Source organism: Thalassophryne amazonica, chromosome 21 (genome assembly GCF_902500255.1).
Source record: "Thalassophryne amazonica chromosome 21, fThaAma1.1, whole genome shotgun sequence".
Classification (NCBI taxonomy): domain Eukaryota; kingdom Metazoa; phylum Chordata; class Actinopteri; order Batrachoidiformes; family Batrachoididae; genus Thalassophryne; species Thalassophryne amazonica.
Window position 1 is genome coordinate 3,954,893 of NC_047123.1, and position 144,179 is coordinate 4,099,071.

A 144,179-nucleotide genomic window follows, 5' to 3' on the forward strand; every position below is an offset into this window, starting at 1 on the left:
TCACAAAGTCACAAATTGTTGAGAAAAGGCGGATGAATAATCCTGCACCTTCCCTATCACAGAAAAGCCTGCAAATCAAGAGCGCAAAAAGGAATGAAACAAAACCGAGACTAACAAAAGAAAAACGAAGCGAACGTCGACCATGACACTTTAAACAAAATCAAAATGAAACATTCACGATGACTGACAGCGGGTACGAGACTGAGCCAGCCCTGTCCACATGTCCACAGCACCTGCAGGGGTGGGGTCTGGTTGTCTTAACAACAGGTGAGAGATGATTTTTTGTCTTCACAACGTGTTTGCACACGCAGGCCAGCCACAAACGGCTGGAATGTGTGTAAATAGTTAAAGTAGTTGATAAAACGTTCTTACCGCTATTGTTTCTGTGTGACAACACTGGCTTTCGTCCCAAAGCTGGACGACGGTTAAAAGATGCCTCCCAAAGTCAATGTAAGTCCAGATTTCTTGTTTCGTTTGGGCTCTGTTGTCCTTCGTTAGTGCCGTGTGACCGAGGCTTAAAGCTGTCTGGGACCTATCAAAAGTCATTTAAACTGGTTATTGTTTGAATGACATGACTACCTGCGGGATGCTTGACGTCCATAGTTTACTTAAGTGAGCAGTTCATAGAATCATTACATTTCATCTACAGTCAAAAAGTGGCCCAGTGCCCCAGTTGGAGGGTTTTGACTGCAGTAGTTGTGCAGATCAGGGTTGTGTGTGTAACTGTACGACATCACCACATGTGGTAATCCCCTCATTAAAATGCCGTGTGAGGAACACGACACAGCCAGCGACTCTGCTGGTCAGTGAACCTCGCACATCCATTGGTCGCCCGCTTACCGCTGCATTGTTGGGGGGCACTGTGGGGCTGTTGCCATGGAGATGTGGGTCAGAGTGCTGATTTGGTCTTGGCTGTGGAGTGCAAACAGTCCAGGATGGAGCTGGTGGTAAAGTCCAGGCTAAATCTAGGTCGGGGGGGGCTTCTGGGAAATATCGACTCCCACATCCTGGCAGCTCATTTAACTAAACCAGCGCAAAAACAGTAGACAAACGGGGTCAGAATAAAAGTTTCCTGCTTGGATTTAAGAGCAGTTTCCTGGTTTGCAGAATGGAGATGACTGGATTAAAACTGTGCAAACAAATAAGATTTGGCTGTTGAGGCTTAATTAGATTTATGAAGACAGAAAGATGACATTTAATTAACAAATGCACACACAGGAACTGCTGTGCAAACATCTCAGGCATGATAGGCCTTTATTTAAAAATACATTTTTTTTTCCAATTAATGCGTGAATAAAAACTGTCTCATTTCACCAAAAAGTAAAATACGGATTTTTATATATTTATTTTGATCTGTCTCTCTATGCAGAAACTAATAAATTATGCTCTATGATTCAAATATGCAGATGAACAACTGCATTCAACTCAGACCTAAGATCTTTATAGATTTTGCATATTATCGTTTGCACAGGATGCATGCATGCAGAGCATACACATGTACGAGTATATCCAAAATAATGATTCAGCATTCCTTTGCATTTCACAGACAACACACCATACCTTGAATTCATGCTGTTTTTTTTAACAAAAATTTAAACTGGACTATCTTCATTCTGGGCGAAAACTTAATGAATCAAGAATTTTGAAGTTTTTCTATCTTTAAAAGGTCTGTGGATGTGTTAATTAACAATTGTTAGGACTTAATCCTGCAGTGCAACAAGTCGGCAAGTTCATCTTAAGAAATTCCATCGTGCAACAACTGGTGTGTAAGTTGAGTGTTCATCCAAAAAATTGGAAAGCATGGAAGATAGAATGGTGATGCACAGAATTTGTGATGCACAGCATTTATCTTTAACATACATAAACGCCTGCGCACCAGTTATGTGCATGTGTTAAATGGTTTTATAGTGATTTATGCCAATAAGAAAAACATTTTAACAGCTCTTTTGGCTCACCAGAAAATGGACCTCAAGCTCCCCAGCACCCCGAAAAAACCCCACAACCAAACCCTCACATGCACACATTTACCAAATGTTTGCATGCTGGTAAAACCCAGTCGTAATGTAAAGCCTCTGTGCACAGATGCCATTACAGAAAAATAAATCATAACTGCCGCATGCGAATGTCTCTTTCATGTTATTCACACGCCTACAGATGCCTTTGTCCATCCAGACAAGATCGCAAATGACCACGACCACATCCTGGCTCCTGCCTTCCATGAAAACCCCATTAATGGACCGTGTGTCACACTACTGTACAGGGAGGGCTTGGGAACGTGACATTCTTAGACCTCTGAAGACCTCTTAAGAGAAGACAATGCCTTTGTGACATTCCACAGAGAATATTTGCCCTTGAGCTAAAGGAAGGCGCGTTGGGCGCACAATTAGCCTCTGATGGAATAAAATCCAACAAGCCCCAAGAGGACTTGTTGAGGACAAAAAACAGGCCAATTAAGATGAAGTTATTTTCCAGTCAGTTCACTAAGTGCAGGGCGCATGTTTAACAGTGTTCCCATAAACCCTCTGCAGAAAGAGGGGACGGGCTGTGGGCGCCACAAACATTCTCCGCCTTCCATCAAAAAAATTAAGCCCTCCCAGAAGTTCTACGCATCATTTCTACTCTGCAACCAAACGTTTACAAAGATACGCTTAATCTGCTTCAAACTTAGTTACATGCAAAGAAAATAAACTGGGACAGCGTGCTGATGCACATCATTTGCTCATAATTAACTGTTCCTCGGTCCATAAATGTAGAGTAAATCATAGAATCACACAGTTCTGTTTTCAGTCCAAACATAAATGTATGTATTGTGACCAGGTGACATATCTTCCACATGGTCAGCCAAAGGGGAATTCCTTACTAGCCAGGCCCGTAGGAACATCTTTTCAATTTGGATTTCACCTTGATTCAGTATTGATTTCACATTGTTGGCTCCAGCGATCCCGTACGATCATGATTTCTAAGCCTGAAGTCATCCATCAAGTTACTGAGTTGCAGTGCCTGGTGTGGCTATACAGGCCGATGTGGGACTGGCACAGTCTGCTACAGTTGCAGGTGTAATCTGTCAGTTGGGTGTCTATGGTTGTGGGTGCTGGCTGGAGTCTCTGCTGTCGGTGGAACCTCCACTCCCCCCACTGAGCCTCGCTCCTCTCTTCCGCTTCCCTGATGATGGTTCTGGTGGTGGACCGCCAGCCGGTGTGGTCTGCAGCTGCCGACTCCTGGTCCGCAGGGTTGAAGCCACCTGCTCTCGGGTCACATTTGCAAACATCTCTGAAATGAAATGCAGATCGTCCTTTGGCTCTGGAGCCTGTGGCCAGCTCACTGCACATTGTTTGGGATGCGGCCGTCCATTTGCCTGACATGTCTGAGCCAACACAGGTATCTCTGGGTTAGCATGGCAAACATGCTGGGCATCTCTGCCTTGGCTAGAACAACAGTGTTGGTGACTCGGTCCTGCCAGGTAATGCCAAGGAGTTTTCTGAGGCTGCGCGTGTGGAAGGTGTTTGGCCTGCGTTCTTGGAGGGAGTAGAGTGTCCATGCTTCACTCCTGGGATTTCACATATACATGCAGAAAAATAAAGTTCTGTATCTTGGAAGTAATTTCGTCAGACGGGTCTACGTCCGGTGTTAACACTGTTTTCATTATGTGCCACGTAGACTCGTTAGTACAGCTGGTGTTTCAGGTATGGGTTGGCCTTGAGATAGAATAAATTAATTTGTTGTCCAAATGAGCCATTAATGCTGTTATGTTAATTTTTGAAAGGTATTGTTCGTACAGTACATCACTGCCCATCCTAAATCGTCCCTGAGGCCCGGTGATGCCGGGGCTCATCTCTGAATTCGGTAGCGTCAAGTGGATGAGAGTCTACAACTCCTCCTGGATAGGACGTCAGGCCGACTCAGGTTACTTCCCCAGCTGAACCCATTTTCAGCTGGTTGGACAGACAATGTAGATAAGTGTCTTGTCCAAGGCTTCAGACAGGTAGCATGAGCAGGATTCAAACCCAGGTCTACATACTGGCATCCTTATCTGCCGAGTATCTGCTCTACATTCATTTTTAGACTGTCGCTTTTGAAATAAAGAGTGATAGCAGTTATTTGAACTCTTAAGTAAATTTTGGACACATTTCTTTTTAATGAGAATATAGATGGAGCTAGAAATGCTGATGCTAATCATTGTGGCAATCTCTCAGTGGCAAGGAAGATTTTCTCTTGACCAGTTCCTGGACGTGATATTTCCATCCAGGCTCGATCGAGAGAGGCCTGTGTGTGGGCTTGTTTAAGGTGGGATGCCACTGCACACCCACAAACACGTGTTCTCGACAGATCCTTTTACCTGGTCTGATTGCTGGGAAATCCTTGACGACTGGGGTCAGAGGACCTGGGATCCATTAGCCGGGTGTCACGACGTGGACAATTGGTTGGATTTAGTAATACTAGTAATTAGTGGCCACATACACTAATGCTAACCACGATTAGCAGCCATGTCAACTTATGAGCAGAAACTAGGAAAAGTGCAAACCCTGGCCTTAGATGGATTTAACTGCAGACTTATGAACCGGACTCCTTTGGAGGAGCAGGAAGTGTCACGTTCCGCTGCAGCAGTTAAAATCTCGTGTGCAAGTGCAGGATCGAGTCCAGAAAAACACAAGACCATCTGGTACAAACTGCAAATGTTTAAATTCCATCAGTGATCCATTAGATTTGTCATTTAAGGTGTTTCCTCCCATTTTAATCCAAAAACTTGAGTTAGTGGACACAAGCGCGTCCCTCCGCTAACAAGGTTATTAACCCAACATTCCACGGAGTAGAAAATCACAATTCCACTGCTTCGGGAAAACTGAATAATTTGTATCAAGAGAAAATAATCTGCCAGGTTCCAGGACAGAGCTGATCTGCTGTCTTGGGCCCCATTTGTTCAGCTGGAAACAAACCCTCAGAACGTGAACCCAGATGTTTTTTTTGTGTGTGTGTGTGGAACAGAATCGTCTCCTCCGTTGTCTGCTGTCATCATCTTGAGATGGATTTGATCTTCATGATCTGCTTTCTGTCACACATGTTGAAATAAGACGAGAAATGACTGGATCCCGAACAGAGCCTGACCACGAGTTCTTTGTTCTGATGTGAAAGTTGACAAACTGAAAACACAAATCCATCATTTGTTTCAAACAAACAATATCCTGATTTAAATTAACAACTGCTGAACAAAATGTTCAGTCCTCAACTTCAACTGTTTTTTCCAACATGATGCCAAATTCAACAACTTTTTTTTTGTGCCACGGTTTGGGTTCGACTGAAAATCTGCCCTGACGGACCTTAAAAGTGTGAAGAATGTAATTAAAGGAGCAGGTTTAATAAATCTGCAGGACTGTTGTCGACTTGAAGTCAAAGCTCGAAGTTCTTTACAGCGAGTCCAGATGTTTATCAGCAGACAGTTTGTCCTCTGATGACGTCACGGAGCATCCAGACAGAAAGAGACGCTAAATGAGATACACTCGTCTCCAGCTGTCTGACGTTCTGATGAATCACCTGGCTCCTCGACTCAATCCGAATCCTTGCACACTCATCTTTTACATTCTCTACAGCTGCCTGGAGGTCTTTGGGATGTTGTGCATCTCTCCAGAGGATCCTCAGGTACGGATGGACTGACTTTGTGTCCAATGAAAGGTTACACCTTTGAGCTAGGGTTCTACACGCAACCCCAGAGGTCATGAAAATGATGATAACCTTAGACGGAAACAACACTTGCGCTGCTTCGCACCTGGGGGGGAAGGGTTAAGACTAGTACCTATAACTTGATGTAGCTCTTCATGGAGATGCTCAGTCCACATTCATGTTTTTGTACTGTGATGTCATCATTCACCAAGAGGTTCATTAGTCCATCAAAATGAAGATGAAGGTTCGATTCTCTGTCACAGAACCTCCAGTTTGTTGTGCCTTCATGGGGGGTGGAGCGTGTCAGACATCCACACATACACACACACACTCAAACACAGACATTCAACTTTTATATATAAGATGAAGAGTTTAATAACTCACAGCTTTAATGAGAAACGTGGAACCAAAAGTCGCAGATTTATGCTTCAGCGTGTTCAAATGCAACAAAAGCCATCTGATAGCTACATTACAGCAAACTGCCAAAAGTCTCAACAAACTCCAACACTGGAACTCAAAACCACAAATGACCACCGGATGTTCCAGAGTGTAAACTGCACCTGTTAAAAAAAAAAAGCCTCTGGAAGAGGAAAAACTGATATATACTGTAGAAATCGTACTGGAGTACAAGTCACATTTTTTTCTATATTATCAGCTCTTTAATTCGGGATTTTTGTGCATTATTGTCATGTACTTTTTATTATTTGCTAGGGGTGTAAAAAAAAAAAAAAATCGATTCACGTCCGAATTGCGATTCTTATTTATTACAATTCTGAATTGATCCAAAATGTCCAAGAATCAAATTTTAAAAAGCATTTTTTAAAAACATTTTCTTGCTTACTCGCTGCGTGTACCGTTTGTCAGGCAACGGCTTCCGTACTACAGCGTCCCCACGAGGGGAGGGTCCGGCGTGCTTCAAACATTCGTGAGCTGCAGCTTAGCATGGTGGACGAATAGCTAATTCAGCCAGCACCGTCTTTGCTGAAGGCAAATGTTTGGGTGCGTTTTGGATTTTATTATTTGCTGCGTAAGAAGGAGCTTGACATGACTTATGCAGTGTGCAAAATCTGCAAAATGAAAGTCAAATACTTCGGAAACACTTCAAATCTGCAAGTCCACATGCTACGCTATCACCCGGAGCTAAAAGGAGCAGAGCAGCGGTCTCTGCCGACGACTGACCAGCGCTTCGCTAAATTGCCAGCCAACTCTGAACGAGCAAAGCAGATAAGTAAATTTACATCTAGAATCACTTGATTAACCTTGTAAAGCTGCATTTTCTTAAACATAAACATTTTTTAAGTAATAGAACTATTTCTCAGAGCTCTTTAAATTGAAAATCGATTCTGGATCGAATCGTCACCCCAAGAATTGGAATTGGAATCGAATCGTGAGTTGTTGAACGATTCACATCCCTATTATTTGCATGTATTATTTTATTGTTAGAGTTAATTTTATTCAGTGATTTGATTCCCGAGAAACTCCTGATATAAATAGTCATTAGAATTATTACTGTTAATAATGAATGTGTGACTTTTTTTTTGGGGGGGTTATATAAATTCCAGGACCTCCTCAAACTGGTAACAAAACCACAACTTGTACTCTGGGAAATACTACTTATTCTTATTGGTAATTTCCAGAACTATGGAGCCAGTCACGTCTTTAGGATGATGGACAGCTGTCACTAAAGTCATCATGCAGCAGATCCTGCAGGCTGTTGTTCCACTTTTTTTTTCCCCCAGAATATCTGATGTGGATCCAAGCAGATGCCACCAACTGCATCACATGTAATGTGCCATGTGGATAAAAATCAAACATAGGCTGGATTGAATTAGTCGTCTAATGCAGCCCTCAGTGACGGGCGTGTGTTGCCCCCGAGCCTCGAGTTTGTAAAAACAGGACTTCACAGCGTACGTGTGGGTGCTGATGATTCTGCTGATCTGCTGCCATGATGACTGTTAGTGTAAAAACACCAGGTGCAGCAGGGGTCTGCTGTGGCCTGGAGCAGAGATCCGACACCCTAAACAAACCCTCCAAGGTTAGCACACTGCCAGCTGGCAAGCAGCCACAGGGTGCTCCTTTTCCACAATCCCTCAGCTGGGCCGTCTGATTATCAGCAACCAACAAAAAAAACAGCACAAGGAGCTCAAACACACGGTGCAGACCGACCTGGATCAGACGCATCCACAGCGGCCGGCTTATATCAATGTTCATCTGTTTGCTCCCTGAATCCTCTCAGGTCCTTGAATCATTTTCAACGCAATATGTGGATGACGGCCAACCACAGAACTGCCCTTAAAGGAGCTCTTTTTTTAAACAAATGTCAAGGTCATTAGGGTCAATGGTCAAATTTTGATTTTCACTCCCATATCCACTAAACCTGGCACATGTATGTAGGTGGGCTCTGGAAAAGCCCCTGCAGGTTGACCTCCAGCCCGCAGGTAATCATTTTTTGGTGTTGCTGGCAGGATTAGGACTTCAGCCTCCATAAACATACCTTCCAAAGCTAAAACTGAAAAAGCCCGATTCTTGTTTCCGCTCTCTCTGGACGTTACTCTGCATGTGTTTGAACTGACGGATATGTGACGCCGTCCACCTTAAAAACAGTCAAAGGTCCCTGGTTAACACCAAAATTATGTCAACTAGTCATTCAGAAGCTTTTACAAGTAATTTAATCAATTTCTGTAATTTTCTGCGTTGTATAAAAAGACATTCATCTTGGCATGTAAACATTTGACACAATGAAAACTAAAATAAATCTATCTTGTAACTTTTCTTTAAACTGGCTTTACGTGGAAATAAAGTAGATACTGTGACCGAGTTAAGTTATTATTTGATAAAATACAGTATGTCCAGCTGGGGAAAGTTAATACGTATTAAATATTTTGAGCCAAAGTACATGTAAAGTTCTATTCATACGGTGTGCTTTGGTTTTCAGAGAGCGTTTGTCTGAGCCAAAGTTCCAGAGTTTGTTCTGCTCCATTTCTGGAAAAGTTCCAGAGTGACTCCACCTCAACGGTCACAAAGCCAGATTCAGGTCCGAGTGAAGTGACACCCAGAAAGTACTGAGCCTTAATGTAGCTGCAGATAAGCAGTAAAAGGAGTCTGAGTGAAGAAGTTGATCGTAAAAAGTCAGATTTGGGATATTTTATTAAATATATTTGTTTTTCCATCCTGTGTTTGCAAGATGACATTTCTGTGAAGTCTGAGTCCCAAAGTGATACTCGGTGGGGAAGACACCCAACGTGTCAACATCTGACGTTGGTCTCTTCTGTGTCAGAAGTTGTGGTGCCGTTAGTTTAGTCAACACATCACACAATTAGCTGAGATCCGTCAACACAATAGCTCATTTAGATAACAGTCAGAGGACATGCGGCTTCTGCCCAACGTCCAGGCTTCTTTGTTTCCAGAACAAAACCAGTTCACAGGAGCCACAAGACCTTTTCAGACTTACATTTATACTTGATACACACGTAAAGCAACATCTTCTGACTAAAAAACAAAAAAGATTTCAGTGACCAACAATTCTGACATGTACTTGGTATTTCATAACTTGTGCAGGCATCTTTTCATCCATCTCTTCAGGTTTTATCACCTCTACATTGCTCAGCTCTGAAACCATTTATCAGCATTACAGATCATTAAAAAAAAAGTATTTCTGTGGTTGAACTGTCTTCTGAAGCTGGTGTACTTATTCTGAAGTCCGATGATACAGAAATCTGTTTCAACAAGAAGATCAGAGGTGCACAAATCTGCTCTCAGAGAGCACCTGATGTCTACCCGCTTGTTGTGCTTCTTCAGTTTACCTGAGTCACAGTGGCAGCATACAAAGCAGCTCAACCCACACATCTCTATCCTTAGCCAGTCTCTTCCTGGGGGATCTTGAGGCATTCGTAAACCATTGTGGAAATATAATCCCTCCAGCGTGCCCTTCTTCTCCAGGACCTACTTCCAATTGGTTATGCCTGCAAGACCTCCCTAGGGAGACAAGCAGTCCCTCCCAGACATCTGAGCTTCTCACCCTGTCCTGGAGTGTACCCCACGGAGGAATCTCCTTTTCTGCTGTGACCTTTTTCTTTTGGTTGTTACCCAAAATTCATGACCATAGTTGAAGATAGAAGCATAAATCGACTGGTAACTTAAAAGTCTCTCCTACTGCCTCAGCTGGTACTTCACCATGACGGTCCGGTAGAGTGTCCTCTGGACCTCAGATGCAGTCCTGCTGTCTTCCCACCTGATCATTTAATTGGTGTTTCCCAGTTCCTCATAGGCTGAGCACACCTGATAAAGTTACTGAAATGTGGGTGGAGCAGGGAGAGTGAAGAACCTGCAGCACAGGTGCCCTTCTGAATAAATACAAGCATCCCTGGAATAGAGTGTAAATAAACAGCTCAGGCAATTCATTCATTCATTTTCTAAACCTCCTTATTGCACTTAAGGGTCAGTAGGGGTGGGATCAGGGGAAGGGGGCCCGAAGTCTATCCCAGCAGCCACTGGATGGTAGACCGGGTACACCCTGGATAGTTCACCTCCGGAAATATTTTGGTCAACAGACAGTGGAAGCAAGAATCTGACTTTTTCGGTTTTAGCTTTGGAAGGTATTTTTTTTTATGGAGGCTGAAGTTTCAGAGTGGCCTTTTATTGTGGCCAGCCTAAGGCACACGTGCAGTAATCATTCTGTCTAATCGGCATCTCGATATGCCACACCTGTGAGGTGGATTATCTCAGAAAAGGAGAAGTGCTCACTGACACAGATTTAGACAGATTTGTACACAATATTTGAGAGAAATAGGTATTTTGTTTATATAGAAAATGTTTTAGGTCTTTGAGTTCACCTCATGACAAATGGGAGCAAAAACAAAAGTGTTGCGTTGATATTTTTCTTCAGTGTGTTAAGTTTACACCAGTTGGAGATTACCGCAGTACTCTTGGTCATGATGCTGGCACTGTTGACTTTAAATTATTTTATTACAGAATTGTCCATATTATGTTAGTGTTCCATCTATTATTTATTTATTATTATCTATGTATTTGTTCTATTTATTATTGTTGCAATAAAGAATCCCTGATACCTGATCTGTGAAAATAAAAATAATGGTCTAAAATACTGAATTTGTATTTTAGATTTAAAATTTTGAATTTTGTTTCCAAAAACAAAAGTTATAATTTTGGGTGTGTGTGTGTCGCTCCAGTTAATCTTTAATTTACAAAGCAATGAGAAACATTTAAAAAATATATAGCATGGAGTAAAATACAATAGTCTTTACTGTCATTGTACGGGGGGACAACAACAAAATTGCAGAGCTATTGTACACCACAAAAAAGAAAACCAAGACAAAAAAAGGAGGTTATTTTGGCTTGACTCGGCTTTTTAAAAATACCTCCATTTTTTAAAACTGCATTTCTGCTTCTGTAAAGCTGAATTTGTGTATATGTTCTTTGCTGTGTTCTGCTGGACTTTATTTGTCCAGAATCACTATGGTCCACTTCAGAGGGAGGCGGCTGGAGGCGCTGACAGAGTGAACTCTTTATTACATCACGCAAAGTAAGAAGGCGGAGCCTGAAGAGTGGCACCAGGAGGACAGAAGAGACATGTTTGTCCACAGCTTCTATTTTACCGTCTGATTACTGATCAGACTCACGTGCTCTGTGACAAGCTGGACTCCCTGCTGTGGACCTGGTACCGGTTCCTGTTCCTGGCATTGACGCTTCGTCCACTTGGTTCCACCATCACCTTGGATGTTTTTAGTTGGGGAGGGCCCTCATTTTGTTTGGGGTGTAGCTCTGTGCTGATTCATGTGGAGATTCAGGCGCCCCTCATGTGACACAGGGATGTGAACTCATCTCGACCAGTGACTTCATGTTTGTTTGAACCTCACTTACAGAATTTGAGAAGTCTCTAAGGCACGTGCCGTCCTGAGTCCACTCTCGCTACATCTGTGTGTGGGAGCAACGGTCCCCTTCCCGGAGTAAAAGCTCTTAAATCTGTGAAAACATGTGCGTCAGCTCGAACGCTGGCCATTGTCACCTGGAAGTAATCACAGTCCTGCATCCCAACACTGATATGTGTTTCTCATTAGGAAAGGGGAAAACCCTGGTTGTTCCAAGACCAGGAGTGGCAGCATTCCTGCAGCCCATCCTGAAGAAAAGCTGCCTTTCATCAGTGCAAAAAACATCATCCACAAAACAACAACCAAAGAGTGTTTGGACCTTTGACCAAGACATGAAAAGTCTAACAATTTTATCATGAAGTAGAAGTTATTTTCCACCTCCTTAAAGTAACCGTCTGTCTGCTGCAGCCAGATGAACCGTGGGCATGTCCTTGACCTTCTCCAGGCTTTGAGGTCCTCAACACTGAGGAACCTGCAAACTTTATCATGACCAGAGAAATGCACCACATGGAGCTGATGTTCCCACATTTTGTACATGTGGTGATGAACTGTGTCTGCCTGGGTGGTTGCCATCCAGGACCCTAGGCGGTTCCATGGTGTCACGGATGTGGCAAAGCGCAGCACCAGCTCATGCTCCCGGACGTGATGTTCCCTCACAATGCAAGTGAGCCTCCTCATCTTAGTCTCCCTAAGTGACTGCTTGTTTGACACAAAGTAATTCCAGCTGTACCCAAGGATCCTCCACAGAGACCCTGGTACCAGAGACATCCAGTCGGTGGTTAGAGGCCAAGTCTGGCAACCATACAATAAGACGGGAAGTATCAGGACCTAACTGTACCCACTGCCAGAGCAATCACACTGGCAGATGTCAGGAAAAAGGCCATCAGGCATTTTTTTATTACAGGAAGAAACCTCAAGTAGACCAGACTCAGTGGGGTGACCATCTGCTTTGGCCAAGCTACCAATCACACAACAGCAACTAAAACAATGTTAAAAAAAGAAGAAGAAAAAAAAGTCAAACACGCAAGGACAGAAATACAGGAGACCGTCACTCTCCTCCAAAGACATCAGCATCACCAAACTTCTGACCTTTGACCTCATGACTCCACCAGCTCTTCCCAGGCGTCTCCTGATCTCAAAGACAGAGGACCCAGTGACATAAATGTCATTGCTGAGATCAGTGAATGTCTCTGCAAGTTCAACACTTTCACCACATACAGTACAGAGACACTTCTGATGGTCCTTCAGACAAGTCAGGGGATGAAGACATGAACATTTTCAAGTCAGTGAATGTGTCTTGGACTTCATTCCCATCAAGAAATACAAACAGGATGGTACTGTACCAAGTGAATGTGCAAGAAGGTGATAAGTGAGGGAAGCCACCAAGACAACCCTGAAGAAAGTTATAGGCTTCTGAGGCTGTGACTGGCGAAACTGAGCAAAGTGCAAGTTTTGCATTTGCATCACTAGCTTGATGACGAAGTGCTATATAGCAGGATTTTCCTCAAAAAAATTCAGTTGCAGTTAGAATCAAACAATTGGTTTTGTGATTCAAAAACGGGCTTTTTAAGCTGCTGATGGGTTGTATTTATTCAAACTAACCATGGTTAATGTTAGCATATGTGCTCATGCATCAGCATTCCTTCTACTGCTAACTGTTAGCGACAGTTTCGGGTGGTGTGCATGTGTATGCTTTTAACACTAACTGTGGTTAATGTTTGATTTAATGTTGCATATAAATAGTGACATGCTGCTCTTCCTGAAATTCAGAACTCCCCGAAGTCTTTAAGAACTTTGCTTTTCCAACGGGAATGCTACCATAAAATAGTCAAATCCATTCCAGAATGTCTGTTTTTTTCTTTTATTCAATACAAATTAAGTAAATTCTCAGTAAAATAACTTCTTTTTAACCTGTATAAAATATTGGAAATTTTGTTTTCGGAGTTACATTAAGTTTAAAATTTGAAGTGAATCAAACTGAGGAAGAATCTGATTAAAACCAGGCCACAGCTGATCAGAAAGTGATGTGAAATTGTTGTGCGTTTTCTAAGAAGTGAGTGTGTTGTCCCATGATTCATTGTTCCTGTTTTAAGGATTTGATTTGTGCACGTTAGGTCGGCCTGCTGTTTCTGCAGATTGCTGCCTGAGCACAACCACGGGGATGCCGCCGACTGACACATACAGCACAAAAATTGTGTGTGTGTGTGTGAGAGAGAGAGAGAGAGACTGCAAATAGTTAATCTGTCACAGACATCTTTTCCTAAAAACATTTGTTTGTTTCTCATCGAGTGCCATGTGTATCAAACACACTCTTACTCACACCAGGCATGTCTGCTGGTTTGTCTCTCACTTGTTTCAGTATTTTTCATTCCTGCAATCTGTCTTCATTCTGTAACAATAAATACAGATTATTCAGATAGGATGGCACTCTGTGCACACCCCCTCCGAGGTCCAGTGTCCTCTTTCTCACTGACATTCTGCTTTTATGTCTTTTCCCCCCATTGTGAGGTTATTACTTTTGTTGCTTCTCTAAGTACTCGTGTCTATACGCTAAGTTTTTTTCTTAGATGTGCCAGTGCCTTTAATTATTTTTCTAATTTGTGAAGTTGCACCAAAGGGAAAAATGGTGAATGTAGCCTCTGAGAGGAAAAAACGTTGCACGAAGCCTCCCGGAGCACATCACCACTGTCGTGCAGGTGCTCAGAGTACTTAAAGTAGAAAAATCACTGGACTTTTCAGAAAGGACCTAACATAGTCACTGAGTCGCCTTTTCAGACAACCAATCAGATGGGGCAAGACACATCACTCTGACCGCAAAGAAAACAGATTAAAGACTTATTTTGGACGTCTGCTACAACATGACATGACACGTCACACAAAAATCACAACAGACACAGAAAGGCTTGTAATTACTCCCAGTTCTTTTCGTAGTATACTGCCCCTTACAAAGAACGAAATCGATATATTCCTCAGTTTGAATTTATTGAAGTCACATTGAAAACAAGGCCAGGGTCCCCAGGGGCGGAGCCCACACGGACTCCATTTCCCGAAAAGATGTCAAACATGGCAGACACAATACCTTTATACGAGACAATGTGGGCGGTACAGGGGAGCCCTCCCTTTATCTGAAACTTGTGCATGAGTAATGGAAGTGAAACTTAACTCTCTGTTAAGACTTGAACCAGGTTTCAGGCACTTCTAAACAGACAAGAAAAACAAATACTTGATAACATAAAATAAGGAATTAGCACAGATATTATCTTACAAGCTGATCTATGGGAGCAGATTGGACAGGCTCAGAAACAGTATGCACTGTTAGCTGTGTAATATGCATATGTCGCAGACATGAATGAGCGAAGCTTGTCAGCATCTCACCATGTCATTTAGGTCCTTCAGACTTTATTTTGAGTAAATGCTTCAGCAGAGCATTAGCATGGCAAAAACCTTTCAGCTTCTGGGGGGGCTCACTTTGAGCAGATGGAATCAGTTAATCAGTGAAATCACCTGGTGGAGTCAGTGGCTGCATAGAAAACCTGCACCCTCTTGGCCCTTTCTGGAACAAGTTGCCCAGCCCTGGTTTAAATTAAAAGATGCTCCAATCATATAGAAAACTACACCACATTATTTGCCTGATCATAAAGATTCCAAAAAAGGTAAAGTTTGGACAATCTGTGACTGAATGTTATGGAGTTATGAGGTAAAAGCAGGAAGAATGGTGACAAAGGTCAGTTTCAGTTTGTACAGGGGTCAAAAGTTAAAGTTGCTCCATTAATTTGGCTCCAGCTGTATTTGTGCTGAATTTGATGCTTGTATCACCATTTGAAGGATTGTTTCAGTTATCTGCTGCACTAATAAGCCAACAAAGAACCCAGCTGCTGTTAATTTAAACATGTGTATATAAGGCAACCGGAATTAAAGGAGAAATGCTGTTTTTAACAACCTGGACCTCATTTCTGGCATAAAATACGGTCGTTTACTCACCAGTATAAGTTTGATGTGATTAGAAGTGCATAGTTGAAACGACGTGTTCAGTTCAAATCTGGAGCAAACGTTTTTCTTCTTCTACTAAGGTGGATTAGAACTTTTTGTGGTACACAGCACAAGCTACTGGACAGGAGGAACCTAGCAGTCAATGTGACTCACTGATTTGAAAATGCAGCTCTTTCAACCAGATGTGTGGTGCCGTGACATGTTAATCATCTGTGTCCAATCAGATTTCAGGGGAGTCCAGTGAAACCCGGCCTCCGTTCTAGCTTCACCCATGCCAGGAAGTGTTTGACATTTGAACATTTCCTGTGTCACTGTGACTGATAAATTGGCACTTCCTGTTTAGGATGCCCTATACCATGAGTGAGCTTCGCGTCGCTGCGTGATGCTTCGCTCATAAAGTAACAGAAATAAACAATTTTGCCCATTGAAGTGCTTTTCTGCCTGGAGAAAAAAGATTACAAATGAAATTTGTACATATACACACACACACACACATATATATATATATATATATATATATATATATATATATATATATATATATATATATATATATATATATATATATATATATATATATATATATATATATATATATATATAAAGGATTAAATAAATGTTAAATGAATTTGAGCTTTCTTAGTGCATATGAGAAACAGGCAGCAATAACAAATGGATCACGATGATGAGAACCTCTACATACATGTGTGCCACATGCAGAAACTGGAATTAATTTCAGAGTTTCTGCATTAAAACTTTAAAAAATGGTTTTGGATTTTCAAAGCCAAAAGGTGTTGAAGGCGAGAAGCCCAGGTGAAGGCGAGCTCGTCTGGCAGATACAAATACGAGTGAAAAGTTCAGAACGTGAAACGATACCACAAAGTACAAAACTGCAGCTGTAAAGTTTTAATTCCAGAAACCCCACAGATAGTCTCACACAGACGTGTTAGCAGCTGCTGAGTGAGTGTGTGTATATGTTTGTGTTTCATATCCTCCTACAGGAACATCAAGTAAAAATACTGTGGTTCATCGTCTACAACCCCTGGCAAAAATTATGGAATCACCAGCCTCAGAGGATGTTCATTCAGTTGTTTAATTTTGTAGAAAAAAAGTAGATCACAGAGATGACACAAAACTAAAGTCATTTCAAATGGCAACTTTCTGGCTTTAAGAAACACTATAAGAAATCAAGAAAAAAAGATTGTGGCAGTCAGTAACGGTTACTTTTTTAGACCAAGCAGAGGGAAAAAATATGGAATCACCCTGTAAATTTTCATCCCCCAAATTAACACCTGCATCAAATCAGATCTGCTCATTGACATTGACCCTATGCCATGACATTGACCCTATGTGTCTTTTTGCAAGGAATGTTTTTGCAGCTTTTGCTCTATGGCAAGATGCATTATCATCTTGAAAAATGATTTCATCATCCCCAAACATCCTTTCAATTGTCCAAAATATCAACATAAACTTGTGCATTTATTGATGATGTAATGACAGCCGTCTCCCCAGTGCCTTTACCTGACATGCAGCCCCATATCGTCAATGACTGTGGAAATTTACATGTTCTCTTCAGACAGTCATCTTTATAAATCTCATTGGAAAGGCACCAAACAAAAGTTCCAGCATCATCACCTTGCCAAATGCAGATTCGAGATTCATCACTGAATATGACTTTCATCCAGTCATCCACAGTCCACAATTGCTTTTCCTTAGCCCATTGTAACCTTGTTTTTTTCTGTTTAGGTGTTAATGATGGCTTTCGTTTAGCTTTTCTGTATGTAAATCCCATTTTCTTTAGGCGGTTTCTTACAGTTCGGTCACAGACGTTGACTCCAGTTTCCTCCCATTCGTTCATTTGTTTTGTTGTACATTTTTCAATTTTTGAGACATATTGCTTTAAGTTTTCTGTCTTGACGCTTTGATGTCTTCCTTGGTCTACCAGCATGTTTGCCTTTAACAACCTTCCCATGTTGTTTGTATTTGGTCCAGAGTTTAGACACAGCTGACTGTGAACAACCAACATCTTTTGCAACATTGCGTGATGATTTACTCTTAAGAGTTTGATAGTCCTCTTCTTTGTTTCAATTGACATCTCTCGTGTTGGAGCCATGATTCATGTCAGTCCACTTGGTGCAATAGCTCTCCAAGGTGTGTTCACTCCTTTTTAGATGCAGACTAACGAGCAGATCTGATATGATGCAGGTGTTTGTTTTGGGGATGAAAATTTACAGGGTGATTCCATCATTTTTTCCTCAGAACTGAGTGATTCCATATTTTTTTCCTCTGCTTGGTCTAAAAAAGTAACCGTTACTGACTGCCACAATCTTTTTTTCTTGATTTCTTATAGTGTTTCTTAAAGCCAGAAAGTTGCCATTTGAAATGACTTTAGTTTTGTGTCATGTCTGTGATCTGCTTTTTTTCTACAAAATTAAACAACTGAATGAACATCCTCCGAGGCCGGTGATTCCATAATTTTTGCCAAGGGTTGTAAACTGATTTGGAGACGAGGAAGTAGCTAAAATACAATCAGATCCTTTTCCTGATTTGCACTCATGTAAGTGCGACGTTGGCCTGAAGGCCTCGTTTCCCCCAGCGCAGATACGTGTGTCGTCTCATACGTGTATGTGAGTGGAAAATATTTTCATGCAGCCATGTCATAATAATAAGAACGTAACAACGCAGCTTCAAACAGCATTTTAATAATCACCGTGGAAACGAGTGCCCAAGTTTTTATTGGGGAGATGACATTCGGGGAAAAAAAACAAACCAGGAACAATTTGTGTGCAAGTCGTGATTTTATTGGTTTGGAAAAGTTGTTTTAAAGATGTGGAAGTTTGAGTTAAAAGGGCTGGAGGAGGAACTTGACTGAGAACTTCAGGGGATGCATCCTTGCTACAAATAAAATTTATCGAGAGGACCCAATTTTGAGAGGAGCCCTATGACCTTCTTGAAAAGACCTGAAGTTCAGCTACAATTTGCCAGAACCTACATCCAAGATATAAGCCTAGATTTGATGTGAAAGAAAATCCTTCTCTGCTCCTCTTCATCATGAAGCTGTATAACTGGGGATACAAAATGCAAAACATGCACGATGCACAATGTCTCCAATCACAGCCACAGAAGCCTATAACTTCTTTTGGTTTGTCTGAGTGTCTTGGTGGCTTTCCTCACTCTTCTCCTTCTTGCACAGTTACTCAGTTTTTGAGAACTGTCAGATTTACCATAGAGTGCCATACTGTTTGTATTTCTTCATGACTCAAAATGGTTTTGCTTTGGTGTGGACATTAAAAATTATGACCCGTTTTTTACTCAGTCTTCATGGATGAACAACCTGACATCATGAAGCTACAGATAGCTACTATAATTGCTAACACTGTTAGCATCTAATATTACATCATATTATAATTTTACTTGAGGCAAATACTGAGACACACACACACACACACACACACCTTATATGATCTGTTCAGAGAATGAACTACAAAACAGGTCATATTAATACAGATATTTGAAATAAAATGATCAAATGCAGCCTGAGCCTCTGACACTGAGCTCACCTGGTCAGCTGTATTTTCTTCTCGTTGTTGGACAGACATGACTGACAGTATGTTGGTGTCTCTGTTTCTCCTCCCTGCAACATCAACTCCATGACGTTCACGCTCCGAGATCTTGGCAGCCTCAGGTAGGTGTTGGTTTGTGCTGAAGACATCATCTCCACCTTGATCTGGTTGAAGTTACCTGGTATACATCCTGAAACCAGAATACAGTTGATGCACTATTAACACACCAAAAATGACGCTAATTTTGATGAGCCATGATACCACGGTGCAAAGAAACATCATGACCCCCCTTCATTGCATGAAAACACACATTTCCAGCAAATATGGTGAGTGTGTTGGCTGAGAGAGGCACCAGTGCATCTGATGTGTTTCTGACCAAGAGGTGGAAAACCTTGGCTTTATCTGTCTTCACAAGATCATCTCCTGTACTAGTCATTGAGGGTTTGATTAGTATTCTAGGGGTATTTGTGATTAGTTTGATGCATCATATGTGTGGATGGAGTGAAAACAAACTATGAAATTAAAGCAATCAGTGAATAGTTTGTACATAAACCAGTAGAAACAACAGTACTCTCACAGTAGAGTTTAAAAAAATAACCGAAAAGTTGCAGCACCACTTTTGCCCATTTATTTTGAATAATGATAGTCAATGTTAATAATGAATTAATACAAGACAGCTAAAGGAGATTGACTGATATACCTTGGGTTCACAAGAGTACACTACTTTGGGGGTGGGGGGGTGTATTTCTGGTGGAAAATAGTAATAGTGGGTTAGATTAGTATTCTGGGGTTTTTAATAATTTCATATACCATATGTACCATGGTACATATGGTGATATTTGGGGTATATGCATATACCCCCAAATAAAAACACAGCAGTGGCCGTATTTTTAGTTAGTTGTCGTAGCAATAGTTCCTGAATATTACAACTCAAACTTGTCCAACTGTCCTTGCTTAACAAGTTTGCCTACTGATAAAATGCAAACGTGTCTGGAACTACAAAATCACAGCATTCCTGTGGTCTTGTGACGATTAATGAGACTGAAACTAACCAGAGGAAGTGAAAAAAGATAAGAGTCTAACTTAACTGGTAAATCTTAAACTCTGAGGTGCATTTCTCATCTTTTTCTCTATTCCAAACTCAGTCTACTTAAGTTGAAAGGAATAGTCTATTAAACAGTTTAACTTAAACATCCTTGTAATTTTTTTCAAATAATAATAAAAATTGATACTGATTGTTTTATTTCAGTTCATAAAAGCTGATGTTTTGCACATCATCTTTGCATATAGCTCCAGAATACATATTTCATTTTGACAGCTTAACATTCACCTGTGGAAAACGGGCATTTTAAAAACCAAAACATTAATAAAACATTTATTAATTATGAAAATAAATGTAGAATTTAGTTTTTGGCCGATTAGCATGATGCTAAACATGGCACTGGGGAACATAAAAAGTGACTCAAGCTAAGATGGCACAACTACAAAATAAAACTGAAAAACAAGGTAACTATGGGGGGAACCGAACTAATTTAATACACCAGGCAGGAATAATAACGCTCCGGTCAGTTTCCCCATCACAGCAATGCTTCCTCGCTCAGTACCATTTAAAGTGAAGTACTCTGTACGTTATCTTGCTAATGTTAGCTTGAACGATAATGTCGCCATTTCAAGACTCTTTGCTGTGTTCCGAGTATAGCTACTGCTGGTCCAATGTTAAAATGCTTTTATTGTGAAGGATATTCACAAGACCCTGAGTTAACAGTGCTAGCCAGCTAACCCGTCAGCCATCAGCCATCCCGCCAGGTCTATGGAAGGGAAAACATGCTACGTAACTCATTCACAGGCTTCTTTTAACTCATATAACACAATTAGATGAGACAGCTGATAAATTTCAAACCTATTTTTGCCCTCTACCATCCATAGATGAACAAATGAATAAACAAAGTATTAAAAGTGGGCACAGCTAATGGTAACCTGTGAAGTTACCAGTAATAACACTGAACTGATAAAACTGCTGAATCATTTAGCAGAAGCTACCGCTAACCACTAACGTTTAGTATATGACTTTAGCTTGGCTTTTTGGCTCCAAAACGCAGAAAAACAGACCTAATGAGCTGAAAATTGAATATGCATGGTGCAAACATAGAGGTTCCTAAAACCAGTTTTGTGAGCCAAGATCTGATGACCAAGATGTACACAAATAATGAAATAAAATTAAACACTTTCTATTAAACTCAGCTTATTCACAGTGCAGAAAGCATTACATGAATAATCACTAAATACAACATAAGTTTAGTAATCTAGTGCATTTACTCTGTCTTGACGTCCTTCTCCTCCTGATCCTTGAGGTGATGTTTGTAGTCTTCATGGGAAGATAATTTCGCTAATTAGCGTAGCATATCAGCTCCAAAAGAAAAAAATGTATGATTTTTGAGGTTTGACAGCTAACATTATTCAAAGGTTTGCTGACTAAAAATTAGTGGAACTAAATTTAGTGGACGCTAACTGGTCCTTTAATTGTTTACAAAGTTAGCTAAAAAGCTTATCCACTAATGAAAAAGTTAGCTTTGCTAATTAGCTATTAGCCAATTAGCTGAACTCTGCCCACCACTGAAAAGCAGCAATTCCAAAATCACTCTTTTCCACTGCATCATTTAGAAAAATAATTTACACTTAAAAAGAAAGATGAAATAAATGCTTACATGGGACATGAAGACAGTGGCATGTGACAGGACGGCAAAAACCACGACATCTAACGCAACAGAGGGGCAAATACTGAAGGGCCGCGGTGGGTTTTGACCGCCGCCTTTGATTGGTGTGTTCAGGTGTGTGCAAATGAACCAGTCAGAGTTCAGAAAACCAGCTGGAGGACAAAAGCCCAAATATGGAATAGAAGCCAAAGTCCCAAAAAACAAGAAGTGATAAATCAGAAAACACTGAAAAATTCAAAGGAAAATAAATCCTTCACTTTCACTTCACAGCAAAGTGAAAAACTGAAACCAGACCATTTTGGAGTTTCCTGAAAAAACTAAATTTGGAACGGCTCAGTAAATGTTGCCATGACCCCATTTGACCCCAGTGACCTTTTCTTTCACCCAAATGTTTAACCTCTGTTTGATCTTGCCAGGATAAATGTGGAATCCAAATTGTGTGCCACATTTGGTGCAAATGGGGGTTGAAAATCAAATTCCTCTCTCTTTGCCAAAATTAATTCTTCAAGGACAATTCTGGGGTCAAGCTTCACCAACATACCAAGTTTGGTAGAAACCAAAGGACCTGGGAGATCAGAGACAGGCAGACTTTGCTTCTATCCAAATGATGGAGCTTTGATATTGTTGTTTGGCCAATTCCAGAATCCACAGACAAATGCGTGCCAAGTTTGATGGACATCAATTCAGCTGGGTGTGAAACCCACTCATTTTGACCTTTCACACCACTGACCTCGACCATTGCCAAAACAAACCCTTTAAGGGCAATTCTGGGGTCATCCTGATTTTGCGGAAAATGGCCCAAACACTTTGAAGGAATAGTGGAACAAACAAACATTTCTCAAATTACAGATTGAAGTGAATGGAGCGTAGTGCAGGTTTTACCAGGAAGGCTCAGGTTTTAGCCACCTCCTATTGGGCCCCATCTGTCACTGGCCTCACCTCTGCCTCCTCCTCTTGTTGCTTCACTTGGTTCCTGCATCCACCCTGGTCACAGCCCTGCACTGTGCCTTCCTTCACCCCACTGCCACCAGTTGGTCTCTGTCCAGCGCCAGGGGGTAGGCTCCGCCCCTGCCTTCTTCCGACGGCAGGATTCAAGTTCAATATACCCAGACACCATCAAGAATGGGGACCATTCTCATTCACATGTTCTCATGTGGTGTTGCATGGAATCTGCATTGCTCATGGGTGCTCGGCAGGTCTGGTGGTAAAGTGACTTTTTGCACAAACTCACTGACAAACAGGAGCTGAAACAGCTCCACCGGTACGTTTGTCCTTTGGGGTGCTGATGCCCCGTTAACACTCCTCAGAGCAGCAGACGAGGTCAAATGAGCAGCTTGCAGCCATGGAGATACTCATGAATGACATCACAGCCATGCGACCTGACCACCATGATGAGCTGATAAGCAACATAAACCTACATACGTACAGCATGAAGCTTTGGAGATTCAGTTTTGTTTTAAAGGTAACATCCTCCACAATCTCACTCTTAGTTTTGAAATGTACATTATTACATTATGTAAATGTACATTTACATCTATGACCTTGTATGGGTGTCTTGGTGACTTCCCTCACTGCTACCAGAGTACCTCCTACAGACAGATTTGCCATACAGTTTGTATTTCGTCATGCAGGTTGAATAAAGAAATCTGCTACCTCACCAAAAGATGACATGAAATCCAACACACTGTTGCTTTAAAGATGTCTGGCTGTAAAGGTGATGATTTGTGTTATAGTGACGGGTGCCCATTAAGAGTGTAACGATACACTCACTCCACAATACCACATATAAGGCCGTCACTGTTCCCACTAATTATGTGGAAAATAATCTCTGGTGAATGTTTTAAAGTTATTCTGAGTTATAAATTGTAATGCCTGATGTTATATTAAAAAAATATTCAGTTCTTGTTACGATTATCGCAGTTCATATTAACTTTGATATTTTAATTTGCACTATGTTGTGATTTGGCTTTGTTCTTTGCTCCAGCTTATTTTATCATCATATATTACAAACTGGGAGTTGGTGTTTATTGTTTAAACCTGAAACCAGTGAGAAGAGTTTTTTTTCTGCTGGGGTGGGAGCTGCACGGAGAGGGGCCTGAAGCCTGCATCCTGGACTGGAAGACCTGGTTCTTCCACATGGACAAAGGCTGGATATGAGATTGTTTGCCGTCTGCAGCTGCAGACTTGGAGCTGCTGCAGTTTGCATCACAAATGAACTCGCCCAGGTGCGCCACTTTGCATTCCATTTGATAACACACGGGGACCGAAGGCTGCAGGAAGTCCTCCCCAGCCTGTGCTGAAGTGGATGGGTTTGTTTTTTCAGCCTCAGTTCAGCAGAGGACAGTTGACTCTGCCTGCAGAGTGGATTTGCATTGGAAATGAAGGGCAAGAAACCCATTTCAATGCTGAAAAACTTCCCCCACAGAACTTCTCACAAGGTCATCAAAACCTGCAGAAGAAACTCAAGATACCACCCCTACCTACAAATCAACCCCCAAATCAACCCCCTCCACCAGCTCCAGACACACAGCTGTTTATGACCTTATGTTAAAACTGGAGGTGCTTTGACACGGCGTCTTCGAGGTGGGAATTCTGTCTCGATATTCCTCCTCACCTCGTGTATAAACTGTACAACCACAGAGCGAGGGGGTTGGTCCACCGTTAATCCAACAGCAGTTATTCACAGAACGTCTGAGTAACAGAGACTCGACACAGCGAGACAGGTGTGTCCTTTTTGTAGTAACAGGTTGTGTGTGCCGTCTGCCGCCGATGGATTTATGGTACTTTTCCACTACATGGTACCACTTTAACCTGTGTTGTTACCTGGTTCCTCTTTTCTCCAAACTCAGCTGCCATGACGGTGCACAACAGCAGAACACGACGCACACTGACCAGTTAGTCGTCTAACGTTTGTGTTATATTACAGTGATACTGTTATGTGTCGGATGCAGCCCGGAGAACCGACCAGCATTTGAAGGACCCAGTATGAAATAAGCAGAGCACGGTACAAAGGATAACAGAGTTTAATAAACATAACAGTGATGTGATAAATATAAAAGTGCGCGGTCTGGCGTGGTGGATTGCGGTGCGCTCCCAGCAGCGCTAACAGTCCGGAGCCAGAACCAGTTCGGACCCAAGGACCCCACCGACACCCCCCAGGTGGCCGCGACAAACTGAGTCTGTGAATGAAGAAATCATCATATGAGTCCACACTCAACACACAGAGAGACCGCTCAAAGGTGTACAAACAGCAAACACTTCCTGGCTTAATTACTAATCAGCTTCCCACCCTGCAGGCATGGAACACCCTGTTCACAAACTCACTGCAGTGGAAGCTGATTAAAACGACTAACATAACAGCTCAATATAATAAGGTGTGAGGGACACCACATTTACTGACTGTACAAATGTTAGTCACAAAACCTAACGTACCTCAGGAAGTGTGCTGACGAGCGTGAGACCTCACCCTCTCCTCTTTCACAGACCATGCATCAAACCTGGACGTTCTCTGCATCCACTGATGATGAGATGGCTCTCGAGACGACAATCTCACCCGTCTGGTCACAAGGTCGAGTCTCTGGCAAATACACACTGTGCACTCCAGACTTAAATGCCACCATGTTCCAATCCGTGTAGATGCACCACAGCTGTGAGTCCTGACGAGCTGCACCTGATCAGCCTCAGGTGATCAGGGTGAGGTCCTGGTAACTCAGCCACACAGCCACTCAGTCCCAAATGTGCACCACCTGGAATGAAAACCAAAAGACAGAAACAGAAGACAAACAAAAGCCAGCCAGGCACGCCAGCCACAACAGATACGTGTGGAATAAAAACAACGGGTTTGTTCAGGACATCTTTTGTCTCCTGTCTCACACAGTCATGACGCAGTGATCGTGACGATTCTCTGTGGTCACTGAGTCATCTGACGTGTCACCTTTACATATCGCTTCAGCTTGCTTAGAACCATACTGGTGGACCAGGTACCAGGTGTTAGGTACCAGGTTTGACCAATGGGAAAAGGTGGGTACAGTCAAGTAGACTCATGCAGGTTTCATGCACTGGAAAAGCTCCATTAGAGACCTCAGTCTGGCAACTCTGCACCCGTACCTGCTGTGAGACGATGAAGAAGAACCAATAAGGGGCGTGCTATTTAAAAAATGGAACTCACACAGTGGAGCAGTGTCATGTCACACGTTGCTGCTCCCCACTAGTTTGCCTGCTTCCAAAACAGAACTTTCCTGATTCAAGTCCACCTGTGCCTGTTCTCTGTGTATATCTGGAGTTGCATCCAGAAGGGTATCAAGTGTAAAAACTGAAAAAAATCAACATGCGTGTTCATAATGGATCCACTGTGGCGACCTCAAGCAAGATGGGCGACGCCAAAAGAAATGATGACAACAGTTGAGCTGCATTATGCTGCCTTTGGTTCAGTGTAAACTAGCACACGGTCCGCACCAACCCATGGCGCCCTAAGCAAGGGTTGATTTAATGGACATTGATTTTTTTTAACCTTTGACCTTTTGACCCCCAAACCATGAAGCTTCTTGGGTCACCATGCCTAATACATACCAAGTTTGGTGAAAGTCAGGCAGTTAGGAAAGAGGCTATTGCGTTCACAAATTTTTAGAAAACATGCTGCAGTGACCTCGACCTCTGACCTTTTGACTCCCAATTCAGTGGACTTCTTGGGATCAATATACCTAACACATGTATGAAATTTTGTGACAATCAGACAGTTAAAAAAGAAGTTACTATGCTTACAAGATTTTTACAAAGTATCCTCCAGTAACCTTGACCTTTGATATTTTGATCCCAAGCCTACAGTGACGCCCAGTCCACAGTGACGCTCAGTCCACAGTGACGCTCAGTCCACAGTGACGTCCAGTCCACAGTGATCCACAGTGATACCCAGCCCAACGTGACGTCCATCCCACAGTGACATCCAGCCCAAAGTACATCCAACCCACAGTGACATCCAACCCATAGTGACATCCAGCTCAAAGTGACGTCCAGTCCACAGTGACACTCAGTCCACAGTGACGCCCAGCCCAACGTGACGTCCAACCCACAGTGACACTCAGTCCACAGTGACGCCCAGCCCAACGTGACGTCCAACCCACAGTGACGTCCAACCCACAGTGACGTCCAGCCCAAAGTGACATCCAGCTTAAAGTGACATCCAGCTCAAAGTGACATCCAGCCCACAGTGACGTCCAGCCCAAAGTGACATCCAGCTTAAAGTGACATCCAGCTCAAAGTGACATCCAGCCCACAGTGACATCCAGCCCAAAGTGACATCCAGCCCACAGTGACGTCCAACCCACAGTGACGTCCAGCCCAAAGTGACATCCAGCCCAAAGTGACATCCAGCTCAAAGTGACGTCCAGCCCAACGTGACGTCCAACCCACAGTGACGTCCAGCCCACAGTGACATCCAGCCCACAGTGACATCCAACCCACAGTGACATCCAGCTCACAGTGACGTCCAGCCCACAGTGACATCCAGCCCAAAGTGACATCCAGCTCAAAGTGACATCCAGCTCAAAGTGACGTCCAGCCCACAGTGACATCCAGCCCAAAGTGACATCCAGCCCCCAGTGACATCCAACCCACAGTGACATCCAGCCCAAAGTGACATCCAGCCCACAGTGACGTCCAACCCACAGTGACGTCCAGCCCAAAGTGACATCCAGCCCAAAGTGACATCCAGCTCAAAGTGACGTCCAGCCCAACGTGACGTCCAACCCACAGTGACGTCCAGCCCACAGTGACATCCAGCCCACAGTGACATCCAACCCACAGTGACATCCAGCTCACAGTGATGTCCAGCCCACAGTGACATCCAGCCCAAAGTGACATCCAGCTCAAAGTGACATCCAGCTCAAAGTGACGTCCAGCCCACAGTGACATCCAGCCCAAAGTGACATCCAGCCCCCAGTGACATCCAACCCACAGTGACATCCAACCCATAGTGACATCCAGCTCAAAGTGACGTCCAGCCCACAGTGACGTGCAACCCACAGTGACATCCAGCCCAAAGTGACATCCAACCCACAGTGATGTCCAGCCCACAGTGGCATCCAGTCCACAGTGGCATCCAACCCACAGTGACATCTAGCCAAAGGGACATCCAGTCCACAGTGACATCCAGCTCACAGTGACGCCCAGTCCACAGTGACATCCAGCCCACAGTGACATCCAGTCCACAGTGACGTCCAGTCCACAGTGACGCCCAGTCCACAGTGACATCCAGCCCACAGTGACATCCAACCCACAGTGACGTCCAGCCCAAAGTGACATCCAACCCACAGTGACATCCACCTCACAGTGACGTCCAGCCCAAAGTGACATCCAATCCACAGTGACATCCAACCCACAGTGACGTCCAGCCCAAAGTGACATCCAACCCACAGTGACATCCACCTCACAGTGACGTCCAGTCCACAGTGACGTGCAGCCCACAGTGACGTCCAACCCACAGTGACATCCAGCTCACAGTGACATCCAGCCCACAGTGACGTGCAACCCACAGTGACATCCAACCCACAGTGACATCCAGTCCACAGTGACGTCCAGCCCACAGTGACATCCAACCCACAGTGACATCCAGTCCACAGTGACGTCCAGCCCACAGTGACATCCAGTCCACAGTGACACCCAGTCCACAGTGACATCCAGCCCACAGTGACATCCAGTCCACAGTGACGTCCAGCCCACAGTGACATCCAGGTCACAGTGACGTTCCAGCCCAAAGTGACATCCAATCCACAGTGACATCCAACCCACAGTGACGTCCAGCCCACAGTGACATCCAACCAACAGTGACATCCAGCTCACAGTGACGTCCAGCCCAAAGTGACATCCAATCCACAGTGACATCCAACCAACAGTGACATCCAGCTCACAGTGACGTCCAGCCCAAAGTGACATCCAGTCCACAGTGACATCCAACCCACAGTGACATCCAGCCCAAAGTGACATCCAACCCACAGTGACATCCAGCTCACAGTGACATCCAGCTCACAGTGACGTCCAACCCACAGTGACATCCAACCCACAGTGACATCCAGCTCACAGTGATGCCCAGCCCACAGTAACGTCCAGTCCAAAGTGACGTCCAGCCCACAGTGACGCTGAGTCCACAGTGACGTCCAGTCCACAGTGATGTCCAACAAACTGTAACGTCCAGTCCACAGTGACACCCAGTCCACAGTGACGCTCAGTCCACAGTGACGCCCAGGTCACAGTGACGTCCAGTCCACAGTGACGTCCAACCCACAGTGACGTCCAGTCCACAGTGATGTCCAGTCCACAGTGATGTCCAACCCACAGTGACGCTCAGTCCACAGTGATGTCCAGTCCACAGTGACATCCAACCCACAGTGACATCAAGCCCAAAGTGACATCCAACCCACAGTGATGTCCAGCCCACAGTGGCATCCAGTCCACAGTGGCATCCAACCCACAGTGACATCTAGCCCAAAGTGACATCCAGTCCACAGTGACATCCAGCTCACAGTGACGCCCAGTCCACAGTGACATCCAGCCCACAGTGACATCCAGTCCAGAGTGACGTCCAGTCCACAGTGACGCCCAGTCCACAGTGACATCCAGCCCACAGTGACGTCCAGTCCACAGTGACATCCAGCCCACAGTGACATCCAGTCCACAGTGACATCCAGCCCACAGTGACATCCAACCCACAGTGACATCCAGCTCACAGTGACGTCCAGCCCAAAGTGACATCCAATCCACAGTGACATCCAACCCACAGTGACGTCCAGCCCAAAGTGACATCCAACCCACAGTGACATCCACCTCACAGTGACGTCCAGTCCACAGTGACGTGCAGCCCACAGTGACATCCAACCCACAGTGACATCCAGCTCACAGTGACATCCAGCCCACAGTGACGTGCAACCCACAGTGACATCCAACCCACAGTGACATCCAGTCCACAGTGACGTCCAGCCCACAGTGACATCCAACCCACAGTGACATCCAGTCCACAGTGACGTCCAGCCCACAGTGACATCCAGTCCACAGTGACACCCAGTCCACAGTGACATCCAGCCCACAGTGACATCCAGTCCACAGTGACGTCCAGCCCACAGTGACATCCAGCCCACAGTGACATCCAGCCCACAGTGACATCCAGCTCACAGTGACGTCCAGCCCAAAGTGACATCCAATCCACAGTGACATCCAACCCACAGTGACGTCCAGCCCACAGTGACATCCAACCAACAGTGACATCCAGCTCACAGTGACGTCCAGCCCAAAGTGACATCCAATCCACAGTGACATCCAACCAACAGTGACATCCAGCTCACAGTGACGTCCAGCCCAAAGTGACATCCAATCCACAGTGACATCCAACCCACAGTGACATCCAGCCCAAAGTGACATCCAACCCACAGTGACATCCAGCTCACAGTGACATCCAGCTCACAGTGACGTCCAACCCACAGTGACATCCAACCCACAGTGACATCCAGCTCACAGTGATGCCCAGCCCACAGTAACGTCCAGCTCACAGTGACGTCCAGTCCAAAGTGACGTCCAGCCCACAGTGACGCTGAGTCCACAGTGACGTCCAGTCCACAGTGATGTCCAACAAACTGTAACGTCCAGTCCACAGTGACACCCAGTCCACAGTGACGCTCAGTCCACAGTGACGCCCAGGCCACAGTGACGTCCAGTCCACAGTGACGTCCAACCCACAGTGACGTCCAGTCCACAGTGATGTCCAGTCCACAGTGATGTCCAACCCACAGTGACGCTCAGTCCACAGTGATGTCCAGTCCACAGTGACGTCCAACCCACAGTGATGTCCAGTCCACAGTGACGCTCAGTCCACAGTGACGTCCAGTCCACAGTGATCCACAGTGACACCCAGCCCAACGTGACGTCCAACCCACAGTGACATCCAGCTCACAGTGACGTCCAGCCCAAAGTGACGCTCAGTCCACAGTGACGTCCAGTCCACAGTGATGTCCAACAAACAGTAACGTCCAGTCCACAGTGACGCCCAGTCCACAGTGACGCCCAGCCCACAGTGACGTCCAGTCCACAGTGACGTCCAGTCCACAGTGATCCACAGTGAAACCCAGCCCAACGTGACGTCCAACCCACAGTGACATCCAGTCCACAGTGACGTCCAGCCCACAGTGACATCCAACCCACAGTGACATCCAGTCCACAGTGACGTCCAGCCCACAGTGACATCCAGTCCACAGTGACACCCAGTCCACAGTGACATCCAGCCCACAGTGACATCCAGTCCACAGTGACGTCCAGCCCACAATGACATCCAGCCCACAGTGACATCCAGCCCACAGTGACATCCAGCTCACAGTGACGTCCAGCCCAAAGTGACATCCAATCCACAGTGACATCCAACCCACAGTGACGTCTAGCCCAAAGTGACATCCAACCCACAGTGACATCCACCTCACAGTGACGTCCAGTCCAGTGACATCCAACCCACAGTGACATCCAGCTCACAGTGACATCCAGCCCACAGTGACGTGCAACCCACAGTGACATCCAACCCACAGTGACATCCAGTCCACAGTGACGTCCAGCCCACAGTGACATCCAACCCACAGTGACATCCAGTCCACAGTGACGTCCAGCCCACAGTGACATCCAGTCCACAGTGACACCCAGTCCACAGTGACATCCAGCCCACAGTGACATCCAGTCCACAGTGACGTCCAGCCCACAATGACATCCAGCCCACAGTGACATCCAGCCCACAGTGACATCCAGCTCACAGTGACGTCCAGCCCAAAGTGACATCCAATCCACAGTGACATCCAACCCACAGTGACGTCCAGCCCACAGTGACATCCAACCTACAGTGACATCCAGCTCACAGTGACGTCCAGCCCAAAGTGACATCCAATCCACAGTGACATCCAACCCACAGTGACGTCCAGCCCAAAGTGACATCCAACCCACAGTGACATCCAGCTCACAGTGACATCCAGCTCACAGTGACGTCCAACCCACAGTGACATCCAACCCACAGTGACATCCAGCTCACAGTGATGCCCAGCCCACAGTAACGTCCAGCTCACAGTGACGTCCAGTCCAAAGTGACGTCCAGCCCACAGTGACGCTGAGTCCACAGTGACGTCCAGTCCACAGTGATGTCCAACAAACAGTAACGTCCAGTCCACAGTGACGCTCAGTCCACAGTGACGCCCAGGCCACAGTGACGTCCAACCCACAGTGACGTCCAACCCACAGTGACGTCCAGTCCACAGTGATGTCCAGTCCACAGTGATGTCCAACCCACAGTGACGCTCAGTCCACAGTGATGTCCAGTCCACAGTGACGTCCAACCCACAGTGATGTCCAGTCCACAGTGACGCTCAGTCCACAGTGACGTCCAGTCCACAGTGATCCACAGTGACACCCAGCCCAACGTGACGTCCAACCCACAGTGACATCCAGCTCACAGTGACGTCCAGCCCAAAGTGACGCTCAGTCCACAGTGACGTCCAGTCCACAGTGATGTCCAACAAACAGTAACGTCCAGTCCACAGTGACGCCCAGTCCACAGTGACGCCCAGCCCACAGTGACGTCCAGTCCACAGTGACGTCCAGTCCACAGTGATCCACAGTGAAACCCAGCCCAACGTGACGTCCAACCCACAGTGACATCCAGCTCACAGTGACGTCCAGCCCACAGTGACATCCAGCCCAAAGTGACATCCAACCCACAGTGACATCCAACCCATAGTGACATCCAGCTCAAAGTGACGTCCAGCCCACAGTAACATCCAACCCACAGTGACATCCAGCCCACAGTAATGTCCGGTTCACAGTGACGTCCAGTCCAAAGTGATGTCCAGCCCACAGTAACGTCCAGTCCACAGTGACATCCAGCCCAAAGTGACATCCAATCCACAGTGACATCCAACCCAAAGTGACATCCAACCCACAGTGACATCCAGCTCACAGTGACGTCCAGTCCACAGTGACGTCCAGCCCACAGTGACATCCAACCCACAGTGACATCCAGCTCACAGTGACATCCAGCCCACAGTGACGTGCAACCCACAGTGACATCCAACCCACAGTGACATCCAGTCCACAGTGACGTCCAGCCCACAGTGACATCCAGTCCACAGTGACGCCCAGTCCACAGTGACATCCAGCCCACAGTGACATCCAGTCCACAGTGACATCCAGCCCACAGTGACATCCAACCCACAGTGACATCCAGCTCACAGTGACATCCAGCCCACAGTGACATCCAACCCACAGTGACATCCTGCCCAAAGTGACATCCAACCCACAATGACATCCAGTCCACAGTGACATCCAGCCCACAGTGACATCCAACCCACAGTGACATCCAGCTCACAGTGACGTCCAGCCCAAAGTGACATCCCATCCACAGTGACATCCAACCCACAGTGACGTCCAGCCCAAAGTGACATCCAACCCACAGTGACATCCAGCTCACAGTGACGTCCAGTCCACAGTGACGTCCAGCCCACAGTGACATCCAGCTCACAGTGACGTCCAGCTCACAGTGACGTCCAGCCCACAGTGACATCCAGTTCACAGTGACATCCAGTCCACAGTGACACCCAGTCCACAGTGACATCCAGCCCACAGTGACATCCAGTCCACAGTGACGTCCAGCCCACAATGACATCCAGCCCACAGTGACATCCAGCCCACAGTGACATCCAGCTCACAGTGACGTCCAGCCCAAAGTGACATCCAATCCACAGTGACATCCAACCCACAGTGACGTCCAGCCCACAGTGACATCCAACCTACAGTGACATCCAGCTCACAGTGACGTCCAGCCCAAAGTGACATCCAATCCACAGTGACATCCAACCCACAGTGACGTCCAGCCCAAAGTGACATCCAACCCACAGTGACATCCAGCTCACAGTGACATCCAGCTCACAGTGACGTCCAACCCACAGTGACATCCAACCCACAGTGACATCCAGCTCACAGTGATGCCCAGCCCACAGTAACGTCCAGCTCACAGTGACGTCCAGTCCAAAGTGACGTCCAGCCCACAGTGACGCTGAGTCCACAGTGACGTCCAGTCCACAGTGATGTCCAACAAACAGTAACGTCCAGTCCACAGTGACGCTCAGTCCACAGTGACGCCCAGGCCACAGTGACGTCCAACCCACAGTGACGTCCAACCCACAGTGACGTCCAGTCCACAGTGATGTCCAGTCCACAGTGATGTCCAACCCACAGTGACGCTCAGTCCACAGTGATGTCCAGTCCACAGTGACGTCCAACCCACAGTGATGTCCAGTCCACAGTGACGCTCAGTCCACAGTGACGTCCAGTCCACAGTGATCCACAGTGACACCCAGCCCAACGTGACGTCCAACCCACAGTGACATCCAGCTCACAGTGACGTCCAGCCCAAAGTGACGCTCAGTCCACAGTGACGTCCAGTCCACAGTGATGTCCAACAAACAGTAACGTCCAGTCCACAGTGACGCCCAGTCCACAGTGACGCCCAGCCCACAGTGACGTCCAGTCCACAGTGACGTCCAGTCCACAGTGATCCACAGTGAAACCCAGCCCAACGTGACGTCCAACCCACAGTGACATCCAGCTCACAGTGACGTCCAGCCCACAGTGACATCCAGCCCAAAGTGACATCCAACCCACAGTGACATCCAACCCATAGTGACATCCAGCTCAAAGTGACGTCCAGCCCACAGTAACATCCAACCCACAGTGACATCCAGCCCACAGTAATGTCCGGTTCACAGTGACGTCCAGTCCAAAGTGATGTCCAGCCCACAGTAACGTCCAGTCCACAGTGACATCCAGCCCAAAGTGACATCCAATCCACAGTGACATCCAACCCAAAGTGACATCCAACCCACAGTGACATCCAGCTCACAGTGACGTCCAGTCCACAGTGACGTCCAGCCCACAGTGACATCCAACCCACAGTGACATCCAGCTCACAGTGACATCCAGCCCACAGTGACGTGCAACCCACAGTGACATCCAACCCACAGTGACATCCAGTCCACAGTGACGTCCAGCCCACAGTGACATCCAGTCCACAGTGACGCCCAGTCCACAGTGACATCCAGCCCACAGTGACATCCAGTCCACAGTGACATCCAGCCCACAGTGACATCCAACCCACAGTGACATCCAGCTCACAGTGACATCCAGCCCACAGTGACATCCAACCCACAGTGACATCCTGCCCAAAGTGACATCCAACCCACAATGACATCCAGTCCACAGTGACATCCAGCCCACAGTGACATCCAACCCACAGTGACATCCAGCTCACAGTGACGTCCAGCCCAAAGTGACATCCCATCCACAGTGACATCCAACCCACAGTGACGTCCAGCCCAAAGTGACATCCAACCCACAGTGACATCCAGCTCACAGTGACGTCCAGTCCACAGTGACGTCCAGCCCACAGTGACATCCAGCTCACAGTGACGTCCAGCTCACAGTGACGTCCAGCCCACAGTGACATCCAGTTCACAGTGATGCCCAGCCCACAGTAACGTCCAGCTCACAGTGACGTCCAGTCCAAAGTGATGTCCAGCCCACAGTAACGTCCAGTCCTCAGTGACACCCAGCCCACAGTAATGTCCAGCCCACAGTGACGCTCAGTCCACAGTGACGTCCAGTCCACAGTGATGTCCAACAAACAGTAACATCCAGTCCACAGTGACGCCCAGTCCACAGTGACGCCCAGCCCACAGTGATCCACAGTGAAACCCAGCCCAACGTGACGTCCAACCCACAGTGACATCCAGCCCAAAGTGACATCCAACCCACAGTGACATCCAACCCATAGTGACATCCAGCTCAAAGTGACGTCCAGCCCACAGTAACATCCAGCCCACAGTAATGTCCGGCTCACAGTGACGTCCAGTCCAAAGTGATGTCCAGTCCACAGTGACATCCAGTCCACAGTGACATCCAGTCCACAGTGACATCCAACCCACAGTGACATCCAGCCCAAAGTGACATCCAACCCACAATGACATCCAGTCCACAGTGACATCCAGCCCACAGTGACATCCAGCCCAAAGTGACATCCAACCCACAATGACATCCAACCCACAGTGACATCCAGCCCAAAGTGACATCCAACCCACAATGACATCCAGCCCACAGTGACATCCAGCCCACAGTGACATCCAGCCCAAAGTGACATCCAACCCACAATGACATCCAGTCCACAGTGACATCCAGTCTACAGTGACACCCAGCCCACAGTGACATCCAGCCCACAGTGACATCCAGTCCACAGTGACATCCAGTCCACAGTGACGTCCAGCCCACAGTGACATCCAGTCCACAGTGACGTCCAGTCCACAGTGACATCCAGCCCACAGTGACATCCAGCCCACAGTGACATCCAGTCCACAGTGACATCCAGTCCACAGTGACGTCCAGCCCACAGTGACATCCAGCCCACAGTGACGTCCAGTCCACAGTGACGCCCAGTCCACAGTGACATCCAGTCCACAGTGACATCCAGCCCACATTGACATCCAGCCCACAGTGACATCCAGCCCAAAGTGACATCCAATCCACAGTGACATCCAACCCAAACTGACATCCAACCCACAGTGACATCCAGCTCACAGTGACGTCCAGTCCACAGTGACGTCCAGCCCACAGTGACATCCAACCCACAGTGACATCCAGCTCACAGTGACATCCAGCCCACAGTGACGTGCAACCCACAGTGACATCCAACCCACAGTGACATCCAGTCCACAGTGACGTCCAGCCCACAGTGACATCCAGTCCACAGTGACGCCCAGTCCACAGTGACATCCAGTCCACAGTGACGCCCAGTCCACAGTGACGTCCAGCCCACAGTGACATCCAGTCCACAGTGACATCCAGCCCACAGTGACATCCAGACCACAGTGACGTCCAGTCCACAGTGACGCCCAGTCCACAGTGACATCCAGCCCACAGTGACATCCAGACCACAGTGACATCCAGACCACAGTGACATCCAGACCACAGTGACATCCAGACCACAGTGACGCCCAGTCCACAGTGACATCCAGCCCACAGTGACGTCCAGCCCACAGTGACATCCAGTCCACAGTGACATCCAGCCCACAGTGACATCCAGTCCACAGTGACGTCCAGTCCACAGTGACGCCCAGTCCACAGTGACATCCAGCCCACAGTGACATCCAGACCACAGTGACATCCAGACCACAGTGACGTCCAGCCCAAAGTGACGTCCAGTCCACAGTGACGTCCAGTCCACAGTAATGTCCAGTCCACAGTAATGTCCAGTCCAGAGTGACGTCCAACCCACAGTGATGTCCAGTCCACAGAATTGAGCTGCTGTAAGCAATCAAGCCTGAGTGTTTTATTCGCCTTCATCAACTGCTTCATTTACAAGGAATTCTTTTTAAAAAACTGGATAACAACACAAATTATGTATGTCTTACGTCTTTCCTTCAACTTATGAAAACTGAGTGTAAAAACAAGCATTGTGTTTAGTTTTTTGTTGTTTCAGAAAGCCGGTTAAACCCAAACTCTGGTTTGACTAAATCTGAAGTGGAAACAGATTTTTCATTTGATCTGAGTTCATAAAGTGTGTGTATGAGGTGTTAAAAAGCCCACATCAATGGAACACAGATAAGATTCACCATGGCAACAGGTGCAAAAATGTCTGAGTAACGTTAGAAATAATAATGATTTTGTCTGCAGAATATGAGTGTATATTTATACATTAGCAGAAAACTGCTGAGTGAGGCAATGTGCAAGTATTAATAAAAATAAAAATAGAAACCATGAAAGTGTTCCCGTTAGTCAACGTTTGCATTTTGTTTTTAATTTAAAATGCATTATATATAGACAGACAGACGGATTTCAGAAAATAATTTGAATACATAACAGCCGATCAAGTGATGTAACAGTCGAAGTTCTACACATAGACAAATCAAGTAAATTAGAAACTGTGCTGTAGACTCAGACAACACACAATATGTCTAAAATAGGAAAACATCTGTCTAAAAGTATAACAATCACATAAAATTACATAAATAAAATATGTGACAAGCATGTTAATAACAACAACATAGTTTGACCCGTGTGGGGTAAATAGGAACTCAGTTTGTGGCAAAAACAGAATGTGGCAAAATATAAATGTGGAAGGTTTATTAAATGATCTAAAAGTCTTATCAATCAGTTTGCATGCTATTAATATTGTGCCAACCCCCCCCCACCCCCACCCATAACCCAAGTTCTCCAGATTTTCCCACTGACCAAATGTTTTTTGCCACATTATCTCAGATTTGCCACAATATAAACAGCTGTCTACAATGAGCATACAACAGGTATAGATGGCAGTACATCTTGTAAGGGCTACACAGTGGATATATGACACTGACATAGAAATTTATAGCAGGACTTTGTAGGTTTTCACCAGTTTTTGACACTTTTAGACACTTTTAGACACAGTAAATGGGATAAAACTGGTTTTAGACAGTCTAAAACGCAACTCTGGCTGATTCAGGTTAAAAAGATCTTCACAAAATAAGATTGCTGGGAGAAATCATCACGGAACTCAAACACCCTTGACCGCCTCTTTACGCCAGCATCAGTTATTGTGCCTCTATAGTGGTGTGTAGACCACTTCATTCAGCACAGTGAGATCTGACCCCACATTCACCATGTGGCACAGGCTAGAATATTCTTCTGATCAATGACAGCTTGTTTTGAAAAACTGAAACGCTCAAACTGATAATCATTAGGAAGTGAGGTCTGATGACACTCAGCTGAAGGAGACTTCTAATTAGAGATCATCTGTGCTTCGATATCAGCGGGTTCATGGTGGAATGGGCACCTCATCTCTGAGAGCCGACCTCCTTCTGTCTGAGAGTGGACTTAAACAGGAGAAACTCGGCTACTGGAACCCAACCTGTCAGCAAGCAGGTTAGCTCCAAAGACTGTTACCACAGCAACTGGCTGTTTGAAACCAAAACCCCAAAGTTTCCAACAACTCTTGAGTTTTCACTAAACCTGTTTTCTGAAACAGCCTGCTGGATTTGCATCAGGAAGGACAAAACAAGCGCAGAAATACAGAAACACACGCTGACTGTTTCTTCAAAGGTGACACATCAAAGCATGATGTCACAAATACACAAAATGTGAACACTTTTTGCCTTTAAAATGGTCAATCATAATTCGTTTACTGTAATTTATAAGAAAATCACGTTTTTAAAATCATCTGTCACATAGAATAAACAATTTTAACATCTGAAAAGTCGATTTTGTAAGTTTATACTTGGTTTTCCTTCTCCAGAATTAAATAAATAAATAAATCTAATTAGGTTTTTAGTGGGGCAGCACGGTGGCTTAGTGGTTAGCACTGTTGCCTCACAGCAAGAAGGTCATGGGATTGATTCCCACCTTTCTGTGTGGAGTTTGCGTGTTCTCCCCATGTTTGTGATGCTCCGGCTTCCTCCCACATCCACAGACATGCAGGTTAGGTGGACTGGAAACTTTAAACTGTCTGTAGGTGTGGATGTGTTTGTTTGTCTGTATGTGGCCCTGTGACAGACTGGTGTCCTGTCCAGGGTGAACCCGCCTCACGCCCTATGACTGCTGGGATAGTCTCATTAATTGGACTAAACAGTGGAAGATGAGTGAGTGAGTGAGTGAGTGAGTGAGTGAGTGAGTGAGTGAGTGAGTGAGTGAGTGAGTGAGTGTTTTACTGGACTATAAATGGTTCAACACTTGAAATATATGGCCCACAATGGAAATAAGTGTTTTAACTTTACTGTGTTATATCCGTCATTTAAAAAAAAATGTATGTACTTTGGTGTGTGCATTGACTTGTACTATGATCTTTATTTTTGAATAAAGAAGATCCAAGTAAACTTATAAGAGCCCTTTAATAAAATAAATAAAGCGCCTGAAACTTTTGCACAATTCTGTGTGTGTGTGTGTGTGTGTGTGTGTGTGTGTGTGTGTGTATTCCGACGTTCCCTGAACGCAGCGCTACAATCTATTGTTCGCTCTCTTTGAGCCGAGCCCCGCCCGCTGGCGTGGCCGCGGGCTGTGATTGGCTGAGGCGGAGCGCGGTGTCGTCATCACTCGCGGCGCTCATTCATCTGTGGATTTGGGCGTTGGACTCCGCATCTTATTAGCAACAAGGGAAATTTCTCCATTTTGCATCTTGTCTACGGCGACAGGGACACATCTAGGATTTTATGACTTCTCCTCATCTGGCAGCTCCTCCTGTGTTCGTGTAAAAAAAAAAAAAAGAAACCAGTCGGCGGACTCGTTTTGCCCGCAGAGACCGAGGGGCGCTTCGACAAAGGCTGCCGGGTCTTTGTTCGCCTTTTTGGGGGTTCGCTTTGGTTTCTTTGTTGGAGCGAAAAGCAGCATGGGAGCCAGTTTGGCCAAGACGCCTGCAAAAGGCGATACGGTGGCCGAGAAGCCCGGAGAGGCTGCAGCCGCCTCACCGAACAAGACGAACGGCCAGGTGAGACCATTAATTACAATTATTACGCATATTATTATTATTATTATTGCAGCCGCAACAACAGTTATTTTATTCATTTAACACGAGGGGCTGGCAGTAATTTGAATAGAATTATTTTGGATTACTGCGCTGGGTTATTTTTAATTTATTATTCTGTGTGTAGATGGTTGGTTCGGTTGTAATTTGCTGAAGATGCGCGTCTCTAACAAAGAGCAGCGCCACGCCTTTTGTTCGCGATGCTGCGCTGCAAAGTGCTGCCACACACAAACCCCGACTCCCACAAACTCCCCACACGAAAAACACTCTTTAAAAAAAAAACGTAAATACGGCGAATTCAGGCGCCGTCCACATTTTATATCTTTGTTCTCTGCGCTCTGAAGAGCATCTGCTGTTTAAAAGAGCAGCTGTTCTGCTGTGCGGCCGCACCGCCCCCTGGCGGCCTGTTTAACACACTGCAAGCCTGTCACGACATTCACTCCAAAGTGACTCAGTTTCTTCACGTGTGTGTGTTTTAAAGTTTATTTCGTCTCGCATCACGACTGTGTGATAATCGACTCAGCCAAGAGGCAAAAATAAAACCCCTCGTTTTGCCACGGTTCATTTTGTGTTTCATTTTGTTGGTGTCTGCTGCCCCCTTGTGTCCGTCAGCAGCTTGTTGTAATTAAACATTTAGTAAGCAATGTCGTGCTTCACATTATAAAGAGCAGTGAAAATCAAAATGCCAACACTTAAACTCTTATTGTAATGATAGAAATACAAAGTTGAGGTCTTAATATAAAAATTCTCCACCAATCATGGCTGTAAACAGCAGAGAAAACTCTTTTTAGTGTTAATGAAGGCAGTCAAATCTGACTGTGCAGTTATAGCTGGTAGATTGTTTCATAATGTCAGTGCACAAAATGAAGAAGGTAGAGCAGCTGCTGTTTTCTTCCTGACCTCTAGGGATACACAACAGAGCTTTCAAAGTTTGGCAGCATCAGGTCAAATTACACTTTTTTTTTTTTTTTGAATGGCTATATTAAACCAACAACTGGCTGCCTCTGTGGTTGCCATCCAGAACCCAAGGTAGTTCTGTGGTTTTCGGGATGCAGCAAAGCATGGTATTGGTGTGTGCTCCCGGACCATTAAAGAAATAAAAAAATCTGAACAAAACGTCTTAAATATTTGCTGTTTAATCTGTGATTATAAGTCTGTACAGCATGATAAAATAAAACATTTAAAACCAGGGCAGTAACTAATTATTTTCTTAATCAGTGGATTAGCTGTTTAGTCCACAAAATGTCGAAAAGATTAAAAATATTGACCAATTTTATCCAGGGTCAATGATGACTCCTTCAAATGTCTTGTTTGTTCTGTAGCCCAAAGATACCATATTTTCCCTGAGCATAAGTGTTGTGAGCACTTTTTTTTTTTTTTTTTTGGTAACTCATTTGGGAGGCGCTGTGATTTGTATACCAAAAAAAAAAAAATCACACATTTGTTGTTCATAATATTTACAGTAACTACATTGGATTTTGACAGAAATCAAAGCTCTCAACAAAATAAACTCCAATAATAAGAAGTACACTACAATGTACAAAAATCCCAAATTATTGAGCTGTTGATACAGAAAAAAAGGTGCATCTTATACTTTGGTTTGACATGTATATCGGGTTTTTACTCTTCAAGATGCTTTTCTTAATCGGGTGTGATCTATACTCCGGAAAATATGGTACCCAGTTTAGTGCCCGATTGGAGCAAATGGAACATATCCATATTTAAGAAGCTGCAGTCAAATAATTTATTTATTTTCTATTATGAATAATCACTGAAACTCTGTTTAAAACAAAATACTGGCTTGCTTAAGCACCAGTACAACTTAAAAATCAAGCGATCACTTTTTAAACCACTTGATTTTAGGGAAAGAAGTGGCTATTCGTAGGTAGTCAAGTTAATTATTCAAAATTCTATTCGTATGTAGCGCAGTCTTGTTGGGGCTATGAGGATTAGTGATTGTGGTTATATTTGTTAATCTACGTATCAGTAGGAAATACATGTGAAAATACGTAGCTTTATGATCACGTGACCTATATTGACCAATGAGAGAGATGCTACGTACCAGTAGAAATTCACTGTGCGGCTATATGTACAGCTCGCCACCCCTTTAGGTAACTTGATGGACAAAAGTCACTCTGTTGTTTTTAAATTGATGCTGTAGTAAAAACAACCTCTTTAGATTGTTGTATAGATTCTGCTGTGTTGTGGATTAAATGTGCAAAAACAAACCCATTTAGAAATTTACAGGCAACTTAAAACAAGAATATTCATTTAAAGAATAAACACTTAAAAATGCAGTTTTAATTTGTTGTAATAAAAATTCTGACTTGCTAAACTGTTTTGCATCCAGCTGCACACAACATGATCTCACTATTTCTCTCTTTAGGAAAATGGTCATGTCAAAGTAAATGGAGACGCTTCTGCAGCAGGTGAAGTTGAGAAAGAGGAGGTGCAAGCCAACGGCAGTGCCGCCGCAGAGGAGACTCTCAAGGAAGGCACAGAGGCAGTGCCAGCGGATGGAGACAAAGTAGAGGCAGCGCCCCCTGCTGAGGGAGACGCATCAGGGAAGCCAGAAGACGGAGCCACTCCTTCAACCACCAATGAGACCCCTAAGAAGAAGAAAAAGCGTTTCTCCTTCAAGAAGTCCTTCAAACTCAGTGGCTTTTCTTTCAAGAAGACCAAAAAGGAGACCGGCGAGGGGGCGGAGCAAGAAGAGGCAGCTGTGGCATCCACAGAGGAGGCCAAGGCCGAGGCTGCGGAGGCGACCGCCGCAGAGGAGGCCGAGTCTGCTGAGGGGGAAGCCGCTCCGGCCACAGAGGAGGCTAAGGAGGAGGCGGCAGCAAGTCCCCCAGAGGCCAAGCCAGAGGCGGAAGCAGAGGAGCCCGCCCAGGAGCCCAAGGAGGCCACACCCACAGAGGAGGTCAAAGAAGCCACACCCACAGAAGAGCCAAAGGCAGAGGAGAAGCCCGTTGAGCCCGTGGCTGAGGAGACCCCCAAAACTGAGGAGGCCGCAGCGCCCGCGCCACAGGAAGCAGCGTCACCTGAGGCTCCGGCTGAAGCCGCTGCCGAGTAAGGATGGAGAGGTGGAGCGAGGAGTAGAAGGCGGAGCGAGAGATAGCGATAATCAAAAAACATTTCCCTGTTTGTATGTCAGAGCGACACCATCGGTGGCTTTGAAGAACTTTTCTACAAACAGGGATATTTTAAAGCTTTTCTTTTTATTTCCATTCCCCCCTCACACAAAACCCAGCGCGGCCCGATGGGCCACGGAGGCGGGTGGCTTCTTAAATACATAAAATGGATCAAACACCTTCACACTCTGCCAGATTTTTTTGTTTTTTTAAATCAGTATTATTCTCTCTCTTCTGAATTTTATACAAAATGTAAACTTGTCACCTGTGGTATGAAGGTGAGGGGGCGGAGCTGGAATGTAAATGAAGGGTGGGGGCAGGAGGCGTCTGCTACAGACTGTGAGAGGAAGTCTTTCAACAAAAATCCACAATCCAACACTGCAGTTTGCAACACTAAGTCCAAAAAAAATTCCCAGAGTTAGCGTTTAGGAAGTCATCTCGACCCGTAGGAGCTCTCACGTCTCATTAGCCGTCAGTGATTCCGTAGACTTACCAGCTGTATAGGCTTTATGGTTTATTGTAAGTATGTATAGGCGGGGTGTTTTTAACTGTGATTATTGTACAAATGAAATATTGATCTCAAGAAGCACATCCAGTTTGCAGCTCTCTCTCTCTCTCTCTCTCTCTCTCTTTTCCACCGGGTCATTTTTCTAAGACGACGACACAAACTTCATCCTGAGACCTTTGAAGCAATGCTGAACTCAACCAAGCTGTGATAAGTGGAATGGTTCCTGTTTCTATGCTGTGGCATGTTCTGATGATGCTTTGTTTTTATCTTTTATTTTTTTAACCGTCTCCCACAAATTAAGGAATCTATCAGATGCGATGTTTGTGTAGCATCTTGTCTTTTATCTTTCTTTTGTAAATACTGGAGAGGCTTTGATCAATTTGACTTAGAGATGGAATGTAACTTTGCTTACAAAAAATTGCTATTAAACTCCTCTGCTTAAGGTGTTCGACTTTTCTGTGCGCACAATAAAAGCAAAAATAAATGTGAAGAAAATTTGGTATGCATTTGTTGGCTTTTCCACATTTGAAGAAAACCCTCTGGCAGTAGAGGGCGCTGTTGTGTGTAACAATCAATGGTTTCCATAACTGGTATGAGAATAACCCACAGACATCAGTTTACACCGAGCTCATCGCTGGACTCCCGGAAGGATTCTGGTGTCGTCGACTGAACGGCCCCCCACTAAAAATCAATCTGTCCTGCCTTCAGTGTGCATGCGTCGGCCGCGGTTCACCAATTATCACCTCATTTCTGCTTCAAAATGCCTCCAGTCATCATCTATCTCAGTGACAGATATCTGAAGCTTTTGTACAACAATCATTTACACATAAATTTTGCATTATTTCCTCATAAAAGACGGAGGAAGCGATCAGAGCGCAGCAGCACGTAGATGTGCTGCTGCGCCTACGTCACTTCAGTCTGTCAATAGTGAAATGAGGCGATTATCTCATTTCTCCTTAAAACGGACTTTAGAATTGTCATACTTTGTCATCTTGACAGTTAATAATCACATTGTTCGCTTTGGGTGTAGAGAATCAGACTCAAAGAGTCAGACTCAGATCTGCTGTGGTCCCAAAGGACGCATGCACAGAGAAGGCAGGGCGGATCAATTTTTTGGAGGGGGGCTATTCCGACTGCAACACCGGTAGAGGTGGGCGATACAGGGAATTTTGGTATTGATCCAATACCAAGTAAATACAGGCCCAGTATCGTCTAGTGATACTGATACCAATACTTTTTCATATTTAAGCTTCATAGATCCAAAAGACCAAGGATAGAATTTCACCAAACATTATACTTTATGGCTTCCTTTTCCTGTAGTAGATAAGTTGATACATGACAGGAAGCCACTAAGCACCGCTCCAGGCATCATGTATTTCTGATGACTGAAATAGCTGTCCTTCTGTGTGACTCAGATGTCATGCTTCACATTATGTCAAGTTTGTCAGAAGGCGAGGCTCTTGATTTACCCTTCGATTTTTGCTCCTAACCTCACCTACGGATGCAAGCTTTGGATAATGACTGAAAGAATAAGATTGCAGATACAAGTGGTGGAAATGAGATTCCGCCATCGGGTATGTGGACTTATGCTCTGGGACAGGATGAGAAGCTTGACTATGGGACTCTGAGTAGAGCTGCTGCTTCTTCACATAGTCAGCTGAAGTGGTTTTGGCATCTGGTGAGGATGTCCTCATGTTGTCTCCCTAGGGAGGTCTTCCAGGCATGTCCAACTGATGTCCCGTAGAAGACTCAGGACACACTGGATGACAGAGATTATATTTTCTAGCTGTCTAGGGATCCCCCAAGAAGAATTAGAGGACTTATCTGAAAATGGTGTGGGGTGAGCTGCTTGGTGTGCTACCACAAAGACCTTGACTTGGGTATGTGGCAGAAAATAAATGAAACTAATAATATCTGTAGAAAGACACCTGAATTGTTGCTGGAACAGAACTATAACTTGGACTAGTTTGTTTACTTTCAGGCTTGTGAACGAGTGAAGAGCTTGAATGGAGCTGGTAGCCCATTGATCCATTTAAAGATTTAAAAATCTTGGGTACAATCTTCAAAAATGCATTTACATATTTTTTAGTGGATCATAAGATTTTGGAGGGGGGGGGGGTGTAGTTGTTGCCATTTTTCTGAAGGGATTTTGCCGGGGGGGGGGAATTCATCTTTAAAAAAAAAAGAGGTCAAATTTTTGCATGTTAATTTGTTGGTATAGCCAAATTCTACATTCTACTGCACACTGGCAGATGGACTGTGTTCAGTCAGTCATATGAATCAAACTTTAACTTAAATACTTTTCACACAGTAAAAAATTCCACTGCATGTTAACTGATAATGATTTAAAAAGCAAAAAGAGGGGAATTAAAGTGAGCTCAAAGTGCTGCGTGTGGTCGAGGCCTCACTGTTGGCCAAATTTAACAAATATGGCAGACATCTTGATGTTTTATTAATATATGAATATAACATATACAAATATTCTATATAAAATATTCCATTATTAATATATATACAAATTAATTTAACGAACGGTAAAGAGAGCAAGATATGTTTCTGCCTTATATCTTTTACTTTTCTTGGGTAACACCGCCACCGCACAACACAATATCTATGAAAACAGATAAATGCACAGATATGACAACATGCTTGTAAAAAAACAACCCAAATAAATATAAAATTTCAGATAAAATAAAAACCTATTTGAAACCACGTTCAGACAAAAAGTAAAAAAGTGTTTCCATCTGATTCAGCTAATTTATCAGACACCTGCCAAACAATGAAGCCGAGCACTGTCCAAAAGCAGCAGTTGTTTCTAGTATTCTGTAGTGTTAAGGTCCTAAAAACTAATTTGGATACAAATACCTGCAGATTAAAGCCCTGTATGATTACACATGTATGTAAAAATTAATGTGTGATTTTGCCAGCTGGGCCTAAATGTGCCTGAAGTGTTTCTAATATTAATCTGTGTAATCAAAGCAAGTCTGTAGACACAACTGTCTCGGCCTAAAACAATGAAATTAAATTAGATGATCTGTTGAACATCAGCTGGAACAATAGAGCTCTACTTCTGGTGGGTAGGAGACCAATTACAGACCTGAAATGACTAAAGGACTAAATGCAGATGTTCAGACAGGTGACAAATTAAAACAACCCAACAAGGTGTTTGGTGACCATGTGTTACCAGAACAGCTTCACTGCTCCATGGGATTGATCCTACAAGCCTTTAGAACATGACTGGAGAGATGGATCACCACTCTTACCAAACATATTGTTGATGCAGGTGGACAGGTGTTCGGTTAGCTTGAGATTTGGTGATCATGAAGTCCACAGCACAAGTCACATCATTTTTATCCTCCTGAAACTATCCAGTTACCCCACATGCCCTGTAGATGGAGGCATTGTCATGCTAGAAGAGACAAGTCCCATCAGATTATAAATATTTCATCATAGGATGAAGGTGATACACATCTTTTTATGGATTTGCAGTGACGTTCCCTTGAAGTGGAGAAATGGACCCAAACCGTGGCAGCAAAATACCCCACAGGATAACAGAGCCACTGGTTCCCTCACTGTGGGGTTCAAACATTTGTGTCATTCCTTTAATTTGTCAAATGTCTATATGTATCAGAAATGGACAATAACAAGTTGTTCTCACAACATTATAGATGATTTTGCATGAGGATAAACATATGTTTGCCAATGAAAGCTGGCATTCCTCAGGGATGTGTTCTGGCTCCTACACTGTTCTGTGCTTGCATGGATTGGGTGTTGGGTAGGGTTGTGGAAATGTGATGAGGAAATGTTTCCTGATCTTGACTTCGTTGATGATGCTGTGATTTTTGCAGAATTAAGTTATACTTGACTGCAGCACTTGAGAAGCTGAGTGAGGAATCAGAATGTCAGGGTTTGAGTTTGTCCTGGATTCAGAGGAAGATCCAGGCCAGCAATAACTTAATGGACTTGGCTATCAAAAGTATATCTGTATGCAGTGAAATTGATGATAAGACAAACAGACATAAATAAAACATAAAAGTCTAAGTATGTATAATAATGTTACAGTTGAATTCATGTAAATCATGGTCACGCTTATTATTCTGTGTTTGAGGTGTTTGATTTCATCACTGCCTGATCAACAGACTAAAACCTCTGGAGAGAGGACAGCGTCATCAGAGTCACATGAGGAGAATTAGGGTCAGATCAAAGGTGCCTTAAATGACATCTCAAACATTGATCGAGCAGAAAACAATTATTTTATATGTATTAGTGGCATTATGTGCAGACAATAAGCTACAAAATAAACAGATAGCAGCTCTCCCTACTCATCACATAGCTGTTGAGTTATTTCCAAGATGGTGGATGGCAACGTCTTTCCAGAAATGCAACCAGAAATGACATTTCGAGGCTAAAAACACCTCTGACCAAGAATGTGGTTGGATGAGAATCCACATCCCCACATAGAGACCTGTTAACAGGCTCCAACTGAACTGGAGGGAAGGTTGAGGAGGTGTGGCTGAGGAGAGAAGCTTTGTTTATCTTCTGAAATGTGGTGCAAGTGTGACATCTAGTGGCAGCAAAATCATTCACAGCACCTTCAAAGGAAAAAATTAGGAAGTAAAAAAAGCAATTTAAATGAGTGTTTTCAATGTTGAGAATGAACTCGAAATACAATTTTGATAACACACAGAATAAACATTTGAGAAAAAGCTAATACTTGATTTAGTGCAAATGTTGCTATAAAATGTCGATGAATAGGTGAAATAGCAACTTGAGTAAAAAGGACATTTTTCAGTTTTAGCACAAACACAATGTGGTAATAATTACGAGAACTTTGAAGAGATTGTGCCGGAAATTGCGTCTGTACAAAAGTAGAAACAACAAAGATGGAACAAGTGGCCACATGCATTTTTTTTTATCTTGAACGTGTGACACTCAGATGTGACATCTGAAATGCCAGAAATACTACAATATACATATATTGTGCTTCATATGTCCCCAATGCAATTTCATAGATAGTTCTGATTACAAAAAACAAAAAAAAAAACAAAAAAAAAACCTTGTGTCTCACTTTATGTCAAGTTAACATTCATGAGATCCAGATCTTTCCATACATGGAGACCCAGGTAGCCTATGTCTGTAACCTACGTCTAAAACCTTCTGGTCCCCAGTGGTGCTTCTCCAAAGTAACACAATGGAAATTTGCTTTGTGGTCAACATTTGCTGTTGGATACATTTTGTTGACTTGAGCAGCAGGTTCTCGATTGTTCTGTTTTTTGGTGGCCACCAACCAACATGAAAGGTTGATTTCTGCCTGTAATACACACTCTTTACCCATAAAAACAAATGTCCCCCCATTCAGAGATCATTAATATGTTTGAATCTTACATTTCATTATACTCGTATTTACGTCCCTGTCTCATTCTGTGTCCTCCTCAGTGGGACTTTGCTTCAGTTAACTGAAAGTGACAAAAAAAAAAAAAAAATGTTCCTCAAATTTTGCACGTTTTGGGTTATAAAATTCAAAAACTCATGGACACATTTTAAGAACAACATTGCAGAGAGATCATCTTATGTAGTAAAATCTGTAGTACATTTTTATGATGATCGTGTCATTCTTTTTCTTTTTTTACTTAAATCTTTAATTCTCATCTTAAGACTTCACAAACAATTGATGAAGAAAAAAGACAGAAGGCGGGAAAAATACTATTTGATAAAAAAGTGATAATCTAATAGAATGAATACTTTAAAGATGGACTTTAAAATGTTCCACTTTTTTATTTCAGTATGTTTCCTCGGAGACTAGTGATGTAGGTTTAGCAATAAATTATGCAGACACATTATTTCTGTTCCTTCCATCTGTCTGTGTTTAAAAAAAAGAAGATTTTTTATTCAATTTGGACCAAATTTGAAGAAGTTTGAGTTTGACAAAAATGTGTTGAATATCAAAGTCACAGGACAAGGCTGAATTTTTGAGCCTGTGCTTACATACAATGGATATTTAGAACAGCTACTGTGGTGAACTGATAAGAGAAGCAACTATGGTTACTGTTATACATTAACATGACATATGACCTTTGCACTGTCACATGACCTTTTACCTTAGGTGACCCCAAAAGGTCATAATTATGAAACAGTTTGGCCAAGGAATATATATATATAAAAACAACCAAGAAGCCTAGTTGGATGATCTAAGGTGTATATTGATCAGTAAAATATCTGTGATTGATTGGTATGAATGACATCATAATGAAGTCACATGATGAAGTCAAAAACACGACGACCCTCACAGCAGCTTCCTTGGTGCAGACGACAGAAAATCACAGAAATGTTTACTTGTCATTTTAATTTAACACCACATTTATGACACACAATGAATATTTGCACAGAAACAAACATTTTACTCATCATCAGGTTTGCAGACGATAACGTTGATCTGATGCTTTTATTTTCTACAGCGTTTAAATTTTTTTATTACAGTGAATTGAACCTTGAGACTTAATACTTTTTGAATATCGTTTGATTTTGAGCTTAAACCACTCGATCCTTTTTTGATGACTAATTAAAAAAAAGCTCCACAGCGCTGACAAACACGCGGTCGTCCTGATTGCACATGCAGATTTTAGTCAAAGTGACGATGTGTAAAAAAACAGAAACTTAATTTGAGTGTGATGTCACGTTTTTGTCTGGTGCCGGGTTTCAATCTGCAGCCAATTTAAAGCTTCGGTAAAACGTTTCCGTGGGAACGACGGAGGCTGAATTGGTTGAAGATCAAGTGCTTTGAGCTGAATCCTTTTATCAAACCATCAAATTACTTCACATAAAAACAAAATCACGTCAACGTTTTAAAATGTGGTCAGACTCTCGTTTGTCTTCACGCCAACCAAAGTGCACCGAAGCGTGTTCCGGAGGGGTTCAAAGGTCATCACGGCCAGCTGAATGTCCTCCCAGTGATCTGGTAAAACTTCAGGTTGAAGGGGTGAAAGAATCGCTGCAGCTTGGTGACCACGGCGGCGTCCACATCGGGATGGATGCGCCCCTTGCTGCCCGCCAGGCACTTGTTGAAGACGATGTTGAAGCGCAGACAGTAAAACCCTCGCGTGGCGTTGAAGTACAGATTATACTGACTGATCCGAGACGGCAGGTTGAGGAAGCGCTCGACCAGCTGCAGCTCCGACAGCGGGTCCGTGATGAGGCGGTCGCCGTCGACGATGTGAAACTGCTCCATGGGGAAGTACTTGAGCCAGCGCTCCAGGTGTTTGGTGTAGATGCTGGTCCGAACCGCTTTGTACTTGGTGTTGACCTCGCAGGTGCTGGTGTCGATGGCCAGCTTCTCAAACTTGTGGTAGGTCTTGTTTTTGCGCTCCTTGCCCTCCAGAACCTGCGTATAGTCTGACACGGCTCTTGTGGTGGGCTCCCGGACGATGATCAGCAGCTTGATGGACGAGTTCATCTTGAAGATGCGTTCGGGGACCTCCTCTGTGATGAAGTAAGCGGGGCTCTTTTCAATGGTGATCTGGTGTGGGAAGGAGAAGGGCATCTTGCTCCTGTACCAGTCAATGCCCCGGGCGTAGTTTTGGTCATTGTCAAAGAAGTGGATCTCCTGCGAGGCCTTGACCACCACGGGGTGCAGGTTGAGCATCTCCAGCAGGGCACGGGTGCCGCCCTTGCGCACCCCGATGATGATGGCTCGTGGCAGCTGTTGGACCAGGTTGTGCAGGCGGATTTGCTCTTTGGTGGCATTGCCTTTGCGTAGTTCGTGGAGCAGGCCACGCTTAAAGTGCAGGGAGCGGAGCGGGATCGGCTCAGGCCCGGGGGGGGGCAGTCTGCTCTCAATGGGGCAAATGGGCTGCAGCCTGAATAAGACAAAACACACACACACACACACGAAAGGAACATTGTTAAGTTTACTCCTCTAACTTCGGTCACTCAGAAGTTTCAGAAGAAGTTGGTTTCAGCATTTTATCCGGATATTCCACTGTTAAAGGAGATTTTTTTTAATGAAAGACGTGCGGACGGATTGCAGCGTCAGCTCGCAGCCACCGCGACGCTCCGCCACAGGAAAAACACCTCCGTTGGAAGCCTTAAGGACAAGTTGTAACATGTCCAGCTGTTAAACAATTTCTCATATACTCACTCCACTGAAAGCCATCAAAATCCGCCTGGATTTTACAAATGGTTATCAACACGGAGGTATTTTTCCTGTGCCGCTGCACCGACCCGTCCGCACGTCTTTCATTAAAAAAATCTCCTTTAACAGTGGAATATCAGGATAAAATGCTGAAACCGACGTCTTCTGAAACTTCTCTGTTCTCTCACGACGTCCTGGATCAATAGAGCCTGAAATGTGGAGGTTTTCAGCTTGAAACAGGCTGACGACGGCGCCTGAGAGCCCAGCGCGACGTCTCGCACCGTGGGAAGTCCTTAAAGCGACAGTATCACCTCAAAATCTCTCATCAGCCGTTAAAATTTTCACAGAAAACCAGCTTAATTTTTCGAACCATGTCCACTTCGATGTGTCCCACAGGTTTAGAAAAAATTTTGATCAAACAAAGCGCCAGTCTCTCAGCAACTTCTCAGACAAAGTAATTCCGAGGAGGGGCTGGACGACTCCTCCCACAAGGAGTGCTCACAGGCGAATGACGTCACCGACAGGCGTGGAAAAACTCACGCATGCGCACGAGGGTTCAAGCATGTCTGACGTAATATGAATGAAATCCATATAGTTTTTGAAAAAAATAAAAAGGACCTATACTTTATGGACAGACCTCGTATTAGATGTCACTGTTGAAAACTTTACGTGGGTCAGTTGTGTTTAGTCCTTTGAAGGATTTTACACCTTATAGCCAAACTTCTCTATTTACTCTGACACCATCTGCTTCCTGGTGATCTTTCCTGGTGATGTTGCCACCTAGAGGGTGTTCCTGATCTGGTTAATTACATCATTTTCCAGTTACTTTGAGTCCCTTAAATGGTAAAAGAAGGCAGCAGATCTTAAGTTAGACCTTTAAATTCAGCCAGTTTTCCCACTTATACCTGAAAAATGCCAATTATGTTACTTTGAATCTTTTAAAAGTAATTAAACTAACCTCTGGAGTGTTCTGGAGTCATTCCTGCTGTGTAAAGAGGCACTGACACTGACGCACTCAAACTCTGACAGAGTGAAGAAGAACTGAAATAAACCTATGTTCTACTTATTTTAAAATCAAACTTTAGTGGACATCGTGCTACTTTGGTGACGTCAGGTGTTACATCATCACACGCCAGAGGGGAAGTGATGTCATGATAACGGAAACCCTGTGACGCCAGGCGCTAATACACTTCCCAGGGATGGCGGGCGCAGAAGGTAACGCGGCGTGCACTTCTCAGAACGTGACAGTGACGAGTTACCTCTCCAAGGTCCCGACCCTGGCCACGAGATAAAGGACACTTCCGATCGCGAGGCTGCCCAGAACGAAGAGCTTCTGTCTCAGCAGCACCTGCTGTTTGAAGAGCATGGCCCTCCATCAATCTTCAGGACTGTGTCTTCGGCCTGCACACAGCACAGAAACCAGCGTTTATCAGTCAGGGCCTACAGCTGGTCAGTGGAAACACTCAGCCGCCAGCGATCTGCAGAACTTATTCATTCCTATGCAAACAAGGAGCAGCGCGCTCTGATGATGAGCGGTGCGCCTGGACAATATGAACTGTGGAAACAAATCATTTAAAAAGTCACAGATGGGAGGGCTCACCATGCATGAGAGGAACGGAAGACAGAGATTCAGCGAGATGGGTTTAGAGCAGAAATCAACAGGTTTGACATATTTCAAAAGTCCGAGGATGAGCACCAACACCAGCAGGCCTCAGAGGCTTTAGGTTCTACTAAAGCTACTGTAGATGTGCTTCCATCACCCTCCAAACTATGCAAATCAAAATCAGGAATTAAAAATACACTTAATAGGAAAACACACATTACAGAAAAAAAACTCATATCACAAAAAACAGTGCAATGGGAACACGTTTTGCTGTTACAGGTCACACGATGTCCGCAAAGTGTCGCATTCACATGTTCATTTTCTGCTTCTTATCTGGGTCATGGTGGCAGCATCACGACATTCTAAAACAAACGGTACCTGTGAACATATGCAGTCTGTGGTGTGGATGAAGTTAGAGATGGACAGCTTTTTAAATGTTTCTAGATATGACAACAAAATATTTAGCAGAACTTTCCCTTCCCGTTGCCATGGTGATTGGAGTGACTGTTCTTGCAAGAGACTCTCTGGAGTGACAGTTATTGCAAGATAATAAAATCCAGCAGTGGCATTCAATCACTCAATGTAAATGCTGTCATTTTGCACGTTTTTTGCAAAGTATTCATCCAGGCACTGGCCCCCTCACAGCCCCCTCATGGGCCCCTCACAGCCCCCTCACGGCCCCCTCACAGCCCCCTCACAGCCACCTCACGGCCCCCTCACAGCCCCCTCATGGGCCCCTCACAGCCCACTCACGGCCCCCTCACGGGCCCCTCACAGCCCTCTCACGGCCCCCTCACAGCCCTCTCACGGCCCCCTCACGGCTCCCTCACGGCCTCCCTCACAGCCCCCTCATGGGCCCCTCACAGCCCCCTCACAGCCCCCTCACGGGCCCCTCACAGCCCTCTCACGGCCCCCTCACGGCCTCCCTCACAGCCCCCTCATGGGCCCCTCACAGCCCCCTCACAGCCCACTCACGGCCCCCTCACGGGCCCCTCACAGCCCTCTCACGGCCCCCTCACAGCCCTCTCACGGCCCCCTCACGGCTCCCTCACGGCCTCCCTCACAGCCCCCTCATGGGCCCCTCACAGCCCACTCACGGCCCCCTCACGGGCCCCTCACAGCCCTCTCACGGCCCCCTCACGGCTCCCTCACGGCCTCCCTCACAGCCCCCTCATGGGCCCCTCACAGCCCCCTCACAGCCCACTCACGGCCCCCTCACGGGCCCCTCACAGCCCTCTCACGGCCCCCTCACAGCCCTCTCATGGCCCCCTCACAGCCCCCTCACGGCTCCCTCACGGCCTCCCTCACAGCCCTCTCACAGCCCCCTCACGGCCCCCTCACAGCCCCCTCACAGCCACCTCACGGCCCCCTCACAGCCCCCTCATGGGCCCCTCACAGCCCCCTCACAGCCCACTCACGGCCCCCTCACGGGCCCCTCACAGCTCTCTCACGGCCCCCTCACAGCCCTCTCATGGCCCCCTCACGGCTCCCTCACGGCCTCCCTCACAGCCCCCTCATGGGCCCCTCACAGCCCCCTCACAACCCACTCACGGCCCCCTCACGGGCCCCTCACAGCCCTCTCACGGCCCCCTCACAGCCCTCTCATGGCCCCCTCACAGCCCCCTCACGGCTCCCTCACGGCCTCCCTCATGGGCCCCTCACAGCCCCCTCACGGCTCCCTCACGGCCTCCCTCACAGCCCCCTCACGGGCCCCTCACAGCCCTCTCACGGCCCCCTCACAGCCCTCTCACGGCCCCCTCACAGCCCCCTCACGGCTCCCTCACAGCCCTCTCACGGCCCCCTCACAGCCCCCTCACGGCCCCCTCACAGCCCCCTCACGGGCCCCTCACAGCCCTCTCACAGCCCCCTCACAGCCCCCTCACAGCCCCCTCACGGGCCCCTCACAGCCCTCTCACGGCCCCCTCACAGCCCCCTCACAGCCACCTCACGGCCCCCTCACAGCCCCCTCATGGGCCCCTCACAGCCCCCTCACGGCCCCCATGAAGCGGCCAATGCTACCAATATGATATTAGTATGCTTAGCCAATGTGGCTAAATGAGGCATTATCTCTTTAGCCACCATTAGCTTCCTTGAGCTAATGATCACAACCACATTAGTAGTCAAATTCACACTCTAAAGGTTTTTATTTGTATGAACTGTCTGATGATGAAAAAAGTAGTTCTTAGCCACTGTGGCTAAAAGCAGACAAATTATTTCAGCAACACGGCAGTTCTCTTCACATTTGGCTACTGGGCTAACAGAAGGGCTAATGCAATCTGTAACTTCACCACTAGATGCCACTAAATTCTACACAGTGTAGCTTTAAGGCGCTATACAAAATGGTAAATGGACTGCATTTATAACGCGCTTTTCCATCTGCATCAGATGCTCAAAGCGCTTTACAATTATGCCTCACATTCACCCCGATGCTCTTAGTGATTTTCCAGTTAGGCGAGGATTTGAACCCATGATCTTCTGGACTCAAGCCCAACACCTTAACCACTAGACCATCACCTCCCCTACAAAATAATTAAATCTTCTCAAAAATATTTTGCTTTGCAAAGTCCTAAGGACATACTTTGTAATTCACATCCATACAGATGCTGTAGTTCCAGTCTGATGTGGCTTCTTAAACAACAGCTGAAACACTTCACGCTCAGTGAGTGTTTGACCCACTGTGACTGGAAAACATTTGTGTCATATTGCCTTATGGTGCCTTCTGCAGGCCAACCAGCAGAGCAATTACAGTTCCATCAGTCTGACAAAGTGGTAGAATAAAGCCGGAGAGCCAGGGGCCGGCCCCGAGTTGGTGGAGCCCCATTTAGAAAAGAAATGTTTTTCATTAGTGCGACTCCCAAACAAGTGGGAGCTATAAATTCACTTCTGCCTGATGGAAATAAAATCATTGCAGTGTTTGTTCGAGGCAGTACACAGAATTTTTTGTTGTTGTTTTTTTTAGCTGTGTAAGCTAAAACAAATGAGGCCTTTAAAATTAATTTATCAATGATTAAAAAAAAGAAAAAAAAAAAAACAATGTGCTCTATTACTGCAGGGATCACAGAAAGATTATGAGCTTCACAGTATCTCGGAAATCCAGGCAACGTAAAACTCAAATCTCAACAAGAAGTTGTGCACTTCATGGCCTAAGCAGTGAGATCTTCTGGTGCCTACCAGGTGTCTTGGAGTCAGTTGTAACTTATGTCAAAGTCTTATATGCCCACCTCAAGAATCTAGTCTGCGTGAGCCAAAATATGGCTTTGCACTCATTGTGGGCTCCTGTGCCTGACCACCATAAACTGATGTTTAATGTGGGTGTTTTCTGTGTTAAAGAAAATTAGAGAGAGAAAATAAATGCATACCCCAAACAGCTCACAGGTAATGAGTTTGAATCAGATTTGTGCGTGTCTCCATTAATCGTGCAACACTGGGAAAGTTAGAAATAATCAAAAGTGTGTACCTGTAGATGTAACGCTGGATGTCATCTCCTGCCCATACTTTGTTGGTGATATTTGGGGGATAATATTTGGCAGAGAGATCAGATTTGTTTGGGATGGAATGCTTTAATAATCATTCATGAAACAAAATAATGTTATTCCTAAAGTTCTATCCATGGTGATGAACCTTTAAACAACGTAGAACTTTGCACCATTTATATCAATCAGAGCAGCCGTTTTTTGGGAATACACAGGTGGTGCAACTCAAACACCTTATGGATGGATAACATGTCAGATTTCTGGCATTTTGTACGATACACATTATTAAATTTTCTAAGCATCAACTGGCTGTTGCAAAACAAACACGGTCTCAGAAGATCCAGGCAGGTGTCCAACCTCCTGAAGAAATGAGGAGAATCTTAACGATGTGGTGAGGATGATGTGAGATGTTAAACATTGTACCTGCAGTTCTTCATGGGAATTATTGAACATCTGGACTCTGACACTGTGTTCATTTATTTTCTGCTCCAGGTTGTTGTAGGTCTCAGATTTCCTGCAGGTTGCATCAGATTTTCCACCAGGAGTTCCACATGTTTTTCTGTCTTCGTGTTCCTGTCTAATAAGTTTATTTGGAGCAGAGAACCGTCCCCGCAGCACAATGCTGCCACCACCCAGCCAAAGTCTCCGCACGCACCTCGTTCAGTGTGGCATCTAAGCAGCTCTGAATCATAAAGGTCAGTATCTTCAGGGCTCCTCAAGCCTCGCAGCAAGAAGGTCTTGAGTTTGATTCCACCCATGGCCAATTCCTGCCTGTGTGGACAACCCAGTCCTCTCGATCTGGAGTTGGACCCTGGCTGTGGGCCTGTGACTGTCCACTGGTCAGATTGTGTGTCTAACTATAAATTAGGATGGATTAAAAGCAGAGGACAAATGATGCATTTAATATTTTTTACTGAATTTCTGTGATGTTGCAGAGATTTGAGTTCACAACAAGATGAAAGGCAATTTTTTGATTTGATGTCATAAAGAAATAAAGACATCCAAGAGAGCATATCTTCAGTATGTCGTAAAAAGGAGAAAAATCTTGAGGTAAAGCAAGGATTCAGTCAAACAGACTCTCCAGGTGGATAAAGGTAACGCCCATTTGGGAGTGGCCAAACAGGTTTGGCTCAGCTGTCAGGTGATTAGTCTCACAGGGACATCCACATTTCTAAAGTACAAATTACAATCTGTGCCGAACATCAAAAACATAATTCCAACACAAAATCATTACTCGTTCATTCATTCATTTTCTACCAGCTCCGGGTTCATTACAAAATCATGATAATAAACAATATTGAAAAATATACATTGAAAAAAGGACACAATTTTGACACAAGAACAAAAACAGTGAAATCAATAAAATAAACAAATACATTTAAATCCCAATGCAAATTCAGTATTCATTAATTTATTTTCTGCCACTTATCCTGGTCCTGGTCACAGTGACAAAATCATTATAGTAAATAATGTTAAAAAGAAAAAAAAGTATATTTTTTGACAAACATGAAAAAGGACACAATTTTGACACAAGAACAAAAACAGTGAAATCAATAAAATAAACAAATAAATTTAAATCCCAATGCAAATTCAGTATTCATTCATTTATTTTCTGCCACTTATCCTGGTCCTGGTCACAGTGACAAAATCATTATAGTAAATAATGTTAAAAGGAAAAAAGTATATTTTTTTTACAAACATGAAAAAGGATACAATTTTTACACAAGTACAAAAACAGCAAAAAAGAAAAAAAAAAGAAAAAGGAAAAATTGAATCTCACCAAAATAAATGCACAAACAATCTCAGACCACAACAGAAAAATGGAGAAATCTACACTAAATGCAACTAATTAAAATGATTTATTTAATTTATTTCATGATCATGCGGTGATTTTACAGAAACCTTGTATTTATTAATTTATTAATGAATGCATGGCAGCCCACCTGGAGTTTGACAAAAAGGCACCTGACCTCTCAGACCAGGAGAAACAAAATTCTCTGGTCTGATGAGACAAAGATTGAACTCTTTGGCATCATGTTTGGAGAAAACCAGGCACCATCCCTACAGTGAAGGATGGGGGTGGCAGCATCATGCTGTGGGGATGAATCACGTCTCTTTATTTTGACCACTTAAAACTAAAAATATATACATGAGAAAATGACAGCAAAGGAACACCATAGAAAAAAAATAGTAAAAATAACAACTTAAACATTACAAAGTCTGTTGGAAACAAATTACATGTTACAAGAATGAACAGAAACTTATGTTTTTAAAAATATATTTAAATGCCAGTCAAACTATGAAATAATGTTTTTAAACCTTGTGCAGTATCACTTCAATTCACTCAACTGCTTACTCCAATTAAGGGTCACAGGGCTGGAGCCTATCCCAACAGTCATAGGGCGTGATGTGGGTTCACCCTGGACAGGACGCCAGTCTGTCGCAGGGCCACGTATAGACAACAAACACATTCACACCTACGGTAAATTTAAATTTAAATTTAAGTCCATCCACATAAAAATGAGGATAATGTGGAACTTCTTTAAAAAACGTCTTAAAAGATACAGAGCACCCAGGAAGTATTCGTAGTGTTTCACATTTTACACATTTTGTTATGTTACAGCCTTATCCCAAAATGAAATTCATTGTTTTTCCTCAAAATTCCACACACAATACCCCATAATGACAATGTGAAAAAGGTTTTTGTTTGTTTTTTTTATTAGATTTTTGCTAATTTATTAAAAATAATAAACTAAGAAATCACATGTTCATAAGTATTCACAGTCTTTGCCATGAAGCTCAAAATTGAGCTCAGGTGCCTCCTGTTTCCACTGATCATCCTTGAGATGTTTCTACAGCTTCAGTGGAGTCCACCTGAGGTATATTCAGTTGATTGAACATGATTTGGAAAGACACACACCTGTCTATATATAAGGTCCCACAGTTGACAGTCAGAGCACAAAACAAGCATGAAATCAAAGAAACTGTCTGTAGACCTTCGAGGTCCCATTAAGCACAGTGGCCTCCATTATCCATAAATGGAAGAAGTTCAGATCCTCCAGGATTCTTCCTAGAGCTGGCTGCCTGTCTAAACTGAGCAATCGGAGGAGAAGGGCCTTAGTCAGGGAGGTGACCAAGAACCCGATGGTCACTCTGTCAGAGCTCCAGCATTCCTCTGTGGAGAGAGGAGAACCTTCCAGAAGGACAACCATCTCTGCAGCAATCCAAGAATCAGGGCTGTATGGTAGAATGACCAGATGGAAGCCACTCCTTAGTAAAAGGCACATGGCAGCCCACCTGGAGTTTGACAAAAGACACCTGAAGGACTCTCAGACCAGGAGAAACAAAATTCTCTGGTCTGATGAGACAAAGATTGAACTCTTTGGTGTCATGTTTGGAGGAAACCAGGCACCATCCCTACAGTGAAGCATGGTGGTGGCAGCATCATGCTGTGGGGATGTTTTTCAGCAGCAGGAACTGGGAGACTAGTCAGGATTGAGGGAAAGATGAATGCAGCAATGTACAGAGACATCCTGGATGAAAACCTGCTCCAGAGCGCTCTTGACCTCAGACTGGGGCGACGGTTCATTTTTCAGCAGGACAATGACCCTAAGCACACAGCCAAGAAATCAAAGGAGTGGCTTCAGGACAACTCTGTGAATGTCCTTGAGTGGTCCAGCCAGAGCCCAGACCTGAATCCGACTGAACATCTCTGGAGAGATCTGAAAATGTCTGTGCACCGACGCTCCCCATCCAACCTGTTGGAGCTTGAGAGGTGCTGCAAAGAGGAATGGACCAAACTGCCCAAAGATAGGTGCACCAAGGTTGTGGCATCATATTCAAGAAGACTTGAGGCTGGAATTGCTGCCAAAAGAGTATCAACAAAGTATTGAACAAAGGCTGTGAATACTTATGGATGTGCGATTTCTTTTTTTTTTTTTTTGATAAATTTGCAAAAACTTAAAAACAAACCAAAAAAAGAAAAAAAAAACTTTTTTCTTGTTGTTATTATGGGGTGTCATGAGTAGAATTTTGAGGAAAACAATGAATTTCCTCCATTTTGGAATAAGGTTGTAACATAACAAAATGTGGATAAAGTGAAGCTTTGAATACTTTTTAGAGACCCTCTATAATAAGAGTCAGGCTCCAAACAGGCTGCACTGATCTGCAGCTCGTTTTTATTTATGCACAGAACTTTGGTGCATCGATAAATGAAGGAGCCTGTTGTCGACTTCAAGCAGACTACAGATGTTATTTCTCTGACAGAACTCCAAATGCTGTCTGGCAACACAGTTCAAATTATAGGAGGAAAAAATGTTGGTAATGAGCAGTGAGCTCTTTCCTCGTGTAAATAAACTGTCCAAAAGTTTTACGGAGACGGACGACAGCAGCAGCACAAAAGTCTGCGGGCGCGTCGCGTTGACCAAGGGTGTTGCGGAAGCATGAAAGCGAGATGGTGGCACATGAATAATTCACCACCATGTGCTTTATTATCATTATTGATCTTTGCTTATACACAGAGAATAATTGTGCTGCTCGGATCAGAGCTCCTCCCCCTCTGACCTCAGTGCGAATCATCTAAAGTAGGTGTCCATTTTGTGATATTACATCTGCATTATTTATCAGCTCACTCTGCAGATCCCTCAAACGCCGACGCTGATCTGAGGTCTGCTGTCGCTGTATTTTACAGCAAGGATGCTGGCAGTTATCACATTTGTTGGACTGAGTCTGGCAGAGTCGAGGGTCCAAGATGTCGGGATTGCATGTTTGCTTATGGATGCACGTGTCATTTTGATGACTTCTTTGGTGCACATGGAGATGTTTACAGCTGAGTGTGAAGTGAAACCCGAGGACATGGTTCTCTGCAGGAAAACATGGCTCACTTCCTTTACACAGGAAGCAGTTTGACAGCAGAGTGTTGAACCCCACGTGTCTGACTGTCTGATTTACTTTTATCCCATATTATGAGTTTTAAATTTGGTGGATATTCCCAAGTGTTTGTCCGTTGGGTTAGTAAACATTTTGCAGGTGATTTACTAAGAATAACTTCCTACATGACAGCAGAAGTTAACATGACAGACAGCAGTATGTAAATAAGCATTAAATGAATTTCAATCAGCTACTTGCAGGTTCGCACAAAATAAGACAAACACACACACATTTCAACGTAAAATGTCATTTACTGAATATTTACCAAATCAAACATGGTTTGTCTGCTAGTTCACAGGAGATGCAAGGTGTGTGGCACAAGCCTGGATTCAGCACTGCTGCTGTGAAAAGCACCCCTACCGGGACGGTCGTGGGGGTTAAAGTACTGGTTTATGAAAACAATCTTCAAATGTGCATACCTGCAACGGAGGAGTTTTTTCATGGCACATAACTAATAATCTCTATATTCACATTTCACAGGAAAGAATGAGCTACAGAACGAGGATCATTTTTGTGTTATCTGTAGCTGATGCTGTCCATGGTGCTGATGTGTGCTGCTGTGCCTCACTGCAATAAACTGATGTTTAATCTGAGTGTTTTCTGTATTAAAGAAGATCAGATTGTGAAAATAATGAAATGCACACCACAAACAGCTCAGGGGAACAAGTTTAAATGAGATTTACGCATGTCTATATTCATCGCGCAGCGCTGTGTACGTAAGTTAGCAACAAAGTTTCAAATGTGCAAATGTATGCTGTCTCAGCCCTGAAACTGCTTTTAGATTTGATGGGTCATGTTGTACGTACAAACCTCAGCTCTGTTCAACACCCACAGTTTTACGCACCCCAAACTGTAATACACACTATTTTGTACATCTGAAAGACATTAACTGTCTAAAGGTTTGGACAAGAAAAGGAAGTCACACAGTATTTTAAATGAAAGTTTTCCACTGGTTGATCATCAACCAGTGATGGAAACTCAGTTGCTCAACTCCTGTTTATGAAGTGTGCAGGTGAGTCCAATCTCACTGATCTGACTCCGCCCACCAGGCTTCTGATTGGCAAGACTAAAGCATTTAGATCAAACCTATTTTTATTCATTAGCTGGAGCCGGAGCACCCGGAGGAAACCCATGCAAACATGGGAGAACATGCAAACTCCACACAGAAAGGACACAGGTGGGAATCAAACCCAAGGTTCAAGACCCAGCCAAACCAGAAAATCACTAAGGGCAGAACCCTGACATCGGTGTGTCTGTGTCTGTGTAAATGGGTGAATGTGAGGCATAATTGTAAAGCACTCTGAGCTTTTGATGCAGATGGAAAAGTGCTAAATAAATGCAGTCCGTTAGTTTGTGTAAGAGATGAATGTGTCTCCTCATCCTCATCTTCAACTGCTTATCCACACTTACTGGGGGAGTCCTGAGGAGCAGCAACAGGAAGCAGACGTTCAGACTGTCCACAGACTGTCCAACGCTCATCAGCTCTCTTCGTCTGACCTTTGCCCTTCATCATGAATAAGACCCACATGAAGACGTGAGGCGGGTCTTTGATGTGTAACTGACACTGAGGCAGACAGGATGTTAGCCGGAGTCTGACAGCGGCGTCAACATGGCGGATGAACAGGAGCCGCAGTGGTTCCACGTGAGGGGCAGCTGACATATGCACGGACCTAATTATGCAGGCAGTGGGTCAGCCGGCCTCTGATGGGCTCTGACAGGTCCTCTGCGCTGCTCTGCATAAAGAAAGTGTTTAAATTTTCATTGGCCTCCCGCTGCAGAAGTCGCTCAGCAGCCGTGATGGTTCCTCCATTAGACGGTCAGCAGGCCGGACACGGTGACCACCTGCACCTCTTTAACCCTGGTACCCACCGAGCAGCTCCTCCATCAGCCACTTCACATGCTAAATTAACTCGGCGTGCCTCCTTCTGCCAAGGCCTCAGTCCCACAGGGGCTCTGATCCCTGTCCAGAAACACAGTTTGCTCCACCAGATCCAGATCATTATCTGTAAGTGTGGATAAGCAGTTGAAGATGAGGATGAGGAGACACATTCATCTCTTACACAAACTAATGGACTGCATTTATTTAGCACTTTTCCATCTGCATCAAAAGCTCAGAGTGCTTTACAATTATGCCTCACATTCACCCATTCACACAGACACACCGATGTCAGGGTGCTGCCCTTAGTGATTTTCTGGTTTGGATCATTATCTGGATCTGAGCCAAAGTACACTGTGGATAGATAACAACAGGATCCGGAGGGCTCATCTTTGATCCTGGTTCTTGAGTTTTGCCCCTTAACATTCAAACATTTATTCATTCATTCATTTGGTCAATTCAAAGTTTTCAGTTCCCCTAACCTGCACGTCTTTGGAAGTGGGATGTGGCATGTTTACTGAGTTTCACCATGATTTAAGAACTTTCATCTTGATTTCTGAATTTTGATCCTGAACTTGACACTGAATTCTGAACTTTTATCCTGATCTATGAACTTTTATCATAAATTTAACTTGGATACAGAATGCTGATATCAATCACTTGACTTACCGTCTGATCTTTGATCTAGATTTAATGATTCAAAATTTTTATACTGAGCAATACTGATCTGGATCTATGAACTTTGATCTGTATCTGTGAACTCTGATCACATAATTAACTTTGATTCAGGATGTTGACTCTGTTGACTGAACTTTGAACTTTATCCTAGTCCTGATCCTGATCAATTAACTTATATTCTGATCTTTGATCCAGATTTTGATCCCTGAGCTTTGATCCTGGTCAGTTTACTTAGATTCTGAACATGAATACTGATTGCTGAACTTGGGTTATGAACTTTAATCTTGATCACCAAATGTAGTGCTTGATATCTGATCCTGATTTACAAACTTTGTTCCAGAACTTTGATCCTTAAGTTACATTCTTGGATGCTAGTTGCTGAAATTTGATCACTGAAAATAGATTATGACCTTTGGTCCTGATTACTGACCTTTGTCACCAATCTCTGAAATTAGTTCCTATCAATGTCTTTAGATCCAGATTGCTAAAATTTTGTCTCAATCATTGACCTTTGATCCTGATTGTTAACCTGCTTTGATCAAATGGATCAACTGGTGAATCCTGACCTTTAATCCAGATACAGAACTTAGATCCAGTTTGATGACTGGATTGCTAATCAACAGCGTTATAATCCAAGGGCCTTTCATCCAAATCCACAACAAAATTTGATGAGTTCTTCCTTGAACCAAGGCCCACCTCTCCACCAAACCTCACTGAAACCCCATCATGACCTTTTGGAGAAATTCTACTGACAAACAAACAAAAAACTACCAAAACAGCTTGACCTCCGTGACCAAGCGAACTGTTAATTATGTCCCGCCTGCTTCTGCTTTATACGGCCTCAAACCAGATCCACCGTTCAGTCTGTTTTACAATCTGTGCACCATGAAAACATAGAGAAAAGTGCAAAATAAAAACTGAAAAATACACTGCAGGCAGTCCCGTCTGGACTTCTTCAGTGGTGTTCTGCGCATTTAATGCCAACACTGCCACCCGGTCAACTTCAATCAACTTTTTTCTTGTATAGCGCCAAATCACAACAAACAGTTGCCCCGGTGGCCCTGTTAATGCCTTACAGCTGTTCATATGAGTCAGTTTATACACCTGCAAACAGAGAAGCTCATAAAAGTCTTTAATCATCAGTGATGTCATAAACAGCTGTCTGCTCAGATTCTTAGTCATCCAGGTCATCCTATCCAAGTTGGCTGAGACACGTCAAATGGACTTTAGTTTGTTTGGTACTTTGGTATGACATGCTGGAGATACAAACCGTGTGCCAGTTCAAGACTCATGGTAACGCAGTTTGCACAGTCGCAAGAAAAATACTGCATTATGTTTATTAATCAAATGAATCAATTCCAACAAAGCCATCAATGACTTCACATGAACATCACAAGCGTTTTATTTGGACAGGCGTTTGGCAGAGTGTCGTCTTTAGTGTAGCATCTCAAAAACAGCTAAGAATCTCTTTAGATGCTTCTTTTTTATCAGTAAGAATGATGGACTACTCTGACTTTGATTGATCAGCTACCATGAATGTAAACATCTGTTCCCCTTCCACAGAAGCTGAATTACTCAAAAAATGAATTATACCCACCTGTGCTGAGCTATTTGGTGATCTTAAAGTAAAAGCACAGTGCATCATGGAAAAGACACGCATGCACATCCAAAAACTGACACAAACGCTAATGCAGATAGATTTCAGTAAACACTGAAGTGTTTTAGGAAATGTAACATTAGTTCTGCCAGTAAGACTCCGATTCCAAAGCTTCCATTCAAATTCACCTAATCAGTAGTGGGGGTGGTGGCCAAGTGGTTAATGCGCTTGGTTTCAGTTCAGAAGGCTCCGGGTTCAAATCCCACCCCTGCCACATTTCTCCATGTAATGTGGAGTTGCGTCAGGAAGGGCATCCGGCGTAAAACCTGTGCCAATTCAACATGCAGATCCACCTTGGATTTGCTGTGGTGACCACGAGTGCAAACAAGGGAGCAGCCGAAGGGACTTTTTTAGTAACAGCTGTATCTCTAATAGGAAGCAGCTGGATCGGCCTCCCCTTTAATCAGCTCACAACCAATAGGAAACGTGCGTGTTAATTAAAAATGTTGTAACTAGAACTAACAGTTCTAACTCAACTCTTTGTTGCTTACATGAACACCACCTCCTCCACCACACTGCCACCAGTTAGTCAGTCTGATGCCTGGGGGTTGGCTCCACACCTGCCTTTTTGCAACAGCAGGATTTGAAATTCACGCTCACCCTTACACAGTAGTGACTGGGACCTCTACCAAACTTCATTCTAACATTCTTTACAACATCACTGAATTAAAATCTTTAACTCTTTCATGTCTCCTCAATCTTTATGGTACAATTGCCAAGATCTAAGCTGAATAATCACAAACTACACTTTGACATTAGTTGGGCGTTGCACTCAAACAGTGTCCCACCCACCATCCACCCACCATGTAGTGATGACACCATGAACAGTGTACTCACACTAGGCTCAGGTGCATTTCTCCCATCTGCACTCCCCCTGCTGGCCTGCACTCCGCCATTAGGCCGGGCACATCAGCGTAACACAACGTGACTTATGTTTAGAGGAAGAATAAAGGAGTATATCACTGACAGACTGCTGAGTTTAACCTTAAATTAGTTTTGAGTAATAAGTAATAGTAAACTATAAGAATTATCTGTAACAATCATGTTGCAATCGAATGGATCCATTGTTTGCCTGTTTACATATTCTAAAATTCTGGGACTTGGTTGAGTACATCACAATACAAATTATTTATGAAGTTAAAAACAAAGAGTTGTCACAACATGTCCAGGATCTGTTTAAATTGAGGGACTCAGTTATAATCTGAGAGGAATTAAGGAACCGAACTACTACAAAAAGTCATTGTGTTTCTGTTAAAGGTGTTAACATCTGGAATAACTGTCCTGATAATATTAAAGTACTTGATACATTAGTTGGCTTTTGAAGGCTGAAGGCATTACAAGAATAATAAAATTGCTTGTTGTAGTTTGCACATTTAGGATTATCGATTTTATTATTGCTTTCGATATTGTGTGTTGTGTGCCAGTGTTTGTCTGGTTGTGTTTTGTAAATTTGAGTTTATTGACTAATTTTGTCTGCTTTTTTGGGTTTTTGGTATTTGTCATCATGAGTGTGTGTATGTGTGTACATGTAGATATGTATGCATCTATAGATCTCTGTATGTGTATATGTGTAGATATGTATTTATGAAATTGTGTTTTTGTGTGGTGTCTGTTTCTGTAACCCTCCCATCCTGTGCACCAGAATGAACTCCCAAAATGTCCTGTATATTCGTAATGTAATTAGTTTCAGTAGCATGGCCCAAGCAGAAGGTCGCCCCTTTGAGTTTGGTCTGCTTGAGGTTTCTTCCTCAATATCATCAGTGGGAGTTTTTTCTTACCACTGTCACCTGTGTTCTTGCTCTGGGGGTTGGTAAGGTTAGACCTTACTTGTGTGAAGTGCCTTGAGGGACGTTTGATATGATTTGGTGCTATATAAATGAAATAAACTGAATTGTGCGCATGCACGTATATATATGTGTGTACATATTTCTATTTCTTACAGAGGTGGGTATTTAGAAGCTTTGCTTCTGCCCTCAACTTTTTGGTCACACGGGTTCATTCTAGAGTTGTTTTGTTATTAGGGTTTTTTTTTTTTGTTATTGTGGAACTGGGTACCGAATAAATTCATTCATTCATTCATTCATTCATTCATTCATAATGTAATATTTACGTGGCCAAGTAGCATGGGATAAGAAAGCTCGCTACTTAATAAACAGTCCTGATGTGCAGCCTTCATTCCTCAAATTACCAGGCCACTCTGCCTTTTTCTTTCCTCTCAGCTCCAAAAGAATTGATTCATCTCTACAGTCATTTTCTCTCATGAATCTTCAAGGTTTTTGTATGCATTGTTATTTTCTTTCTTATGTGCTCTGTGCTCTGGCACACACTTCTTGTGACCAAAGCACATCAGGATGTGTCTCATCCCACTGACTTCAGATTTTATTTTTTATCTGCATGCAGAGCTTGGACTTCATGGGTGTTTAGCACATGACATTGTGTGCTTTTTTATTTGTCTTTATGTGCATCTATGCTTGACATAAATGGCAGAAAACTGCATATGTTCACACAGCATTAATATAATCTGAGGTCACATCTCTGAAAAGTTTTACAGAAGATACAATGTGCCCACATACTGGCATGGCTGTGTGTCAGAAAGTATCCTTCCAATCGAGAGATTGTATAAACTTCATGGAGCTGTAGTCCATAACCTGGCACATCACCACCAGGGGGCATTCATGTCCTGCAAAAGTAGAGACTATCTCCTATAAAAGTGTATGAATTCAGTGTTTTTATTAAATTCTTCTCAAACTGTTACACTGTTGAGTCCAGCGATTTATCACCTACAAACCTGAAATGTCAGAGGGGCAACAATTACAAATATCTACGAAATCACCCAGTGGACACAATAAAACACAACCCGAGTACTACGTTCACTGAAAATGACAGTGCTATAATTTGAGGACCATTTTCTCTCTGTGCCTGCTTTTTATGTGTCTCCCCTCAGCTGTGATTATCACAGCATTTAGTGTGTAAAAGCTGAACCCAGAGGAAGCAGCACTCAGCACTGGTTTTAACCCAGGAACTTCTTGTCAAATGTCAAGATGGCCGAGTTCCCATTTTGCATGCTGCATCGTATTTACTCTCCTTGTGTCCTGCAGTCCCACATGAGTTACAGATTTATTAATTCAAATGAATGCATTAACGTGCTGCAGGTGGAGGTCGAGTGTGTGCGCAGGAGCTCCATCAGTCAGGAATCAAAAAGCCTGGTTAGAGTGAATGAAGAGCACGTCCATGAATAATGGATGGACGTGTTGGTGTTAAAAAAATAACCCCCTGAAGCACCGTCAGCACGTTCTCTCTGTATTTCATCTGCAAAATATCACTTCAAATAAACAAGGGTAAGACAGTGACAGATGCATCATCACTCTGCAAAAAGACGCGCTGAAAACTTCAGGTGCCTCGTTGATGACGGTGTGCCTGCTTGAAGATGGGGCGCCTTCTTGAGGATGGTGCACCTGTTTGAGGACGGTGCACTTGTTTGAGGACGGGGTGCCTGCTTGAGGACGGTGCACCTGTTTGAGGATGGGGCGCCTGCTTTAGGACGGTGCACCTGTTTGAGGACGGGGTGCCTGCTTGAGGACGGTGCGCCTGCTTTAGGACGGTGCATCTGTTTGAGGACGGGTGCCTACTTGAGGATGGTGCGTCTGCTTGAGGATGGTGTGCCTGTTTGAGGATGGTGTGCCTGCTTGAGGACGATGCACCTGTTTGAGGACGGTGCTCCTGCTTTAGGACGGTGCACCTGTTTGAGGATGGTGTGCCTGCTTGAGGATGGTGCGCCTGCTTGAGGACGGGGTGTCTTCTGGAGGGCGAGGTGCCTCATTGATGACGGTGTGCCTGCTTGAAGATGAGGCGCCTTCTTGAGGATGGTGCACCTGTTTGAGGATGGTGCACTTGTTTGAGGACGGGGTGCCTGCTTGAGGACGGTGCGCCTGTTTGAGGATGGGGCGCCTGCTTTAGGACGGTGCACCTGTTTGAGGACGGGGTGCCTGCTTGAGGACGGTGTGCCTGCTTTAGGACGGTGCATCTGTTTGAGGACGGGTGCCTACTTGAGGATGGTGCGTCTGCTTGAGGATGGTGCGCCTGTTTGAGGATGGTGTGCCTGCTTGAGGACGGTGGACCTGCTTGAGGACGATGCGCCTGTTTGAGGACGGTGTGCCTGCTTGAAGACAGTGCACCTGTTTGAGGACGGTGCACCTGCTTGAGGATGGTGCGCCTGCTTGAGGATGGTGCATCTGCTTGAGGATGGTGCGCCTGCTTGAGGACGGGGTGCCTGCTTGAGGACGGTGCGCCTGCTTTAGGACGGTGCATCTGTTTGAGGACGGGTGCCTACTTGAGGATGGTGCGTCTGCTTGAGGATGGTGCGCCTGTTTGAGGATGGTGTGCCTGCTTGAGGACGATGCACCTGTTTGAGGACGGTGCTCCTGCTTTAGGACGGTGCACCTGTTTGAGGATGGTGTGCCTGCTTGAGGATGGTGCGCCTGCTTGAGGACGGGGTGTCTTCTGGAGGGCGAGGTGCCTCGTTGATGACGGTGTGCCTGCTTGAAGATGAGGCGCCTTCTTGAGGATGGTGCACCTGTTTGAGGATGGTGCACTTGTTTGAGGACGGGGTGCCTGCTTGAGGACGGTGCGCCTGTTTGAGGATGGGGCGCCTGCTTTAGGACGGTGCACCTGTTTGAGGACGGGGTGCCTGCTTGAGGACGGTGTGCCTGCTTTAGGACGGTGCATCTGTTTGAGGACGGGTGCCTACTTGAGGATGGTGCGTCTGCTTGAGGATGGTGCGCCTGTTTGAGGATGGTGTGCCTGCTTGAGGACGGTGCACCTGCTTGAGGACGATGCGCCTGTTTGAGGACGGTGTGCCTGCTTGAAGACAGTGCACCTGTTTGAGGACGGTGCACCTGCTTGAGGATGGTGCACCTGGTTGAGGACGGGGTGTCTTCTGGACGGCGAGGTGCCTCTTTGATAACGGTGTGCCTGCTTGAAGATGGGGCGCCTTGAGGACGGTGCACCTGTTTGAGGACGTTGCGCCTGCTTGAGGACGGTGTGCCTGCTTTAGGACGGTGCATCTGTTTGAGGACGGGTGCCTACTTGAGGATGGTGCGCCTGTTTGAGGATGGTGTGCCTGCTTGAGGACGGTGCACCTGCTTGAGGACGATGCGCCTGTTTGAGGACGGTGTGCCTGCTTGAAGACAGTGCACCTGTTTGAGGACGGTGCACCTGCTTGAGGATGGTGCACCTGGTTGAGGACGGGGTGTCTTCTGGACGGCGAGGTGCCTCTTTGATAACGGTGTGCCTGCTTGAAGATGGGGCGCCTTCTTGAGGACGGTGCACCTGTTTGAGGACGTTGCGCCTGCTTGAGGATGGTGCGCCTGCTTGAGGATGGTGCATCTGCTTGAGGATGGTGCGCCTGCTTGAGGACGGAGCGCCTGCTTGAGGACAGTGCGCCTGTTTGAGTACGGGGTGCCTGCTTTAGGATGGTGCGTCTGCTTGAGGATGGTGCACCTGTTTGAGGACGGTGCACCTGCTTGAGGACGGTGCACCTGTTTGAGGACGGTGCACCTATTTGAGGACGGGGCGCCTGCTTGAGGACAGTGCGCCTGTTTGAGGATGGTGCTCCTGCTTTAGGATGGTGCGCCTGCTTGAGGATGGTGCACCTGTTTGAGGACGGTGCACCTGCTTGAGGATGGTGCACCTGCTTGAGGATGGTGCACCTGTTTGAGGATGGTGCGCCTGCTTGAGGACAGTGTGCCTGTTTGAGGACAGTGTGTGTAAAGTACGATGACAAATGTGCAGAAAAATGTTTGTGTCGGTGCCTGAGTCACTGAGTTGTGGTGAAGCTGTGAAGATGTGAATCTGTTCGAGTTGTATTCCAGCACGACAACACGGGAATAAGGGTGGAGCCTGCTGATGGTGTGCAGCTGACTGCACTCTATCCGTGATGTCTGAAGTCACGTAACGTTCAGCGGGAAATCTGATTTGAGCAGCCATTAGAGGAGAAACACGTCCAGAAATCTGACTTTAATCACATTACAAAACCACAAGTGCTCCTAATGTGATTTGAAAAAAGTGGTTTCATCTTCCCAAAGCAAACAGGTCTTAAGAATCTCCTTCTTCTTCTTTCAGCTCCTCCCACAGAAGATCATCTGTTTCCGTCTCACCCTGTCCTCTGTCTCACCAACCACCTGCATGTCCTCCCTCAGCACATCCATAAATCTCCTCTTTGTCCTCCATCTTCTCCTCCTGCCTGGTGGTTCCATCCTCAGCATCCTTCTCCCTATATACCCTGGGTCCCTCCTCATTAGTACATCACAAAATGCTACAATATTGTGGAAAAAACTCCATATTTTTAGTCAGTTATTTCAGAAAGTGAAAGTTGTGTATATTCTCAATTAAGTACAAATCAATTAAAAATTTAAGAATTTTTTTTGTTATTTATACTCAACAAAAATATAAACGCAACACTTTTGGTTTTGCTCCCATTTTGTATTCAGAGTGGCCTTTCAGAGTGGCCTTTTATTGTGGGCAGTCTAAGGCACACCTGTGCACTAATCATGGTGTCTAATCAGCATCTTGATATGGCACACCTGTGAGGTGGGATGGATTATCTCAGCAAAGGAGAAGTGCTCACTATCACAGATTTAGACTGGTTTGTGAACAATATTAGAGGGAAATGGTGATATTGTGTATGTGGAAAAAGTTTTAGATCTTTCAGTTCATCTCATACAAAATGGGAGCAAAACCAGAACTCCAAAAATAGGAAAATAAATCTCAATATCAGAATATTTCATGAAGACCAATTAAAAAAAAAGGGATTGATCATTCAGAAATCAGCCTGTGGCTCTGCTGAGGTGTTCTGGAAGTCCAGGTTGCTTTGATAGCAGCCTTCAGCTCGTTTGGATCGTTGGCCTGGTGTTTTTCATCTTCCTCTTGACAACACCTCCCAGAGAATTCCTGAGGTGTTGTCCAAGAGGCCAGTCAGGTACAGTAATGATATCATGGTCCAGTTACCAGTTCCTACACTGTGTCCAAAGTCCTGCTGGAAGATGACATCAGCATCTCCATGAAGCTTGTCAGCAGATGGAAGGATGAAGTGTTCTCCTGGTCGATAGCTGTGATGACTTTGGACTTGATAAAACACAGTGGACCAACACCAGCAGAAGACACGGTGACATCATCACTGACTGTGGAAAGTTCACAGTGGTCTTCAAGCAGCTTGGACTCTGTGCCTCTTTGTTCTCTGCTGCTCCTGATGCCCATCATTAGATTTCTCGTCATCCACAAACCCGGCGTTTACGTCCTTCTGACTTTTTCCACACTGGGGTGTTTCAAGAATGTTTGAGAGAAAATAAATGGCTTTTAACAAGGCCACATTACGTTTCAGAAAACCCCCATTTTTAAAAGACAATATGAAATTAAATGTCTTCCTTGACATTTGTGCAGCCGGTGCTTGTTTTACTGTGGGAGCTCTGAACGTGGATTTATGATGCCCGTGACGTTTTTAGCCCACTGTGACAGATTACAATAAATGTGCTGCACATGGTCCTAGAAATAGAAGTCAGTGCTCCACATGTTACGGTGCAGGGCCGGGGTTACAAACATCAACTAGATTCAGCTCAGTGAGTTTGCAACTGTGGAAAATATGAATATGTCTTCTTCTCCTGATTCCAATTCTGATATCAGTAACAGACACTGAGTAGTGCAGCAGATAACAGAATATTTGCAGAGGAATCCTTCAAATCTGGTTACAAGCACCAAAGTTTGACTGTGTTATACCTTTTGGTACATATTTTAGAAAAATAACATTAACCATTTGAATTTTCAATAGGGGGGCAAGTAGGGGTCAATTGAAGAACTGCACAGGGGTTAAAAAAAAGCTCCAATCATATTGAAAGCTATACCACATTATGTGTCAGATCACAAAGATTCCAAAAAGGTATAGTTTGGACTATCTGTGACTGAATGTTCTGGAGTTATGGAGTAAAAACAGCAAGCATGGCGACAAAGGTCACTTTCAGTTTGTACAGGGGTCAAAAGTTAAAGTTGCTCCAGTTATGGTAAAACATGATGTGACACGGATCAGGAGGATCCACCACGCTTCATGACTTTTTTAGAAATGCTGAAATAATTGTCCATTGTCTTGTCTTGATCGTATGGTGTCATGATGATGTCATGCTTTTTGGTTGCTGATTGGTGAGTATTCTAAAAGATCAGCGGTGGAACACAGTGGCCACGCCCCAGTGACAAGCTATCATGAAGGCAACACAATGTTCACCAGACCAGACAGCACCCTGAGTCCAGTCATAGATGATGCTCCCTCAAAATGAAAGCGATACTTCTCGTCTGTCTTCCTAAGTACCTGGTGCCAAACACATTCAGTTGTTGCCTGAGTTCACTGGTTTGCATTCACTGCAGTATGACAGGAAGCACCAGGACCCTAAAGCCTTGGACCTTAATTCTCCTGTGAAGATATCAGCATCACTAAACACCTCTGTCCAATGCCTTCATCACTCCATAAGCTCTTCTACCCAAGCTCTACTCCATAAGCTCTTCTTCTATCCACTCAGTTCATACAAGCACTGAACAAAGCAGGACCCAGAATACATCCATGTGGAACACCAGAATTCCTTGGAGAAAAAGTCTAGGACTCGGCCCTTATTACTCTGCACCTCCACTCACTGATTTCCAAGTTGATAAAAAGTTTGATTATATTTGTAGATGTTGTTGTTATAATGGAGTTACTTCATAGGAAGTCACACAGTAGAGCAACATGAACTTCTACAGCGATAAACATGAAGTCACAGATTCTAATTCAGTCGTTCCAAACACACATCATCTGTGACCATCACCTCGTGGTTGGGCTCCATTTGCAGCTGATGCAGTTTCTGGAGAGTCTCTGCTGACAGGACTCTCAGTGTGCACGCGGCACTGATTCGTGCATGAGGCACTGATCCAGCACCCGCTAACAGACACGTGGACCCGCCCTCTCCTGATGTCATCTTCAGTGAATCTGCTTTCATGAACATGAGGGTGTTTCCGCCACTAACATGTGAAGGCAGCGTTACTGTTTTCCACTTCTTTTTACCTACAGACTCTTTTCTAGTCTTCATGGATCCACAGTATCAGTGTGAAGACCAGAACCACAAAAACATTAATGATGTGGTGAACGGCTGCAGCTTCCAGCAGGTGTTACAGTAACGTGACCATTATCCTTCCCTCGATCGGCACCTGCTGACGGGATTTTATTCCAGGTCACATAGGACCGTCTTAGAAGTAGACAGTCAATGTTGGGCTGGTGTGAAGATCCGCGCACGTCTGTCCATCTGTATTTGGGTTGTAGAACTCTGCAGCAGTGGGTCAGCTGGCTGTAAGCCGGGCAGCTTTAAGATGCGACCCTGGTGCTGTCCTCGTGACCCCGCGTGTGTCTTTTCATATTGGCTACAATAATAACCAGCAGCATGTCAAAAATAAAGACATGAAGCCTGAGGCCGCGAGCAGCGACGCTGCTTTTCTGCAGCTTTCATTGATATATTTCTGACAGTTAGTAGAAAAAAAGACACCGTGATGATCTCCACATTTCAGCAACAAGGTCCAGGACCTAAATCGAGAGAAGACTTAAGGAGACATGTTTGGGGCCGGTCCATTACTGGAAATGCATTTATACATATTATCATTTTGAGATTTCACTTTATTAATGACATTAAATTATTACAAATTACAATTTTTATTTTTAGGACCACTTTACAGATTTTCCGTTCTTTTATCCTGACAAGTGAGCTTTGATCCTAGTCTGTGATTCTGATCTGTGCTCAGATGGCTGAACTCAGATCCTGATCTTTGATCCTGATTACTCCGTTATGATCCCAAGCTTTGATCTTGATTACTCATGTTTGATCCTAGTCTGTGATTTGGAATTCCTGTCTTTTGACCATGTTCAGCTTTTTGAGAACTCAGATCTTGATCAAAGCTCCTGACCACTTGGTCCTGAACTTTGATCCTGACTGGTCATCTTGTTTGCTAAAAACCTGACTTTCTAAATGGAGGGTATCTTAAGATGTATAAAAAGACCTTTTATTGGGCTACTGATCAGAGCAATGGTGGTGGCCAAGTGGTTAGTGTGCTTAGTTTTCATGTGGAAGGTTCCTGGTTCAAACCCCACCCCTGCCACATTTCTCCATGTAATGTGGAGTTGCCTCAGGAAGGGCATCTGGCGTAAAATGTATGCTAAATCAACATGCGGATCCACTATGGATCTGCTGTGATGACCCCCAGTGAAAACAAGGGAGCACCTGAAGGGACATACAACTGGGATACTGATTAGAAAATAGAATTGTTTCAGAAGATAATTTGTAATCTTACTTGTTACATTTTAACTTGCAGAAATATCTTCAAAAGTTGACCTTCACAGGAAACTCGTTTCAGTTCCTCAGTACCAGCACATTTTTCTTATAAAAACTCATATGTCATATCATCAAACTCAAACGTTTTGAGTGTAATTTTTGTGTAAAACACTCCTTATAGACACAAGAACTCTGGATGCTCAGGCACGTGCACGGTCCATCAGAATGCCGCCGTATCCGTGAAAGTCAACATGCACTAAGAGTGCAATCAGCCTACAGACTCCAACCAATAAAAGTAACAGCTTGTGAAAGCAGTTGATAATGTTTGACACATTTAATAAAAAAGGCCGAACCAACATTCAGACAAACTCCACAAAACATCTCAGTGGTTCTTCAACTGTTAATCAGCCAGTCGTTATATGCAGTGAAATACATTTAATTAGTGGAGTTGTCTGCACTGCTGCAGTTATTGATTTCAGGTGCCTCATTAGACGGTGGCAGAGTTCTGCCCTGCAACACCGTGGGTCCATAAATAAACCCACGACCACTATCTCCTCCACTGTGGGAAGCTGAGATGCAACCACAGGCCTGCAGGTGTGGGACCAGACAGCGTTTCATACTAACATGCACACACACTCAAACTTTAATAGAACCTACACATGACCACAGGGGGCACAAGGAGCAGGATCATAAAGATGGCATGCTTCTGTTTATCCTCCCGGTGATATAGAGACGGTCACCAAACGTCTCAGCAGCTTCAGTCTGAAGCCCTTTGTACCATCAAAAGCTTCTAATGGACTGAACATATCTCCACCAATAAGCACAGACGACACATACAGAAACCCACCAGAATTTAAGCCCTCGCCCAATGCCAGCTGGCACCTTTTCTGCCTCTCACCCAATCATCTACTTAACTTCAACCTGAGACTGCAGGTTGGTGTAGACTGAGAGGGGCACCAAGGACTCGGTGACTCAACATCTTCAAATAGGACCATGTCGACCTCAGTGTCACTCTCGAGCAAGTGAGCCTGCTGGTCGAGGACCAGGGTGTGTGGTGGGCACTGGTGGGACTTGAACCCTTCACATTTTCATGGCATGAGACTTAGTAGTAACTTCAAGGATGCTGACAGAAAGATGCCAACTTTGTGATCCACTTGGCCACAGAACAATGGCCTGGTTTCTCCTGTGTGATGGATCAAATGCTAAACACTGTGGAAACACTGATGTTCACAGAAATGTAGAGTGGCACCAGTTCTACCAGGAGACCTTTCACCATTGTGACTGGGATCACCCCCAAAAACTGTCCCAACATTCTGTACGATGTCATTATGGTTTAAATTCTTAACCGTTTCTCATCTCCTGAGTTGTGACAGTGGGACTACCAGCACCTGCAGAAGCTCAAATCGTAGACTTTCAAGCGTCCAGTATTTTAGCTTGAAGGCAGGACGGACCTGAGAATCAGAACTCTGACCGGAAACACGCAGAAAACACTCAGCAGGTAGAACACAACGCTCTGCCAACTAACAGGCACCCGAGGGCAAATGCGTGGAATGACACCCTGCAAACTCCAACTGAAGACATCTCCATCCTGTTACTTGTCCTCATGCACGCTGTGCGTTTGTGCATCACTGACTCATCATCATCATCAAAAAGAAAAAAAAAATCTAAGAAATTCTCTGTCTCTTCTTCAGATGGAAACAACTGAAGGTGCAACATTCCAATATTTGGACAAGTCAAATTATGTCTGGGGTAATGTCCTGGTGCTGCACTTTGCAGCATCCACAACACCACAAAACTGCCTTGGTTCCTGGATGGCAACCACCCATGCAGAACTTCGGTCCATTTACACATCTCTAATGAAACCGTGTGGAACGTGGGTGTGTCCTTGGCCTTCTCCAGCCGGTGGGGTCCTCAATACTCAGGCGCCTGCGTGGTGGATCACGCACAGAGAAATCGGTCACATGGCCGAAATGTCAGAGTTTGGACAACAGCAAACATAAACAAACAAACAAGCAAAAGTCTGTTTTGGTGTCACAACAGTTAGAGTCACTGATTTGCTTCCAAAAAAGACAGATTTTCATGTCATTTATTTGATCATTCTTGGTATAAAAAGGCTTTAATACAAGAGTGAATCTGGGGGTGGGTTAAAGTGTTGCAACCCCCTGAGCTGCTGATCAGAATGAAAAGATTTACAGTGTTTATAATAAAAATAAAACGATGGCTAGAGAGTCAGTATTTAGCTTCTGAAACTGAATTAGAAGGCAGGAAAAAAGACAATTAATTTGTTGATTCCCAGTCAAGTCCCCCCCCCCCCCCCCCCCCCACACACACACCTGAAGCTATAATATTACAGTATGTGCACGTGAACCTCCGGTGCTCATGGGATGGATGACACCAAGAGGTGGAGGCAGCACACCTGGAAAGTTTGAATCCCAGCCGCATTCAGACTTTTTTGTGCTGACAGGTGATAATTTAAACACGATGGAACAGCTGCAGCAGAATATCTCATGGACGTGTGCAAACGCATGTGTCATTCTTCCTCCCTGACTTCCATCCAGCCCCAGCTCACACTGCAGGTTTGGTCTCCAGCAGGCTGAACGTGCACAGCTTGATGTCATCCTCCGTTTGTAAAACTCTTACATTTTAAGCTAAAGAGAGAATTTAAAGGAAGTTCCTTTCTCATAAATGAGTCGTGCAGTGACGGCGCTGCTGTCAGCGTGGAACTAGACGTCTCTTCACAGCGAAATACACATCAGACCATCTGAATGTGCACGTTTGAGTGAAGCATGATGTTTGAACAGGATGATTGGGAAGTGGGCACCACTCTTCTTCAGTTTACAGAGGATTAGGGCTCCAGCAAGTGTCACCAGAAGCAGAACCTTCAGAACAAAAGCTCGTTTGGTTCATTCTGAGGAAGAAGATGGCAGATTAAGAACAACCTGCAAGATGTAGATGTAGCTGAGTCACTTCATCAAGGAAAATGCAAAACTGTCCACAAGATGTAAACCATTTTTGTCACAGGTTCTCTGCATTGTTCTGAGTCAGTGATATGACCTAAAAGTAATATCACAGTATTTGCCACTTTTTGGACTTTTGACTAATACTAGTTTTGCACAATGACCTCTTTAACAATTCTCTCTTTTTTGAGCAAAAGTTAAATCTGGACTGTTTAAAAATTTCAAATCAGCTCCTTCAAAGTTAAAATGTGGAGGAATAACAGAATGAACGTAAGTTTTTTACATTTTCATGTTTAGGTTTGTGGCTGTTTCAGGATAATTGTTCAGACTAAAGTTGGCAACACAAAAAAGTCCACTGCTTCAGTTTAACTAAGTCTATGACTACTGTGTCTTATTGTGAAAATTCCTTTATAATGAGTTATGTTGGCGTGCACATAACTGGTGCACAGGTGCTCATCAGTGCTAAAAATAAATGCTATGAAGCAGGAAAATTACTTTGATCCGTGTTTTATTTTGCTGCATTTATGAAGCAGTTATACAGTATGCACACATGCAAAGTATTTTAACTCACCAGAACCACAGAGACCACCTGAGTCTGTGGCTCTGATCACTGCACTGGCAGTGTTGCACCTGCACTGAAATGTTTATCGATCTCACAATTAATTAATATTTGGCACTGTTTTCATTATTTTGTGTGTTATTTTTCCTTGGCATATTAAAAAAAAAATTAAAATATAAAATTGGCCCAAAATGCATTCTGTTTTTTATCATGCCGCCGATATTGCACAATCCATACCGTGGTGCACTATCACATCGCTGATGACTATGATGCCGCCTACTCTGCTTTTCATATTATTGTTTTTATCGGGCTAATTGTCTCCTGTTGTAAATATTCCATGGTGCTTTTAATTTCACATTTCTTTTCCATGCAGGTTCAAAGTCTTTGTGTTTCTGCATCTAATTATTTATTTGTCTTGTTTTTGGAGTGTTCCCTCATTGCCAGATTGTACCGTTTTGTCCCGCTATCTTGCATTACTATCCTCAGTGCCGTTATCAGTGTGTTTTCCTTCCTGTTACATCCTGGTATTCCTGGTTTTTGTCTGACATTTTGGATTGATCGCTTTGTATGAGAACTCTCTGTTATTGACCTTTTGCCTTTTTTTGGTTAATCCTCTGCTGTTTCTCTGCTGCCGAAGATGAAGCCTGTTTGTCTGCTACACAAAACAGAAGTATTTTTGCCTGCGGGTTAATGAAATAGCTTTTACCCTCCATCGTTGTGGTTCTTTGCATTGGGTTCCACTGCCAAACCCTTAAAATTTCACAGATTCAAAAACAGAAAGTCAAGATCAAAATGTGGCAAAACATTCAACAAACAGATGAGACAAAGATGACAATAATGGAAAAACATGATCCAAAGCACACCACCTCACTGGAAACACGGTGCAGGAATTCTTTGTGCTTCATACTGATGAGCAAAGAATGCAAATAATCAGACTGCCCCCAACAGTCCTTCAAGGTTCATGGTGGTACATAGACACTGGACTCAAAAGAGAGTTTTTCTGGTGAGGTAATAGCTAACACACCAAAGGAGCAGCCACCAAAGCTCCCTGAGGTGAAGCCCTAAAGCCGTTTTAATGTTTCCATCAGTATTTGGGTTTATTTCATTTAATTGCTGTGTTCAATTCAGTTTCATTGTGTGTCCAAACAGAGTGCACATGTAGCAACAATACCCTTACATAATGGATTAATTGGATTAATTGCAAAGTATATAAAACTACATATATTCACTGATATTTAGCCAAATGCTTCATGCTGAATTATGCAAACAGACCCAAAAGATACTGCATAAGTACCCTGTATCCTGGAGGGTGCCTGGAAGTATGTCCATCCAGTCTACATGTGTTTTGTGGACTTGGAGAAGGCATATGATCGGGTACCCCGGGAGATACTGTGGGAGGTGCTGTGGGAGTATGGAGTGAGGGGGTCCGTTCTCAGGGCCGTCCAAGCTCTGTAGTCACAAAGCGAGAGCTGTGTTCAGGTGCTCAGCAGTAAGTCGGACTCGTCTCCAGTGGAGGTTGGCCTCTGCCAGGGCTGCACCTCGTCACCAATCCTGTTTGTGATATTCATGGACAGGATATTGAGGCGTAGTCGGGGGAGGAGGGTTTCCAGTTTGGTGGGCTCAGGGTCTGATCATTGCTTTTTGCAGATGATATGGTCCTGTTGGCTTCATCGGCCTGTAACCTCCAACACTCACTGGATTGGTTCACAGCAGAGTGTGAAGTGGCTGGGATGAGGATCAGCACCTCTAAATCTGAGGCCATGGTTCTCAGCAGGAAACCGATGGATTGCCTACTCTGGGTAGGGAATGTGGTCTTGCCTCAAGTGAAGGAGTTCAAGTACCTCGAGGTCTTGTTCACGAGTGAGGGGAAAATGGAGCGTGAGATTGGCCGGAGAATCAGTGCACCAGGGACGGGGTTACATTCGCTCTACTGTACTGTTGTGACGAAAAGGGAGCTGAGCCAAAAGGCAAAGCTCTTGATCTACTGGTCAATCTTCGTTCCTACTCTCACTTATGGTCATATTTGATTGGGTCATGACCGAAAGAACTAGATCGCGGGCACAAGTGGCCGAAATGGGCTTCCTCAGGAGGGTGGCTGGTGTCTCCCTTAGAGATAGGGTGAGAAGTTATGCGTGGGGAGCTCAGAGTAGAGTCGCTGCTCCTTCACATTGAAAAGAGCCAGTTGAGGTGCTTCGGGCATCTGGTAAGGATGCCTCCTGTGCACCTCCCTAGGGAGGTGTTCCAGGCACATCCACCTGGGAAGAGACCCCGGGGAAGACCCACGACTAGGTGGAGAGATTATATCTCCACACTGGCCTGGGAACACCTCTGGATTCCACAGTCAGGGGTGGTTTTTTGTGGCTCAGGAAAGGAAGGTCTAGGGTTCCCTGCTGGAGCTGTTGCCCCCGTGACTGATCCTGGATAAGAGGTTGAAGATGTATGTATGCATGCATGTATAATATTAATTATAATGATAATAATAATTTAAAAAATGATTTATATAGGACTTTCTCAGGAAACAAAGTACTAAACAAAATTAACTCCAATAATAAAAGAATATTTACCAATACCAAAAGTATAATACAACTAGAAGCACTCAGAGAGTGCATACCTCCGCCAAGGCCATGGGGTCACTGACGCCATAACATCTACACGCTGTGGAATCACTGAACCTAAAAAAGTCTAACAATGTTTGCTCAGTAGTTAAAAAAAGTTTCATCTGCTGTGACTGCATAGCATGTATCCTTACCGCTTGGCATCACAGTTTATTGCAACTTGCACATTTCCCAGAAGCTACTGTCATCTGAGCACTGATATTGATATTGCATGTGCTTATAGACAAAAACAAATAAGAGACAAAATTAAATTTATTATTCAACTAAACTGCAAATATATGAATTTTTTTAACATTTATGAAACACTTCTCTAAACAAGGCCATAGGGTCACTGACCCTAAAGAGATTCCCTCCTTGGCACAGTGATCTATTTCTTTTTGTCTCTTTCTCTAAAATTGTATATAATAATCATTAGATTATTAATATATAAACAAAAATAAATTTAAGAAATATTACAATTTGAAAACAAATGCACCCGAACGTGATGACAGCTGCAACTGCTTAATGCTAACTTTTAACATTGAAAATGCCATAGACATGCTAACGCGTTAGCATCGGGATCCAGATTGTGATCCGGATCACCACTAAAATTTAATCACTTGTTCCTCTTGTCATTTCCAACCACTCCACAAAATTTTATCAAAATCCGTTCAACCTTTTTTGAGTTATCCTGCTGACAAACAGACAAACAAACAAACGCGACCGAAAACATAACCTCCTTGGTGGAGGTAACAACGCATAAAAATACTCAATTAAACAGCTGATTAAAAACAAGAAAACAAATGTACTTATGGTTTTATTGCAGTGCTTCTAACACTGTGGGACAGCAATGCATGTGCATCTGAAGCTCTCTTTTGTTTAAACCGCGTCAAATAACATCCAATATGTTGTCCATCAAATGTTTTCTTATCCATTTTCTGTATTTTTGGAATTTAACAGTCCCTATGTTAAGTAACACTAGCACAGGCTGTGGTGTGCTGTTGTGCTACACTGAGTTCTTGTGTGTTGTTAAATGCATGCCTCCCCCCCCCCATGTTCATGCTAAATGTTCATTTCATCTGCATTCTTTGACATGTGCGACTTATATTCCAGAGAATACGGCAACTCAAGAGCTGCTGAAAGCAAAAAAGTGGAAACTTCTGCAATTTCCTTTCCAGCTGATGCACTTTAATGGTTAAAAATGTAAACCGCAAGTTATCGTGCCAAAAGAACAAATAAGACGTCAGGTGCAAAGCATCATCATCATCATCATCGTCATCATCATCATCATCATCATCATCAGGCACAAAACACAGCTAATAAGATTGTAAATTCTGACGGCCAAAAATCCATTAAAAATTGTACAGTTATACCTTTTCCATTTATTTTTGAGTCATGTAATTGGTTGATGTTTAGCAAGGACAGTAATTCATTCATAGTAAGACCCGTTGGCTGCTCCTTCGTTTTCACTCAGGGTCGTCACAGCAGATCTGCATGTTGATTTGACACAAGTTTTACACCAGATGCTCTTCCTGATGCAACTCCACATTACATGGAGAAACGTAATGTGGCAGGGGTGGGCTTTGAACCGGGAACCTTCCTCACAGAAACCAATCGCACTAACCGCTTGGCCATCACCCTTGTCCAGTAATTCATTAATGTAAAGCTGGAGCTCTTTCACTTAAATATGTTGAGCCAAAACAGAGATATTAGTGTCCAAATAGTTATGGACCTAACTGTATCTGACATGGACACTGTCTTCCTGTGATTCATTTGACGTTGTCTTAAAGTCACAGGTTTCACTGTGGCTCGCTGCACGTAAATGGAGTCGTAACACTGACACGGCCTGTTCAGTTCCCACGTCTGATTTATGAACATGATGTTTGAGGAACGAACATCGAATGTCACAAACGCGACTCGCCGCCTGAATACCGACAAACGTGGAATTGGCTTTAAAAAAGGCTCCAAACCTCAAATATTTCAGGGTCAACAAAGTGTTAATAGGAGAGCAGGGCGTCGGCCTCCGTTTGATTTGTGTCTTTTGTGTATATTTGCGTTGCTTACACATGCCGCCGGTCTTAATTTGGCGATATTTCAGAGCAGGGCTGTCATCTGGCTTCAGAATTCGCCTATAAAGCAGCGAAGGTGCTGACACATGAGAAGAGATATGAGAGGTAGGATTAATCATGTGCCACGGAACGTGCATAAAGAGGAGCACCGCTCAGCTAAGCTGCAGACTGCAACGCGGCGCGCTGATGGATGAGTGCGCCGCCCGTGGATTTACTGCATTGCCCCACCAACAATAACCACACCCAGCCAGGCCAGGTTGGTCCCAAACTACCATCAGGTGTCACGACAAACGGGACAAAAGAGGAGCTGAAACGCCAGCAGGGACATGCACAGCCACCAGCAGCCAGCAGCGTGGAGTTCAAACTCATGACTGACTGGTCATCCGTTATGTTTTTAGATCAGTGCGCTCATTTTCTGAGAAATGAGCATCTCTCACTGCAATTTTACAGATGGTTTTTGTTTTTATTTCATTAATGCATCTTATAATAGTTTAAACTGGCATCAAAGGAACCAAATCCACATTCAAGCAGAAATGATTTATTTTCTGTTTTGGAGCAAGCGTGAGATCTCATGAGAGCCGGAAGAAAACTGACCAGCACCGGCAGCGATCACGTGCACTCGGTCTGCAGTGACTGTGTGATCACAGTTCCATGAAGTGCACAACTCTGCACGAACACACGCCCTCCAATCAACACACAGCAATAGGAACCTGCATCTTAATGTTCAGCATGACTATTGTTGTCTGCTTGGGTGGTTGCCATCCAGGAACTTTAGACTTGCTGAGAGGATTGACCTTTTTTGCAGAAGGCTGCAAGTTCAAGTCCCCGGCTGGGACTGCCAACGGGTGCCCCATCCTGCTCACCCAGCGGGAAAACACCATCTGACCAATTTCTGCTGAGGACTTATAAGAGTTCAGCTTTTTTCCATACTGGGAATGTAATGGCAGTTCTGGAAAAAGTGCATCCTCAGTACATATGGAACTAGAAGAAGGGCCTTTATTGGCATTTACATACAAACATACAACAAAATGTGTCCTCTGCATGTAACCATCCTAATTACAGTTAGACACAATCCAACCACTAGTGGCAGTGGGCAGCCACAGTCTGGCGCCCGGCGACCAACTCCAGATGTAGAGACGCTGCCTTGGTGAGGGGCAGCGTCCTAAATAAGGAGCAGACCCTAAATAAGCAGGGTTTGATTGTGAGAGAAAACTGGAGGAAACCCACACAGACACGGGGAGAACATGCAAACTGCACGACTTTCTTGTTTTGAGGCATCAGTGCGAACCACTAAGCCACTGTGCCACCCCTGAAGCATGACAAAAAGTAGCACATCTCACTCTCTTTTTTCCTCTAACCCAGATATAACCTGTAACTGAAATTTTGCAGAGACTGATTTTGTGTGACTTGGTCCTCAGTAGTACTGATGTACGTACACTAAAATGTACCGAGTTCAATACCCAGTCCTATGAGGTGGGACTGGATTCTGTATGTGTAGATGTTTAGCACATTTTGAACACATGTTCACATCTAAACCAAAGGTTGGATGAGTTGATAGTTATTGTTTAGTTCTAATAAACAGTCTTCATGCACTTCAGATTATATCCCAAGACATAATTTTATACACACACACATATATATATATATATATATATATATATATATATATATATATATATATATATATATATATATATATATATATATGTGTGTGTGTGTGTGTGTGTGTGTGTGTGTGTATGTATTCACCTTTGATGGCATTCTGGCAATTTTAAACTTAAGGTGCACAGCAATCAATAAAAATGACATTGTGCTCCAGTTCAGGGGTCAGAGGTCAACCTGGAGGTCAGAGTGTACTGTGGCTGCAACACTGAAGCCTAAGCCATGGAGGTCAAAGCCAGGGTCAAATCCCACAGGCTGAGGCAGGCGAGATAAAACGTGTGAGGTGGGGAAGCGTAACGCAGAACCTGCATCGATTCTACATCACAGCTGCTGCAGAACAACATCCTGTGACACGTCGCTGTGAGTGCAACACATTTTTCAAGCTTTGCTGAACAAATACTCATCTAATTTATGCAAATATGCACAGGACTTGATACGTTTTAATTATGAAAATGAGATGGTCGTGTGTGGAACAGATTGTTCTGCTGGTGAATCTGCAGAAGCACATCTCCTCTACTAAGGAGCAAAAACACTGCAAAAAAACAAAACAAAACAAACATCCATGAAAGACATCATGTGATCACCAACATCTGTCAGTTTGAAAATGATATTAAAAAAGAAGTTATTCAACTGATTTTAATGAAAGGTGCTGGAGGAGCGGTGCATGGGTCAAGAAACAATTCACTTCAGTTTCTCTATTCAAATCGTAAGATGAGTCAAGCTATCGACAAGAAAATTCAACTTTATTCCCCTGTGAATGAGCACACTAGCAGCGGTGGGACAGAAAAACCCGTCTATATTATTTGATTACAGGAAGAAACCTTGAGCAGACCAGACCCAGTCGGGGGACCATCTGCTGTGGACCTACTACCACTGAACAAAAAGCACAACACAGGCCTGTGAGAACATACAGTCCAGTGACAGAAACACCATGACAAGAACCCGCTAAGTGTTGATGGAAATCTGGATCAAAGGACAGGTTCTGGCTTTGATCCCTACCGTTGAGCTTTAATTATGATTCCTTTGATCCTGATCACAAGATTAAAGTGATCAGGGTCAATGGAGAAGAATATGACAGACTGTAAACACTCTATGACGTCACCCAGAGTTTTTCCCAAAGAGATCCGGAGAGCAGTTTTGAACCTCAAAAAGTGAAGCTCTGGGTGTCGCTGTGTCCAACTTTACCCATAAATGGGTAAAGAGGCGGAGCATGAGAAAGCTCCTGAGTGACCTGGTTGGAAAAAAATGAAGCAAAAAAAAAAATGCCCTTATCTCAGAATTACCAAGCAGGCTAAAGCTAACAGGCTAACCTTTGTGTTCTATTAAAAGCATAGAAAATTAAATAACATGAAAATTTAATTTGATGGAACTAAAGGAGCACAGGCTATTTAGATGATCTGCCGGGACAATTAACTGCACCGAAAACCCTATTATTACCAATATTTGTAACAAAATGCTCAGACAGGACAGACGTGGTTGGTGTACAGCAGCCGTGGTTAGCGGTCTCTGGGTGCAAAACACTGGACTCGACTCAGCGGCACCTGCGACATGTCACTCACAGTGACCACACCTCTAATTATGCATAAATTTATGGCTTAAAATATGTCAAAGTGGTGACTTGTTTAAAACAAGAAGGAAAAAAACCCACCTCTGTACAGTTGTCATGGAGAAGGAAACTATCTATAGAGACCAAAACCATTTGTTTATGTCTGCACTAAAGTTGAGCATTTTAACATGAGCTTCTATAAGAATCGGCTCACTTTTGGAGACACCCTCAAGCACCCAGTTAAGGAACTGCAAGTTTTTCCAGGTGGGCTTCATTTTAGGTGCACAGAGGATGGGGCTTGTGCAGAAACAGCTGATATTTTTCAGCTTTAGAGAACTTACCACATGTTCTACAGTTGTACTGGCTGCTAAGTTTGACCTGGATCTGGTTGAATTACCTGCTTACTTTACCAGATGGACACTGCAGTCCCTCTGGCTTTGCAAGTCTCTGCATTTTGATGATGGGGAGTTGTAGTTGCTCAGGTCACAGAAGGTCAGCAGAAGAGACGTTGGGGGGAGTTACTAACCATCTCCTCCTTGATGCACTCTGTATTGGTCATATGAAACTCAAAGAGAGCCTGGGTAGAAGGCTGCGCGGGTACAGCCAGGTCTTACAAATTCAACGAGGAATCCAGATTAGTCAGTCTGTTCTGAGCTGTGTTTCTTAATTAGTGTGAACATCTTTTGTGCTTCCACAGAAGCCAGATAATTAAGAATGACAAATAGCTTTGGTGTTCAGTAATTCATATCTGCATTGACAGCTGTAGGGAGAGAGGACTTCTGCAGACTGATCCATCACAACAAGAAGTACTGATGCGTTATATCTGACCACGACCCGTCATCAAGTCAGGAACAACAGGGTTCCCATTACTTCACTTTTAGTCCATCTGGAAAAGGGTCCTTCTGCAAGTGACTGTAATGATTAATGTGTCAGTAATGTCATTAAAGCCTGAGGTCCACGGGCCGGATCCCACAGTGACAGACTGTTCTTGAAAACATTATTCAAAACGGCCTCAGTGCCAACAAATAAAGGCCAGTCACACACAAACAAATCCGCTTTATGATCAAAATCAACTGAAACGTACAAGTTCCGCAACACAATCAGGTCAGAACTCGGACCGTCTCTTTTTTCTGCACTGTTTGTACTAATTCATATGAATGTTGACATTAAAATATATATATAAAGAAGAAAAAGATGATCCTGATTAAAGGTTCAAAGTAAAAAGTGGTCAAGTTCAATGATTGGGATCAAATATCTGGATCCGAGAGAAGCAATCAGAATCAAATAGGCGTGATTGGGATCAAAGATCTGCATAAAACGTCTGTGTTGAGATCAAAGCCCAATTATTAGGAACAAAGTGTTGTGTGGGCCGCTGAAAAGGAGGTACTGCTGGCCCACCACCACCAGAGGGCGCCCTGCCTGGAGTGCGGGCTCCAGGCACCAGAGGGCGCTGCCACCTTATGGGAGCAGCCTGGGTGACAGCTGTCACCCATCACTGGACACAGCTGTTCCACTCAGCACGGAGGTATATCAGTAGGACGGCGTCTCCACCTCAGTGCCGAGATATCGCCTTAAGATAAAGGTAACGTTCTCTGCTGTACTTCGTACATTATTATATTGTCTTTCTTGTTGAGCCTTGCAGGACAGCTGTTTACAAGAAGCCGTAGCTTCAGATAAGTACTCACCTTCCTGCAGCATTGTGACGTGAGGTGGAGGCGACTTCTCCCCTCCTCTGTGTTACTGGGTGCAGCCGCACCCACACCTGTGTGTCTACTGTTTTCTTGCCAGCAGTACCGGATCCGACGAGCGGAGGCAGTGGCCACCTGGGAATTCGGGACTTGGCGGTTCCAGTACCTCCAGGGTTCGGTGGCAGAGGAAACCCGGGTGGTTCCGGTTCGACTTGGACGGACGTCTCCTACCTTCGAGCCTGCCCACACGACACCAGTTGAATTCGGCTTACCTCCACATTGTCAATTGTTGTATTAGTTGTGCACGTTTCACAACAGTAAAACCTTGTTAGTCACCTTCTCCATTGTCCGTTCATTTGCGCCCCCTGTTGTGGGTCCGTGTTCCTACACTTTCACAACACAAAGAGGAGGATCAAAAGTCAGCAATCTGGTTTATAGTTCAACAGACAGGATCAGTGGTCAACAATAAGCATCATAGGTCAGCAATGAATATCAAAGATGAGTGATTGGCATCAAATATCAGGATTAGAGGGTAGAACTCATGATCAAAGATGAGTGACTGGGATCAAAGATCTGCATACAACTTCACTGGTTTACAGTTCAGCAAACAGGATCAAAGGTCGACAATGAGGATCAAAGATGATTGTTCAGTTGGGCTGTAACTAATGATTATTTCACAATCAGTTAATTATTTTCCTGATTATTTGGCCCATAAAATGTAAAAAAACAAAAAACACGGTGAACGTTGTTCCGAGTATCTGGAGCCTAAGATGATTCTTTCAAAAGTCTTGTTTTGTCCACGGCCCAGAGTTATTGAGTTTACTGTCAGACAGGAGCAAAACAGTGAGTAAATCAAAAAAATTTGAATATTTAATTTAAAAACTCAAAACAATTAATTATTAAAATAGTTGGTGATTAATTTAATAGTGAATTAATCATCAATTAAGCTGATTAATCATGACAGCTTGGGTGTACAGGGTGCCGTGATTATCTCTCTGTGTATTTGGGTTCAGGTTGATGCACAGTAAAATCAGACTGGACCAAGAAGTGGAGTTTGGTTTGGGATTTAAATTAGAGGGTTGTGTGGCAGAGGCCACGTGTAGCGGAGCGAAGCTCTCCGCTCTGCGTCACCGCGTGCACGAGAGACACGGTGTCTGTGACACAGGTCAGAACCAGTGAGGAGCAGAAACAGAATATTCACTCAACAACAGCTAGAAAATGTGTCATCTTTTTAAGGTATGAGCTCCTTCTTGGGGAGATTGGACAGGACAGCGGCGGCGGCCGCTGGCGTGTTTTACGGCGCCTCCCTGTCAGGAGTGTAGATCGTCTTCTGCGGCAGAGTGACGCTCCACTGCAACGTGACAGTGAATCTCGGAAATGGGACTCCTCAGAAGTTTATCTGCCATAAACTAGCAGAACGATCTCCGCTCAAGGTCAGCTGTCAAACAAACAGCCTTCAAGCAAAGCTGACTGTAGTTCACCGAGGGTTCAGCCAGGAAGCAGCGCGCCAGATTATCAGGTTCCCCCAGCATCTGTCCAGCGAGTGGGAACCTGAGAGCGGGAGCACGACCCAGCCCGGTGTCAAGGCCTTTTAAAAGTGTGGCAGTAAAAAGCTGTAGTCGTGCTGTGGAGAAGCTCAGCAGCTTCCAGAAAGACTTAAAAGACTGAACCTGGATTGACTGTGGTGCCAGTGACGGGTGTCTTTGGGTTTACAGATTCCTCATAATCTCAGATCCTAGCCATTGGACCAGGCTAAGGATCTGTCAAGGGCCGCTTTTTTGTCATTGTGTAACGGCATTCCCACGCTACATGAATGCACACACAGACATTTCCAGAACGCTTCCACATCTGGGCTTGATCTGGAGACCATCTCAACCTGCACCCTCTTGGCCCTTTTTGGAATCAGTTTGAGACCTCTGCCCTAGATCCTGACTGATTGATCAGCTGATATGAGCCTTTCACCAGCATATCAATATCGGTGTTATTTTTCCAGATAAAGCAAAATTGGACTTTTATCTAAGACAGAAAAAAAGACTTTCACTGTTTGAAATGGTGTCATTACATGTCTTATCCACCAGGGTTGTTTACAATGTTGTTAAAAACAGCTGGGACCCGATCACCCCTTGGTCATATTAGCTACAAGAAACAGAGGCAAAGCGACCAGCTGTCACTTTCACTTTCAATATTTCAATTTGTTTTGCAGGGGACCACTTGGTCTGCAACAACATCACTTATGTGATTTCTGTACTATTTGCCAGCATTTCTCTCTCATCACACTGGGAGAAAAATGCACAACTCTGTTAGCTTCTTAGAAACATGCTTCCATGATATGAGAAAGCTAAGTCCAGCAGCCACAGTGTTCATGGGCACAGCTTTACTGTTGAAGTGCCGTCACATAAAGAATTGGAAAAGTTCTTGTGATTTTTCACTGGATTTAAGAAAGCGGACGAGTGTTTCCACACACACTGCTAAAAGCTCCATGGGCTCTCACCCCGCTCAGCGGTGCGACAGTGGTGCTGCCTACCAGCCAGAGTGATCTACTGGGTCCCGCTGCCCTGCACTTTCTGCTTCAAGAAGAAACGCCTCTTTTAACTAAAATATCAAAAGCTGTTGATCTATTTAGGTGTCATATAAAACAAATAATGACTGTTTTCCATTTGTGCAATTTAAAGAATGAACTGAATGGAAATATGCAAATATTCTTTCTACTGCACTCCAACATTAATTATGTGTATAATATACACGTCAAAGAAAAGTCACTTTAAGCAAATTATGCAAATATGATGTGTGCGGTACTTGTACCTGTAGCAATGAACAAAACTATTGGCCATAGTTATTGAGGATAAGAACCAGTTTTCTGACAATGCCTCAGAGTCCTCTTCCACACGTGCATGCGCACACACGCACATGCACAAGGGGGAAAACAGAACTTGTGTTTCTTGATCCAGGATCCTGTATAAGCAGCTCAAACGGCGCCACAGCTGCTGTAATGTTCCAAACAATCCAAGATTATCCGACTCAAACCCAGAATTTTAGACCACGGCTTTGCAAACCAACTTTGTTTTCTGCAGTAATGATCAACTGTTTGTCTCCCGTCTCCAAAAAGACACAGCTTGCTGCAGCCGTGTGTACACGGAGAGACGAGCGGCGGATCTTCGGCTCTTCCCACCAGGACAAATGTGAAAGCTTTTTAAGCTGCTGCACGTGTTCATTAGCAATAAAGGAGTTTGTCTGCCCACGTAATTGCCCGGCTCCTGTGGCAGACTGTAAGTGCCAGTCAACCATCACGGCGACGACAGCGAGCCGCCAGGCTGAGCAGCTGCTCCTCTTCGCCCACATTTAGACTCATTAGAATGAAGGAGCCGGCGAGCCTTTTGTGTTGGCTTGTTTTGACCACACTGAAGATAAATCAGCAGCAAAGTGCTTTTTACCTCCTGCTTAACTGGATAATTCAAGATGTCTTAAGTGACTCTTTTTGTCCAAACAAATTTTCCGTTCCAGTGGCAGAACTTTTCCCAGAGTTAAACTGAACAGCAACTGAACATTAAATCAGATGTTTCAAACACAAGCTTTTCAAAGTGATGTAGACTTTGAAAAAAGTTTTTAAAAAATTCTTTATTCCATCTGTTCTTAAACTAGCTCAGGATTTGGTTTGCATCCAATAATGCTAATATATGCATGCTGTCATGATAATTGGGTCTGTGGGGTTGATTGTATGTTGTTTATTCTTCCCTTTTTGTGTGTGTGCTGTTATTTTTTCCACTGGGGTTTTGTGGAGGGATCTCTCTTGTCTGGTGTTGAGTGCTTGGTGTTGGGCGTGGCCACCCCACCCTCCCTTCCTGCTTGCCACACCCTGCTCTGGAACTTTCGTCACACACCTGTGTGTTAAGCTGAATCCTGAATCCCGCATTAGTCTCCATCCATGTGTCACATACATACTTTATAACCACTTTTTAAAAATAAATTTATAAAACTATAGTATTTTCTTAATATAGTAATAGTAATAATATAGTATCATAATAGTATAATATAGTATTTTTGTAACAAAAATATTTAAAAATAAAATGCCAGTGATTGTTTATTAAATATAACATTTTCCATTTTAATATAGAAACAACCAAATAATTTCAGAAACAAGTACGTATTTTTCACCAACTTAATTAGTTAATTTATTTCCTGCATCTAGTAACATAAGCAGCAGGTTCATTGTTGTATCCCACAGCAGCTTATACTCAAGATTTTCCGAAATGGAGCAATATCTCCACCTGGTGGACCTTTAACATAAATGCAAGTACAACAGAATTTTGCCAAGAGCCCTATTATGATTAAATACAAGTACATTCTTAAAAAGGAAACAGGAAATTTCAGCTACAGTTTGAAAATCCTTGACTGATCCACTCAAACATAAAGCTGCGACTATTGATGCAACAGACAAAAGTTGCTCTGTGCGCAGCTTCTCCAATCACAACACAGAAGCCTGTAACACCTAAGAGCCGGCCGATGGCTTCCCTCACTTGTCTCCTTCTTGCACAGTCACTCAGTTTTTGAGAATGACCTACTGCAGAGATTTACTGCACAGTACCATACTGTTTGTATTTCTGTACTGTTAGTAATAAATATTGGGTGTACGAGATCTGTCAATAAAGTATAGGTCCTTTTTATTTTTTTCAAAAACTATATGGATTTCATTCATATGTTTTTACGTCAGACATGCTTGAACCCTCGTGCGCATGCGTGAGTTTTTCCACGCCTGTCGGTGACGTCATTCGCCTGTGAGCACTCCTTGGGAAGGAGTGGTCCCTCCCCCTCGTCGGATTTTCATTGTCTGGAAATGGCGGAATGAAAAGGATTTTTTTTCCATCAGAATTTTTTCAGAAGCTGTTAGAGACTGGCACCTGGAAACCATTCGAAAAATTTATCTGGCTTTTCGGTGAAAATTTTACGGGCTTCACAGAGAATAAGGTCTGTTACTACAGCTTTAATGACCCCTTTAAGGACATGTATCTTAATGTTCCATCATCTCTGGGTTCAAGTCCTCCTCATAAAGGCACTAAAGGCTGTCACATCCCGCTGTCCTTTAATTTATTCTGAACACTTTGATGACACCATAAATAAACGGAAAAGAATCTACGGAGCAATGATCACCGTTTCAGCAACAAAAGCAACCGAGTGAGATGTGAGGAAGGATGTGAAACTGTCACACTGTGACGTCAGAAAGGAACTGAATGCTGGTTATTGGACAGAAAACTAAAACCCTGCGTCTCCTCACTGGGAGCAGACGGCTCAGACGGCTTCATAAGAGCAAAAACAGTCAGTCAGACAGAAGCAGCCTCACAGGGACAACCTTCAACATTTATTCCACCCGAGTGAAATGTTTTGCCTCTAATGGTTATTGTGAGTGTAAGACAGGCGCTCCAACTCCACGCGGCCAATCGATGTCAGATCCCCACGTAAACACCAAACAGCAGCCGGCGCCGGTTAGTGAAGTCACAGGTGGGTTTATTATGTGGAGTGTGAAGGTGTCAGCCTCATTAAGCACAAATCCACTCGCTGGTGTGGAAATAATCGGACCAGTGGGATGGCAGCAGCTGCTCAGCTTCACCAAGAACCAAACGCTGCACACGGAAAGAAAAAATAAACAAATCAACCCAACGTGCAGAATATAAACACCGATCCATCAAGTGCACGAGTTGTAAAGTTACAGAAATTCATCAGAAAGCATTTTGCACTCTGGAGCTAAAATCCAGCCCCTCGTCCGCGTCATGACACCGCGGTAAAGGATCGAGGAGGGGATCGCCTGGCGGGGTGAAATACGGTGTGGATCTTGTGGCACCTGAAGGCCCAACAGGAACCCTGACGGGGGCTCTGGTCCTTGGCCCTGGACCATCAGACCAGGTTAAAGATCTGTCAAAGCCCGAGTGTTCGCCAGCGTGCACCGACATTCCAGCGTTACACGAACCCATGAACAGACGTCTCCAGATCGAACCTGGACATAGATTTTCTATCTCCACATCCACCATCCTGTCCAGCAATCAATCCAGAGACAGTCTTGCTCACCTCCGAGGTAGGACCACCATGAGTACATCACATATTTAATAACTGCTGGTCATATTAATGCTGTGTCAGTAACATCTCCTTGTTAATCCACGTGCTGGTCGTCATTCGTCGCTGGCTCTCTTTCAGACAAACCGTCGGCTGATTGTCTCTGGGTTGAATAGTTTCTTTGAGATGCAGTAATTCATAAACAAAAAAAATAACAGTTTTCCTCGGAGAGACATTGGCACTCAGATCCCCTGCAGACCTGCGGTGTGATTTGCTGGTGAGGAACAGGAACCTTGTGCCTTTAAGCAAATCATGTCAGAGAAAGTAATGTAGCGGGTCAGCGGCCTGTGCTGGAGATTAGCGCTGAAGGTCGAGGTGCTGGACGCACTGATCCGGCCGTTCTCAGGATGGATGACCCAGCTGGTTTCCCCTCCAATCCAATCTCGACTAACACTCCTTGTTCTCTCTCTCCTTCTTTCCATCACCACCTCTCTCATTTCCACTTGTGAAGCTGAAGCAGCACCTAATCATGGAAAGTGCTGCCGTGTCCTTAGCTCCACGGGCTGAACCGTTCTGACGGAGGGCATCTGGGACCTGAAGGCCGCTTTAAAGTGACTGTTCATTCAGAGCGATGTGCTCATGTGGTCACTCAGCTTATATCTGCACCGTCGAGTCCACAAGCCAACGACTAAAATGGACACGACACCGCTTTGGAGAACTTTGCTTTGGTACTATAAACATAAGGAAGTATTTGGAACAACAGGGAATACTGACAGAGCTGGGAAGATCCCAGGACAAGTGTGGGACACAGATGTCCTCCATAAACACTTTACTGAAGTATTTAGCAGACGTGTATCAGTGAAGGTCACTTATAAACATCCAAAGACAGGCAGGGTCGGGCAGTTAAAGGATGGTCATTTGGATCAGACAACTAAATACTTCACGTAGAATTTCTGGTGTCCATCTGAGACAGGAACAAGCTCAATGAACACTCAAGATAATCTCCTGAAAGTTACCTGTAAATTTAGTCTGTAACCACGGAACTATTTGACCTTCAAGGGTTTTTCTTCTGATCCAAACCACTGCTTCACTTTTAAAAGGTAAGATGGTGTTTTATTGCTAACAGACACCCTGAGGGCTGGAAAACAAACAAGGTCAATCTGTTCCATGAAAGAGAAATTCACTGTACCCTGAAGGCACTGGTTCCCAATCCTGGCCATCAGAGAACCATCCACATTTTCCATCTCTACCTATTCTACACAGACCTGATTGGTTCCGTCAGGTGTCTGTTGGCTGAACACACCTGAAAGAGTTAATCAGCTGTTGGGAGTTCAGGGAGAGATGAACAATGCACAGGTTAGAGGACTGGGAACCACTGCCTCAGGGTTGTCCTTTGAAGACCAACAAGACATCTACAGCAACGTCTAGTTGCTGTAGACCAGAAGTTGGATTGAAGGGCCAAAAACAGTCCAGGTTTTTCTTGCTATCAATTACCCCAACAGGTGATTTCACAGATGAAGGCACCTGGTTGCAAGGAAAAGCATGAATCAGCATCAGAATCAGAATGTCTTTAATGTCACTGTGTTGTTAAAAACCATGCAATGAGATTTGGAGTCCTGCCCCTTTAAGGTGCCATCAGTTAAAAGAACACACCCTCTACACGTTCAATCAATGACACATAGATCTCTCTGACAGGCCATGTGGTCCATGTGAAGGATGAATGCCTGCCAAAGGAAAACCTGTACGGGCAACGCAGGACGGCGCAAAAAAGGGGGACAGACAGGCTGATATACCAACTAACACCTGGGAAAATATGGCACAAAACTGAAATGTATGGAAAAATGCAGTAGATACTGGTGTGGGCTGAGTAGTAGAGAAGGACGTAGTATAGGCTTAGTGGGACCACCACCGCAGGAGATCCTCCCATCAGTCCGACCACACTGGAATCTACACACACAGTTTCTGTGGCCAAGTCTGCCACTCCAGAACTGGCCTTACTAGCCACTTGTGCAAACACGCCCCCAACCCAACCCCAACCTGGAGTAGCCATCATCTGCTAAGAAGGACAGTGAGAGAATTCACAGATCCTTGAGTCCATTGAAGGTGTGTATTTCTGCTGTATTACAGATTAGGTGGCTTTCCTCGTCTAAGGTGCTGTTGTCTTCTGCATGGGTTCATGGTTTTAGATAACGCTCACTGACTGAAGCGTGTGGAGCGACGTCAGGTTGTTTTTATTGTTCAGTCTGTTGCACAGGAAACTAATGATTTTGGAAATGCAGCATTTTCACACCACAGTGAAACCAGCACACAATTATTTACACCACATGACCTTCAGTCATTAAAGTCATGGAAGTTGATCAGGTGCATTAATGCAAAATTTGGTGTCAAGCTGCTATGAAAAGTGGTGCAAACATGGTTCACGCTGGATGTGGCTCCAGTGTTTTGGCAGCAACCAGTAAGTCATAAGAGTGAAAAGCCAGTGGTTATACACCATTTTTGAATAATATGGAATCTCACTGTGACACTGAATAATAATAACAATAATAATTAGGAGAAACCTGTGATTAGGTTTATCGAGTTTCTGAAAAAAAGGTTACTGGTGATGACTGAATAATTTCTTGTAAAATGAATCTGGAATTTGTAAAAATGTAGAAGCAGAGACTGACACTCATGATACTGTGGATAAGCACCAAATGATTTACAGATAAATACGGTTTGTATTTTGACCACAGAATGTAGAAGCATTGGATAGACTGAAAACTTTCACCTTTGGGAGGAGCTGTATTTTACTGAGACCAATAACTTTCAGGGTTGTAGCCCATTTGCAACCTAATTCAGCATTCAGCAACACACAGCTGAACCCACTTCCCAAATTTGTCTGAGCTGGGTCCTGTAGGGAAAAAATACTTTTTCTTTCCAGACCCCAATACGTTTCAGGGTTGCAGCCTGAATGGGACCTAATTCAGGCATCAGCAACATCCAGTCAAACCTGGGTACTAAAATAGGCTGAGCTGGGTCCTGTAGGGAAAAAATTTTTTTTTTTAAACCCCAATCATTTTCAGGGTTCTGGCCCAATTGGGACCTAATTCAGGCATGTACCCGGCAACACCCAGCCAAGGCTGAATATCAAATTTGGGGAAAAGTGGGTTTTTCAGTCCCCAGTAACTTTTAGAGTTCCGGCCCAAATGAGATGATAATGAAGCATGCACAGCTCCGCCCTCAGCCAAACCCACATGCCAAGTTTCAAGCAGATCAGCCCTGTGTCTGCTGAGAGGTAGTCTGGAAACCTCCACAGGACAGACCAACAGTTATTATAAGTAAGATGATTATAATGTTGGTTTTCACAATGAAAAACATCCTTCTTGAGCATCAACCTGTTCTGAGTTGAACAACACTTTCTTTAATCATATGCACAAAGTGAATCCAGCACAAGGTTCTATTTTCAACATGAACAAAACACTTCAAATAACACTTTAAAGCACAGAACCACCTCAGAGATCAGTTGGAAGAGACAGAAGTTAAAACGTCATTTTGCAGCTGCTGCTGCTGTGACAAAGATGGAACCGAACGCAGATCATTCCGAAGTTCGGCTGTGAATATTATTCCATATGATTTAAATAATTCATGAAGACACCAAGTGGATGCACTTTAAAAAGGTAACATCAAGGCGCTGGCAGCGACTGTACGCCGACGATGTGTCAGCCCCATTCAGCTGAAGGACTCATGAGAACAGAAACCAGCACGAGTCCTGATTTAAATGCCGATAAAGTGCAGCGCGCGCAGGAGAAGACTCCGAGCAGAACTCGGAGAAAAAAGTCAACGAGGAGCTGAAGGATGAGAACATTTCCTTCTGCACTTATAATTGCAACCTCAGAGATTTTACAGTGTCTCACACACACGCGCGCACATGTGCACACAGTCTCCAGGTGCTTCTGTGAAGGTGTCATCAGAAAAAAAAGTGAATCCACACTGACTGCACTTCTTTCTGCAGGATAATGTATGTCTGCCGTCCCTCTGTTCCAGGCCCAAGGTCAGCAGAGCGGCAGCATCGAGTCAGAGATACGGCACACATGGCGGTTGAAAAGTGCAGATAACATCTAGGTTACATCCCTGAGGACGTGCTGCAATTCAACTTGAAACTTGCTTCCTTCTCCTTCTATCTTGTGACAAAACTCTTGATGTTTTGCAGGTGAGTCTGAGAGAAACGTCTTCCCCTGAGGCCACGCTTGGATGGTTTTCTTCTGAACAGGAACCGGCGCCATTAAAGTCCATTCTTTTCCTGCACAACAGAAGATTTTAGGTGAAGAATCGTCAGTGTTGTTTGTGTTTGTCCTCATGCAAAGAGGAACATCTGCTTTGACGTTAAATTCTTGGACATCTCTGTTGAAGCTTTCAGGAACTTTTACAGGAAGGTCGGTCCGGGATCCTGGATGACAACCACCCAGGCTGCTGCTGCGTTTTGATTCATGAAATATTCTCATTTGTTGAGTATTTGATTTGTCTGCACAAAAGAGGTGAAGTTCTGCAAACAGGCTGTTTTTAATGCATTTTTTGTCCTTTGACAGAAAAAAAACTATCAAACTTACTGTTTTACGAAAGCTTCTCCTGTGAGCTTCCCAAAGAAGCTGCACAGCTCTGAAATTGAACCAAACCATCGCCTCCTCATAACTTAATCTGAACTGATCAGAGATTCAGGTCAAACATCTGGATGCCAACTTACACTTTTGATCCACTGCAGATTTCTTGGTTTCTTCACATTATCACAGTTTTAACAACATTAACAGAATTTGTGTGGCAGCAGATTGTCCAACTGGACGACTCTGAATCCAGAAGTTAGACAAATGTTATGTTTGTCGTCTACACGCTGTGGAAAAATGCAAAAAGCACAATTAGCTGGCAGGTTGGTTCTGGCAGACAGATGGCAGGTCACAGACTTAAAATAACACCCTTAGTCAGATCAGCACACAGGAGTCAACACCAGCTACTTCAGCAAGCATGCACACGCTCATGCATTCCTGCATCAGAGCGCACATTCCTAATTGGGAGCAGAAACAACCTCCAAACAGAACGACTCAAACACCGAGCTGCATGTTCTCGACCTTCTCACGCACTCAGCTGCTCCTCCACGCTCACAATAAAGTGTGCACATGCCAGTGACACCAAATCATGTCTGTTACATTTCACCTCCCGTGCACAACACCTTTTTTTTCATGTTTCTGGGATAAATCCAGCAATCCAACCTCACTGTACCAGGACCTATATGTTGTGTGGGCCGCTGAAGAGGAGGTACTGCTGGCCCACCACCACCAGAGGGCGCCCTGCCTGGAGTGCGGGCTCCAGGCACCAGAGGGCGCCGCCGCCTCACGTGAGCAGCTACGGTGACAGCTGTCACCCATCACCTGAGACAGCTGACGGCAATCATCTGTGGGGTATATCAGCAGGACGGCATCTCCACCTCATTGCCGAGATATCGTTTCTACCTACGAGGTAACGTATCAAAGCTGACGGAGTGTATCCTTTTGGATTAGTGTATAGCTTGTGGATTACTGTTCCAACGAGAGGTGGAGGTAACTTCCCTGCTGTTCGGAGTCCTGGGTGCAAACGCGCCGCCATCTAACTGTCCTTTGTTCCTCGCCAGCAGTACCAGGTCCGACACGCGGAGGCAGTGGCCACCTGGGAGTTCGGGACTTGGCGGCTCCAGTATTCCCGGGGTCCTGTGGCGGAGGAAGCCGTGTGGTTCGGGTCTTACCTTGGAGAGGCATCTCCTATCTTCGAGCCTGCCCACACGACACTTTTGTGAATTGACTGTTGTCCATTTCGTGATTGGTTGTATTCGTTGTGCACGTTCACAACAGTAAAGCCTTGTTATTTGACTTTCTCCATTGTCCGTTCATTTGCGCCCCCTGTTGTGGGTCCGTGTACTGACACTTTCCCAACACTATACAAATGTATGGTGGCCATTCAGTGTGGCAGCTGTAGCCAGGTAGGGGTCACTGAAATATAACACAGGGGTCAACATTAAAAAATGCCTCAACATTTAAAAACTACACCACATTATTTCTCTGAGCATAAACAATCCAAAAAAGTATAGTTTGGACTATCTATGACTGAATGTTCTGGAGTTATGGTAGAAAAACAGCAAAAATCAGTCAGTTTGTTCAGGGGTCAAAAATTAAAGTTGTTACAATTTTGCAAAAATGTGATGTGAATTATTGGTTGAGCAAATAGGAATATAAATGGAATAGTTCTGACTGTGTTGAATGTCTGGTCTCCAAAGTAAAGGTCAAACAAGGTCGACGCCCATTGGATTCTGTGACATATGTTACCCTGTAACATGATAACTAAGCATGACACACGATGCAAACTATTCCTTTTTGGAATCATTATGATCAGACAAATGGTATAGTTTTCAGTATGACTGGAGCATTTTTAAATATTGTCCTGGATGGCCACCATACATTTTTAGGAGAGGTCACAGTTCATTGAGGCTGGATTGTAAGTGTTTAGTCCCTTTAAGAGGCACCAAAAACCTGCTTGGCCCGAGGATGTCTGGTATGATGACTCTGACAAAAATCAGCATGTGATGTGAAAAGTAACTACGGGTTTGGTTAGTAGGTTTTGGCTCAGATTTGTGCAAGAGCTCTACAGCATGTGCCACGCAAACGGTTCATGGGGATTACATGTTACATGAAGCCACGTCTAAAAAACAAATAAATAAATCATTTAAATAGAACAAAACCTGCATGTCCAGATGCAGCGCTCTCATAGTGACATTAAATATTAATAGGCTTTGTAATTTGGGCTTCAGAATATTTGCCACTTTCTGCTCTTCATGGCCTCTGGCTGGTGCTTTATTAAATCCCCGCGGAGCATTTGGAAGCTGGTCGGAACGCAGAGCTGGAGTCCAACAGCTGTGAGCAAAGGAAAACCAGGGCACATGAAACCCACATCGGTGCGTTCAGATCAAGCGCACGCTCCGCTCGCCGTGCAGCGGAACAATCAGGAAGTTAACAAAACCTTCAAATGCATTTTGTTTTTCTCCAGGATAAAGTGGTGATGTCACTGTTATCCCACAATGCACTGCACAACAGAAATTTTCATGAACACAGTTTATAACGGGAAAACAACACATTGGTACCGGTATCAGTATTCTTTTAGTCAGTTTGGGATCTGTAGAAACGGCGTCGACTGATTACTTAACGCTAAATCGTTGCAGGCTTGAGATATTTGGGATTCAAGCTCATCTGACATCTTGTGTGAATTCAGAGGGTGCGACTAATCCTTCAGGATGACCCGCTGTTAAGACAAAGGAGCGTCAGTTATGGGACTCGAGTAGGGATGGATCAGTTCTGTGCTGGGTGGTTGTCATCCAGGACTCGGGCTGGTTCTGTGGTGTGGATGCGGAGATGCTCCCAGACTGGACTTGTGGGGTTTAGACCAGGTAGCTCAGTGGGATAAGAGATGGGCTACCAACATGTAGACCTGGGTTCAATTCCCAGTCAGGCTTCCTGTCTGTGTCCTTTGACAAGTCATTGTCTCAGTCAGAGGTACTGGCCTTGACTTGGGAAGTAACCTGCTGTTAACTGGTGTCCCAGCTGAGGTCACTCATAGACCTTCATCCACTTCTACATTTTTAGCACAAAACATAATCGGATACCCGATCGCAGCCTGATATTGGGTGAAAATATGGGTAAAAGTAGCGCTGTTGAACATTTTGACAATCTGAACATTTTTTGGACATGTTCAAAAGATTTCAGGATACAGCACGGGGTCGGGGGAGCTAACATTTTGTAGGTGGACCTCTGGGACTGTCAGAAGCCTCCTTCTGATCATCTTCTGCAACATAAATCCCATGAAGAGCAGTCGCGCTCCTCAACAGAAAGGTACAGTTGAGCATTGTGGAAAAGTCTGGTAATAACGTAATAACCACATGTAATAACACAGGAGTAGCACATAGACTGTATTAAGAACTCATGCAGTGGGACTCGTCCTGGACTCAGTTGTATTCAGTGATACTGGGTCTTTCTGTATAACGGTGAGAAATACAAATTTTGCCTGAAAGTTTAATAAATCAGGTGTCAATTCTTCAATTTTAGAATTGAGATGCAAACTGGAGCCAGAAATGTGCAGTGGAGGTCCTTTCAGATTTTGTCAGTTTGCATGATTCCACAAACGTGGAACAATAATCAAATAATGAATCGATCAACACGATGCTCTTGTAAAACGTGGTGGTTGCCATCCAGGACACAAGGTGGTTCTGTCATGTGCAGTGTGGTTAGAACTCCAGACCTGACCTGAGGTTCTTGTACTCTGTGTCTTCCACCATCACACCAACCACCTGCACGTCCTTCCTCAGCATCTAGTTTTCCTCTTCTGCTGCTGTCTCTGGACACTTTCTCTCCTCCTCCTCTTCTTCTTCTTCTTCACCCTGCAGTAGCCAAGTTACCACCAGCACCCTGTTGGACAGCGGCACCAGTGGCGGTCAGTGTTCACCCGGGCCTCCACCAATCCAATATGGAAATTTGATTACTACTCTGCATCTTCATGTTGGCTTGTTTTACAGAGGATGCTCTTTCTGACACGACCCTCCACATTTATCCGGGCTTGGGACCGGCACTCAGCCACATGGGCTGTGCAGCCAGGACACTCTGAGTTCTTGAAAAACGTGGGATAATTCAGCCAAAATGAGTGTTTCTGCAGCATCTTTAAATGGGATTTTTCTTTTTAATCCTGCTGAAGAGTTTTGCACAGAACCGTCTCTGCGAGCATGAGAGCAGGACCTGGTGTTTTCTTCTGCAAAGCGGTTGACAACATCGCAGGTTGTGAGGAAGACACTTGATTTGTGATCATCGTGTGAATAATTCAGCTCGGCATTAAGTGAAAGCCTCTGAGAAGAGGCAGAAAAGGATCCATGCTGCGATTTTATTACCCCCTCTGGCAGCCAATCTAACAGGATTCAACGACCTTTGACTTCAAGCTGATAAAAGTTTTAAAAGATAACTCATCTCCTCAGCTCCAGGGTTTTTTTTTTTTTTTTACCTCCACCAGGGAGGTCATGTTTCTTGCCTGTGCAGTTATTGAGTTGATTAAATTTAAAAGTTCAATAAACTGAATTTAGTGAAACTTAAAAATTGTCAGATGTGGAATATAAGTCATTTAATTTGGGCAAAACTGAGCAACAAATGCGTCAGAGTCAGAGTCAGGATTAGGTTGGTTTCTAGATAACAAAGGGCCCTATTTGACAATCTACAGCACGCACTTGTGCATGTAGCACAAGTGATTTTGGGGTATGTAATGTGCAGAGTGCCAAGGGGTTGTATTTAGTCACTGAAGTTTTGGCTCAGAGGTGCAATGTTGAGAAATGGAGGTGTACTTTCACCAAAATATAAATTAAACCAATCAGATCCTCTCAACACTGCAAACAATCTTTGTTTCAATTAGGTAGATGACTATCACTGCTACGGACTAGAAGAAAGGATTTGTTGTCCCACTCTGGAAAGGAAAGGGCAATCACCTGGATTACTACAGAGGTGTTACACTGCTCTGTGTGCCAGGAAAGGTGCATGCAAGGATTTAGTCTTATTTGTCTGCTGGAACCTGCTTTGCACCCAAGAAGCCATCCGGCTGCCCATAACCACTGATCACATCACAGCCAGCTGACACTCAGGTACTGCGAGTGCTGTACGGACTGGGGGCAGAATCTTCGACCTCTTCTCAGTGAATTCTGACATTCCTCAGGGATGTGTTCTGGCTCCTACGCTGTTCAGGCACTTGCATGGACGGGATGTTGAGCAGGGTTTGTGGAAACCAGCGCTGAGGTGCTTTGGTTGGCAAGGAAAGTCTACTGACATCACCTTCTTGGATGATGCAACTGCAGCATTGAGAAGATGAGTGAAGAATTGGGATGTCTGGGTTTGTAATAGTCCTGGATCAATCAATCAATCAATCAACTTTTTTCTTATATAGCGCCAAATCACAACAAACAGTTGCCCCAAGGCGCTCCATATTGTAAGGCAAGGCCATACAATAATTATGAAAAACCCCAATGGTCAAAACGACCCCCTATCAAGACTAAGATCCAGAAATCAGAAGCGCGTCTCTGCAAGTTCAACACTTTCACCACATGCAGATATCCACTTATGTCAGTAACGTTCATGTCTCCGGGTCCTCGGCTTTGGAGATCCAGAGATGCCTGTGAAGATCTTATGGAGTCCTGAGGTCAAAGGTGTTTGGTGATGCTGTTGTCTTTGCAGGAGAATGAAAGTCCAAGTCTTTTGGGTTCTGCTGCCTGCTGTCTTTCTCTGACCTGCATGTCTTAACTCTCACATGTTGTCATATTTTCCTCAATCCATTTAATTGCTTCCAGTTTTTGCTGCATGTCGCGTTCTGTCTAGATATCAATCATGAGACCAACATGTGACAGTTTTAATATTATCTGTGTGGATAAAGGTCCACTTACAAGGAAATATTCAGCCAAAGAACACCACAGCGACCAGTGGGTTTGGAACATCCACACAGTGTCATCAATCATTTGCAGCCAATCAGACACGAGCAGTGCAGCAGCGCTGCCCCTAGAGTCCGATTAGGTCGGGTTGGTGTGACACGTCAAACTGAGACCAGAAAATTAAACTGGAACGGAAATGAGAACTCAGTTCTGCTTTGGAGTATCAAAAACATACAGCACAGCAGGCGTTTAAAACCACAGTGAAATAACCGCTCTGAGCTCGTCAGCAACTCAGATAAGAGCTAATAAGAAGACAGAAGTGTGTTACAGAAAACGTGTTTTCACGGTTTGTAGAAATGGGGCAGGGTAACACACATTTATACTTCTGCCTGCTCTTTTTCTAACAATGTGAAGATGTAAATAATGTGAATGTGGTTGACTTTTCTAATGACACATGTTTGAAATTTTGTTTGATTTTTTTTAAATGATTGTTGTATATGTGTAAAAATGAATGGGCATTTTCACAAAAAGATCCAGTGGTAATATTGTTTTGGTTTTTTTTGCAAAGTGTTCTACAGATAGTATCTGTGTTTTTTCTTTTTTCTTCCTCTTCTTTTTTTGGTGGGGGAGGCAAAATCATCCAGAGGCAGTATGAGATTTTTTATTTTCTATTTTTTCTTATTCTTTCTTTTTTCTTATTCTAATTCGTTTTGTTCCTTATTTTTATTCTTTTTTTTCTTTTGCCAAAATGATCCAGAGGTGCCATCTGTTTAAAAAATGCACTACATTTAAAAAAAATTAATTCTGTTTGTTGTACAGCAAGAGAACCTCAATATTTACGCAATTCATGCCCTCCCCAAAACGAAAAACTAAAACTAAAAAGAAAACGCTAAAAACAATGACATTTCATTAACAGACACTCTGTGGCACTTTACGTTCAGTCAGTGGCTCATTCTGTATAATTACCAGTGTAAGTAAGACCCTTCGGCTGCTCTCGTTTGCACTCGGGGTCGCCACAGCAAATCCAAGGTGGATCTGCATGTTGAATTGGCACAGGTTTTACGCCGGATGCTCTTCCTGACGCAACTCCACATTACATGGAGAAATGTGGCAGGGGTGGGATTTGAACCCGGAGCCTTCTAAACTGAAAGCAAGTGCATTAACCACTTGGCCACCAGTGTAATAAATGAATAATAGAATAAAACAGTGGTTTGAGTGAGTGTTACAAACTGTGTGTGTGTATGTGCCTGCAGACGTGTGCAGTGCAGATGACACCACGTACCATCTATTTATGCTGAGTGAGCCGGTGTTCCAAAATTATTTAACACGTAGAGAATGATGAGGATCAGGCAGCTGTTGGAGATGAAGATGGACCTGTAGAGGAGCATCATGATCTTCTGCTTGTATTTCTGGCTGTGTGACGAGTCCCTTAAAGGTCTGCTCATCAACACGCAGCCTCACCACTTCATTAAATAATGCACTCATATCCTGCTTTCTCATATCACATTATTCATTAACAACAACAAAAAAATGGTCTCCTGCAAACCGCCAACAGCTCGGAGTCTCAGACTCCATCGAAAACTGAAACCTGGAGGAATTAAAGTATCAACCTCTCAGCTCGTACAGAAGTATTTTATCTCAGCATCAGATTCACCATCAAATTAATCTGTAAAACATCAGAACCATGGATTGAACCCGTTTCGACAACCTTCTCCAGCCGCTGCGTGCGTGTGCCTCAGTTACAGGCCCCGCCTCTGGAAGGGAGCTGGGTAAGAGAATACGACCGCAGGTCATCACATTTAATAGTATGAGTCATCATTAACACTTGGCAACAGCCATCGATCCGCTGTAAGTAAAACGAATCCGCCAAAACAAGCCTCAGCTGGCAGTTAAGTGCTCCATCAGATAACACAGAGCCATAACTCACTGGCGGCGGGACCGGGCCGCCGTCGCTTTCCCGATCCCACAGAAGTTTCTGATCGTTGTCCGCGTCCTTCCTGCTCCGCGTCCTCTCAGCAGACCGTTTATTATCCGCTGACCCGTGACCGCGGCTCTTTAATCAGCAGCCTACACACAGGGCCAGAGTCTGAGCTCGGAGCCCCAAACCCAGCTCAGCCTGACTCAGGAGTTCAGAAATTTTATGAGCGAAAAGTTCAACCAAACTGATGAATAAAGAAGACAAGAAAACACTTTTGGCTCCACCTTCACCAAATCCTTTAGATTAGGAGTCTGGGAACCAGAACAAGCGACCTCCAGGTCAGTCTGGGTTGATGTGACAGCAGAAAAGGCAAAAATCACTTTAACGGGATCAAATTCAGCTGAGCTACGTTTGTGTTTTCAGAGCAGGAAGCCGAGCGGATCAGCAGCTGACAACATGTAGACATGGGTTCAAATCTCACTCACACTACTGGTCTGTGGCTTTGGACAAGACACACAGTCTACATTGTCCCAGTCCACCCAGCTGCATATGGGTATCAACCTCTGCTGGGGAAGTAACCTCCGGTGGACTGGCACCCGAGCTCGGGGAGTCGTAGAGTCTCGTCCACTTCGTGCTGTCTGAGTGCAGAGATTTGTAGAGCAGAACCCATCTGTTGGATAAACAGTCCATTATCTAAACCAGGGTTCAGCAGGGGTGGTGGCAAGTGGTTACGTGCACTCGTTTCCCGTGTGGAAGGTTCCTGGTTCAAGCCCACCCCAGTCTGGTCTCCCGAGGAGCAGGAGAGAAACGAGGTCCACGAACGTCACAAACCTGCCAGCGGTAAAGTGTTCGTTGCTTATTGTCCCTGAGCTGTGAATCTGTAAAACACAATGTGCACATGTTCTGTGCACGGCCCCGCAGGGGATGCTGTGCACCGTCAAAGAAAGCGGTTACCATGGCAACTGGCAGCCCCTCCCTATAAAAGCTTTAATTGATAGCAGCAGAGAATTAAGCATCACACCCGAATCACTCGGTGCCACAATAAACCTGTGTGCACGCGCACGTGCACTCCAGTCAAATATCTGCACACGTCACGACACAGTAACACACTTACACTTACTGCATGTTCTCTGCACCTCTACGCCGAAAAAAACAAAGTCTCATCGAGGCCACTGGTCGGGTTCAGTCCACCCGAAGTCTCTTCAAGGTCAATGAGGTCAGGTTCTGTCCACTCCAAAAGGTCCACAATCAACAGGTCGCTGTCCACAAATACACTCTTCATGACCACCAGGTGCAGATATTCTCTGGATCTGGACCAAAGCACACCTATGGGACCCTCAACTTTCACTCTTGATCCCGACCATGACTTTGATCCTCATCACTCTCACTTGTTTCTGACTGCTTACCTGTGATCCTGATCACTCATCTTTGCTCAGTATTAGTGAACAGCAAGGTTGGGTAGGATTACTTTGAAAGAATACATGTGGATTACATGTATGTATGTACATAGATTTGGATTACTTGTAATCTGATTACTTTTGGATTACATTTCAAAGTAATCCTACCCAACCCTGGTGAACAGAATCAGGATCAGTCATCTTTGATACTTTGATGATCACTAATTTTTGACCACATTCCTGACCTTTCATTCTGATCTCTTATTCATGACCATGCTCCTGGCTTTTAATCCTTATCTCTGACCTTTGACCCTCACCCCTGCCTTTAAAGTTTATCATCTTGATCATTCGTCTTTGATCACGCTCCTGATCGCTGACCCCGGCCTTAAAGGAGAACTGCATAGGTGTTTTTTGTTTGTTTCCATTCTTCTCTACAGAGCTCCCCCTACAGCCTGGGAGTACATATGTCACAAAACAGTTATAAAAACTCACTGTTGGCCCTCCTGCCCGCTTTGCATGTGAATTTGTTTTTATGCAATCAGTGGAATCATGTCATTAAACTAACAACCCACAGAACCCACTGTGTGTGTGTGTGTGTGTGTTGTTGTTGTCGTGGCGTAAAGCAGTTCGTGTTTCTCACGAGACCCGAGACTCTCGTTCACACGAGCATTCTCCCCAAAACGTCATTTAACAATCCACATTATTCCCAAACTGTCAAATTAAGGTCAAAATGTTGCATTGTTCTCCTTTAATTTTGATCTATGACCTTCTTGATCATGCTTGTGACCTTTGATCCTGAACACTGACCTTTGGTACTGAATGATGAGAATGGAGACTGTGCTCCAACCTTCCACTAAATTTCATTAAAAGCTGTTGGTCAGTTTTTCCATAATCCCAAAAATCCATTCGATGAATAAAAGAACTGATCCCGTGAACTTCCTAACAGAAGTAAACAGACTAGTTAAAACCTTGTTTTTATGTTTTCCACAACATGATGTAACTTATATCTGTACACAGAAAACTCTGCTGAACAGCTCCTGTGAGCGCGGTGGCAGAACGGCAACACGTCTCCGGATTTTTCTCCATGAATTCTACCGTTAGTCAGGAATGTGTTCTGTCTCCTCTGTTCATCACAGGAGGACACGCTCCGTAAACCCTCACAGTCCTCCTGGAACGTGATCGAGTGTACTGATGTCAAAGTGCCGGGTGTGTACCATGTGACAACTGAAGCACAACCGTGGACACGAAGTAACAGCTCTGACGCTTCTGGAAAACCGGCAGGTTCTGTCAACGTGACGAAGCTCCACGGAAATGCAGCAGATTACCAAAGTATGTCCAAAAAATACCCCCAAAACAAAACATTTTTGAACATGTTTCAAATTCAGTCATGGCTGCAACAGTCACAGCACAATGAAAGAACAGATCCTGGTTCATCATGGTTCCCCCTCCTCGTTCATCACCCTCTGAGGATTTGGAGATTCCCGTGATGCATGTGAACGTGAGAACGGGCCGACCTGAGAGTGCTGCAGGGATTCACCGTCATCCACTCATTTCATCCAGTTTAGCCACTTTATTAGGTACACCTGCTCCACAGCCCAGTAAAGCGAGTGTGCACCGTGTCAAAGGTCAGCGCGTTCAGACACGGTCAGAGGATCATCTGGAGGCCAAACCAAGCAAATATTCAAACATCTTGAATAACATGCTATGGTAAAGACAAGACCGTGGCACGGTGCCGGAATATCCTGATTTCTATACAGTGCAGTGAGTGAACAGATAAAAGAAAGAGTCCTTCACCTCCAGCTTGTTCACACAATAACTCAAAAACTATAAATGCTGTCATCTTCTAAATCTCCAAATAAAAAGACCAAACACTGAGGATAAAATAATTAAAATATGGTTAACTTTGAAGTACCAGATAAACACAAAAAACAAGTTTATGTATCTTATTTAATCTATCAAGTTGCTGTTTGCCACCTGCTAGTCACATCTGGGAAATCTGGAGCAAGTCTGGTTGATGTTGTATGTAGCTTGAAATACACTTGTTTGTCTATTTCTCTCATTTCAAAATCTTCATCTTGGGAGCCACCAACGTGATAACGATTATACCCTAAAACAATCCCAGGCGTGTCCAACTGGTGGCAGACAGACTACATCTAATTTCAACCACAGTTGCTCCTAATTTCAACCATCCGCCTCAGACTACTGTAGGTCTGCAGGAAACCACAAACTGCTCTATGTCCGGTGGCCGCCCCAGCCTACTGTAGGATAGGCAGCCACCACAGACTATTGTAGATACAGGAGCTGCCCTAGCCTACTGTAGGTCCGGAGGAAACCCTAAACTACTCTATGTCCGGTGTCGGCAGCAGTCCAGTGTAGGTCTGGCGAATGACCCAGGCTACTGTAAGTTTGGTAACCGCTCCACCGTACTGTAGGCACAGTAACCAATCCACCCTACCGTAGACCTGGTAACTGCCCCAGTGTACTGTAGGCACAGTAACCGCTCCACCTTACTGTAGGCAAAGTAACCACTCCAGATTACTGTAGGCCCGGTAACTGCCCCAGCGTACTGTAGGTCCGGTAACCACTCCACCCTACTGTAGACCCGGTAACTGCCCCAGTGTACTGTAGGCACAGTAACCACTCCACCCTACTGTAGGCACAGTAACCACTCCAGATTACTGTAGGCCCAGTAACTGCCCCAGCGTACTGTAGGTCTGGTAACCACTCCACCCTACTGTAGACCCGGTAACTGCCCCACCGTACTGTAGGCACAGTAACCAATCCACCCTACTGTAGACCTGGTAACTGCCCCAGTGTACTGTAGGCACAGTAACCAATCCACCCTACTGTAGACCTGGTAACTGCCCCAGTGTACTGTAGGCACAGTAACCAATCCACCCTACTGTAGACCCGGTAACTGCCCCAGTGTACTGTAGGCACAGTAACCGCTCCACCCTACTGTAGGCACAGTAACCACTCCAGATTACTGTAGGCCCAGTAACTGCCCCAGCGTACTGCAGGTCCGGTAACCACTCCACCCTACTGTAGACCCGGTAACTGCCCCAGTGTACTGTAGGCACAGTAACCACTCCACCCTACTGTAGGCACAGTAACCACTCCACTTTACCGTAGGCCTGGTAACTGCCCCAGCGTACTGTAGGTCCAGTAACCACTTCACCCTTCCGTAAGCCTGGTAACTGCACCAGCGTACCCTAGGTCCGGTAACCACTCCACCCTTCTGTAGACCCGGTAACTGCCCCAGTGTACTGTAGGCCTGGTAACCACTCCAGATTACCGTAGGCCCGGTAACTGCCCCAGCGTACTGTAGGCCTGGCGAGCGCTGCTGCCTGGATGGATATTGTCTCAGAATAATCAGCCTTTAGGTTATTATTGTGTTGTGTTATTGCGGCGTCGGCTCGACTGTCTTTCCGCGGGTCGACTGATGTCCATAAACAACCTCCCAGGCTCAGTGGGAGGTTCCACATCTCCTCACCTTGCAGAGCCGGATGAGGCGGTAAAGCTCTGTCTTTCAAATGCATCCCTCATTAGGGCTGTGCCAGCTGTGGCGGGCACTGGAGGTGAGACGGAGGAGAGGACAGACGTCAGCGAGGTCGTTACTTATGTCTTCAAAAGTCAATTACACAGCAAACAGCGGCGGCGAGAATTACAGGTCCATGAAAAAACACCGGCAGAACTTCTGCAAGAAGCAAAACAACAGACATCAGTGAGCGTAGAGATGTCAGCTTTAAGATCGAGCTTCTGTTCTTCAGACACGACACCGACCATGAGGCGAACCTTAAACGGAAACACACCTTTAGAGGAAGGTGTGAGAACAAAACATGGTCTAATTGAATCATTCTCCGGCGTGCACGACGGCACCGTTGTGGGAGGACGCCTAAATTACATCAAGCAAATCTGGGGAATGGAACCCATATGGCTAATGGAGGTGGGCTATGATATTGTTTTGGAAGGCGGCGTCCTTCAGATGCTTCACAAATCTTTGCTGTGGGGAACGAACACGCACGCCACGCAGCGCTGCAGGAAGACATGCCAGGGAGAAGCCGAGCAGCCTGTGAATAATGATGGCGGTCACCTTAGTCATATATCAGCCGCTGTGCGGAGCCGAGCTGGATGAGGGTGTCAGGAGGCTGACAGATTCCTGCAGCAGTCTCAGATTTTAATCCCACAGAGGCGCCGTCTCCTCCACGCCAAGCCACCATTTAATCCCTGTTTCTTCTACTCAAATCAGGTTTTGGACACTGGACACCGTGGACACACTGTCACTGTGAACCTGGACTGATGACACAACATGCTACAGCCGCCGCCACTTCAGTGCCACTCAGAACCCACTAAAGCAGGCAGGTGGACTCATCCAATTAAAGCTTCTGCAGTGACGTCAGTGGGCCGGTCCGCTCCTCAGCTCCTCCTCTGAGGTCACCGGCCGACTTACACCAAGCTCCATATGTTTAATGACAGTTCAGCCCAGGATCAACCTGAAAAGGCGTTTTTGGTGAAAAATTCAGGGTCACTGTGGTCAAAGGTGAAACCTGTAGGTTGTCTGTTCCCATGCTCCTCCCAGGTCATAGGTCCAATTTCCCCCAAACTTTGTATATGGATGAAGATCCAGCTGGAGCTGCCCTTCATGGTTTTGTTTTGGAAAATCTTAAAGTTACTTGGGTCACAGGTCGAAACGCTGACTTTTTAATATGTCCACCAAACTTTGCACATGGAGGTGAGTTCTGGACAATTAAACAAGTTCAAAATCGATTTTAGAATCATAGATACGACTACAACAATACACAGACCCCACAGTCGATCTATACATACTATGAACTGGCCCATGTCTTGATTTTAACGTTTTAACATTTTAGCGGGACAAGGAGCTATGTACTAATGCTAACAGAGGTCATTTTAGCAGGGAGAGGAGCTACATGCTAATGCTAAGAGAGGCCATTTTAGCGGGACGAGGCGCTATGTACTAATGCTAACAGAGGTCATTTTAGCAGGGAGAGGAGCTACATGCTAATGCTAAGAGAGGCTGTTTTAGCGGGACGAGGAGCTATGTACTAATGCTAACAGAGGCCGTTTTAGCGGGACGAGGCACTATGTACTAATGCTAACAGAGGTCATTTTAGCAGGGAGAGGAGCTACATGCTAATGCTAAGAAAGGCTGTTTTAGCAGGACAAGGAGCTATGTACTAATGCTAACAGAGGCTGTTTTAGCGGGACGAGGCGCTATGTACTAATGCTAACAGAGGTCATTTTAGCAGGGAGAGGAGCTACATGCTAATGCTAACAGAGGCTGTTTTAGCGGGACAAGGCGCTATGTACTAATGCTAACAGAGGCTGTTTTAGCGGGACGAGGCGCTATGTACTAATGCTAACAGAGGTCATTTTAGCAGGGAGAGGAGCTACATGCTAATACTAAGAAAGGCTGTTTTAGCGGGATGAGGAGCTATATACTAATGCTAACAGAGGCTGTTTTAGCGGGACGAGGAGCTATGTACTAATGCTAACAGAGGCTGTTTTAGCGGGACGAGGAGCTATGTACTAATGCTAACAGAGGCTGTTTTAGCGGGATGAGGAGCTATGTACTAATGCTAACAGAGGCTGTTTTAGCGGGACGAGGCGCTATGTACTAATGCTAACAGAGGTCATTTTAGCAGGGAGAGGAGCTACATGCTAATGCTAAGAAAGGCTGTTTTAGCGGGATGAGGAGCTATGTACTAATGCTAACAGAGGCTGTTTTAGCGGGACGAGGAGCTATGTACTAATGCTAACAGAGGCTGTTTTAGCGGGACGAGGAGCTATGTACTAATGCTAACAGAGGCTGTTTTAGCGGGATGAGGAGCTATGTACTAATGCTAACAGAGGCTGTTTTAGCGGGACGAGGAGCTATGTACTAATGCTAACAGAGGCTGTTTTAGTGGGGAGAGGAGCTATGTGCTAATGCTAACGGACATTTTAAAGGACAGTTTAGCACTTGTCCAATTCAGACAACGCAGCAGCGTCTCCTTGTCTAAAGAGGACGAGCATCAAAATCTGTCTGACCTGCAATAAATCATTTAAGGAATCACAACATCCATGTGCCTAAAACTTTAGCACACTGATGTATAACTTTGTTACACACGACCTGTCCAAAACCTGATCAGCTCCACTTTGACCCCAAGGTCAATTCCTCCACATGGCGCCACTCAAATGCAGACATTTGATTTTCAAACATCCTGCTGACAAACATCATACAGCGAAAAATAGACAAAAAAAAACACTCAACTGCACCACATAATAACGGTTAAAATATTATTCAGAGTCATTGATAATCCCATAAGCACAACGTGTGGTTTTATTATGCGCCGAATTCATATTTTCACACTGAGGTCACTTCCTGTTTGTGACCAAGAAGGTGGATTATTGGTGGTTGAAAAATAACAGAATGCAGTGATATTATCAGCTGGAAGACCGGTTGGACCAGGTTCGACTCAGCGTGTAAACTCAGTGGAACATGTCTCAGCATGGGTCACACCAAGGTCACAGGATAAAAGTCAAGTTCAAATCAGAGGTCATCATGTACCACAGATATTAATATCTACAAAACTGTTGGGTGAAATCAGTGAAGCCTTTTCTAAAAACATAGTTTATACCAAGGTTATAGGTCACAGATCAAGGTCAAACCAGAGGTCACTGTCTAAAATCCATTACAATATGACTGAAACACAAATAACAATTTCAATCAAACTTGGTGGTTAAACTCGGTGGATTGTCCTGTCGCAACATGACCAAAAGGTCAAGGTCAGACCAGAGGTCACCGTCTAAATGATAATAATAACAATTTCTCAGGAGCAAGTTGAAGACTGAGAGGTGGTTTTCTGAGCAGAGCTCTGCTCTCCGGGGACAGACAGACGGACCGCTGACATCCAGGGCTCAGTCTATCTGAAAATATTGACTCTCATGAAGGACGTTATAAAATATACATTCTTGCTCCTATGCAGCCATTCAGATGACCCTCTCACACATGTAAACTTAAACGTCACATTCTGAAAATATTAAGACTCTCAGTGTGGAAAATGATCTTATTTAATATCACATTAAACGCTGCATCATCAGGTCCTTTTCCACCGCAGCAAGGAGCTCGCAGGCCATTTTAATGGGTTAGACACCTCTGTGCTTGGGACCGCCCACCTGGGACCCCGCACACCCTGGGCCCCCGCTCACCCAGGGCCCCCGCTCCCCCAGGGCCCCCGCTCCCCCAGTGCTGATTGGATGAACTCATGCAGGAGAAGAAAACAAACAGGCAGCACTTCTAAAAATGTGCAGAAGAAAATGAAACAGAATGGAAAGCAGAGAGGCAACAGATGGAGCGACGAGGAGTCACAAGCAAAGGACAAGGTCCAACCAGGATCAGAATCCTGGCAGAAGAATGAGAAAACCTGCATCAGCACAGATGGACACCTGCAGAACTGAACACACCACACAGACCCCTTTTGTTTCTTTTTTCAGCACAGCTGGCTCAGTGGTTTTGCACTGTTGCAACAAGGTCGGGGATTCGATTCCACCTGCCCCTAGTGGCCGGACTTTGTCTCACTGTAATCAGGATGTTTAAATGCAAAGGACAGATTTCATTCTATGTCTGTATAATGACAACAAAGGCCCCTCTTCTTCTTCTTAAAGAAATATAAATATTTTAATCGTGTGGGAAGCCAATACAAATGACACTTGTTTTTGCCTTCTAACTAGCGTGCTAATATCGGATGCTAGCAGTAGCAAGCAAGCAAACGTTTGTGATGCCATGTATCCAGCATTTAAATTTCTTGCTCAATATAACTAATTCCTGTTAATGTTTGCAAAATCTGGGCAGTAGATCGATTTCACACAGAGGTAAATTTGAGTGTATTTTGTACTGTGACGGGTCAACAGACCAAAGTCTTCGGGACTCCACACTGGGACACGCTGACTCGCCCGTTGGGTCACTATATACTTTTCATAAGTTTCCAGACTGATGTCAGAATTCCCTCCAAATAGTCTTGTCTTAGTGGAAACTCACAGTGATGTCTGCAGCAAAATATGATATTTATAGTTTTACAAATTTACAATACGATTGTTAGGATTTTGCATTTGTTTCATTTGAAAGGTGGAAATTTGCAACGTCTATTTGAATTCATCCAAGATTTGGACAAAAAATGTCATTTTTCTTTGTCTCATATTGTTGTTCTGAAAACCTGGTGACAAATCCTGCAGATTAATATCAGAACAACCAGACAGGACCAGGACCAGCAACCAAGCAGGACCAACAACTAGGCAGGACCAGGACCAGCAACTAGACTGGACCAGGACCAGGGAAGCACCTGGGAACTCTGAATTCACATTGAACCAAAGTGGGACTCAAATCCTAAGGAGGACTACAAACTATCTTTGTTACTGAAATAATCCAACAATTATTTTTGATTGTTTGATTTTTGATTGACAAAATAATACAAACTGGTGAGAAAAAAATTCCAGCTCCACCCCAAGATGATTAAAATGGTCTCATTTGATCAAACTAATAGCCAATAATGTAAATATTCTTTTAATAATTGGGGCCAAAAAAATGCCAGATTAAAGCCATAAATGCTCATGTTGACAAGCAGAAACCACAATAAAAATCATACTTTTAATAAATGCTAATTAATGTTTTATTAGGAAACTTGTAGATCTGTTTGTTTTTGAGGCGCAGATTGATCCGGTGGGTTTGCGTTATTATAGTTTCACTTCATCATCATTTTAATTCTTCCACGCGTGGCTGTAAGAAAGAGATCTGAACCCATAACTGTGCAAACACACCGACACACACAGACTGCAGGAAGAAACAAGTTTGCTCCCATCAGGTGCCACAAACAGAAGCCCGGACCGCACGTGTACCTGCTCGGCATCCTCCACGGGACACGGCGCTATCCTTCCATCGTGACGCGCACGGAGCGCACGGAGCGCACGGAGCGCAGCAGGAACCGTCTCCGCATCTCCCTCTGGCGGGTGGAAGAGAGGAGGAGCAGCGGCAGGAGTGCAGGAGGAAGGAGCTCCAAACCAAAGTGAGAAATCAGTGCGCAAACCGAACCGGTTCTCTCAGTCCACACCGGGAACGGACCGAAGTGCGCGCGGAGAGCATCAGCGCGCACTCCTGCAGCGCGGAGGACCAGACACGTGCACGGCGGCGCAGGCGCTCCAGACTGACTCCAGGAGGAGGCTCAGCAGGACACAGGGGCGTGTTTCAGCAGGAGGAGGAGGAGGAGGAGGTGCAAAGATGCGCCGCACACACAGTGGAATCAAAGTTTCCAAAATAACAAAAGAGCCAAGTCTCTCTCTCGCTCTCTCTCTCTCTCTTTCATTTCAGTGGAGCTTTATTTAAATAGGAAACATACATTTACATTGTCAAAGAAAGTGCTGCATAGAGCAAAAAATAAAAAAAAACAGAAGGTGTACATACAGTTAATATTCTACAGTAAATAAATGTGCAAACAGGAGATTTGGGATTGAAATAATAGCAAAAAATGTGTTTTCTGTGTAAAAATATATAAAATGTGTTATACATACATTTTAGGTTTACGGTGGTTTATGTCCGTTGCTGCTTCTTTTCTTGCTGCAGCAGCTCACTAACCTTGTTGCTGTGTTTGCACATTGTTCTACATCAACCAACAGATCTCTAGTGCTCCACAATTACACCTGAATATCTTAGGCAAATATGTCATGACACAATGACTAATATTGTAATTATAAATTTCTATCTCGTGACATCACTTCCTAATTATGTCTTCATATCTCCAGGTTCCCAAATAGTCTCAAACTTACAGTTTAGTATTGCATGAGAGGAGCAGCCAGTCTTCACTATGAGCATGTGATCTCAGAAGTGAAGCAGAGTAGGTCCTGATTAGTACAACCCCAGGTCAGAAAGAGTTGGGACAGTATAGATAATCTGGCTGAGGACATTCAGGCCAGTGCAGTACAGCTGCGGGGACAGATGGTCACCCTAGAGTTCGCCTGTCGTGTACTAGTCTGTTACTCGTTTCACAGTCCTAGAGTTCACAAGTAGTGTTCTAGTCCACAGTCATATTAAGTTCCTGAGGAAGCCCGTGGACGTGTTGTTGACTTTGCATAGATCCATGGGTAAAGTGAGTCGTGGGCTCAGTGCTTCATCCCCACCTCTCAAATGTAGGCATCTGTCTGTCACAGCCAGGTGAAATGTGGGCATGTCCTTGGTCTTTAACACTGTGTGCTGGATCGTGTCCGGAGAAAGACGCCACGTGGTGTTCCTGCTCAATGAGTCTCCATAATTAACCGCTCATCTGACCGAAAGACGTGTGACTGAACATCTCATAATTATGTCTGAGTATCTTATAATTATGGCTCTTTATCTCATTTATTTTCTGATGGTTATGATTTAGTAATGTATAATTATTTTAGTGTCTCCTAGTTATGCCTTTGTGACTTATCACTCGCATGTCATCACACGTCATGATGACTTGGATTCTTATAATTTATTATATTACTGTAACTTTACATCTCATAATTATGACTTAGTGTTTTATGACTAAATTTCTCTTTGATATGAATTAGTATCTTATAATCTTAAAAATGAAATGTTACCCTGATTGGTTTTTGTGTCCAAGCTCATGTCAGGGAGTCTGTGGTTCTGACTGCCTCATTCTGACTTTTACTTTGGCTTCACAGTTTCCACTGTTCATCTTGCTGGAAAGGTGAGTTCTGGCTCGGCTCAACAGTGAGGTGAGTCTTTTTCTTTTCATTTTAAAACCAGGCTGTAAACATGTTTATTCCTAAAGTGGACATTTTAACATGGACTGCTATGGGAATGTGCTTGGTTTTAGAGCCAGCCTCAAGTGGCCAGTCAAGGAACTGCACGTTTTCTCTCCTTCTGGAAGGTCTTGAGCTGAACCGTCGAAGTACAACCGGATGTGGAAGTACGACTGACTTCAAATCTCAGCAAAATAATGCAGTAGTGTTAGTGCATTATCCCCCTATGTTGGCTCATAGGTAACTATACACCATATGAAAAATGGATGTTGGTGTTGGTGGAGGAAGTAAACTGTGAGGGACTGCAGGCAGGTCCAAGGACATCACGCTACTGAATGTGCAGAGAGACCAACACCAACAGGACTTACATACCTGTAAAAATACTCCAGCTGATGCAGCAGTTGTGCAAAAAACTAACAACCGTTTTCCCGTTTCCCCCCCCAGTAAGCCGCCAGTCTGATCCACACTAAGCCACTCGCCTGTGCCGTGCTTCCCGCTGCTTCCTCTGACAACACGTTTTGCAGAAGCTACGAGCATGATGGCGTCTTGTTCGTCTTCTTTGGGCTGCCAGATGGTCCGGTGTAAGAACTTTGAATTATTCAGGCTTCCCACAGCAGACTGAAGCCGTCGCGTGTAAGACGGTTCGGCACAGAGGACGAGCGTGCGCCGTGCAGACGGCACCGAGTTTGTGGCAAGTCTACGTTCAACGAGTGCAGAATTGATTCCGGCCTCAACAATATGCAGTTGTAATGTTTTACAGATTCGATGCGCAGAGAGGGCCGAGAGTCATAAATTATTCACCCTGTCTCCCTTTTATGTGTGAACGCTGAGCCGAAAACAAGCAGTTAAACTTTTTAATAGATACACACGGTTTGTGTTTGCAGCGTTCTTTGATGCATCACATTAACGCCGACTGTGTCAAACACAATTATGGAAATGACTAAAGTTGGACAAGAACGTGAGCGCAGCCATAAACCAAAACATTGTCATAAATTTGTGAAAGACCATCATGCGGGTGCTTAGACAGTTAATGTGGTGCAATTACCATATTGGCCATTAGTGATATTAAAGTGAAGCTTTACTGATGGCGGGATGGTGATTGGAGCCATCATTTAGCAGGATAACTCCTGTCACTTAATACCGCCATTGACACTGGGAATACAGGCCATTACCAAATACTGCGCCGTAATGGATCATCGGATTAAAGATGATGTAGTTTCCGGGTTTTACTTTCTGGTCTCCATCCCACTGTGTCCAGCTTGAAAGGATTTGAACTCCTTATTTCTCTTTGACTGTCAAAGGCGGACTAATCCGATCAAACAAGACCCAGAAATCCCCTTTGCACCGAAGGCACCGTGTGCCACGTGTGTTTGGTGTCATCAGCCCGACAGGGGCCCCTAATCCGGTTTGTGGCCGACGCTTTGATCTTTGGCTCCAGCACAAAGCTCCCGACCTCGGTGCCTCCGCCAAGACTCGCTTCCTAGAGACAGGAGGAGGCGTCTTATGTGAAGTGGGTTAACAGGACATCTTCAGTCAAGAGGCTCCACCCCCCCCCCCCCAACCCCAAGTGTGCGGCTCATTTCTGACTAGTCGTCCAATTACACATGAGTACCTCTTTAAACGAAGCAAACAAGCCACAAGTGGAGGGGAAAAAAAATCTTAAGTGACTAACACATGAATAAGCCGTCCACTCGGGTCCACACACATCTGGATGTTCACAAAGTTTTAATTTTACCTCAATCTGCTCAAATATGAATCAGATTAGTATGTTTTCTGGAGTATAAGTTGCAGCATGGCGGCAAGGAGGCTTAGTGGTTAGCACTGCTGCCTCACAGCAAGAAGGCTGTGGGATCGATTCCCACCTGTGGCCTTTCTGTGTGGAGTTTGTGTGTTCTCCCCGTGTTTGTGTGGGTTTCCTCCGGGTGATCCGGCTTCCTCCCACATCCAAGGACATGCAGGTTAGGTGAATATGTCTGTCTATATGTGTCCCTGTGACAGACTGGCGTCCTGTCCAGGGTGAACCCCGCCTCACACCCTATGTCTGATGGGATAGGCTCCACCCCCTCGTGACCCTTAGTTGGAGTAAGCAGGTAAAGAAAATGGATGGATTGAAGTTGCAGCATCTCCTATCGTTTAGGAGGCACTGTGACATTATTTACTGAAAAATCACACATTTGTTTTCAGTTATAATAATTAGAATGACTTCACAACAGTGGGAAGGGAAATAATTATGTCAGAAAAAAAGGCGCCCCTTTCTGCAGTGTGCTGTCCACAGGGACAAGGAAAGAAAAGGAGCATGGACTGGAGCCTGCACTGTCCCAGTGAAGGTCCCCGAGGTTCAGACAGTTTGACATAAAAGCTGCTGACGATCTACGAATCACAGATTTGAATCACAGATGGCATTTATTGTTTGTTGCAGAAAAGACTGATCAAGTGATGATCTTCCAAGAACTGTCACTTTTCATTTTCAGTCCTTTCAGATCTCAGCACTGCACTTTTTCCACATTTTGTTATGTTACAGCCTTATTCCAAAATGGATGAAATTATTTTTTTCCCCTCAACATTCTACACACAGTACCCCATAATGACAACATGGAAAAAGTTTTTTCTGAGATTTTTGCAAATTTGCAGAAACATTTCTGCTGCTTTGAAAGTCCCAATGAGCACCGTGGCCTCCATCATCTATAAATGGAAGAAGACTCTGGTCACCCTAAACTGAGCTAACTGAGAGGTAACATACTTTACATTTCAGTAAACGAGTGTGACTTTATATTTTCCTGGGCAACTGGGCCTGTGTGTCTGAGGAAGTTCTCTATTTGTTCATCATCATCATCATCATCAATTTTATTTATATAGCGCCAAATCACAACAAACAGTTGCCCCAAGGTGCTTTATATTGTAAGGCAAGGCCATACAATAATTACGTAAAAACCCCAACGGTCAAAACGACCCCCTGTGAGCAAGCACTTGGCTACAGTGGGAAGGAAAAACTCCCTTTTAACAGGAAGAAACCTCCAGCAGAACCAGGCTCAGGGAGGGGCAGTCTTCTGCTGGGACTGGTTGGGGCTGAGGGAGAGAACCAGGAAAAAGACATGCTGTGGAGGGGAGCAGAGATCGATCACTAATGATTAAATGCAGAGTGGTGCATACAGAGCAAAAAGAGAAAGAAACAGTGCATCATGGGAACCCCCCAGCAGTCTACGTCTATAGCAGCATAACTAAGGGATGGTTCAGGGTCACCTGATCCAGCCCTAACTATAAGCTTTAGCAAAAAGGAAAGTTTTAAGCCTAATCTTAAAAGTAGAGAGGGTGTCTGTCTCCCTGATCTGAATTGGGAGCTGGTTCCACAGGAGAGGAGCCTGAAAGCTGAAGGCTCTGGCTCCCATTCTACTCTTACAAACCCTAGGAACTACAAGTAAGCCTGCAGTCTGAGAGCGAAGTGCTCTATTGGGGTGATATGGTACTACGAGGTCCCTAAGATAAGATGGGACCTGATTATTCAAAACCTTATACTTATACCTTATTCAGAGAGTACAAATAAATTTACATAAGAACATTCTGAAGAAACCCAGATTTGTGCATCAAATGCAACGTGTGATTTAAGCACATATTTGTGTGTATGACCTGTGTGTGGATGAGGCACAATGTGTGTTGAATCTGAAAATAAAGAGTGATTATTACTGAAGAGAGCGCAGTTCTCTGCTCTGGGGTCATTACAGTAATCTGTCTGTAATTGAGCAACTTAAATGAATGTGTCTGCCATTTCTTTTTATGTTATTTGACTTCAGGTTAAGGTTTAGGAAAATGTGTTGTAAGAAAGAAAGAAAGAAAGAAAGTGTGATTTAAACAATCATCTACCATCCACATTCATGACATGTCTTATTTTTATGTCATTAAAAATAATTTAATGGCTTTTGGACAAAACTGAAATTGCATCATTTTGCCCAAATACTTGAAAATCTTGTGTAAAAACCGCACTGCTGTTGGAATCGATTGGTCGCATGGTGTTGACACATGCATACATAGCGGGTTGGGAGCCGAGGGTTTGCTGGTTCTCCTGCACACAAAGACGTAAATATTCATGGCGACGCTGTCAGTCTGGCTCCCGTCACTCCACTGATCTCTCATACGTGACATTCACGTCAGTGTCCGCCCTTCTTCACCTCAATCATGTGGGAGGAGATGCCCTTCTCACACGCACTTCAGGAGATGATTGGGGCACCTCCTCCACTTCTGGTCCTCCTGCTCCCACTTTCCTCCTTCACGTTAAAATTTCTCCTGCTGGGTTTTTGTGTGCGGTGGCATCGTTATCTGTGCTGCATAACTAAATTATGAGTTTGGTTTGGTGCTCGTCTTTTCCGCTCTTCAGACAATCATGAAATAAAGGACTCTTCAAAAGTCTAATTATGGCCCGAGTAGGAAAAAGTCCTACGAGGACCCTATTGTAATTGTGCTGTTTATTATTTATTTATTTATTTATTGTCCTGTTTCTGGACAGCTGGTCTCATCAGATGTGTCTCATTCATGTTGGGAAATCTCTGGACTTCTGTAAATGTAATAATTATGTTTGTAAGAAATCTGTTTCTAAATCAAAAGCTGCAGGTTTCATCATGTTCTGAAAAAAGAGAATAGTTGAACTAACTTAAATTAATTGTTTCAATTGGTAACATCTAAATGAATTAAGTTGTTTGAACTTAAGTTTGTAAGTTAGAGTTGATCTCACTTATTAACTTATTTAATTCAGGTGTTACTGGTTTAAAAAACGTTTTTAAGTTGGTTCTTTTTTCAGTGTAAGTTTGAGATGTTATGACATCAGCAGGAAGAACAGATGTTGAGGGGCGGAGCTACACATTTTTCATGGTAGTGGTTCCTGATTCATTGCAAGTGGGCAGTCGACCAAGTGGATTCCGCTCATTCATGGAATGACAGCATCACTGGTATTAAAAATAATTTTTATGCTACTCGTAAGCAACACTTTCCATTGTGAATAGCAATTTAAAAAGTCAAATTTGTAAAGTCAAATACTCATCTTTATTTTAAGCCATATCTTTCATAATCACCAGTGAATGTTTGACAGATTGGCCAGGAATCTAAGCAAAAACATTTTAATTTATAATGGTATCATGCCGATCCCAGACGTTTATCCTGCTTTTGAGTGTAAAATTATTTCAAATTGCTGAACACAGTGAGGTGTTGAGCTTTTTTCAGTGGAAGACAATGACTAAGAAATTGTGGCAAATTACGAGGTTATCAAACTTTAAAACACTCATGTTTGATTTTCTTTATTTTCTTCCTTTTAAAAAACCTTTCTTTTATTATTTTATTATTTCTTTTATTTCTTTTTTCTTCATATATATTTTTTCTTCACATCTTTTCTTTTGCCCCCCCATCCACCCATCCCTGTCATCAACCTCAACCAATAAGGAAACATGAAATCTATTTAAAGACATCAGTCCTGCTGAATGCAGTCGCTGAACGGGACTCTGCCTACTCCACCACAAAAGACAATCTGTGATGAAGGATCTTGTCCACTAACAGGCTCCAGGGACACACGGGTATCGGATCCTGACAACAGAAGTAGACAAGGCTGAGGACCCTCCATCCTGCCCCTCGTCAAGATGGGGACCAGTTGCTGTTGGTGGGGCGGAGGAGGCGACACCAAAGTATCAAATCAAATCAAATCATTTTATTTATATAGCGCCAAATCACAACAAACAGTTGCCCCAAGGCGCTTTATATTGTAAGGCAAGGCCATACAATAATACGGAAAAACCCCAACGGTCAAAACGACCCCCTGTGAGCAAGCACTTGGCGACAGTGGGAAGGAAAAACTCCCTTTTAACAGGAAGAAACCTCCAGCAGAACCAGGCTCAGGGAGAGGCAGTCTTCTGCTGGGACTGGTTGGGGCTGAGGGAGAACCAGGAAAAAGACATGCTGTAGAAGAGAGCAGAGATCAATCACTAATGATTAAATGCAGAGTGGTGCATACAGAGCAAAAGAGAAAGAAACACTCAGTGCATCATGGGAACCCCCCAGCAGTCTAAGTCTATAGCAGCATAACTAAGGGATGGTTCAGGGTCACCTGATCCAGCCCTAACTATAAGCTTTAGCAAAAAGGAAAGTTTTAAGCCTAATCTTAAAAGTAGAGAGGGTGTCTGTCTCCCTGATCTGAATTGGGAGCTGGTTCCACAGGAGAGGAGCCTGAAAGCTGAAGGCTCTGCCTCCCATTCTACTCTTACAAACCCTAGGAACTACAAGTAAGCCTGCAGTCTGAGAGCGAAGCGCTCTATTGGGGTGATATGGTACTATGAGGTCCCTAAGATAAGATGGGACCTGATTATTCAAAACCTTATAAGTAAGAAGAAGAATTTTAAATTCTATTCTAGAATTAACAGGAAGCCAATGAAGAGAGGCCAATATGGGTGAGATATGCTCTCCTTCTAGTCCCTGTCAGTACTCTAGCTGCAGCATTTTGAATTAACTGAAGGCTTTTCAGGGAACTTTTAGGACAACCTGATAATAATGAATTACAATAGTCCAGGCTAGAGGAAATAAATGCATGAATTAGTTTTTCAGCATCACCCTGAGACAAGACCTTTCTAATTTTAGAGATATTGCGCAAATGCAAAAAAAAAGCAGTCCTACATATTTGTTTAATATGCGCATTGAATGACATATCCTGATCAAAAATGACTCCATGATTTCTCACAGTATTACTAGAGGTCAGGGTAATGCCATCCAGAGTAAGGATCTGGTTAGACACCATGTTTCTAAGATTTGTGGGGCCAAGTACAATAACTTCAGTTTTATCTGAGTTTAAAAGCAGGAAATTAGAGGTCATCCATGTCTTTATGTCTGTAAGACAATCCTGCAGTTTAGCTAATTGGTGTGTGTCCTCTGGCTTCATGGATAGATAAAGCTGGGTATCATCTGCGTAACAATGAAAATTTAAGCAATGCTTTCTAATAATACTGCCTAAGGGAAACATGTATAAAGTGAATAAAATTGGTCCTAGCACAGAACCTTGTGGAACTCCATAATTAACCTTAGTCTGTGAAGAAGATTCCCCATTTACATGAACAAATTGTAATCTATTAGATAAATATGATTCAAACCACCGCAGCGCAGTGCCTTTAATACCTATGGCATGCTCTAATCTCTGTAATAAAATTTTATGGTCAACAGTATCAAAAGCAGCACTGAGGTCTAACAGAACAAGCACAGAGATGAGTCCACTGTCTGAGGCCATAAGAAGATCATTTGTAACCTTCACTAATGCTGTTTCTGTACTATGATGAATTCTAAAACCTGACTAAAACTCTTCAAATAGACCATTCCTCTGCAGATGATCAGTTAGCTGTTTTACAACTACCCTTTCAAGAATTTTTGAGAGAAAAGGAAGGTTGGAGATTGGCCTATAATTAGCTAAGATAGCTGGGTCAAGTGATGGCTTTTTAAGTAATGGTTTAATTACTGCCACCTTAAAAGCCTGTGGTACATAGCCAACTAACAAAGATAGATTGATCATATTTAAGATCGAAGCATTAAATAATGGTAGGACTTCCTTGAGCAGCCTGGTAGGAATGGGGTCTAATAAACATGTTGATGGTTTGGAGGAAGTAACTAATGAAAATAACTCAGACAGCAGTCGGAGAGAAAGAGTCTAACCAAATACCGGCATCACTGAAAGCAGCCAAAGAACGATACGTCTTTGGGATGGTTATGAGTAATTTTTTCTCTAATAGTTAAAATTTTATTAGCAAAGAAAGTCATGAAGTCATTACTAGTTAAAGTTAAAGGAATACTCAGCTCAATAGAGCTCTGACTCTTTGTCAGCCTGGCTACAGTGCTGAAAAGAAACCTGGGGTTGTTCTTATTTTCTTCAATTAGTGATGAGTAGAAAGATGTCCTAGCTTTACGGAGGGCTTTTTTAGAGCAACAGACTCTTTTTCCAGGCTAAGTGAAGATCTTCTAAATTAGTGAGACGCCATTTCCTCTCCAACTTACGGGTTATCTGCTTTAAGCTACGAGTTTGTGAGTTATACCATGGAGTCAGACACTTCTGATTTAAAGCTCTCTTTTTTAGAGGAGCTACAGCATCCAAAGTTGTCTTCAATGAGGATGTAAAACTATTGACAAGATACTCTATCTCACTTACAGAGTTTAGGTAGCTACTCTGCTCTGTGTTGGTATATGACATTAGAGAACATGAAGAAGAATTTGTGTACTGTAATACAGCAGATAACTAAAGAAAGTTCAGATTGCCAAACAAGCATCAAATTTTACACAAGTTTACCTGATAGGACACCTGGAAATTCAATATGGCCACAATTTTTCAAGATGGCTGCCATTTGTGCTATGCTTTTTAAATTTTTGATTCATCGTTTAATTGACTCTACCCATTTTTATGACATTGGCATCAGCTAATGTCTTTGACCCCTCCAGAGAAACCAGGGTGTGCCCTGAGCACCAGCACCTTGGTGGATCTGTAGGTGAGAGTTGGGAAACGCTGGTCTACAAATTGTTTGCTTCAGAAATAAAATGTAACATTTATTATGGACTTTGACTGAATTCAAATACAATAAAAATGGCTAATTGGTGACAGTTTCCAAAATATTTCAGTTTTCACATTTTGCATCTAATGTAATTATTTGTGTTGATCACAGAGTTTTCATGATAAATCATAAACAGGTCTGTTCTTTTTGTAACACTTAAAAATAGCAAAAAAGTTACATATTAACCCTTAGTAGCAATTTAGTAGCATATCTCAAAAACTAGAGTTAATGAATAATTTCAAACATTTTCATCCTCAGTGGCCCAAACCTAGTAAAGTTTGACTTTATTTATTTCTGAAGTATTTTGACTGTAGACCCGAGTACACAATGAGGACAAGTACCAGGAAAAGCGTTCCACCTGCAGTACGTCCAAACCCCGACACAATGTGCATATGAAATTACTACAGTTGTGACTTGCTTTTTAAAATTCATATTTTTTAATAAAATGTGCAAATTGTGCTATAAAGGTGTGTTCAAACATAAAATTGCAATCTACAGCTACAAATACATATGAATGACATCATAAAATTTTCCTTCATATTATCAAGTTTTATGAAAATTTACACCAGAAATGGCAGCCATCTTGGAAGCTTGGTTTTATGAATAAGTACCACATGTTGGATATACGTGCCAATTTAAACCATTCATTCATTCATTTCCTGCCAATTAAACCAGGTCCGAATCACAGTGGCAGCGGACCAAGCAGCTCATCCCACACCTCTCTATCCTCAGTCAAGTAATGTAACTCTTCCCAGGATCCTGAGATATTCCCAAGTCAGCTGGAAAATATAATCTTTCAACTTTGTTGTGGTTAAATAACAGGTGAGGAGGCACAGAATGAGCAGTCAACACGACCCTCAGGTTATTCAACCAAGAGTCAAGAACGCCTCGGACAAACAGCGTGAAGACCCAGATGGATAACATTCCCTGGTTTTTATAGGAAACTGGGACTTTGTTTCTACATGACTAGAGACACGTGCCAGTGTCACTCAGGGAAGCATTCCCGATTATCTACCACTTGGTGTCACAAACTGGCCTCATTCATTCTGTTATCACATCAGGTTCTCCTCAGCATCCTGACATGTTCACATCCCGACTGCATGTCCTGGGTCTTCCCAGAGTCCTCCTCCAGTTGGCCGTGCCTGGAAGACCTCCAGGGGGCCATTTGAAGTATTGCAGTTTTCCTTCACACTAACTGTGAGCAGCAGAGAGAAAAGTTCAAAGTATCATGTTAAATACTCGTGCCTGCTTCTGATTGGTCAGAAGTTAAAAGCTGAATGGATGACAAAGCTCCCAAACTGTGATTAATTCATTCATTAACACGCTTCTTTATACCAGTAGGAATCTGCTACATAGTTTTGGCTACAGGCTGCAAAAGTAACGATTCACTTTCCACCGAGAGTGAAGAAATAATGTATGACTTTTTTTAAGTATTGAGTGATGTGTAATACATTTTAGAGTAACGATCCCAACACTATTTCAGACGAATATCTGCACTACGTGTGACACATTTCAGTGCTGATGATTATTATTGATTATCTGTGGATCCGACACATTATTGGCATCGTAACACTTTAATTCACCGTCTCTCAGCGTATCTTCAGAGGAATAATCAACAGAGAACGAGCACTTGGATTTATCTGGGAGGTGGAGCTGCATGTTTAGCATTCAGCGTGGCCACGCGGCCTCGCTGCACGGAGTCCACCCGGTCACGCTTCATGAACCCTGGTTGATGTACAGGTAAATCTCAGCGACAGCCAGACGGAGGCTCGTGGTCTGTTTGCAGAGAGGATGTTATCCTCTGCAGGAGATTCTCCTCATGCTGCCTCAAACCTCACTGTTAATTGCTGCAAGAAAACAACCAGACGCACGGAGAAGAAACGTGTCCGATCAATCGATTGGCTCAAAGTCGGCGGCTTAAAGCTGGATTTTCTTCAGTCCAGCAGGAGCCCGGCTGTAGTATTTTACATTTAAGGACCACTGCAGCTCAATCCTCCTCCTCTTTCCATGATTAACTTTCCCTAAGCTTCAGAATTATCAAGAAAAACACCTTAGATTACCGGCGCCGTCTGCAGGCTGTGGTCTAAGCAGGGCCCAGGAGTGGGCGTGGTCACACACAACCGGTGTCGTGGTCATCCCTCTGTGGCCATGAAGATTGTCTCTTGGTCAATTCCCAGAAATGACTGAACAGGCTCCGCCCCGACAGACACATGGTTGCTGCAGGAAGCTTCTGCCGGTCAGGATCTTTTCTCCTCTGTGTTGTTCATCCGCATCTTTTTGAAGATTTCCACATGGATCATTGCTGGATCGGTCTCTCACTTGTTCTTCCCAGGTCTTCCAGTCAATGGAGCAGTTCTTGAGGTTGAGCGTTTCTTCTTGCCTCCTCGGCTGTCATCCATCCTAACGATGTGACCCGCCACTGAAGCTGGTTCTTTCACTATAGAGTGCTTGTTCCCGTTCCGTGTGCATGCAAGATACAATTTAGCTGGAAAATTGGATTAATCCACCTATGAATAATTTGTGCACTGTGCGGAGAGAGCACATCGCACACTAATTTGGGAGTGATGATTTATTACTGTGTGTTTATGTGAGTCGCAGAGGATGCCATCGCTCTCGCAACGCACACTGCCCTCATCCACCTGGAAAAATGCAACACACATAGAGAATGGTCTTCATCCATTACAGCTCAGCTTTCAACATAATCATCCCTTTAAAACTCCTCCCCCTTTTCAGCCTCCTGACTGGTGGGCCACACATGGTGACAGTTGGTCACCACACCCTTCTCTACTCTGATTATAAACACAGGTGCACCACAGGGCTGTGTGCTCAGTCCCCTCGTGTTCTCCCTGTTCACTCACGGCTGTACAAGCACAGCTTCAGCAATCGTTTTGGGTCTCATCACAGACGTGGTGAGGAGATGATCATGGACTATAGGAGACACCAAGCAGTGGAGCACTGGCCGATCAGCATCAATGGTACTGATGTTGAACGAGTCAGTGCTTTCACGTTCCTTGGCGTGAACATCACAAAGGACCTATCATGGACTCAGCACTCAGACAGTGTTTACAATAAAGCATAAATAAAGTGTGATCACAGCAGACATGACTGACAGAAGGTCTCAGAAACCAACAAATACACTGATTCAGTATAACAATTCTGCTGTTCTGTCCAGAGTGTGAACATGTTCATTCTGGTTTTGGGGTCACATGCAGACAGAAAATGTCCAGATTTGAATCTGCTGTCTGGGATGTTGGAGGATGGACAGACTGATGAATTCTGTCAGGTCTGCAGCAACCTCACAGGCTTTTATTTTGAAATACAGGCTCTTATTGTGGAAGTGCAACATACATAGGCTTGTTGTTTTCAAAAATGACTGATTTCTCAAAAAAATTGGTCCAATCACTTTGCTGTTTTCACCACTAGAATCCTCATGAAAAAATTAATAAGTTTGTCAAAGGATGAAAGTGATGCTCCAGAAACTGACTCTGACCCTCAAAGTGTCATACAAGCCAAAACTAGGAACATATTAAAAAAAAAAAATCATACTGCATTTACTTTCCCCCCCCCCCCCAAAAAAATATTCTGCATTTAATTCTAAACATCCACTTAAAAAACATACAGCAATTCCTTTAATGTAATAATATCTACACGTCCTTTCACGTGTCAAACACAAATAATAATAATCATTAAAACTGAGTCATGAGGAGCAAACAGAGCAGAGTGAACATGGAGTGACGTATGTAGAGAGTTAATCAGCTGCACGCGGAGCAGCTGTGACAAAATACAACAGGTGAGTCCAACCTGAGAAACGAGCAGACGAGAAAACAAAGACAAACGGATCCATGTGCTTCATAAAGCAGCCAACTGGTTCCACAAAGTCCACAGCAGGTGAGCAGAGGAGGAGCTCGTTAGTGAACGAACGAAACCGCTGCCTTAAACTAAAGTTTGACCTCTAGCTGGGTGGTGACCCCTTAATTTGGAGACCCCAGGTTGTGTCAGAACTTTAGGTTCTGACCTTGTTTTACTTTTGTGCAAGTTTTTGTCTTTGGAGCCTCACATCAGGCATTTAACTCATTTGAGGATAAAAGAGATGAATATTCATGCTTTTTTCATCTGGTTCAGGTGATAATATATTTTCTTTTGAAAATGCCACAATAAAACAACAACAAAAAACAAACAAAACAATACAGTCCATCTCAGACGTGTTACAACACAAACCCCTGAACTGGACTCTAGGATCCAGTAGTCCACTCATCTGAAGCTCTCTGGAGGGGCCCTATCTGCCACCTGATTCAAAGGAACACATTCAACGCAAGCATCATTTCAAGTTCCAGGTGATGCAGTTCAGGTTTTCATGTTTTATAATGTATCAAACTATCATGTTCTTGTCTGCATGTTTCTCTAAAAGTGAGGCGGAGTCAGACAAATGGCACATGGAACGCAAACTTGAGGACGCAGAAAGTGCCTTCTGAGAAAGAATAAAGGCCTCGACTTCTGTTCATCAGGTAGCAGGACGTTCAGAGGTGAGACCGCTCAGTAATAATTAATGACATGACAGATAGAGATGAGGCTGAAATTACAGATGTGCTCCATTAATTCCCCCCCCCCCCCGGATCTGCGATGCAAATTTGCATATTGTGCAAAATGTCTCAGTAGAAGCGGAAGAACACAGGTTATCCTTGGATCGTTGTCATGACACTCTGTGGACCTGCACGCTTCACTCCCTGAACGTGTTACATACGCGGATACGCTGCACCTGGAAAGTATTCACTTTTTCCACATTTTGTTATGTTACAGTCTTATTCCAAATGAGAGTAAATTAATTTTTCCCCCTCAAAATTATACTCACAACACCCCATAATGACAAGAAAAAGTTTTTCTGAAATTTTTCAAATTTATTAAAAATAAAAATCTAAGAAATCGCATGCTATAAGTATTCACACCCTTTGCTCGATACTTTGTTGATGTACCTGTGGTGATAATTACTTTAAGAATGTGTAAATCGAGTTATGCAGTGTTTTGACTGAGACAGAGGCTGGACTCTGAATAACCTTTTGTATAAGGTATACATACTAAATGGTAAATGGACTGCATTTATCGCGCTTTTCCATCTGCATCACATGCTCAAAGCACTTTACAATATGCCTCACATTCACCCCGATGTGAGGGTGCTGCCATACAAGGTGCTCACTACACACCGGAGCAATAAGGGCTTAAAGACCTTGCTCAGGGCCCTTAGTGATTTTCCAGTCAGGCTGGGATTTAAACCGAGGATCGTCTGGTCTCAACCAATGCCTTAATCACTAGACCATCACCTCCACGTGCGTTGTTTTCCCCGTATCCAGGACCACATGGAACCACCCTGGTACCTGACTAAGTTCAGATGAAGAGAGTTAAGGAAGTGACCACACCTATGTCATGCACTAGTTAGAGGACATGTGCTACTCTAACTCAACTGTCTCCCAAACCACTGACTGTGCGGCCAAACCTCATGGGCATGGGCAAGACCCTGTGTGACTTAGGCAGGATGAATGAAGGCTGAACATGCTCCCATCTCAGAGTTACTGAACAAGCTAAAGCTAACAGGCTAACCTTGGTTTGGGTGTTTTATTCAAGCACATTTTTATGGACTGTGTGGATGTTGGTGATTAAAAAGATTCCTGGTTTATCACTTCAGTAACAGTGGAGCAATCATCACCAAGAACTTATACGTGCTAACAGTGCTAATGTGCTAAAATACAAATAACAGGAAATTTGCACTTGACAGAAATACTGGAGCGCAGACCTCTTAGACGGTCTATCAGGACAATTTACAGCACACAAATGCTCAGAAAGGACAGACACCATTGGTCCACAACAGCGAGCAGACTCCACAAGCAGGGCTCTGGACGCTAGCTGTCAATCAAAGCAACTCTGCCCCTAATTTAACATAACTTTATGACTTAACATGTTAAATTGATGTTTTATTACAAAATCGCACCCAGTTGTGAAGAGAAGTCAACTATCTATAGAGACCAAAATCTTTTACCCAACATGTTTATTTCTGTTCGAAAGTTGGACATTTTAACATGGGCTTCTATTGTAACTAACTTCCTTTTGGAGACAGCCTCAAGTGGCTATTCGAGGAACTGTACGATTTCCACTTGTGGGTTTGCTCCATTTTAGACGCCCAGCGTTTGAGGCCCCAAACTCAGCGTTGAGTCGGCAGCTCTTTACTACACCAGCGGCCCAGTGTCCTCCTGAAGACCCTGAACGCCTCATTCATTCCACCCCTCGATATTTAAACCCAGAAAAGGCAGACACGGAGTGCACGCTTAAACTGTGAGACAATCACCTGCGGAGCAAAACAAGGACTTTTGGCCCATAATGCATCAGTGAAGAGGCGGCGCTCAGCTCGCGGTCTGAGAAACCGTTTGCTTCAGCAACCAAATAAGGATTTTATCGGCGTGTCACTTTGATTTATGAATGTCAAATAGACTTTAATAAGTTGAGGCACTGGTTGCATCTTCCATATTGGCGTCTTTCGACAGTGATTTCAGTCTGCTGACTTTAATAACATGCATGAACGGAGACCCCTTTTTTTAGCGAATTTGTTGCGGCATTTTTGTCGTCTCCTCCTCTTTGTACCATTAGCCAGCAATCAATGGCTGATTGCTTTTTTTACTGCCGTTTTTCAGGATATCGGTTAAAGTCAGACACTTGAAGGTATTGGCCGTAACACCCGTCGCCGCGGCCCTGCCGGTTTCACTCCGATGCGACACCCACAAGATGTTTGTTCAAATAATAAAGCTAATGTTGCCCGTTTTCTCCTGACTTGTAGCCTGTTATTAGTTTGATCCGTGCAGCAATGAGATTTAATTTTCTTTCCACTTGGACACAACGTTAGTGTGATTAATTCCTGCACGGAGCGGAGGAAACTGGAGGACGGCGGTAACGCGAGCAGTGAAATCAATTTGCTCTGACGTGAGAAGAGCCGGGAAATGTGGTATAAACAAGTATGAAATTACCGCTCTGTCTGCTCCTTCGTGGTTTGACACCCCGTTGTCATGGAAAACGTGACCCTCTTTAACCTTCATGTGATAAAATGAAACTCTATTTTTCTGCCATTATTTAATATCACACTCGAGTTACACAGAAACTTACCATTAAATTGAAAAAAAATCTCTTCAGTTTGATTATTTTTGTTTTTGTGCTGTTGTTGTGGTACTTTGATGACTTTTTATTTTTATTATTATATATTATTATTTATTATTCTGAGCTCATCTGTATGTTAGCTCGGAAGTGCAAACCAAAGTTTAAAAACAAACTACAAAATAAAAGTAGTAAAGTAAACATTAGAAAATAATTAATTCATTCGTCTCCTTCGTCTCTCCTCCATCTGCTTACTCCAGTCAAGTCCCAGCTGCTGTAAATTTGTTTTCTAACTAGTAAAATTGTTTTTCTTTTCTGAGTTGATATTCTGAATCAATTTTTGTTTGTGTTTTTTTTTGTTTTTTGTTTTTTGTTTTTACATTAGCTTTTTTATTCTGTAATTTTGTCTTTACTTTTTGTAAATTTTGTTTTCTGCATAAATTTGTTTGCACTTCACAGCCACCATACACCTAAAGGAATTACATGCAGCCACCAAACCCTGACACTTTGCAAAAATCAGCATAATAAGTAAGTAAAGAAGTGGCTGCACTGATATGTTGATGTAAATAATTAATCACTAACAGACAGTTCAAAGTGTAAATACACAACTCTAATATTCTAGCTTAGATTTTTTTTTAAATTTAATTATTATTGTTTTATAGAGCTTTCCTTTTAGTTTGAGTTTGAAGGGGATACATTTTTTAATTTTATGTAAAGAAGCCCAAATGTTTTTTCTTTTTAAAAAGTGTCTTTAGCATTTCAAAACAAAAGAAGTCTGTGATTTTCAGCTGTTCCACAATAGAATTTGCTCACTTCCATAAGTCGTCTCATCAGCTCCTTCTGTATGTTTTATATCATTCCCTTCCTGAAGGATACAGGAAGAACGGGACTGAGAATCCAGTTCCTGCAGTGGGAATGTGGAAAAGAACCTCAGACGGTGGCTAAAAGTTCAGCTGGTTCCAATTTTGGCATTTCAGTACCTGCCATCACAAACCGTCCACATCAGTGAGACTAATGAAGACGGTCCCTCAGGGTCGAGGCAGCGTCCCGGCACTGGACTTCAAGGATGATGTCACATGCTGGCGATGGCTGCGGCCTCATCCATCCTTTAGTCGGCTCTGAGAGGCGTGAGGCCGCAGACTTGGCTCCGTCCTCAGCTGGCAGCTGTTCCAGCCGGGCACCCGAACTCATCACACATGGACGAAGACGGATGGCTGAAATCTTTGTCTGGTCCTGGCATGTTGAGGATTTCTGCAGCAAGTACAATAAAGACAGATGAGCACTAATGTGGGCTGGTTTTTGGGAATGCTCTGTACCATCACTCGTGGACGCAGGTCAGAGTAGCGTCACACAGGAAAAGCGCCGACGTCCTCGTCAGCTGGACCGATGTGAGCACTGCGTCCTCTGGGCTGGAAAGAACAAGACGGTTCGCCTTTGTATATGAAGCAGATGATGCTGGATCAATAACCTGAGAGATGGCGGAGCACTACAGATACACGGTGAGAGCCAGGACTGGGATCACATGGAACATGTTGGAATGTGAAGTCTGTTGATGTTCGAGTCTCAAAAGAACAAAAAAAAATCTAATGATAACAAACATAAAGTGACCTAAAGCAGTGTTTGGATGGTGGGAGGGAAGTCAGAATCCAACCCTTCATCGTGACACCACAGGTGTCACGATGAAGGGTGGATTCACGTGTACATGTACTCAGTCTTGCTTCTACTGACTTTCATTCCCCTGCTCTCCAGAGCATATCTCCACCTCTCCAGACTAGACTCAACTTGCTCTCTACTCTCACTACAGATCACAATGTCATCTGCAAACATCATAGTCCATGAGACTCCTGTATGACCTCATCAGTCAACCTGTCCATCACCATTGCAAACAAGAAAGGACTCAGAGCTGATCCTGGTGTAATCCCACCTCCACCATTAATGAGTCTGTCATTCCTACTGCGCATCTTATCGCTGTCACACTACCCTTGTATATGTCCTGCACTACCTTCACATATTTTCTGCCACTCCAGACTTCCTCATACAATACCACAGCTCTTCTCTTGGCACCCTGTCATAAGCTTTCTCTAAATCCACAAACACGTAATGTCCTTCCCTTCTTCTCCATCAGTGTTCTCAGAGCAAACATTGCATCTGTAGCGCTCTTTCTTTCGGCATAAAACCATATTGCTGCTCACACATCTTCACCTGTTTTCTAAGCCTAGATTCTACTGCTAATTTTTCCCATAACTTCATGCTGTGGCTGATCAGCTTTATGCCTTTGTAGTCATGCAGCTCTGCACATCACCCTTGTTCTTAAAAATAGGAACCAGCAGACTTTGTCTCCACTCTCAAGCATCCTCTCACTTTCCAAGATCATTTTCTTCATTCATCAGCTCATCAAAATATTACCTCCACTCTCAACACACTCGCCCCGCTTGTTAGCACATTACCATGTGCATCTTTTACCACCCTAACCTGCTGCACATCCTTTCCAGCTCTGTCCCTTTGTCTGGACAATCAGTACAAGTCCTTTTCTCCTTCCTTACTATTCAACTTCTTGTACAGCTCACTATATGCCTTTCCTTCGCTTTTGCCACTTCTCTTTTCACCTTACACTGCATCCTTGTACTCCTGTCTACTTTCTTCATCTCTCCAATGATCCCAATTCTTTTTGTCAACCTCTTTCTCTTTGTGCTTTCCTGGACATCTTCATTCCACCACTAGGAGTGTGGATGAGTCACACAATTAATTTCACCCAAAGATGTAGACAATCAGGTATCAAAATATTTGCCAAAGGAAACTACCCTAAAGCAATCTCCCATTGCTGTTTGTTTACTTTAGTGTCTGAAAACAAACGAACAAACAGCAAACAAAAACAGTTCAATACCCAGTTGGGGAATATTGTATAATCTGTGGTAATAGTCATGTTATAGATCATAAAAAAGGGATGATGACTTACATTTCCACATGACCAGAATGTTTTCAAATAACTAAAATGAAGTTATTTGGACACAAACAGGATGAATGTGTGAGATTACGAGGCTTAATCCATGAATCTCACATCCAGTCAAACAGTTGTCTTTCTGAAATCACTTTCACTCTGTCACTTCATCATGTCATCATTTGTGAAACACGTAGCCCCCCCCCCCCCCCCCCAAATTCAAATCTCTGATTAATTTGGCGTTTCGAGTGCAGCCGTTCCTCGTTGTACAAACAACTTCAGCACGATAATTCACAGGTGTGTACAGCTGGAGAACATGCAAATGGGTGCGCGGCAGTCATGAAGAACAAATTTACACAAATAAAATCTGGAGTTTATGCAAAACAACCAGTGAGAGCTCACATCACTCACTCAGTGTGTCAAGACAAAGACTGACAAACGTTCCCTCGGCAATGACAGTTTATCTCCCCTTGTGCCAAATCTGCACAAACTCAACACCTGTTACACAAAACTTAGTGGCTTGAAGATTCTGCAGGTTAAAGTGAAAACAAAATTTTAAAATGGAACATTTACCTTCACATAAAAGTTTTTCTGCCACATGAGACATTGCATGACGCTCACAACACGAAGGTTTGAGTTCAAGGCAGTTCGTCTGGAGCTTCACCTTGAAGATCGTGTGGTGTAAAGAGAACTCGAGCAAAACAGGACTCCCGGCACCCTCCACTGTGGACCTAAAGACCTAACAAGAAGAAGGCATGGATTTTGTTTGTTTTTGTCGTGGTTAAAAGAACATTCCCTGTTCCTTATTCTGCTCTCTGCATTTGGGTCAAATTATCTGCAGGATGACAATTACAAAGATTGCAACACAAAAAAGACATTTTTGAACATCTTGAAAATGTCTCCACTCCCCACAGTCTCCAGTGGACAAGGACTCAAACTGTGACCTTCATGTGTATCAGCGAAAGTGAGAACGGAGCTTTGGTGATGTGATTGGATTTGACCCTATTTTCTATAAATAACAACTTTTTCATAAATAAATATATGAGAAACATGTTCTATTTATACAAAACGAAGCAGAGTTAGCAGCTATATCGACCAACCAGTGACGTCACCAGGCTAACATCCGTGAAATGTCTTATAAGTTGCTCCAGAGGTTTATCAGGTTACAAAACAGCATTTTCAGTTTTAGAAGCATTTATTTCTCGCTAGGTTTATATAACGATGAAAAGATGTTAAATTTAATTAGGAGGAGCGAGACCAGCCAGTGATGTCACGGTGCCGCTCTCTACTCTGATTAGCCGTCCCAACCACCACAAAAAAGTGGCTTTGCATGACTCATAGTAAAATAGGAAACAGATGTGACCTTTTGACCTCTTAGTATAGGTCACGGTTAGCCATCTCTGAACTTGTCCAAGGTCTGTGACCCAAGAATGTTCCCTGTGAATTTGAAGACTCTGGCAGTAACAGGACTGGAGTTGATCTGACATGGACACACCCACACACACACACACAAACACACACACACCACACACACACACACACACACACACACCAGACAGACAGACAGACAGACAACAGAAAGCCTTTACGATACCCGATGGCCATATTTTGATGGCTCAAGTAAAAAAACTGTCAGGACAGTGAGGTCAGAGGGGAGGTCACCCGCTCACACATGCTGTCTGACTCGACTGCAGACTTCCAGGCTGCACTTGAACCTTGACTCAAACGGCGTGAACGCCAACGTGCTGCATCACGGATCCGCTGCTCTATTTAAACCCACTGACCTGTGTCCACATTCCCATAACGTTACAAGAGGCCTTAATAAATCAATTAGATTAAAAGAAAGCAATCTGTCATGTTCATTTAACAGCTATTGGACACATATTGGACATGGTTAGTGTTTCCATGCGGATGTCATAACATGGATTGATGATGCAGAAACACTTTGGGGATTGATGGTCATTTCATTTGATTTCATTACTGTGAATCAGTCCTCAAACGGCCAAATGATGTGCCAGCATAAGTCTGAGAGATTATTTTTTAGTCATCTTTCAACTGAGCTGACTGCAAGCTGACTGGAAGCTGACTGGAAGCTGAGGACTGATGACACAACATGCTACAGCCGCCGCCACTTCAGTGCCACTCAGAACCCACTAAAGCAGGCAGGTGGACTCATCCAATTAAAGCTTCTGCAGTGACGTCAGTGGGCCGGTCCGCTCCTCAGCTCCTCCTCTGAGGTCACCGGCCGACTTACACCAAGCTCCATATGTTTAATGACAGTTCAGCCCAGGATCAACCTGAAAAGGCGTTTTTGGTGAAAAATTCAGGGTCACTGTGGTCAAAGGTGAAACCTGTAGGTTGTCTGTTCCCATGCTCCTCCCAGGTCATAGGTCCAATTTCCCCCAAACTTTGTATATGGATGAAGATCCAGCTGGAGCTGCCCTTCATGGTTTTGTTTTGGAAAATCTTAAAGTTACTTGGGTCACAGGTCGAAACGCTGACTTTTTAATATGTCCACCAAACTTTGCACATGGAGGTGAGTTCTGGACAATTAAACAAGTTCAAAATCGATTTTAGAATCATAGATACGACTACAACAATACACAGACCCCACAGTCGATCTATACATACTATGAACTGGCCCATGTCTTGATTTTAACGTTTTAACATTTTAGCGGGACAAGGAGCTATGTACTAATGCTAACAGAGGTCATTTTAGCAGGGAGAGGAGCTACATGCTAATGCTAAGAGAGGCCATTTTAGCGGGACGAGGCGCTATGTACTAATGCTAACAGAGGTCATTTTAGCAGGGAGAGGAGCTACATGCTAATGCTAAGAGAGGCTGTTTTAGCGGGACGAGGAGCTATGTACTAATGCTAACAGAGGCCGTTTTAGCGGGACGAGGCACTATGTACTAATGCTAACAGAGGTCATTTTAGCAGGGAGAGGAGCTACATGCTAAGCTAAGAAAGGCTGTTTTAGCGGACAAGGAGCTATGTACTAATGCTAACAGAGGCTGTTTTAGCGGGACGAGGCGCTATGTACTAATGCTAACAGAGGTCATTTTAGCAGGGAGAGGAGCTACATGCTAATGCTAACAGAGGCTGTTTTAGCGGGACAAGGCGCTATGTACTAATGCTAACAGAGGCTGTTTTAGCGGGACGAGGCGCTATGTACTAATGCTAACAGAGGTCATTTTAGCAGGGAGAGGAGCTACATGCTAATGCTAAGAAAGGCTGTTTTAGCGGGATGAGGAGCTATATACTAATGCTAACAGAGGCTGTTTTAGCGGGACGAGGAGCTATGTACTAATGCTAACAGAGGCTGTTTTAGCGGGACGAGGAGCTATGTACTAATGCTAACAGAGGCTGTTTTAGCGGGATGAGGAGCTATGTACTAATGCTAACAGAGGCTGTTTTAGCGGGACGAGGCGCTATGTACTAATGCTAACAGAGGTCATTTTAGCAGGGAGAGGAGCTACATGCTAATGCTAAGAAAGGCTGTTTTAGCGGGATGAGGAGCTATGTACTAATGCTAACAGAGGCTGTTTTAGCGGGACGAGGAGCTATGTACTAATGCTAACAGAGGCTGTTTTAGCGGGACGAGGAGCTATGTACTAATGCTAACAGAGGCTGTTTTAGCGGGATGAGGAGCTATGTACTAATGCTAACAGAGGCTGTTTTAGCGGGACGAGGAGCTATGTACTAATGCTAACAGAGGCTGTTTAGTGGGAGAGGAGCTATGTGCTAATGCTAACGGACATTTTAAAGGACAGTTTAGCACTTGTCCAATTCAGACAACGCAGCAGCGTCTCCTTGTCTAAAGAGGACGAGCATCAAAATCTGTCTGACCTGCAATAAATCATTTAAGGAATCACAACATCCATGTGCCTAAAACTTTAGCACACTGATGTATAACTTTGTTACACACGACCTGTCCAAAACCTGATCAGCTCCACTTTGACCCCAAGGTCAATTCCTCCACATGGCGCCACTCAAATGCAGACATTTGATTTTCAAACATCCTGCTGACAAACATCATACAGCGAAAAATAGACAAAAAAAAAAACACTCAACTGCACCACATAATAACGGTTAAAATATTATTCAGAGTCATTGATAATCCCATAAGCACAACGTGTGGTTTTATTATGCGCCGAATTCATATTTTCACACTGAGGTCACTTCCTGTTTGTGACCAAGAAGGTGGATTATTGGTGGTTGAAAAATAACAGAATGCAGTGATATTATCAGCTGGAAGACCGGTTGGACCAGGTTCGACTCAGCGTGTAAACTCAGTGGAACATGTCTCAGCATGGGTCACACCAAGGTCACAGGATAAAAGTCAAGTTCAAATCAGAGGTCATCATGTACCACAGATATTAATATCTACAAAACTGTTGGGTGAAATCAGTGAAGCCTTTTCTAAAAACATAGTTTATACCAAGGTTATAGGTCACAGATCAAGGTCAAACCAGAGGTCACTGTCTAAAATCCATTACAATATGACTGAAACACAAATAACAATTTCAATCAAACTTGGTGGTTAAACTCGGTGGATTGTCCTGTCGCAACATGACCAAAAGGTCAAGGTCAGACCAGAGGTCACCGTCTAAATGATAATAATAACAATTTCTCAGGAGCAAGTTGAAAGACTGAGAGGTGGTTTTCTGAGCAGAGCTCTGCTCTCCGGGGACAGACAGACGGACCGCTGACATCCAGGGCTCAGTCTATCTGAAAATATTGACTCTCATGAAGGACGTTATAAAATATACATTCTTGCTCCTATGCAGCCATTCAGATGACCCTCTCACACATGTAAACTTAAACGTCACATTCTGAAAATATTAAGACTCTCAGTGTGGAAAATGATCTTATTAATATCACATTAAACGCTGCATCATCAGGTCCTTTTCCACCGCAGCAAGGAGCTCGCAGGCCATTTTAATGGGTTAGACACCTCTGTGCTTGGGACCGCCCACCTGGGACCCCGCACACCCTGGGCCCCCGCTCACCCAGGGCCCCCGCTCCCCCAGGGCCCCCGCTCCCCCAGTGCTGATTGGATGAACTCATGCAGGAGAAGAAAACAAACAGGCAGCACTTCTAAAAATGTGCAGAAGAAAATGAAACAGAATGGAAAGCAGAGAGGCAACAGATGGAGCGACGAGGAGTCACAAGCAAAGGACAAGGTCCAACCAGGATCAGAATCCTGGCAGAAGAA

General features: G+C 44.1%; 2 protein-coding genes and 1 long non-coding RNA gene across 3 annotated transcripts; 2 read left to right on the forward strand and 1 right to left on the reverse strand.

The window, feature by feature from the left end:
- Positions 1–37,360: 37,360 nt before the first annotated feature.
- On the forward strand, positions 37,361–37,498 carry LOC117503076. Its single transcript, XR_004558472.1, has 2 exons — positions 37,361–37,392; positions 37,443–37,498. It is a non-coding gene; the product is annotated as an uncharacterized LOC117503076 (long non-coding RNA).
- Positions 37,499–39,943: 2,445 nt separating this feature from the next.
- On the forward strand, positions 39,944–44,500 carry marcksa (myristoylated alanine-rich protein kinase C substrate a). Its single transcript, XM_034162000.1, has 2 exons — positions 39,944–40,327; positions 42,750–44,500. The coding sequence occupies exons 1-2, from the start codon at positions 40,229–40,231 to the stop codon at positions 43,434–43,436; spliced, it is 786 nt and encodes a 261-aa protein (XP_034017891.1). The 5' UTR covers positions 39,944–40,228; the 3' UTR covers positions 43,437–44,500.
- Positions 44,501–50,687: 6,187 nt separating this feature from the next.
- LOC117503381 (heparan sulfate glucosamine 3-O-sulfotransferase 5) lies at positions 50,688–118,741 on the reverse strand. The gene is made up of 3 exons (XM_034162594.1): positions 118,452–118,741; positions 53,390–53,531; positions 50,688–51,855 (listed from the first exon to the last, which is right to left on the reverse strand). Exons 2-3 carry the CDS (start codon positions 53,494–53,496, stop codon positions 50,925–50,927), a joined length of 1,038 nt encoding a protein of 345 aa, XP_034018485.1. The 5' UTR covers positions 53,497–53,531; positions 118,452–118,741; the 3' UTR covers positions 50,688–50,924.
- Between the last annotated feature and the right edge of the window lie 25,438 nt (positions 118,742–144,179).

Bases quoted from the DNA above. Each gene is read 5' to 3' on its own strand.
- LOC117503381 (XM_034162594.1), bottom strand. From the start codon at position 53,496: ATGCTCTTCAAACAGCAGGTGCTGCTGAGACAGAAGCTCTTCGTTCTG. The intron at 51,856-53,389 runs GTAACTCGTCAC...TGTCTTATTCAG, and splicing joins AGGGTCGGGACCTTGGAGAG to GCTGCAGCCCATTTGCCCCA.
- marcksa (XM_034162000.1), top strand. From the start codon at position 40,229: ATGGGAGCCAGTTTGGCCAAGACGCCTGCAAAAGGCGATACGGTGGCC. The intron at 40,328-42,749 runs GTGAGACCATTA...TTCTCTCTTTAG, and splicing joins CGAACAAGACGAACGGCCAG to GAAAATGGTCATGTCAAAGT.